Source organism: Triticum urartu, chromosome 6A, assembly GCF_056163025.1.
Source record: "Triticum urartu cultivar PI428250 chromosome 6A, HENAU_Tu73, whole genome shotgun sequence".
NCBI classification, from domain to species: Eukaryota; Viridiplantae; Streptophyta; class Magnoliopsida; order Poales; family Poaceae; genus Triticum; species Triticum urartu.
In genome coordinates, this window is record NC_141878.1 from 83,345,931 (window position 1) to 83,490,109 (window position 144,179).

The window sequence follows — 144,179 nt, forward strand, 5'->3', positions numbered from 1 at the left end:
AAAATGATAATGCTGTTAGAGTTATGACTAGAGGGGGTAAAATGACTCAGGAACCTTTGTATCCTGAGGGCCACACTAGGAGAATTGAGCAAGATTCTCAGAGAACTAATGTTGATACACCTAGTCCTTCTAAGAGGAAGAAAAAGAAAAATGATAGGACTTTGCATGCTTCTAGTGAACCTGTTGTTGACACACCTGAGAACCCCAATGATATTTCTATTTTTGATGCTGAAACACAATCTGGTAATGAACATGAACCTAGTGATAATGTTAATGATGATGTTCATGTTGATGCTCAACCTAGCAATGATAATGATGTAGAGATTGAACCTGCTGTTGATCTTGATAACCCACAATCAAAGAATCAACGTTATGATAAGAGAGACTTCGTTGCTAGGAAGCACGGTAAAGAAAGAGAACCATGGGTTCAGAAACCCATGCCTTTTCCTCCTAAACCATCCAAGAAAAAGGATGATGATGATTTTGAGTGCTTTGCTGAAGTGATTAGACCTATGTTTTTGCGTATGCGTTTGACTGATATGCTTAAAATGAACCCTTATGCTAAGTACATGAAAGATATTGTTACAAATAAAAGAAAGATACCGGAAGCTGAAATGTCCACCATGCTTGCTAATTACACTTTTAAGGGTGGAATACCAAAGAAACTTGGAGATCCCGGAGTACCAACTATACCACGCTCCATTAAAAGAAACTATGTTAAAACTACTTTATGTGATCTTGGAGCCGGTGTTAATGTTATGCCTCTCTCTTTATATCGTAGACTTGATTTGAATAAGTTGACACCTATCGAAATATCTTTGCAAATGGCTGATAAATCAACTGCTATATCTGTCGGTATTTGTGAGGATGTGCCTGTTGTGGTTGCAGACGTTACTATTTTAACGGACTTTGTTATTCTTGATATTCCCGAGGACGATAGTATGTCGATTATCCTTGGTAGACCCTTTTTGAATACTGCAGGGGCTGTTATTGATTGCAACAAAGGCAATGTCACTTTTCATGTTAATGATAATGAGCATACGGTACACTTTCTGAGGAAACAACCTCAAGTCCACAATATCAATTCTATTGGAATAATTTCAACAATCACTATTGGAGGTTTTGAATTTCCTCTTCCTACTGTCAAGAAGAAATATGATATTCTTATTGTTGGGGATGTGCATATCCCCGTTGAGGTAACCTAGTGTTATTCGAAATTTCTCCGGTTTCATGTTATTCGAAATGAGTTTGTTAACAAGACCTGATCAATCTTGTTAGTAGATTCCTTTTGATGAGCATGAGATGTATGAAGTTAGAAAACACAACTCTCTGTACCCTCCTTTTACTTTCTGTTATTTATATTAAATAAAGCAAAAATAGTATTTTCGGTCTGTTTTATGAGTTATCCATGCAATAAAAAATATCCCAGAAATAAAAGTTCTCCAAATGCCCTGAAAATTAAATATGATTTTTTCTAGAATATTTGAGAATATCTGGCACTGAGAACACATCAGGGGGAGTAGCCACGTGCCCACGAGGGTGGAGGGCGCGCCCACCCCCCTGGGCGTGTCCCCCTGCCTCATGGACCCCATGTGGGTCCCCTCCACTTATTCCAGCCACCACACACTCCTTCTTCCTCCCAAAAAAACCACCAACCAGCTCAAACCTGAGTTCTTGCTCATCTTGCTGCCATTTTCGATCTCCTTGCTCAAAGCTCCATTCACAAAACTGCTTTGGGGGGTTGTCCTTTGGCATGTGACTCCTCCAATGGTCCAATTAGTTTTTGTTCTAGTGCTTTATTTATTGCAAATTTTTGCTGCTTAGGTGCCCTTGTTCTTGAGCTTGCATGTCAAAATTATGTGCTCAAAAGTAGTTTTAATGCACGATATAGCCTCCAGACACTTGTAGGAGTAGTTGCTATCAATTTTGTTGAGTTTGGTTCACTTTTATTTTAAGTTACTAAAAAATTCAGAAATTTTTCAGAGGAAGAAATATGTTTAGGAAAATGTACCAAGGTGGTTCCTCAAGGAAGCAAGGCCCAAGGCCCGCAATACGTGAGCCGGACAATGAACTACCAAGAGATGCTCAAGTGCGGCCTTGTGAATGGCCGTCAGAGGACTTCATGGTTCGGGCAGGGATTAAGGAGGAATTTGAAGCATATGTACGTAACGCCGATCTTGAGAGCTTCATGGCAGATAAGTGCCGTCAGTACCTCTATTTAACTGATTCCTTTGTGAGAAGGTTTAAATTTACATCATCGCGCAACTCTCACAATGTCCTATTTGGTCTTTATGATAAATCTTATACCATGGACTTAGAAGATTTTAATACTGCTTATAAACTCCCTCAGTGGGGTAGTGCTAGTGAGCCTCGCAAATCTGAATATAAATACTTTCTTGCTAGTATAACTGTGGGGGAATCTAGGGAGATAACACAAGCTACCATAGGGAGCATTCATTTTCCTGCTATACATTATTTTGCTCTCTTTATAGGTAGATGCATAAACGGTAAGGATGAGGCATGTCATATGTGTGTTCCGGATCTTAGTGTTCTCAAGAGTGCTGTATTAGGAGATAGACAATATAACTTGGGGGCCATTGTTGCACGTAGGTTGCATAATAACAATATTAATGGAGATTTGTTCGGTGGAATTTACGCAACCTGTTCAGCTAATTTTCTTGGGGTACCCATACGTGGATATGATATTGAGTTGCCTCCTGCTTATCTAGATTATAATGCTATGGTTCATCATCAGTTTGTTGAGAGGAACGGTCAGTCCCTCCAGTACTGATTAATCTTTGACAGACGACGTACCTATCATGTCGCTCTCTCTGCTCCTACTTTCTTTGACTTTCAGGCAAAAGGGAGATATGTTATAACCAGGGAGGAGGCGAGCGAGTACGATAGGAGGACGAAGGCAGCTCGCCTCCAAGCTGCAGCTCATGAGGCAATTGCCGCTGCATCTCAATACGACCCTAGCTACAACTTTGATCCATGGGCATAGACCAACTTAGGCCAAAAGCCTAAGCTTGGGGAAGTACGTATTTCTCACCGACATTACATTTATGTTCACACACTCATGCCAGTTGTCGGTACTCATACTTTTTCATTGTATCATCCATGCTAGTTTATTTTATTTTTAAGCTTTCTTCTTGTGTGTTTGAAAAACCTTAAGAAAAACCAAAAAAATTAGTTGTAGCTTTTAGCTAGTTTACTTTCCATGCCTGTAGTAGTAGTAATTAAAAAGAAAACCCAAAAAGATTTCTCATTCTTCTTTTTCTTGTTGGGAGCTTTCCCGTGTAAATAGTTTTATTTCCTTTCTTTTCCTTGAGGGTCGAGAGGAGAAGACCACGATGAAAATGTTGAGTGGCTCTTTTATGCATTATTGTTGATTTGACAAAGAGTCCATATTACCTTGTCTTCTCCCTTGAATTGAATGCTTGCAGATTCCAGCTTAGTCCAATGCACGTGCATTATTATTATTATTATTATTATTATTATTATTATTATTATTCACACCGTTCGGTCGTGCAAGTGAAAGGCAATAATGACGATATATGATGAACTGATTGAGATGAGAAAAGATGGTATGAACTCGACCTCTCTTGTTTTTGTAAATATGATTAGTTCATCGTTCCTGATTCAGCCTATTATGAATGAAACATGTTTGCAATGATAATTAGAGATTATAGTTGCTTATGCCATGCTTAATTAGCTAGGAGTTTATAATGGTTTACCTTGCGTGCCAACATGCTATTAAAATGGTTGTGATGTGGTATGATAGGGTGGTATCCTCCTTTGAACAATTAGAGTGGCTTGACTTGGCACATGTTCACGCATGTAGTTGAAACAAAATCAACATAGCCTCTACGATATTTATGTTCATGGTGAATTATATCCTACTCATGCTTGCATTCAGTGTTGATTAATTTTAATGCATGTTCATGACTTTTGTCGCTCTCTAGCTGGTCGCTTCCTAGTCTCTTTCTAGCCTTCACTTGTACTAAGCGGGAATACTGCTTGTGCATCCAACTCCATAAACCCCAAAGTTATTACATATGAGTCCATCATACCTACCTATATACGGTATCTACCTGCCGTTCCAAGTAAATTTGTATGTGCCAAACTATAAACCTTCAAATAAACATTCTGTTTTGTATGCTCGAATAGCTGATCAACTAGGGCTGTCTGTATCTTCCATGCTAGGCGGGTTATTCTCAAGAGGAGTGGACTCTGCTCCTCACTCACGAGAAAATGGCTGGTCACCGTGTTGGGTTTCGTAGTAATTTCAAAAAATTTCCTACACACACGCAAGATCATGTGATGCATAGCAACGAGAGGGGAGAGTGCTGTCTACGTACCCACGCAGACCGACTGCGGAAGCGATGACACAACGTAGAGGAAGTAGTCGTACGTCTTCGTGATCCAACCGATCAAGCAACAAAACTATGGCACCTCCGAGTTCGAGCACACGTTCAGCTCGATGACGATCCCCGGACTCCGATCCAGCAAAGTGTCGGGAAGAGTTCCGTCAGCATGACGGCGTGGTGACGATCTTGATGTACTACAGCAGCAGGGCTTCGCCTAAACTCCGCTACAGTATTATCGAGGAATATGGTGGCTGGGGGCACCGCACACGGCTAAGGAATAGATCACGTGGATCAACTTGTGTTTCTTGATGTGTCTTTGGTGCTAGCCCTGCCTCTCTATTTATATGTTGAGCCCTGGGGTCGAAACTTGGAGTAAAAGCCTCCACAAAGTCGGTTTCACCCGAAAGGCAAGAGTCCTTCTCGGACTCCAGGGCCAGATGCCAGGGTTCCCGGCGTCTGGACCCAGACGCCAGGGACCCTGGCGTCTGGCCCCTGGACTCCGCAAAACTTCCTTTTGCGCTTTCCAAAAACCTTGTGGGCTTTCCCCTTTGGCCCAAATAAAGTGTTCTCGTACCCAAACATTTCGGGAAACATCCGGAACCCCTTACGGTGATTTCCGGAACCCTTCCGGTGACCAAACACTATTATCATATATATCAAACTTTATCTCCGGACCATTCCGGAGTTCCTCGTCATGTCTGTGATCTCATCTCGGACTCCGAACAACCTTCGGTACATCAAAATTAATAAACTCATAATATAACTGTCATCGTAACCTTAAGCGTGCGGACCCTACGGGTTCGAGAACAATGTAGACATGACTGAGACAAATCTCCGGTCAATAACCAATAGCGGGACCTAGATGCCCATATTGGCTCCTACATATTCTACGAAGATCTTTATCGGTCAGACCGCATAACAACATACATTGTTCCCTTTGTCATCGGTATGTTACTTGCCCGAGATTCGATCGTCGGTATCCCATACCTAGTTCAATCTCATTGCCGGCAAGTCTCTTTACTCGTTCCGTAATACATCATCTCGCAACTAACTCATTAGTTGTAATGCTTGCAAGGCTTATGTGATGTGCATTATCGAGAGGGCCCAGAGATACCTTTCCGACAATCGGAGTGACAAATCCTAATCTCGAAATACGCCAACCCAACATCTACCTTTGGAGACACCTGTAATGCTCCTTTATAATCACCCAGTTACGTTGTGACATTTGGTAGCACCCAAAGTGTTCCTCCGGCAAACGGGAGTTGCATAATCTCATAGTCATAGGAACATGTATAAGTCATGAAGAAAGCAATAGCAACATACTAAACGATCGGGTGCTAAGCTAATGGAATGGGTCATGTCAATCAGATCATTCAACTAATGATGTGATCCCGTTAATCAAATAACAACTCCTTTGTCTATGGTTAGGAAACATAACCATCTTTGATTAACGAGCTAGTCAAGTAGAGGCATACTAGTGACACTCTGTTTGTCTATGTATTCACACATGTATTATGTTTCCGGTTAATACAATTCTAGCATGAATAATAAACATTTATCATGAAATAAGGAAATAAATAATAACTTTATTATTGCCTCTAGGGCATATTTCCTTCAGTCTCCCACTTGCACTAGAGTCAATAATCTAGATTACATCACCATGTGATTAACATCGATAGTTCACATCATCATGTGATTAACACCCATAGTTCACATCGTCATGTGACCAACACCCAAAGGGTTTACTAGATTCGGTAGTCTAGTTCACATTGCTATGTGATTAACACCCAAAGAGTACTAAGGTGTGATCATGTTTTGCTTGTGAGAGAATCTTAGTCAACGGGCCTGCCAAATTCAGATCCGTATGTATTTTGCAAAATTCTATGTCTACAATGCTCTGTATGGAGCTACTCTAGCTAATTGCTCCCACTTTCAATATGTATCCATATTGAGACTTAGAATCATCTGGATTAGTGTCAAAAACTTGCATCGACGTAACCGTTTACGACGAACCCTTTTGTCACATCCATAATCGAGAAACATATCCTTATTTTACTAAGGATAATTCTGACCGCTGTCCAGTGATCTACTCCTAGATCACTATTGTACTCCCTTGCCAAATCAGTGCAGGGTATACAATATATCTGGTATACAGCATGACATACTTTATAGAACCTATGGCCAAGGCATAGGGAATGACTTTCATTCTCTTTCTATCTTCTGCCATGGTCGGGCTTTGAGTCTTACTCAACTTCACACCTTGTAATACAGGCAAGAACTCTTTCTTTGACTGCTCCATTTTGAACTATTTCAAAATCTTGTCAAGGTATGTACTCATTGAGAAAACTTATCAAGCGTCTTGATCTATCTCTATAGATCTTGAAGCTCAATATGTAAGCAGCTTCACCGAAGTTTTTCTTTGAAAAACTCCTTTCAAACACTCCTTTATGCTTTATAGAATAATTCTACATTATTTCCGATCAACAATATGTCATTCACATATACTTATCAGAAATGCTGTAGTGCTCCCACTCACTTTCTCGTAAAAACAGGCTTCACCGCAAGTCTGTATAAAACTATATGCTTTGATCAACTCATCAAAGTGTATATTCCAACTCCGAGATGCTTGCACCAGTCCATAGATGGATCGCTGGAGCTTGCACATTTTGTTAGCACCTTTCGGATTTGACAAAACCTTCTAGTTGCATCGTATACAACTCTTCTTTAAATCCATTAAGGAATTCAGTTTTGTTTATCCATTTGCCAGATTTCATAAAATGCGGCAATTGCTAACATGATTCGGACAGACTTTAAGCATAGATACGAGTGAGAATCTCTCATCGTAGTCAACACCTTGAACTTGTCGAAAACTTTTTTGCGACAATTCTAGCTTTGTAGATAGTAACACTACTATCAGCGTCTGTCTTCCTCTTGAAGATCCATTTATTTTTATGGCTTGCCGATCATCGGGCAAATCCATCAAAGTCCATACTTTGTTCTCATACATGGATCATATCTCAGATTTCATGGCCTCAAACCATTTCGCGGAATCTGGGCTCATCATCGCTTCCTCATAGTTCGCAAGTTCGTCATGGTCTAGTAACATGACTTCCAAAACAGGATTACCGTACCACTCTGGTGCGGATCTTACTCTGGTGTACCTACAAGATTCGGTAGTAACTTGATCTGAAGTTACATGATCATCATCATTAGCTTCCTCACTAATTGGTGTAGGAGTCACAGGAACAAATTTCTGTGATGAACTACTTTCCAATAAAGGAGAAGGTACAATTACCTTATCAAGTTTTCTACTTTCCTCCCACTCACTTCTTTCAAGAGAAACTCCTTCTCTAGAAAGTTTCCGAATTTAGCAACAAAAGTCTTGCCTTCGGATCTGTGATAGAAGGTGTATCCAATAGTTTCGTTTGGATATCCTATGAAGACACATTTCTCCGATTTGGGTTCGAGCTTATCAGGTTGAAGCTTTTTCACATAAGCATCGCAGCCCCAAACTTTCAGAAACGACAACTTTGGTTTCTTGCCAAACCACAGTTCATAAGGCGTCGTCTCAACGGATTTTGATGGTGCCCTATTTAACATGAATGCAGCTGTCTCTAATGCATAACCCCAAAACGATAGTGGTAGATCGGTAAGATACATCATAGATTGCACTATATCCAATAAAGTACGGTTATGACGTTCGGACACACCATTACAATGTGGTGTTCCAGGTGGCATGAGTAGTGAAACTATTTCACATTGTTTTTAACTGAAGGCCAAACTCGTAACTCAAATACTCTTCTCTACGATCAGATCGTAGAAACTTTATTTTCTTGTTACGATGATTTTTCACTTCACTCTGAAATTCTTTGAACTTTTCAAATGTTTCAAACTTATGTTTCATCAAGTAGATATACTCATATCTGCTCAAATCATCTGTGAAGATCAGAAAATAATGATACTTGTCGCGAGCCTCAATATTCATCGGACCACATACATCAGTATGTATGATATCCAACAAATCTTGTTGCTCGCTCCATTGTTCCGAAGAACAGAGTCTTAGTCATCTTGCCCATGAGGCATGGTTCGCAAGCATCAACTGATTTATAATCAAGTGATTCCAAAAGCCCATCAGCATGGAGTTTCTTCATGCGCTTTACACCAATATGACCTAAATGGCAGTGCTACAAATAAGTTGCACTATCATTATTAACTTTGCATCTTTTGGTTTCAATATTATGATTATGTGTATCACTACGATCGAGATCCAACGAACTATTTTCATTGGGTGTGTAACCATATAAGGTTTTATTCATATAAACAGAACAACAATTTATTCTCTTTAAATGAATAACCGTATTACAATAAACATGATCAAATCATATTCATGCTCAACGCAAACACCAAATAACACTTATTTAGGTTCAACACTAATCTTGAAATTATAGGGAGTGTGCGATGATGATCATATCAATCTTGGAACCACTTCCAACACACATCGTCACTTCACCCTTAACTAGTCTCTGTTTATTCTGCAACTCCCGTTTCGAGTTACTAATCTTAGCAACTGAACTAGTATCAAATACTGAGGGTTTGCTATAAACACTAGTAAAGTACACATCAATAACATGTATATCAAATATACTTATGTTCACTTTGCCATCCTTCTTATCCGCCAATCACTTGGGGTAGTTCCGCTTCCAGTGACCAGTCCCTTTGCAGTAGAAGCACTTAGTCTCAGGCTTAGGACCAGACTTGGGCTTCTTCACTTGAGCAGCAACTTGCTTTCCATTCTTCTTGAAGTTCCCCTTCTTCCCTATGCCCTTTTCTTGAAACTAGTGATCTTGTCAACCATCAACACTTGATGCTCTTTCTTGATTTCTACCTTCATCGATTTCATCATCATGAAAAGCTTGGGAGTTGTTTCCGTTATCCCTTGCATATTATAGTTCATCACGAAGTTCTACTAACTTGGTGATGGTGACTAGAGAATTCTGTCAATCACTATCTTATCCGGAAGATTAACTCCCACTTGATTCAAGCAATTGTAGTACCCAGACAATCTGAGCACATGCTCACTAGTTGAGCGATTCTCCTCCATCTTTTAGCTATAGAACTTGTTGGAGACTTCATATCTCTCAACTCGGGTATTTGCTTGAAATATTAACTTCAACTCCTGGAACATCTCATATGCTCCATGACGTTCAAAACGTCTTTGAAGTCCCGATTCTAAGCCGTTAAGCATGGTGCACTAAACTATCAAGTAGTCATCATATTGAGCTAGCCAAACGTTCATAACGTTTGCATCTGCTCCTGCAATAGGTCCGTCACCTAGCGGTGCATCAAGGACATAATTCTTCTGTACAGCAATGAGGATAAACCTCAGATCACGGATCCAATCCGCATCATTGCTACTAACATCTTTCAACACAATTTTCTCTAGGAACATATCAAAATAAACATAGGGAAGCAACAACGCGAGCTATTGATCTATAACATAATTTGCAAAATACTACCAGGACTAAGTTCATGATAAATTTAAGTTCAATTAATCATATTACTTAAGAACTCCCACTTAGATAGACATCCCTCTAATCCTCTAAGTGATCACGTGATCCAAATCAACTAAACCATAACCGATCATCACGTGAGATGGAGTAGTTTTCAATGGTGAACATCGTTATGTTGATCATATCTACTATATGATTCACGCTCGACCTTTCGGTCTCCGTGTTCCGAGGCCATATCTGTATATGCTTTGGCTCGTCAAGTATAACCTGAGTATTCCGCGTGTGCAACTGTTTTGCACCCGTTGTATTTGAACGTAGAACCTATCACACCCGATCATCACGTGGTGTCTCAGCACGAAGAACTTTCGCAACGGTGCATACTCAGGGAGAACACTTCTTGATAATTGAGTGAGAGATCATCTTATAATGCTACCGTCAATCAAAGCAAGATAAGATGCATAAAAGATAAACATCATATGCAATCAAAATATGTGACATGATATGGCCATCATCATCTTGCGCCTTTGATCTCCATGTCCAAAGTACTGTCAAGATCTCTATCGTTACTGGCATGACACCATGATCTCCATCATCTTGATCTATATCAATGTGTCGTCACACGATCGTCTCGCCAACTATTGCTCTTGCAACTATTGCTATCGCATAGTGATAAAGTAAAACAATTATTTGGCGCTTGCATATTATGCAATAAAGAGACAACCATAAGGTTTTGCCAGTTGCCGATAACTTTAACAAAACTTGATCATCTCATACAACAATTTATATCTCATCACGTTTTGACCATATCACATCACAACATGCCCTGCAAAAACAAGTTAGACGTCCTCTACTTTGTTGTTGCAAGTTTTACGTGGCTGCTACGGGCTTAAGCAAGAACCAATCTCACCTACGCATCAAAACCACAACGATAGTTTGTCAAATAGACTCCGTTTTAACCTTCGCAAGGACCGGGCGTAGCCACACTCGGTTCAACTAAAGTTGGAGAAACTGTCACCCGCAAGCCACCTATGTGCAAAGCACGTCGGGAGAACCGGTCTCGCGTAAGTGTACGCGTAATGTCGGTCCGGGCCGCTTCATCCAACAATACCGCCGAACCAAAATATGACATGCTGGTAGGCAGTATGACTTATATCGCCCACAACTCACTTGTGTTCTACTCGTGCATATAACATCAACATAAATAACCTAGGCTCGGATGCCACTGTTGGGTTTCATAGTAATTTCAAAAAATTTCCTACACACACACAAGATCATGTGATGCATAGCAACGAGAGGGGAGAGTGCTGTCTACGTACCCACGCAGACCGACTGCGGAAGCGATGACACAACGTAGAGGAAGTAGTCGTACGTCTTCGCGATCCAACCGATCAAGCACCGAAACTACGTCACCTCCGAGTTCGAGCACACGTTCAGCTCGATGACGATCCCCGGACTCCGATCCAGCAAAGTGTCGGGGAAGAGTTCCGTCAGCACGACGGCGTGGTGACGATCTTGATGTACTACAGCAGCAGGGCTTCGCCTAAACTCCACTACAGTATTATCGAGGAATATGGTGGCTGGGGGCACCGCACACGGCTAAGGAATAGATCACGTGGATCAACTTGTGTTTCTTGATGTGTCTTTGGTGCTAGCCCTGCCTCTCTATTTATATGTTGAGCCCTGGGGTCGAAACTTGGAGTAAAAGCCTCCACAAAGTCGGTTTCACCCGAAAGGCAAGAGTCCTTCTCGGACTCCAGGGCCAGACGCCAGGGTTCCCGGCGTCTGGACCCAGACGCCAGGGACCCTGGCGTCTGGCCCCTGGACTCCGCAAAACTTCCTTTTGCGCTTTCCAAAAACCTTGTGGGCTTTCCCCTTTGGCCCAAATAAAGTGTTCTCGTACCCAAACATTTCGGGAAACATCCGGAACCCCTTCCGGTGATTTCCGGAACCCTTCTGGTGACCAAACACTATTATCATATATATCAAACTTTATCTCCGGACCAATCCGGAGTTCCTCGTCATGTCCGTGATCTCATCTCGGACTCCGAACAACCTTCGGTACATCAAAATGCATAAACTCATAATATAACTGTCATCGTAACCTTAAGCGTGCGGACCCTACGGGTTCGAGAACAATGTAGACATGACTGAGACAAATCTCCGGTAAATAACCAATAGCGGGACCTGGATGCCCATATTGGCTCCTACATATTCTACGAAGATCTTTATCGGTCAGACCGCATAACAACATACTTTGTTCCCTTTGTCATCGGTATGTTACTTGCCCGAGATTCGATCGTCGGTATCCGATACCTAGTTCAATCTCGTTGCCGGCAAGTCTCTTTACTCGTTCCGTAATACATCATCTCGCAACTAACTCATTAGTTGTAATGCTTGCAAGGCTTATGTGATGTGCATTACCGAGAGGGCCCAGAGATACCTTTCCGACAATCGGAGTGACAAATCCTAATCTCGAAATACGCCAACCCAACATCTACCTTTGGAGACACCTGTAATGCTCCTTTATAATCACCCAGTTACGTTGTGACATTTGGTAGCACCAAAAGTGTTCCTCCGGCAAACGGGAGTTGCATAATCTCATAGTCATAGGAACATGTATAAGTCATGAAGAAAGCAATAGCAACATACTAAACGATCGGGTGCTAAGCTAATGGAATGGGTCATGTCAATCAGATCATTCAACTAATGATGTGATCCCGTTTATCAAATAACAACTCCTTTGTCTATGGTTAGGAAACATAACCATCTTTGATTAACGAGCTAGTCAAGTAGAGGCATACTAGTGACACTCTGTTTGTCTATGTATTCACACATGTATTATGTTTCCGGTTAATACAATTCTAGCATGAATAATAAACATTTATCATGAAATAAGGAAATAAATAATAACTTTATTATTGCCTCTAGGGCATATTTCCTTCACACCGGGATGCCCAGTCCCATGCTCAAATCAAATCAAAATAATTGCAAACAAAACTCCCCCAGGATTGATGTTAGTTGGAGGCACCCATTGATTCGGGCAAGCCATGATTGATGCTTGTTGGTGGTGGGGGAGTATAAACTTTACCATTCTGCTTGGGAACTGCCTATAATGTGTGTAGCATGGAAGATATCGAGACCCCTCGGTTGTTATGTTGACAATGAAAGTATACCGCTCAAAATATTATTCATCTCTATTTCAAAATCGAGCTCTAGCACCTCTACAAATCCCTGCTTCCCTCTGCGAAGGGCCTATCCATTTACTTTTATGTTGAGTCATCATCCTCTTTTTAAAAAGTACCAGTTGGAGAGCACCACTATCATTTGCATCCATTACTGTTAGTTTACATTGAGTATGACTGTGACTGGATCTCTTTTACCATGAATTACAATGTCTAGTCAGTCCTTGATCTTTAAAGGTGCTCTGCATTTATGTTTTGCGGTCTCAGAAAGGGCTAGCGAGATACCATCTTATTATATCATATTATGATTGTTTTGAGAAAGTGTTGTCATCCGAGATTTATTATTATTGCTCGCTAGTTGATTATGCCATTGATATGAGTAAACATGAGACCTAAATGTTATTATGAATATGGTTAGTTCATAATCTTTGTTGAAAACCTGAATGCTGGCTTTACATATTTACAACAATAAGAGCAAACCGAGTTTGTAAAAGTTTTTCTTTATCACTTTTAGTTTATCAACTAAATTGCTTGAGGACAAGCAAATGTTTAAGCTTGGGGGAGTTGATACGTCTCCGTCGTATCTACTTTTCCAAACACTTTTGCCCTTGTTTTGGACTCTAGCTTGGATTATTTGAATGGAACTAACCCGGACCGACACTGTTTTCAGCAGAATTGCCATGGTGTTATTTTTGTGCAGAAATAAAAGTTCTCGGAATGACCTGAAAATCAGCGGAGATTATTTTTGGAATATATAAAAAATACTGGAAGAAGAATCCATGTTAGGGGGCCCACACCCTGTCCACGAGGGTGGGGGCGCCTACCCCCTGGGCGCGCCCCCTGCCTCATGGGTCCCCTGACGCTCCACCGACCTCAACTCCAACTCCATATATTCATGTTCGGGGAGAAAAAAAATCAGAGGGAAGGATTCATCGCGTTTTACAATACGGAGCCGCCACCAAGCCCTAAACTCTCTTGGGAGGGCTGATCTAGAGTCCGTTCGGGGCTCCGGAGAGGGGAATCCGTCACCATCGTCATCATCAACCTTCCTCCATCACCAATTTCATGATGCTCACCGCTGTGTGTGAGTAATTCCATCGTAGGTTTGCTGGACGGTGATGGGTTGGATGAGATTTATCATGTAATCGAGTTAGTTTTGTTAGGGTTTGATCCCTAGTATCCACTATGTTCTGAGATTGATGTTGCTATGACTTTGCTATGCTTAATGCTTGTCACTAGGGCCCGAGTGCCATGATTTCAGATCTGAACCTATTATGTTTTCATGAATATATGTGAGTTCGTGATCCTATCTTGCAAGTCTATAGTCACCTATTATGTGTTATGACCCGTTAACCCCGAAGTGACAATAATCGGGACCATTACCGGTGATGACCGTAGTTTGAGGAGTTCATGTATTCATTATGTGTTAATGCTTTGGTCCGGTACTCTATTAAAAGGAGGCCTTAGTATCCCTTAGTTTCCAATAGGAACTCGCTGCCACGGGAGGGTAGGACAAAAGATGTCATGCAAGTTCTTTTCCATAAGCACGTATGACTATATTCGGAATACATGCCTACATTACATTGATGAACTGGAGCTAGTTCTGTGTCACCCTATGTTATAACTGTTGCATGATCGATCGCATTCGACATAATTCTCCGTCACCGATCCAATGCCTACGAGCTTTTCATACATTGTTCTTCGCTTATTTACTTTTCCGTTGCTACTGTTACAATCACTATAAAACCCAAAAATATTACTTTTGCTACCATTGCCACTACTGTCATATTACTTTACTACTAAATACTTTGCTGTAGATATTAAGTTTCCAGGTGTGGTTGAATTGACAACTCAGTTGATAATACTTGAGAATATTCTTTGGCTCCCCTTGTGTCGAATCAATAAATTTGGGTTGAATACTCTACCCTCGAAAACTGTTGCAATCCCCTATACTTGTGGGTTATCAATACTCCTCATGCAATTACTTCACAAACTCAGGACACGATAATATCTGTCACTCCAGCCATTCATCCCAAGCAAATTTATCACATAATGCTGTCCTCTAGGCCCATAAAGATGAATTGATATGCAATCCATGCTCGCACAACACCACTAGGGAATAACAACACCGAAAATATTAAACTTTATTCAATTTCACATGGTCACAACAATAAGGTTTCTCCCAAGTCCTACCCGCAAGACATCATATATAATGTGATCAGTGGGGTAATAATGTGATAAACAATTCGTACATATAAAACTTTTACCAACAAATCACCAAGAGCATCTCCAGCAGTCTCCTCAAAATTCTCTCCTAATAAGTGTGTTTAGGGGCTCTCACAATAAATTTATTGGGAGAGAAGGTGGGCGGCTGTAGCGGTCTCCTTATAAACATCTCTCTGTAATTTGTTTTTCCTGTTTCTCTCTATACTAGTGCATACATACATATACAAAACCAATTGTCATCAAAAGAAATCAAATATTGTTTTTCTCAAACACTTATAATTCATCATAATTTCAAAGTAATCATGAAGAAGTTCAACGCCCATGTAGCTCCCACAAGTACTCCACAAGGTCATCACAAAGTTGTTCATGCCTCACACGGTCTTCAATCTGTCCATGCACTTGAAGAAATATCTAAAGATGATGTACATCCCTTCTTGGGCTCACATGAGCTATGTAACTTTTCCTGCTCTCATTCTCATATTGAAAGTCCTCTCGCTGACCTCGCTCGTCTTCTATGATTCTATTATGCATGATCACATAAGCTGTCATGATGCATCATAAAAGCTTTTGATCCCAAAATTTTGCCGGGACATGAAGAATGGCGAATCGAGTTTGCAACACCATTAGAATTCATGGGGGGAGAGAATTTTGGATCGCCAATACATGGAAGCAGGACAACGACCAACGTGTGATGCTCGATCGAGAGTTCCAATAGCGCATCCGCGAAGGAGCTTTCTCGCCTTCCTACATGCTTCTTAACGCTTAGCAAACCAAAATTTCTTGTTTCCTTGAGGGTTTAATATATCCCTTTTTCAGAAAAAATGTTCAAAATTAATAGTATACCGTGTTTGTTGTATTTTGTACCATTTTTTGGACTCCACCGATTTTAACGGCATCTGCATTTGATATCCGAGTTGTTCATCATGTTCCCAGTGACCTGGGTGATATATATGGAAGTTGATCACTAGCTAGGAAGCCGGGGGCGAAGGAAATGGTACGTCTAGATGTCCTTCTAGCATTAAGATGGCGGTTTTGATGGACGGCCTCGACTCAGGCTCTCCTTCACACACAAGAGCCCAACCTTCACCACCCGCTCCACGGCCACCGTATCGACCTCCTCCTTGCTTTTCATGGCCCTCTTCACCTCACCCTTCAGTAGGGCACTCATACACCAGCTCCATGTGGGTTTGTTCCTCGCCGACCTCCTCCATTTCCATGCTCCTCCTGCACGTCATGATCTCGAGCAGCACCACGCCGTAGCTGTACACATCAACCTTCGCTGTGACAAGGCCCATGCCCATGTACCACTCGGGGGCCAGGTACCCACGCGCGCCGCGGACACCAGTGAAAGTGTGTGTCTGATCAGGTTGGAGCAATTTAGCGAGCCCAAAGCCGACGATCTTTGTCGTGCCGGCCGCGTCTATGAGGATGTTCTGCGGCTTGATGTCACAGTGGATCACGCGACTGCTGAGCTCATCGTAGAGGTAGTGCAGACCCCAGGCTACATCGAGCGTGATGCCAAGGCGGTCAGACCACGGAGGCGTCGAGGCAGCACCCCTGAACAGCAGGTCGGCCATCGAGCCGTTGCTCATGAACTTGTACACTGATACGCCCATTTTGCATCATGTTTACCTACTGTTATTTATATTGTTTTATGCATGATAATGCTTTTTGGAGTAACTCTAATGCCTTTTCTCTCATAATATGCAAAGTTCACACAAAGAGGGAGAATTCCGGCAGCTAGAAATCTAGACCTGAAAAAGCAACGTCAGACTACCTATTCTGCACAACTCCAAATGAGCTGAAACTTCACGAGGAATTTTATGGAATAAATAAGAAATGATGGAGCAAATAACTACCGGAGGGGGGCCACCTGGTGAGCACAAGACACTAGGGCACGCCCTGGTGGGTTGTGCTCAGCCCAGCCCACCTCCGCTGCTCATCTTCTGGTATATAAGTCATTTTGACCTAGAAAAAATAAGGAGAAAACTTTCGAGACTAAGCGCCGCTATCTCGAGGCGGAACTTGGGCAGGAGCACTTTTTCCCTCCGACGAAGCGATTCCGCCAGGGGAACTTCCCTCCCAGAGGGGAAAATCATTGTCATCATCATCACCAACAACTCTCCCATCTTGGGGAGGGCTATCTCCATCAACATCTTCAACAGCACCATCTCATCTCATACCCTAGTTCATCTCTTGTGTTCAATCTTTGTACCGGAACTATAGATTGGTACTTGTGGGTGACTAGTAGTGTTGATTACATCTTTTAGTTGATTACTATATGGTTTATTTGATGGAAGATTATATGTTTAGATCCAATATGCTATTTAATACCCCTCTAATCTTAAGCATGATTATCATTTGTGAGTAGTTACTTTTGTTCTTGAGGTCACGGAAGAAATCTTGTTGCAAGTAATCATGTGAACTTGATATATGTTCGATATTTTGATGGTATGTATGTTGTGATCCCCTTAGTGGTGTCATGTGAACGTCGACTACATGACACTTCACCATATTTGGGCCTAAGGGAATGCATTGTGGAGTAGTAATTAGATGATGGGTTGCGAGAGTGACAGAAGCTTAAACACTAGTTTATGTGATATTCCGTAAGGGACCGATTGGATCCAAAAGTTTTGTGCTATGTTAGAATTTATTCTTAATATCTTAATACTTTTCTCGTAGTTACGGATGCTTGCGAGGGGGTTAATCATAAGTAGGAGGTTGGTTCAAGTAAGAATAACACCTAAGCATCGGTCCACCCACATATCTAAGGGTTAATTATCCTTTTGCCCTTAGTGGTGTCCATGTGCTCAGTTTTGCCCTCAGATGCGAATCGTGCTCAGTTTTGCCCCTAGTCCGTGCGCACCAACTCGTTCTGTGAACTCTGCCGTCTCTGTCAGGTCAACCTTTTGACTCGGCCCTTATAGGTGGGACTAGGCGACAGAGACGCCGTAGACGATCAGACCGTTGCACGCGTGGCTTGTGGGACCCAACAGAGAGCCCTTGAGCAGAGAGTCGTTGCGGGTGTGCTATATAAGCGGGTGACAGATAGCGGCAGTGACCACGGCGATAGAGAGCATGGTGGTGACCACGGAGAGAGAGAGAGCACGGCGGTGGGAAGCTAGCTATGGAGGGCGCGGCGGCGTTGAGATCCCCTTTGGCTTCGAGCTCCATTTCTTCCTCAAGCTCCCGCGCCACCTCGCGGATGCAGAGCCGGGCGCATGTGGACATGCCTATCTTTGTCTGTCCGCAGTGCTGGGAGGGCGTTGATCAGAGGGTTTCTCACACACCGAGGAACCAGAATCGTCTGTTCTACATGTGCAGCGAGAATGGGGTAAGAATCGGGGCAATTGCACCATTTTCGTGGTCGGGATCTTTGAGCAATGGGTTGATCTGTTTGGCGTTCATGCAGGTGACATGCTTCTTGTTGGAAATATGCCCTAGAGGCAATAATAAATAAGTTATTATTATATTTCCTTGTTCATGATAATCGTTTATTATCCATGCTAGAATTGTATTGATAGGAAACTCAGATACATGTGTGGATACATAGACAACACCATGTCCCTAGTAAGCCTCTAGTTGACTAGCTCGTTGATCAATAGATGGTTACGGTTTCCTTACCATGGACATTAGATGTCATTGATAACGGGATCACATCATTAGGAGAATGATGTGATGGAGAAGACCCAATCCTAAGCTTAGCTCAAAGATCGTGTAGTTCGTATGCTAAAGCTTTTCTAATGTCAAGTATCATGTCCTTAGACCATGAGATTGTGCAACTCCCGGATACCGTAGGAATGCTTTGGGTGTACCAAACGTCACAACGTAACTGGGTGACTATAAAGGTGCACTATAGGTATCTCCGAAAGTGTCTGTTGGGTTGGCACGAATCGAGACTGGGATTTGTCACTCCGTGTAAACGGAGAGGTATCTCTGGGCCCACTCGGTAGGACATCATCATAATGTGCACAATGTGATCAAGGAGTTGATCACGGGATGATGTGTTACGGAACGAGTAAAGAGACTTACTGGTAACGAGATTGAACAAGGTATCGGGATACCGACGATCGAATCTCGGGCAAGTATCGTACCGCTAGACAAAGGGAATTGAATACGGGATTGATTAAGTCCTTGACATCGTGGTTGATCCGATGAGATCATCGTGGAACATGTGGGAGCCAACATGGGTATCCAGATCCCGCTGTTGGTTATTGACCGGAGAACGTCTCGGTCATGTCTGCATGTCTCCCGAACCCGTAGGGTCTACACACTTAAGGTTCGGTGACGCTAGGGTTATAGAGATATTAGTATGCGGTAACACGAAAGTTTTTCGGAGTCCCGGATGAGATCTCGGACATCACGAGGAGTTCCGGAATGGTCCGGAGGTAAAGAATTATATATAGGAAGTGCTATTTCGGCCATCGGGACAAGTTTCGGGGTCACCGGTATTGTACCGGGACCACCGGAAGGGTCCCAGGGGTCCACCGGGTGGGGCCACCTGCCCCGGAGGGCCACATGGGCTGTAGGGGGTGCGCCTTGGCCTATATGGGCCAAGGGCACCAGCCCCAAGAGGCCCATGCGCCAAGAGAAGAGAAAAAGGGGAGAGTCCTAAAAGGGGAAGGCACCTCCGAGGTGCCTTGGGGAGGATGGACTCCTCCCCCCCCTTGGCCGCACCCTTCCTTGGAGGAAGGGGCAAGGGCTGCGCCTCCCCCCTCTCCCTTGGCCCTATATATAGTGGGGAAAAGGAGGAGCAACCATACCTAGGGCCTGGCGCCTCCCTCTCCCTCCCGTGACACATCTCCCTCCTCCCGCAGCGCTTAGCGAAGCCCTGTTGGAATCCCGCTACTTCCACCACGCCGTCGTGCTGCTGGATCTCCATCAACCTCTCCTCCCCCCTTGCTGGATCAAGAAGGAGGAGACGTCGCTGCTCCGTACGTGTGTTGAACGCGGAGGTGCCGTCCGTTCGGCGCTAGGATCATCGGTGATTTGGATCACGACGAGTACGACTCCATCAACCCCGTTCTCTTGAATGCTTCCGCGCGCGATCTACAAGGGTATGTAGATCCACTCCTCCCTCGTTGCTAGATAACTTCATAGATTGATCTTGGTGACACGTAGGAAAATTTTAAATTATTTCTACGTTCCGCAACAGTGGCGTCATGAGCTAGGTCTATGCGTAGTTTCTATGCACGAGTAGAACACAAAGTAGTTGTGGGCGTTGATTTTGTTCAATATGCTTACCGTTACTAATCCAATCTTGATTCGGCGGCATCGTGGGATGAAGCGGCCCGGACCGACCTTACACGTACTCTTACGTGAGACTGGTTCCACCGACTGACATGCACTAGTTGCATAAGGTGGCTAGCGGGTGTCTGTCTCTCCCACTTTAATCGGATCGGATTCAATGAAAAGGGTCCTTATGAAGGGTAAATAGCAATTGGCATATCACGTTGTGGTTTTTCGTAGGTAAGAAACGTTCTTGCTAGAAACCCATAGCAGCCACGTAAAACATGCAAACAACAATTAGAGGACGTCTAACTTGTTTTTGCAGGGTGTGCTATGTGATGTGATATGGCCAAAAGGATGTGATGAATGATATATGTGATGTATGAGATTGATCATGTTCTTGTAATAGGTATCACGACTTGCATGTCGATGAGTATGACAACCGGCAGGAGCCATAGGAGTTGTCTTTATTTATTTATGACCTGCGTGTCAACTTAAACGTCATGTAATTACTTTACTTTATTGCTAAAGCGTTAGCCTTAGTAGTAGAAGTAATAGATGACGAGACAACTTCAAGAAGACACGATGATGGAGATCATGATGATGGAGATCATGGTGTCATGCCGGTGACAAGATGATCATGGAGCCCCAAGATGGAGATCAAAGGAGCTATATGATATTGGCCATATCATGTCACTACTATTTGATTGCATGTGATGTTTATCATGTTTTTGCATCTTGTTTACTTAGAACGACGGTAGTAAATAAGATGATCCCTCATTACAATTTCAAGAATGCGTTCTCCCCTAACTGTGCACCGTTGCTAAAGTTCGTCGTTTCGAAGCACCACGTGATGATCGGGTGTGATAGATCCTTACGTTCACATACAATGGGTGTAAGACAGTTTTACACATGCAAAACACTTAGGGTTAACTTGACGAGCCTAGCATGTGCATAGACATGGCCTCGGAACACAGAAGACCGAAAGGTCGAGCATGAGTCGTATGGTAGATACGATCAACATGAAGATGTTCACCGATGATGACTAGTCCGTCTCACGTGATGATCAGACACGGCCTAGTTGACTCGGATCATGTAATCACTTAGATGACTAGAGGGATGTCTATCTGAGTGAGAGTTCATAAGATGAACTTAATTATCCTGAACATAGTCAAAAGATCTTTGCAAATTATGTCATAGCTCGCGCTTCAGTTCTACTGTTTAGATATGTTCCTAGAGAAAATTTAGTTGAAAGTTGATAGTAGCAATTATGCGGACTAGGTCCGTAAACTGAGGATTGTCCTCATTGCTTCATAGAAGGCTTATGTCCTTAATGCACCGCTCAGTGTGCTAAACCTCGAAAGTTGTCTGTGGATGTTGCGAACATCTGACATACACATTTTGATAACTACGTGATAGTTCAGTTAAACGACTTAGAGTTGAGGCACCGAAGACGGTTTTGAAACATCGCGAAACATATGAGATGTTTCGAGGGCTGAAATTGGGATTTCAGGCTCGTGCCCACGTCAAGAGGTATAAGACCTCCGACGATTTTCTTAGCCTGCAAACTAAGGGAGAAAAGCTCAATTGTTGAGCTTGTGCTCAGATTGTCTGAGTACAACAATCGCTTGAATCAAGTGGGAGTTGATCTTCCAAATGAAATAGTGGTAGTTCTCCGAAGTCATTACCACCAACCTGCTAGAGCTTCGTGATGAACTATAATATATCAGGGACATATATGATGATCCTTGAGATATTCGCGATGTTTGACACCACAAAAGTAGAAATCAAGAAGGAGCATCAATTGTTGATGGTTGGTGAAACCACTAGTTCCAAGAAGGGCAAGGGCACAAAGGGATACTTCATGAAACGGCAATTCAGCTGCTGCTCTAGTGAAGAAACCCAAGGTTGAACCCAAACCCGAGACTGAGTGCTTCTGTAATAAGGGGAACAGCCACTGGAGCAGAATTACCCTAGATACTTGGTAGATGAGAAGGCTGGCAAGGTCGATAGAAGTATATTGGATATACATGGTGTTGATGTGTACTTTACTAGTACTCCTAGTAGCACCAGGGTATTAGATACCGGTTCGGTTGCTAAGTGTTAGTAACTCGAAATAAAAGCTACGGAATAAACGGAGACTAGCTAAAGGTGAGCTGACGATATGTGTTGGAAGTGTTCCCAATGTTGACATGATCAAGCATCGCACGCTCCCTCTACCATTGAGATTGGTGTTAAACCTAAATAATTGTTATTTGGTGTTTGCGTTGAGCATAGACATGATTGGATTACGTCTACCGCAATACGGTTACTCATTTAAGGAGAATAATGGTTACTCTGTTTATTTGAATAATACCTTCAATGGTCTTACACCTGAAATGAATGGTTTATTGAATCTCGATCGTAGTGTTACACATGTTCATGCCAAAAGATAGTAATGATAGTACCACCTACTTGTGGCACTGCCACGTAAGTCATATCGGTATAAAACGCATGAAGAAGCTCCATGTTGATGGATCTTTGGACTCACTCATTTTTGAAAGGATTCAGACATGCGAACCATGTTTGTTGGTAGATATGCATGAAGAAACTCTATGCAAATGGATCGTTTGGACTCACTTGGTTTTGAATCACTTGAGACATGCAAATCATACGACATGGGCAAGATGACTGAAAGCCTCGTTTTCAGTAAAATGGAACTAGAAAGCAACTTGTTGGAAGAAATACATTTTGATGTGTGCAGTCCAATGAGTGTTGAGGCGTGTAGTGGATATCGTTATGTTCTTACTTCACAGATGATTTGAGTAGATATTGAGTATATTTACTTGATGAATCACGCGTCTGAATTATTGAAAGGTTCAAGTAATTTCAGGGTGAAGTTGAAAGATCGTCGTGACAAGAGGATAAAATATCTATGATATGATCATAGAGATGAATATCTGAATTACGAGTTTGGCACAGAATTAAGACATTGTGGAAATTGTTTCACAACTAATACAGCCTGGAACACCATAGTGTGATGGTGTGTCCGAACATCATAACTGCACCCTATTGGATATGATGCATAACATGATGTCTCTTATCGAATTACCACGATAGTTTATGGGTTAGGCATTAGAGACAACCACATTCACTTTAAATAGGGCACCACGTAATTCCGATGAGATGACACCGTATGAACTATGGTTTAGGGAAACCTAAGCTGTCATTTCTTAAAAGTTTGGGGCTGCGACGCTTATGTGAAAAAGTTTCAGGCTGATAAGCTCGAACCCAAAGAGGATAAATGCATCTTCATAGGACACCCAGAACAGTTGGGTATACCTCCTGTCTCAGATTCGAAAGCAATAAGGGATTGTTTCTAGAATCGGGTCCTTTCTCGAGGAAAAGTTTCTCTCGAAAGAATTGAGTGGGAGGATGGTGGAGACTTGATGAGGTTATTGAACCGTCTCTTCAACTAGTGTGTGGCAGGGCATAGGAAGTTGTTCCTGTGGCGCCTACACCAATTGAAGTGGAAGCTTGTGATAGTGATCATGAAACTTCAGATCAAGTCACTACCAGACCTCGTGGGATGACAAGGATGCGTACTACTTCAGAGTGGTACGTAATCCTGTCTTGGAAGTCATGTTGCTAGACAACAATGAACCTACGAGCTATGGAGAAGCGATGGTGGGCCCGGATTCCGATAAATGGCTCGAGGCCATATAATCCGAGAGAGGATCCATGTATGAAAACAAAGTGTAGACTTTGGAAGAACTACTTGATGGTCGTAAGGCTCTTGAGTACAGATGGATTTTAAAAGGAAGACAGACAATGATGGTAAGTGTCACCATTAAGAAAGCTCGACTTGTCGTTAAGGTGTTTCCCGACAAGTTCAAGGAGTTGACTACGGTGAGACTTTCTCACTCGTAGAGATGCTAAGAGTCTGTTGGAATTATATTAGCGATTACTGCATTATTTATGAAATCTTGCAGATAGGATGTCAAAACATTGTTTCCTCGACGATTTTCTTGAGGAAAGGTTGTATATGATACAACCGGAAGGTTTTTGTCAATCCTGAAAGATGCTAATAAGTATGCAAAGCTCCAACAATCCTTCTAAGGACTGGAGTAAGCATCTCGGAGTTGGAATGTATGCTTTGATGATGATCAAAGATTTTGGGTTTATACAAAGTTTATGAGAAACTTGTATTTCCAAAGAAGTGAGTGGGAGCACTATAGAATTTCTGATGAGTATATGTTATGGATCAGAAATGATGTAGAATTTCTGGAAAGCATATAGGGTTATTTGGAAAGTGTTTTTCAATGGAAAGCCTGGATTAAGCTACTTGAACATTGAGCATCAAGATCTATAAGGATATATCAAAACGCTTAATGGTACTTTCAAATGAGCACATACCTTGACATAATCTTGAAGGTGTTCAAGATGGACCAGTCAAAGAAGGAGTTCTTGCCTGAGTTGTAAGGTATGAAGTTAAGACTTAAAGCTCGACCACGGCAGAATAGAGAGAAAGGACGAAGGTTGTCCCCTATGCTTAAGACGTAGGCTCTATAGTATGCTATGCTGTGTACCACACCTGAAGTGTGTCTTGCCTTGAGTCAGTCAAGGGGTACAAGAGTGATCCAAGAATGGATCACAGGACAGCGGTCAAAGTTATTCTTAGCAACTAGTGGACTAAGGAATTTTCTCGATTATGGAGGTGGCAAAAGAGTTCGTTGTAAAGGGTTACGTCGATGCAAGCTTAGCACCTATCCGGATAGCTCTGAGTAGAGATACCGGATACATATAATGGAGCAACAATTTAGAATAGCTCCAAGTAGAACAGTTATTTGGAAAAGCTCCAAATAGAACGTGGTAGCTGCATCTGGGAGATGACATAAAGATTTGTAAAGCACACACGGATCTGAAAGGTTTAGACCCGTTGACTAAAACCTCTCTCACAAGCAACATGATCAAACCCAGAACTCATTGAGTGTTAATCACATAGTGATGTGAACTAGATTATTGAATCTAGTAAACTCTTTGGATGTTGGTTACATGGCGATGTGACCTGTGAGTGTTAATCACATGACGATGTGAACTAGATTATTGACTCTAGTGCAAGTGGGAGACTGTTGGAAATATGCCCTAGAGGCAATAATAAATAAGTTATTATTATATTTCCTTGTTCATGATAATCGTTTATTATCCATGCTAGAATTGTATTGATAGGAAACTCAGCTACATGTGTGGATACATAGACAACACCATGTCCCTAGTAAGCCTCTAGTTGACTAGCTCGTTGATCAATAGATGGTTACGGTTTCCTTACCATGGACATTAGATGTCATTGATAACGGGATCACATCATTAGGAGAATGATGTGATGGAGAAGACCCAATCCTAATCTTAGCTCAAAGATCGTGTAGTTCGTATGCTAAAGCTTTTCTAATGTCAAGTATTATTTCCTTAGACCATGAGATTGTGCAACTCCCGGATACCGTAGGAATGCTTTGGGTGTACCAAACGTCACAACGTAACTGGGTGACTATAAAGGTGCACTATAGGTATCTCCGAAAGTGTCTGTTGGGTTGGCACGAATCGAGACTGGGATTTGTCACTCCGTGTAAACGGAGAGGTATCTCTGGGCCCACTCGGTAGGACATCATCATAATGTGCACAATGTGATCAAGGAGTTGATCACGGGATGATGTGTTACGGAACGAGTAAAGAGACTTACCGGTAACGAGATTGAACAAGGTATCGGGATACCGACGATCGAATCTCGGGCAAGTATCGTACCGCTAGACAAAGGGAATTGAATACGGGATTGATTAAGTCCTTGACATCGTGGTTGATCCGATGAGATCATCGTGGAACATGTGGGAGCCAACATGGGTATCCAGATCCCGCTGTTGGTTATTGACCGGAGAACGTCTCGGTCATGTCTGCATGTCTCCCGAACCCGTAGGGTCTACACACTTAAGGTTCGGTGACGCTAGGGTTATAGAGATATTAGTATGCGGTAACACGAAAGTTGTTCGGAGTCCCGGATGAGATCCCGGACGTCACGAGGAGTTCCGGAATGGTCCGGAGGTAAAGAATTATATATAGGAAGTGCTATTTCGGCCATCGGGACAAGTTTCGGGGTCACCGGTATTGTACCGGGACCACCGGAAGGGTCCCAGGGGTCCACCGGGTGGGGCCACCTGCCCCGGAGGGCCACATGGGCTGTAGGGGGTGCGCCTTGGCCTATATGGGCCAAGGGCACCAGCCCCAAGAGGCCCATGCGCCAAGAGAAGAGAAAAAGGGGAGAGTCCTAAAAGGGGAATTATTGCTACGTTCCGCAACACTTCTTTCTTTGGGTCGATGCTCTGGCCAAGACTCTGATGAATGAACTGCAACAAGAGCATGAAGAATGGTTGCACATGCTGCCACGAATGGCAGTGGCCGCAGCACGAGCTCTGGAAGAAGAGATGGAGGGCGAAGCATGCACTGACAGAGAGCTAGCTGTTGAGCTTAGGATGTTGAAGAGGAAGGTTAGGAAGCTTAAAGATCAAGAAAAAATACCAATACCCGTTTGCAATTACTTTTGGGCATTTGTAGGTATGGTAATCGCACTGGTTGTAATGTTGAAAATGTATGGAAAGACATGAATTATGGAGGAATTTGTAAACTTGAAATTGTATGAGAAATTCACCTAGTTTAAATGTTGGTCAAAGTTGTTTAAATGTTGAAAAAATAGAAGAAGTGACCAACATTTAAATATGTTGAAAAAAGGAAGAAGAAATGAGGAATTCAGAAACTTTTGATCAATGAAATGCAGCTCTCTGCTCTGCCTTTCTTTCAAAAAAAAGGTTCCTCTGTGGCCCAAATTCAGAGCGTAGAGCCAAGTGCCGGCTAGGCTAATGGGCCAACGACATCCAATTAGGCCCATTCCGGGGTTCTCTTCCGTGTTTTCTGTTTACTATTCTGATTTAATTTAGGCAGTAAATCATAATGCTAAAACTTTTTGTGGAAGCTAATTGAATTATTCCAGAGCCAAACAATTAATTTTAGAATTTTTCTGGAATTGTTAAATATTTAATAGCAATTTAATTACTCCAATTCAAATATACCATGATTTAAATCAAAGACCAAAATGTCATGGAAAATGTGCCTTAGCTCTGCTAGAGGTTTACACTTGGTGCCAAAATTAATGAACATTTTTAAGGGCATTACATTGAGAAAAAAATAATTTGTCTAAAAAATGAAGGGTGGAAAATGCACAAAAAATTGGTGCGGCTGGGGACTCGAACCCAGGACAGCGTGGGATTGTGGCGTTTAGGGCTGCGCTGGTAACCACTAGGACAGACGGAAAGACTTTGACATGGGTAGGGAAGGAAGGTATACATAGTGAGACCATTTGTTTGTACTGAATGTTTGCACCCACGTGAGAGTGGTTTTCCTTTGTTTTGCACTAAAATTTTGGAGGGTTGAAACGTATGTTTGCACTGCCACATGATTTTGGTTAGAGTGGCACTTGGTTTAGGATTTAAAGGGAATAAATTTGCATGTTAGTTCATGACTTGGTTTAGGCAATAAATGATATGTTTGGGCACGAACATTTTTTAACACACATAATAACTTGGATAGATAAGATGCAACACACTGTACCCTTACATAGATGGGTACCCATAGATAAGTTCACGGACACGACACGACACGGCACACACGACACGACACGACACACACGACATAGAAAAGCAACAAAATAAAAACAATAAAACTAAAACATGACGAGCTTGACTCCGGGCTCACACCCCTTCTTGAACATCTTCATGTTGACCTCCTTATTCCACCTTGGCCGCACGGCCCTTCAACACCATCTTCAACTTCACACCTCCTCCTCCTCATCGTAGGGAAGGGAGTGCATCTGGCCTGGAGTGGGGAAGATGCTCTCGTGGTTGGTGAAGATGTTGTACACCGTGAAGAAGATGGACTCGCAGCCGCACCAAAAGACTTGACCGAGGAGCTCGCGCGCGTCAAACGGGTTGGTGAAGGTGACCGTGAGTAGTAGGAGGATGCCGTCGCAGTCACGAACGTCGTTGAGGGTGAACATCCTAGGTGAGCCTCGTGGGAGGTGGGCATAGCCGGCTCTGAGGAAAGCGCGAGTGAGCACAACGGACCCCCTCCACCTTGAAGTCGCCCACACACGGAGCTCCCTCTCCACGAGCACGCTCAGTGGGTAGTGCAGCTCTGGCACGACAGGCGGACGAAGGAAGGTCGGCCCGTTGTACTGCATCTTCACTTGGTCGCTTGGGTGTTTGAAGTTGGAGAGAATGGATCTGGCTTTGAAGGAAATATTCCCTAGAGGCAATAATAAAGTTATTATTTATTTCCTTATTTCATGATAAATGTTTATTATTCATGCTAGAATTGTATTAACCAGAAACTTAGTACATGTGTGAATACATAGACAAAACAAAGTGTCCCTAGTATGCCTCTACTTGACTAGCTCGTTTATCAAAGATGGTTATGTTTCCTAACCATAGAAATGTGTTGTCATTTGATGAACAGGATCACATCATTAGGAGAATGATGTGATGGACAAGACCCATTCGTTAGCTTAGCATTATGAGCATTATAGTTTCATTGCTACTGCTTTCATCATGACTTATACATGTTCCTCAGACTATGAGATTATGCAACTCCCGGATACCGGAGGAATACCTTGTGTGCTATCAAACATCACAACGTAACTGAGTGATTATAATGGTGTGTCCGAACATCATAACCGTACTTTATAGGATATAGTGCAATCTATGATGCCTTTTTACCGATTTACCACTATCATTTTTGGGTTATGCATTAGAGACAGCTACATTCACGTTAAAAAGGGCACCATCTAAATCCATTGAGACGACACCGTATGAACTGTGGTTTAGCAAGATACCTAAGCTGTCATTTCTTAAAGTTTGGGATTGCGATGCTTATGTGAAAAAGTTTCATCCTGATAAGCTCAAACCCAAATCGGAGAAGTGTGTCTTCATAGGATACCCAAAAGTAACTATTGGGTACACCTTCTATCACAGATCCGAAGGCAAGATATTCGTTGCTAAGAATGGATCCTTTCTAGAGAAGGAGTTTCTCTCGAAAGAAGTGAGTAGGAGGAAACTAGAACTTGATAAGGTAATTGTACCTTCTCCTGAATTGGAAAGTAGTTCATCACAGAAATCAGTTCCAGTGATGCCTACACCGATTAGTGAGGAAGTTAATGATAATGATCATGAAACTTCAGATCAAGTCACTACCGAACCTCATAGGTCAACCAGAATACGTTCCACACCAAAGTGGTACGGTAATCCTGTTCTGGAAATCATGTTACTAGACCATGACAAACCTACGAACTATGAGGAAGCGATGATGAGCCCAGATTCTGCGAAATGGCTTGAGGCCATGAAATCTGAGATAGGATCCATGTATGAGAACAAAGTGTGGACTTTGGTTGACTTGCCCGATGATCGGCAAACCATAGAGAATAAATGGATGTTCAAGAGGAAGACGAACACTAATAGTAGTGTTACTATCTACAAAGCTCGAATTGTCACAAAAATGTTTTGAAAAGTTCAAGGTGTTGACTACAATGAGATTTTCTCACTTGTATCGATGCTTAAAAGTCTGTCCGAGTTATCTTAGCAATTGCCGCATTTTATGAAATTTGGAAAATGGATGTCAAACCTGCATGGATTTCTTAAAGAAGAGTTGTATATGATGCAACCAGAAGGTTTTGTCAATCCAAAAGATGCTAACAAAGTGTCTGAGCACCAGTGATCCATTTATGGACTGGTGAAAGCATCTCGAAGTTGGAATGTACGCTTTGATAGTGTGATCAAAGCATATAGTTTTATACAGACTTGCGGTGAAGCCTGTATTTACAAGAAAGTGAGTGGCAGCACTACAGCCTTTCTGATAAGTATATGTGAATGACATATTGACGATCGAAAATGATGTAGAATTTTCTGGAAAGCATAAAGGAGTGTTTGAAAGGAGTTTTTTCAAAGAAAGACCTCGATGAAGCTGCTTACATATTGAGCATCAAGATCTATAGAGATAGATCAAGATGCTTGATAAGTTTTTTCAATGAGTACATACCTTGACAAGTTTTTGAAGTAGTTCAAAATGTAATAGTCAAAGAAAGAGTTCTTGCCTGTGTTGCAAGGTGTGAAGTTGAGTAAGACTCAAAACCTGACCACGACAGAAGATAGAGAGAGAATGAAAGTCATTCCCTATGCCTCAACCATAGGTTCTATAAAGTATGCCATGTTGTGGACCATGCCCTGAGTTTGGCAAGGGAGTACAATTTTGATCTAGGAGAAGATCACTGGACAGCGGTCAAAATTATCCTTAGAGGACTAAGGAAATATTTCTCAGTTTTGGAGGTGATAAAGAGTTTGTCATAAAGAGTTACGTCGATGCAAGCTTTGACACCGATCTGGATGACTCTGAGTCTCAATCCAGATACATATTGAAAGTTGGAGCAATTAACTATACTAGCTTCGTGCAGAGTATTGTAGACATAGAATATTTGCAAAATACATGCGGCTCTGAATGTGGCAGACTCGTTGACTAAACTTCTCTCACAAGCAAAACATGATCACACCTTAGTACTTTTTGGGTGTTAATCACATAGCGATGTGAACTAGACTATCGACTCTAGTAAACCCTTTGGGTGTTAGTCACATGTAGTTGTGAACTAATCACATAAAGATGTGAACTATTGGTGTTAAATCACATGACAATGTGAACTAGATTATTGACTCTAGTGCAAGTGGGAGACTGAAGGAAATATTCCCTAGAGGCAATAATAAAGTTATTATTTATTTCCTTATTTCATGATAAATGTTTATTATTCATGCTAGAATTATATTAACCAGAAACTTAGTACATGTGTGAATACATAGACAAAACAAAGTATCCCTAGTATGCCTCTACTTGACTAGCTCGTTTATAAAAGATGGTTATGTTTCCTAACCATAGACATGTGTTGTCATTTTATGAACGAGATCACATCATTAGGAGAATGATGTGATGGACAAGACCCATTCGTTAGCTTAGCATTACGATCATTATAGTTTCATTGCTACTTCTTTCTTCATGACTTATACATGTTCCTTAGACTATGAGATTATGCAACTCCCGAATACCGGAGGAACACCTTGTGTGCTATCAAATGTCACAACGTAGCTGAGTGATTATAAAGATGCTCTATGATACGTCTCCAATGTATCTATAATTTTTGATTGCTCCATGCTATATTATCTACTGTTTTGGACATTATTGGGCTTTATTATCCACTTTTATATTATTTTTGGGACTAACCTATTAACCGGAGGCCTAGCCCAGAATTGCTGTTTTTTTTGCCTATTTTAGGGTTTCGAAGAAAAGGAATATCAAACGGAGTCCAAACGGAATTAAACCTTCGGGAACGTGATTTTTTGAACGAACAAGACCCATGAGACTTGGACCCTACGTCAAGCAACCAACAGGGAGGCCATGAGGTAGGGGGCGCGCCTATCCCCCACAGGCGCGCCCTCCACCCTCGTGGGCCCCCTGTTGCTCCACCGACGTACTCCTTCCTCCTATATATACCTATGTACCCCCAAACGATCAAAGACGGAGCCAAAACCTAATTCCACCGCCGTAACTTTCTGTATCCATGAGATCCCATCTTAGGGCCTGTCCCGGAGCTCCACCGGAGGGGGCATCCATCACGGAGGCCTTCTACATCAACACCATAGCCTCTCCGATGAAGTGTGAGTAGTTTACCTCAGACCTTCGGGTCCATAGTTATTAGCTAGATGGCTTCTTCTCTCTTTTTGGATCTCAATACAATGTTCTCCCCCTCTCTTGTGGAGATCTATTCGATGTAATCTTCTTTTTGCGGTGTGTTTGTTGAGACCGATGAATTGTGGGTTTATGATCAAGATTATCTATGAACAATATTTGAATCTTCTCTGAATTCTTTTATGTATGATTGGTTATCTTTGCAAGTTTCTTCGAATTATCAGTTTGGTTTGGCCTACTAGATTGATCTATCTTGCAATGGGAGAAGTGCTTAGCTTTGGCTTCAATCTTGCGGTGTCCTTTCCCAGTGACAGTAGGGGCAGCAAGGCACGTATTGTATTGTTGCCATCGAGGATAACAAGATGGAGTTTTTATCATATTGCATGAATTTATCCCTCTACATCATGTCATCTTTCTTAAGGCATTAGTCTCTTTTCATGAACTTAATACTCTAGATGCATGCTGGATAGCGGTCGATGAGTGGAGTAATAGTAGTAGATGCAGGCAGGAGTCGGTCTACTTGTCTCGGACGTGATGCCTATATACATGATCATACCTAGATATTCTCATAACTATGCTCAATTCTGTCAATTGCTCAACAGCAATTCGTTCACCCACCGTAAAATACTTATGCTCTTGAGAGAAGCCACTAGTGAAACCTATGGCCCCCGGGTCTATCTTCATCATATTAATCCTCCAATACTTAGTTATTTCCTTTGCTTTTATTTTACTTTGCATCTTTATCACAAAAATACCAAAAATATTATCTTATCATATGTATCAGATCTCACTCTCGTAAGTGACCGTGAAGGGATTGACAACCCCTTATCGCGTTGGTTGCGAGGAGTTATTTGTTTTGTGCAGGTACGAGGGACTCGCGCGTAGCCTCCTACTGGATTGATACCTTGGTTCTCAAAAACTGAGGGAAATACTTACACTACTTTGCTGCATCATCCTTTCCTCTTCAAGGAAATCCAACGCAGTGCTCAAGCGGAGCAAGAAGATTTCTGGCGCCATTGCCGGGGAGGTTCACGCAAGTTAAGATTTGACTCCCGACAACGAGCCATTTCTGGCGCCGTTGCCGGGGAGGCTACGCAAAAGTCAACACACCAAGTACCCATCACAACCCTTATCTCACGCATTACATTATTTTCCATTTACCTCTCGTTTTCCTCTCCCCCACTTCACCCTTGCCATTTTATTCACCCTCTCTTTTTCTCGCTCACTTTTCCTCCACCATGTCTGAATCAAAAAGTGTTGGGGGGCTCTCTCCCGAGATTTAGTACTTTGGACAACCCTTCTATTCTCGCTAAGCTCATAAATAAGGATACTATGGAAAAACCTACCGGAGTTATCAATGAGAATCTTAATAATTTTGATGAAGATGATTCTGGAATTTTTCGTTATTTACTTGATGAATCTTTAAAAGATGCTTGCTATAGACTATTAAGGATCAGGGCTAGCTATGTGCCTCAATACCAAATTGAAATTTACTTAAAAAGCTTTTATATTGCCCTTCCTTATTCTTTTAAGCATGTCTTAGATTCTATATTTGAAGAAGGCATTCTTGAAGGGGATGCCGTAGACACTTATGAGAAGATGAAAACCATATTTGGGCACCCCATGAATGAGAAAGTTGAATCTACATCTCTTTTGCTCTCTTACCAAAACGAATCTATCAAAGAGATGAAGGCTAGCTTAGATAAAAATTTCCATAACATACTTAATCTTTCTTCTACCATTAATAGCCATGTGCTTTATCAAAATAGAAAGATTAATTCCATATATAGCAAGTTTTCTCTTTTCTTCCCTAAAACCAAAGATGACAATACCTAGATCTATCCTTGCTTTTTATGCCTAGCTAGGGGCGTTAAACGATAGCGCTTGTTGGGAGGCAACCCAATTTTATTTTTATTCCTTGCTTTTTGATCCTGTTTAGTAATAAATAATTTACCTAGCCTCTGTTTTGGTTGTGTTTTTTGTGTTTAATTAGTGTTTGTGCCAAGTAGAACCGTTGGGAAGACTTGGGGAAAGTCTTGTTAATCTTGCTGTAAAAAACAGAAACTTTAGCATTCACGAGAACTGCTGCCATTTTTATTTGGAAAGTACTATTTAGTTAATTCTTTTTTCAGATGATTAATAGATAAATTCGTTACGTCCAGAAATTTATTTTAGAATTTTTGGGGTTCCAGATCTTGCGCTAGCTACAGATTACTACAGACTGTTCTGTTTTTGACAGATTCTGTTTTTCGTATGTTGTTTGCTTATTTTGATGAATCTATGGCTAGTAAAATAGTTTATAAACCATAGATAAGTTGGAATACAGTAGGTTTAACACAAATATAAATTAATAATGAGTTCATTACAGTAACTTGAAGTGGTCTTTTGTTTTCTTTCGCTAACGGAGCTCACGAGATTTTCTACTTTAAGTTTTGTGTTGTGAAGTTTTCAAGTTTTGGGTAAAGATTTGATGGATTATGGAACAAGGAGTGGCAAGAGCCTAAGCTTGGGGATGCCCATGGCACCCCCAAGATAATCTAAGGACAGCTAAAAGCCAAAGCTTGGGGATGCCCCGGAAGGCATCCCCTCCTTCGTCTACTTTTATCGGTAACTTTACTTGGAGCTATATTTTTATTCACCACATGATATGTGTTTTGCTTGGAGCGTCTTGTATTATTTGAGTCTTTGTTTGTTAGTTTAACACAATCATCCTTTCTGTACACGCCTTTTGAGAGAGACACACATGATTTGGAATTTGTTAGAATACTCTATGTGCTTCGCTTATATCATTTGAGTTATATAGTTTTGCTGTAGTACTTCACTTATAATTTTTAGAGAACGGTGGTGGAATTGTTTTATAGAAACTATTGATATCTCATGCTTCACTTAGATTATTTTGAGAGTCCTACAAAACAGCATGGTAATTTTCTTTAATTATGTTAGGCAATCAAGATTAATAATAAAATTTTCTTATGAGTGTGTTGAATACTATGAGAAGTCTGATACTTGATAATTGTTTTGAGATATGGAGATGGTGATATTAGAGTCATGCTAGTTGAGTAGTTGTGAATTTGAGAAATAATTTTGTTAAAGTTTTTGATTCCCGTAGCATGCACGTATGGTGAACCGTTATGTGATGAAGTCGGAGCATGATTTATTTATTGATTGTCTTCCTTATGAGTGGCGGTCAGGGACGAGCGATGGTCTTTTCCTACCAATCTATCCCCCTAGGAGCATGCGTGTAATACTTTGCTTTGATAACTTGTAGATTTTTGCAATAAGTATATGAGTTCTTTATGACTAAGGTTGAGTCCATGGATTATACACACTTTTCTTCCTTCCACCATTGCTAGCCTCTCTAAATGCCGCGCACCTTTCGCACCATATACCTATTATGGCATTTCTATAGCCATTCCGAGATATATTGCCGTGCAACTTTCCACCGTTCCGTTTATTATGACACACTCCATCATTGTCATATTGCTTAGCATGACCATGTAGTTGACATCGTATTTGTGGCAAAGCCACCATTCATAATTCTCTCATACATGTCACTCTTGACTCATTGCATATCCCGGTACACCGCCGGAGGCATTCATATAGAGTCATATTTTGTTCTAAGTATCGAGTTGTAATTGTTGAGTTGTAAGAAAATAAAAGTGTGATGATCATCATTGTTAGAGCATTATCCCAGTGAGGAAAGGATGATGGAGACTATGATTCCCCCACAAGTCGGGATGAGACTCCTGACGAAAAATAAAAAAAGGGGGAAAGAAAAGAGGCCATAAAAAAGGAGAAAAGGCCCAAATAAAAAAAATGAGAGAAAAAGAGAGAAGGGACAATGTTACTATCCTTTACCACACTTGTGCTTCAAAGTAGCACCATAATATTCATGATAGAGAGTCTCTCATTTCGTCACTTTCATAGGAGTATCTTGTGTGCTATCAAACGTCACAACGTAATTGAGTGATTATAAAGATGCTCTACAGGTGTCTCCGATGGTGTTTGTTGAGTTGGCATAGATCTAGATTAGGATTTGTCACTCCGTGTATCGGAGAGGTATATCTGGGCCCTCTCGGTAATGCACATCACTATAAGCCTTGCAAGAAATGTAGCTAATGAGTTAGTTTTGAGATGTAGCATTACAGAACAAGTAAAGAGACTTGCCACTAACGAGATTGGACTAGGTATTGAGATACTGACGATCGAATCTAGGGGAAGTAACATACCGATGACAAAGGGAACAATGTATATCATTATGCGGTTTGACCGATAAAGATATTCGTAGAATATGTAGGAACCAATATGAGCATCCAAGATCCGCTATTGGTTATTGACCGGAGACATGTCTCGGTCATGTCTACCTAATTCTCGAACTCGTAAGGTCCGCACGCTTAACGTTCGGTGACGATCGGTATTATGAGTTTATGTGTTTTTATGTACTGAAGGTAGTTCAGAGTCCCAGATTTGATCACATACATGACGAGGAGTCTCGAAATGGTCAAGACATAAAGATCGATATGTTGGACGACTATGTTTGGACACCGAAAGGGTTCTGAGTGAAGTTCGGGCATATACCGGAGTACCGGGGGGGGGGGGGTTACCGGAACCCCCCGGGGAATTTAATGGACCTTATGGCCTTAGTGGAAAGAGAGGAGGGGCTGCCAGGGCAGGCCGCGCGCCCCCTCCCCCTCTGGTCCGAATTGGACTAGGAAGGGGGGGGGGCTTTCCTTCTCCTACTCCTACTACATGGAAAGGGGGGGGGGGAATCCTACTCCCGATGGGAGTAGGACTCCCCATGAGGCGTGCCATAGGAGGGCCAGCCCTCCCCCTCCTCCACTCCTTTATATACGGGGGAGGGGGCACCCCATAGACACACAAGTTGATCATTGATCCCTTAGCCGTGTGCGGTGCCCCCCTCTACCATAATCCACCTCGGTCATATCATCGTAGTGCTTAGGCGAATCCCTGCGACAGTAGCACCATCATCACCGTCATCACGCCGTCGTGCTGACGAAGCTCTCCCTCCACACTCAGCCGGATCAAGAGTTCGTGGGATGTCACCGAGCCGAACATGTGCAGATCGTGGAGGTGCCGTACTTTCGGTACTAGGATCGGTCGATCGTGAAGACGTACGACTACATCAACTGCGTTGTCATAACGCTTCCGCTTACGGTCTACGAGGGTACATGGAAAACACCCTTCCCCTCTCATTGCTATGCATCACCATGATCTGGCCTGTGCATAGGAAATTTTTGAAATTACCACGTTCCCCAACAGTGCTATCAAAGACAGGTTCATGCATAGATGTTATATGCACGAGTAGAACACAAAGGAGTTGTGGGCGTGGGTATATACATATTGCTTGCCGTCACTAATTGATTCTCGATTCAGCGGTATTGTGGGATGAAGTGGCCCAAACCGACATTACGCGTACGCTTACGCGAGACTGGTTCTACTGACATGCTTCGCACATAGGTGGCTGGTGGGTGTCAGTTTCTCCAACTTTAGTTGAATCGGATTCAATGAACAGGGTTCTTTCTGAAGATCAAAAAGCAATCACTATACCGCTATGTGGTTTTTGATGCGTAGGTAAGAACGGTTCTTTCTCAGCCCGTAGCAGCCACGTAAAACTTGCAACAACAAAGTAGAGGACGTCTTACTTGTTTTTGCAGGGCATGTTGTGATGTGATATGGTCAAGACATGATGCTAAATTTTATTGTATGAGATGATCATGTTTTGTAACACAATTATCGGCAACTGGCAGGAGCCATTTGGTTGTCTCTTTATTGTATGAAATGCAATCACCATGTAATTGCTTTACTTTATCACTAAGCGGTAGCGATAGTCGTAGAAGCAATAGTTGGCGAGACGACAATGATGCTTCGATGGAGATCAAGGTGTCAAGCCGGTGACAATGGTGATCATGATGGTGCTTTGGAGATGGAGATCAAAGGCACAAGATGATGATGGCCATATCATATCACTTATATTGATTGCATGTGATGTTTATAATTTATGCATCTTATTTTGCTTAGTTTGACGGTAGCATTATAAGATGATCTCTCACTAAATTTCAAGGTATAAGTGTTCTCCCTGAGTATGCACCGTTGCTACAGTTCGTCGTGCCGAGACACCACATGATGATCGGGTGTGATAAGCTCTACGTTCACATACAACAGTACAAGCCAGTTTTGCACACGCAGAATACTCGGGCTAAACTTGAAGAGCCTAGCATATGCAGATATGGCCTCGGAACACTAGAGACCGAAAGGTCGAACGTGAATCATATAGTTGATATGATCAACATAGAGATGTTCACCATTGAAGACTACTCCATCTCACGTGATGATCAGACATGGTTTAGTTGATATGGATCACGTGATCACTTAGATGATTAGAGGGATGTCTATCTAAGTGGGAGTTCATAAGTAATCTGATTAATTGAACTTAAATTTATCATGAACTTAGTCCTGATAGTATTTTGCATATCTATGTTGTAGATCAATTGCTCGCGTATAGCTTCCCCGTTTTATTTATGATATGTTCCTTGAGAAAACTATGTTGAAAGTTGTTAGTAGAAATGATGCAGAATAGCTCGTGATCTGAGGATTATCCTCATTGCTGCATAGAAGAATTATGTCCTTGATGCACCACTAGGTGACGGACCTATTGCAGGAGCAGATGCATATGTTATGAACGTATGGCATGCTCGGTATGATGACTACTTGATAGTTTAGTGCGCCATGCTTTATGGCTTAGAACCGGGACTTCAAAAACATTTGAACACCACGGAGCATATAAGATGTCCCAAGAGTTGAAATTGTCTCATACTCATGACCGTGTCAAGAGGTATGAGACCTCTGGCAGTACTTTGCCTACAAGATGGAGGAGAATAGCTCAACGAGTGAGCATGTGCTAAGATTGTCTGAGTACTACAATTGCTTGAATCAAGTGGGAGTTAATCTTCCTGATGAGATAGTGATTGACAGAGTTCTCTAGTCACTATCACCAAGTTACTAGAACTTTGTGATGAACTATAATAAGCAAGGGATAACGAAACGATTCCCAAGCTCTTCGGGATGCTGAAATCGGCGAAGGTAGAAATCAAGAAAAGCATCAAGTGTTGACGGTTGACAAGACCACTAGTTTCAAGAAAAGGGCAAAGGGATATAAAGGGAACTTCAAGAAGAATGACAAACAAGTTGTCACTCCCATGAAGAAGCCCAAAGCTAGACCCAAGCCTGAAACTGAGTGCTTCTACTTCAAAGGAAATGGTCACTGGAAGTGGAACTGCCCTAGATACTTGACGGATAAGAAGGATGGCATAGTGAACAAAGGTATATTGGATATACATGTTATTGATGTGTACTTTACTAGTGTTTATAGCAACCCCTCGGTATTTGATACTGGTTCAGTTACTAAGAGTAGTAACTCAAAACGGGAGTTGCAAAATAAACAGAGACTAGTTAAGGACGAGGTGATGATGTGTGTTGGAAGTGATTCCAAGGTTGATAAGATCACCATCGCACACTCCCTTTACCTTCGGTATTAGTGTTGAACCTAAAATAAATGTTATTTGGTGTTTGCGTTGAGCATGAATATGATTGGATCATGTTTATTGCAATACGGTTATTCATTTATGTCAAAGAATAATTGTTGTTCTATTTACATGAATAAAACCTTCTATGGTCATACACTCAATATAAATGGTTTATTGAATCTCGATCATAGTGGTACACATATTCATAATATTGAAGCCAAAAAATGCAAACTTAATAATGATAGTGCAACTTAATTGTGGCACTACCGTTTAGGTCATATTGGTGTAAAGCGCATGAAGAAACTCCATGCTGATGGGATTTTGGAATCACATGATTATGAATCACTTGATGCTTGTGAACCATGCCTCATGGGAAAGATGACTAAGACTCCGTTCTCCGGAACAATGGAGCGAGCAACTGACTTATTAGAAATAATACATACTGATGTATGCGGTCCAATGAGTGTTGAGGCTCGCGGCGCGTATCGTTATTTTCTGACCTTCACAGATGATTTCAGCAGATATGGGTATATCTAATTGATCAAACATAAGTCTGAAACATTTGAAAAGTTCAACGAATTTCAGAGTGAAGTGGAAAATCATCGTGACAAGAAAATAAGGTTTCTACGATCTGATCGCGAAGACGAATATTTGAGTTACGAGTTTGGTCTTCAATTAAAATAATGTGGAATAGTTTCATAAATTCATGCCACCTGGAACACCACAGCATAATGATGTGTCCGAACATCATAACCGTACTTTATTGGATATAGTGCAATCTATGATGTCTTTTTACCGATTTACCACTATCATTTTTGGGTTATGCATTAGAGACAGCTACATTCACGTTAAAAAGGGCACCATCTAAATCCATTGAGACGACACCGTATGAACTGTGGTTTAGCAAGAAACCTAAGCTGTCATTTCTTAAAGTTTGGGATTGCGATGCTTATGTGAAAAAGTTTCATCCTGATAAGCTCAAACCCAAATCGGAGAAGTGTTTCTTCATAGGATACCCAAAAGTAACTGTTGGGTACACCTTCTATCACAGATCCGAAGGCAAGATATTCGTTGCTAAGAATGGATCCATTCTAGAGAAGGAGTTTCTCTCGAAAGAAGTGAGTAGGAGGAAACTAGAACTTGATAAGGTAATTGTACCTTCTCCCAAATTGGAAATTAGTTCATCACAGAAATCAGTTCGAGTGATGCCTACAGCGATTAGTGAGGAAGTTAATGATAATGATCATGAAACTTCAGATCAAGTCACTACCGAACCTCATAGGTCAACCAGAATACGTTCCGCACCAAAGTGGTATGGTAATCCTGTTCTAGAAATCATGTTACTAGACCATGATAAACCTATGAACTATGAGGAAGCGATGATGAGCCCAGATTCTGCGAAATGGCTTGAGGCCATGAAATCTGAGATAGGATCCATGTATGAGAACAAAGTGTGGATTTTGGTTGACTTGCCCGATGATCGGCAAGCCATAGAGAATAAATGGATCTTCAAGAGGAAGACGAACACTGATAGTAGTGTTACTATCTACAAAGCTCGAATTGTTGCAAAAATGTTTTCGAAAAGTTCAAGGTGTTGACTACAATGAGATTTTCTCACTTGTATCGATGCTTAAAAGTCTGTCCGAGTCATGTTAGCAATTGCCGCATTTTATGAAATTTGGCAAATGGATGTCAAACCTGCATGGATTTCTTAAATAAGAGTTGTATATGAGACAACCAGAAGGTTTTGTCAATCCAAAAGATGCTAACAAAGTGTCTGAGCACCAGTGATCCATTTATGGACTGGTGAAAGCATCTCAAAGTTGGAGTGTACGCTTTGATAGTGTGATCAAAGCATATAGTTTTATACAGACTTGCGGTGAAGCCTGCATTTACAAGAAAGTGAGTGGGAGCACTACAGCCTTTCTGATAAGTATATGTGAATGACATATTGACGATCGAAAATGATGTAGAATTTTCTAGAAAGCATAAAGGAGTGTTTGAAAGGAGTTTTTTCAAAGAAAGACCTCGGTGAAGCTGCTTACATATTGAGCATCAAGATCTATAGAGATAGATCAAGATGCTTGATAAGTTTTTTCAATGAGTACATACCTTGACAAGTTTTTGAAGTAGTTCAAAATGGAACAGTCAAAGAAAGAGTTCTTGCCTGTATTGCAAGGTGTGAAGTTGAGTAAGACTCAAAACCTGACAACGACAGAAGATAGAGAGAGAATGAAAGTCATTCCCTATGCATCAACCATAGGTTCTATAAAGTATGCCATGTTGTGTACCAGACCTATTGTATACCATGCCCTGAGTTTGGCAAGGGAGTACAATTTTGATCTAGGAGAAGATCACTGGACAGCGGTCAAAATTATCCTTAGAGGACTAAGGAAATATTTCTCAGTTTTGGAGGTGATAAAGAGTTCGTCATAAAGAGTTACGTCGATGCAAGCTTTGACACCGATCTGGATGACTTTGAGTCCCAATCCAGATACATATTGAAAGTGGGAGCAATTAACTAGAGTAGCTTCGTCCAGAGTATTGTAGACATAGAATATTTGCAAAATAGATGCGGCTCTGAATGTGGCAGACTCGTTGACTAAACTTCTCTCACAAGCAAAACATGATCACACCTTAGTACTTTCTGGGTGTTAATCACATAGCGATGTGAACTAGACTATTGACTCTAGTAAACCCTTTGGGTGTTAGTCACATGTAGATGTGAACTAATCACATAAAGATGTGAACTATTGGTGTTAAATCACATGATGATGTGAACTAGATTATTGAATCTAGTGCAAGTGAGAGACTGAAGGAAATATGCCCTAGAGGCAATAATAAAGTTATTATTTATTTCCTTATTTCATGATAAATGTTTATTATTCATGCTAGAATTGTATTAACCGGAAACTTAGTACATGTGTGAATACATAGACAAAACAAAGTGTCCCTAGTATGCCTCTACTTGACTAGCTCTTTTATAAAAGATGGTTATGTTTCCTAACCATAGACATGTGTTGTCATTTGATGAATGAGATCACATCATTAGGAGAATGATGTGATGGACAAGACCCATTCGTTAGCTTAGCATTATGATCGTTATAGTTTCATTGCTACTGCTTTCTTCATGACTTATACATGTTCCTTAGACTATGAGATTATGCAACTCCCGAATACCGGAGGAACACCTTGTGTGCTATCAAATGTCACAACGTAACTGAGTGATTATAAAGATGCTCTATGATACGTCTCCAATGTATCTATAATTTTTGATTGCTCCATGCTATATTATCTACTGTTTTGGACATTATTGGGCTTTATTAACCACTTTTATATTATTTTTGGGACTAACCTATTAACTGGAGGCCCAGCCCAGAATTGCTATTTTTTTGCCTATTTTAGGGTTTTGAAGAAAAGGAATATCAAACGGAGTCCAAACGGAATGAAACCTTCGGGAACGTGATTTTTTGAATGAACAAGACCCAGGAGACTTGGACCCTACGTCAAGCAACCAACAGGGAGGCCATGAGGTAGGGGGCGCGCCTACCCCCCACAGGCGCGCCCTCCACCCTCGTGGGCCCCCTGTTGCTCCACCGACGTACTCCTTCCTCCTATATATACCTACGTACCCCCAAACGATCAAAGACGGAGCCAAAACCCTAATTCCACCGCCGTAACTTTCTGTATCCACGAGATCCCATCTTGGGGCCTGTTCCAGAGCTTCGCCGGAGGGGGCATCCATCACGGAGGGCTTCTACATCAACACCATAGCCTCTCCGATGAAGTGTGAGTAGTTTACCTCAGACCTTCGGGTTCATAGTTATTATCTAGATGGCTTCTTCTCTCTTTTTGGATCTCAATACAATGTTCTCCCCCTCTCTTGTGGAGATCTATTCGATGTAATATTATTTTTGCGGTGTGTTTGTTGAGACCGATGAATTGTGGGTTTATGATCAAGATTATCTATGAACAATATTTGAATCTTCTCTGAATTCTTTTATGTATGATTGGTTATCTTTGCAAGTCTCTTTGAATTATCAGTTTGCTTTGGCCTACTAGATTGATCTTTCTTGCAATGGGAGAAGTGCTTAGCTTTGGCTTCAATCTTGCGGTGTCCTTTCCCAGTGATAGTAGGGGCAGCAAGGCACGTATTGTATTGTTGCCATCGAGGATAACAAGATGGAGTTTTTATCATATTGCATGAATTTATCCCTCTACATCATGTCATCTTGCTTAAGGAGTTAGTCTCTTTTCATGAACTTAATACTCTAGATGCATGCTGGATAGTGGTCGATGAGTGGAGTAATAGTAGTAGATGCAGGCAGGAGTCGGTCTACTTGTCTCGGACGTGATGCCTATATACATGATCATACCTACATATTCTCATAACTATGCTCAATTCTGTCAATTGCTCAACAGCAATTCGTTCACCCACCGTAAAATACTTATGCTCTTGAGAGAAGCCACTAGTGAAACCTATGGCCCCCGGGTCTATCTTCATCATATTAATCCTCCAATACTTAGTTATTTCCTTTGGTTTTTACTTTTCTTTTATTTTACTTTGCATCTTTATCACAAAAATACCAAAAATATTATCTTATCATATCTATCAAATCTCACTCTCATAAGTGACCGTTAAGGGATTGACAACCCCTTATCACGTTGGTTGCGAGGAGTTATTTGTTTTGTGCAGGTACGAGGGACTCGCGCGTAGCCTCCTACTGGATTTATACCTTGGTTCTCAAAAACTGAGGGAAATACTTACACTACTTTGATGCATCATCCTTTCCTCTTCAAGGAAATCCAACGCAGTGCTCAAGAGGTAGCAAGAAGATTTCTGGCGCCGTTGCCGGGGAGGTTCACGCAAGTTAATATTTGACTCCCGACAACGAGCCATTTCTGGCGCCATTGCCGGGGAGTCTACGCAAAAATCAACATACCAAGTACCCATCACAACCCTTATCTCCCGCATTACATTATTTGCCATTTGCCTCTCGTTTTCCTCTCCCCCACTTCACCCTTGCCATTTTATTCACCCTCTCTTTTTCTCGCTCGCTTTTCCTCCGCCATGTCTGAATCAAAAAGGGTTGGGGGGCTCTCTCCCGAGTTTTAGTACTTTGGACAACCCTTCTATTCTCGCTAAGCTCATAAATAAGGATACTATGGAAAAACCTACCGGAGTTATCAATGAGAATCTTAATAATTTTGATGAAGATGATTCTGGAATTTTTCGTTATTTACTTGATGAATCTTTAAAAGATGCTTGGTATAGACTATTAAGGATCAGGGCTAGCTATGTGCCTCAATACCAAATTGAAATTTACTTAAAAAGCTTTTATATTGCCCTTCCTTATTCTTTTAAGCATGTCTTAGATTCTATATTTGAAGAAGGCATTCTTGAAGGGGATGTCATGGACACTTATGAGAAGATGAAAACCATATTTGGGCACCCCATGAATGAGAAAGTTGAATCTACATCTCTTTTGCTCTCTTACCAAAACGAATCTATCAAAGAGATGAAGGCTAGCTTAGATAGAAATTTCCGTAACATACTTAATCTTTCTTCTACCATTAATAGCCATGTGCTTTATCAAAATAGAAAGATTAATTCCATATATAGCAAGTTTTCTCTTTTCTTCCCTAAAACCAAAGATGGCAATACCTAGATCTATCCTTGCTTTTTATGCCTAGCTAGGGGCGTTAAACGATAGCGCTTGTTGGGAGGCAACCCAATTTATTTTTATTCCTTGATTTTTGATCCTGTTTAGTAATAAATAATTTACCTAGCCTCTATTTTGGTTGTGTTTTTTGTGTTTAATTAGTGTTTGTGCCAAGTAGAACCGTTGGGAAGACTTGGGGAAAGTCTTGTTAATCTTGCTGTAAAAAACAGAAACTTTAGCATTCATGAGAACTGCTGCCATTTTTATTTGGAAAGTACTATTTAGTTAATTATTTTTTCATATGATTAATAGATAAATTACTCACTTCCATAAATTTATTTTAGAATTTTTGGGGTTCCAGATCTTGCGCTAGCTACAGATTACTACAGACTGTTCTGTTTTTGACAGATTCTGTTTTTCGTGTGTTGTTTGCTTATTTTGATGAATCTATGGCTAGTAAAATAGTTTATAAACCATAGATAAGTTGGAATACAGTAGGTTTAACACCAATATAAATAAATAATGAGTTCATTACAGTACCTTGAAGTAGTCTTTTGTTTTCTTTCGCTAACGGAGCTCACGAGATTTTCTACTTTAAGTTTTGTGTTGTGAAGTTTTCAAGTTTTGGGTAAAGATTTGATGGATTATGGAACAAGGAGTGGCAAGAGCCTAAGCTTGGGGATGCCCATGGCACCCCCAAGATAATCTAAGGACAGCTAAAAGCCAAAGCTTGGGGATGCCCCGGAAGGCATCCCCTCCTTCGTCTACTTTTATCGGTAACTTTACTTGGAGCTATATTTTTATTCACCACATGATATGTGTTTTGCTTGGAGCGTCTTGTATTATTTGAGTCTTTGTTTGTTAGTTTAACACAATCATCCTTTCTGTACACGCCTTTTGAGAGAGACACACATGATTTGGAATTTGTTAGAATACTCTATGTGCTTCGCTTATATCATTTGAGTTATATAGTTTTGCTGTAGTACTTCACTTATAATTTTTAGAGAACGGTGGTGGAATTGTTTTATAGAAACTATTGATATCTCATGCTTCACTTAGATTATTTTGAGAGTCCTACAAAACAGCATGGTAATTTTCTTTAATTATGTTAGGCAATCAAGATTAATAATAAAATTTTCTTATGAGTGTGTTGAATACTATGAGAAGTTTGATACTTGATAATTGTTTTGAGATATGGAGATGGTGATATTAGAGTCATGCTAGTTGAGTAGTTGTGAATTTGAGAAATACTTGTGTTAAAGTTTGTGATTCCCGTAGCATGCATGTATGGTGAACCATTATGTGATGAAGTCAGAGCATGATTTATTTATTGATTGTCTTCCTTATGAGTGGCGGTCGGGGACGAGCGATGGTCTTTTCCTACCAATCTATCCCCCTAGGAGCATGCGTGTAATACTTTGCTTTGATAACTTGTAGATTTTCGCAATAAGTATATGAGTTCTTTATGACTAAGGTTGAGTCCATGGATTATACGCACTTTTCTTCCTTCCACCATTGCTAGCCTCTCTAAATGCCGCGCACCTTTCGCCAGTATCATACACCCACCATATACCTATTATGGCATTTCCATAGCCATTCCGAGATATATTGCCATGCAACTTTCCACCGTTCCGTTTATTATGACACACTCCATCATTGTCATATTGCTTAGCATGACCATGTAGTTGACATCGTATTTGTGGCAAAGCCACCATTCATAATTCTCTCATACATGTCACTCTTGACTCATTGCATATCCTGGTACACCGCCAGAGGCATTCATATAGAGTCATATTTTGTTCTAAGTATCGAGTTGTAATTGTTGAGTTGTAAGAAAATAAAAGTGTGATGATCATCATTATTAGAGCATTGTCCCAGTGAGGAAAGGATGATGGAGACTATGATTCCCCCACAAGTCGGGATGAGACTCCAAACGAAAAATAAAAAAAGGGGGAAAGAAAAGAGGCCATAAAAAGGAGAAAAGGCCCAAATAAAAAAATGAGAGAAAATGAGAGAAGGGACAATGTCACTATCCTTTACCACACTTGTGCTTCAAAGTAGCACCATGATATTCATGATAGAGAGTCTCTCATTTCGTCACTTTCATAGGAATACCTTGTGTGCTATCAAACGTCACAACATAATTGAGTGATTATAAAGATGCTCTACAGGTGTCTCCGATGGTGTTTGTTGAGTTGGCATAGATCGAGATTAGGATTTGTCACTCCGTGTATCGGAGAGGTATCTCTGGGCCCTCTCGGTAATGCACATCACTATAAGCCTTGCAAGAAATGTAGCTAATGAGTTAGTTACGAGATGTAGCATTACAGAACAAGTAAAGAGACTTTCCAGTAACGAGATTGAACTAGGTATTGAGATACCGATGATCGAATCTCGGGCAAGTAACATACCGATGACAAATGGAACAATGTATATCGTTATGCGGTTTGACCGATAAAGATATTCGTAGAATATGTAGGAACCAGTATGAGCATCCAGGTTCCGCTATTGGTTATTGACCGGAGACATGTCTCGGTCATGTCTACCTAGTTCTCGAACTCGTAGGGTCCGCACGCTTAACGTTCGGTGACGATCGGTATTATGAGTTTATGTGTTTTGATGTACCGAAGGTAGTTCAGAGTCCCAGATTTGATCACATACATGACGAGGAGTCTCGAAATGGTCGAGACATAAAGATCGATATGTTGGACGACTATGTTTGGACATCGAAAGGGTTTCAAGTGAAGTTCGGGCATATACCGGAGTACCGGGGGGGGGGTTACCGGAACCCCCCGGGGAGTTTAATGGACCTTATTGGTCTTAGTGGAAAGAGAGGAGGGGCTGCCAGGGCTGGCCGCGCGCCCCCTCCCCCTCTGGTCCGAATTGGACTAGGAAGGGGGGGCCCTTTCCTTCTCCTACTCCTACTACATGGAAAGGGGGGGATCCTACTCCCAGTGGGAGCAGGACTCCCCATGAGGCACGCCATAGGAGGGCCGGCCCTCCCCCTCCTCCACTCCTTTATATATGGGGGAGGGGGGCACCCCATAGACACACAAGTTGATCATTGATCCCTTAGCCGTGTGCGGTGCCCCCCTCTACCATAATCCACCTCGGTCATATCATCTAGTGCTTAGGCGAAGCCCTGTGACAGTAGCATCATCATCACCATCATCACGCCGTTGTGCTGACGAAGCTCTCCCTCCACACTCAGCCGGATCTAGAGTTCGTGGGACGTCACCAAGCCGAACGTGTGCAGATCGCGGAGGTGCCGTACTTTCGGTACTAGGATCGGTCGATCGTGAAGACGTACGACTACATCAACCGCGTTGTCATAACGCTTCCGCTTACGGTCTACGAGGGTACGTGGACAACAGTCTCCCCCTCTCGTTGCTATGCATCACCATGATCTTGTGTGTGCGTAGTAAATTTTTGAAATTACTGCATTCCTCAACAGGCTTTTGGGTGGTGAGTGGGAGAGGAAGAGAGGCACCCCATTTATAGGCCTGTGGGTGAGAGAGGAAGAGAGAAGGGATGAGAATGGTGCGTGTGTGAATCCAGACGCGTGTGTGTATCCGTTAAGTTTTGGACCCTTAAATTTTTGCACGAAAACGATGCATGGGGCGCGTGCGTGCATCTGAATCACTGCATAGGGAAGCTCTTTGACCGGACATGTGCATCTGAGTCGCTGCCGTAATCTGAACCACTGCCGTAATTTAAAACAATGGCCTAAACCTGAATCAATACGTGCATGGCCACCTAGCTCGCCTAGCTCACCTTGCCTCGCTCGCCTCGCTCGCATGCATGCATGTCCGCCTCCCGCGCATGCAAACCCACGTCGCCGCCCTTCCCATGCATGCAGGCCTGGAAAGGCTGAGACGGGCTATTAACTACTGTCTCAGGCCCAGACAGCGAGACGGCCCAACGGTCCATCCAGCATGCCCGGTACTTGTTGAGAAAGAACAATCTCACAGCCAATCAGATTGCATCTCGCGGATCGCCCCTCCTCCCTGCAGATTCATTCTAGAAGGGTTAGATCGACGGACCTTGATCGCCGCTAGGGTTAGATGGACGGTCCTTGTTCAGCGCTAGGGTTAGTGGGGTTTGGGAGGGGTTTGGAGCAGTCAAAGATAGGTTTGACCAGATTTCAAATGAGCATAATAAATTAAATAAAAATCAGAAAAATGAAAAATCTGCGCACATAGTCTTCTTATGTCATATACTAACGATTTAAGTTGATAAACAAGGTTTACATACATTTAAACGAAAAGTTCATGTGTCTTATGTGATATCTCAAGTATCTCAAACTCTCTTGTATGAAGTGAAGAGAAGTGTTTTGGGGAAATGAACATGAAAATTTCAAAAAACTCACCACAACTTCATTTTGGAGTGACTAAGAAGGATCCAGGCTTAGTTTTTCATTTTGATGTTTTAGACTTGTTTAAATCTTGGTCAAATTTAAGTTTGACAAGAATTCAAATGAGAAAAACAAATTAAAAAAATCAAAAAAATGGAAAAACCAGTGCACATAGTCTGTATATATAGAATATATGTGTAGGAAAGTTATTTGGCTGATTTAGACAAGGTCGAAAAAAACCTTGCTTAGAAATGAGGCCATTTACGCTACCTTTGGACCCCTCTTTTTAAGCACATTTTCATGAAAATTACAAAAAACTCACCACAACTTCATTTTGGAGTGACTAAGAAGGATCCATGCTTAGTTTTTCATTTTGATGTTTTAGACTTGTTTAAATCTTGGTCAAAGTTAAGTTTGACCAGAATTCAAATGAGCAAAACAAAATAAAAATGGAAAAACCAGTGCACATAGTCTATATATATAGAATGTGTGTGTAGGAAAGTTATTTGGCTGATTTAGACAAGGTCGAAAAAAAACCTTGCTTAGAAATGAGGTCGTTTACCCTACCTTTGGACCCCTCTTTTTAGCACATTTTTCATGAAAATTTCAAAAACCTCACCATAGCTTCATTTTGGAGTGACTAAGAATGTCGTGGATTTGTCACGGTAGATGTCCTGGTGTCAGGACTTAGTCGTGAGGTCAATGCATCTATGTGATAGCTTGAGAGGGGTTGATCAGAATCGAGAGACGCAACACGCAATACAAAGATTTAGACAGCTTCGGGCCCCGGGAAACATCATCCCGTAACAACCCTACATGTCGTTTGTGGCTAGGTCTCATTATCATCATGAGGGAGTCTCCGTCTCTCCGGCTCTCCTAGTTGTGTCTAGACTTAACGATTATTCAACTCCTCCCTCTTGGGGTGCCCTGCCCCTCCTTATATAAGCTGAAGGGGCGGGTTACATGTAGAGTCCAACTCGGATTAAGACTTAAATTATTCTGACTTCTCATCACGGGCTTCTCTCCATGGGCTTCTTAACATCTTGGGCTTCTTACAATCCAGCTTATGGTCTGGCTTACAATCTGACTTACCATCTGACTTAACATCTGCCGGCTTAACATCTTAAACAATCTGCCGGCTTAAACATCTTAAACATCTGCCGACTTAAACATCTGCCGGCTTAAACATCTTAAACATCTGTCGGCTTAAACATCTTAAACATCTGTCGGCTTAAACATCTTAAACATTTGTCGGCTTAAACATCTTAAACATCTGCCGGCTTACCAATGAAATACCAAGTCCCAGCCGGGTCATATCTTCGGCCGGGTCATACCGCGGGGTATATCCCCGACATTAGCCCCAGTTTACTTTGGATTTATCCATGTTAAACTGATCCTGTAAACAAAACACAAGAACAATTTTAACAGGTTATGCTCTAGGTTAAATATTCTTGTAAACCGGCACCTGATCATCCTTAACTCCTTGTTATTTCCTTCTTCTAGAAAATCTGGGTCAATAAGCCAACTTCATAATCCATTTGCTGATGTTGGTTTCTCACAGAGAAAGACTGTGAAGAATAATTCATTTGACTCAGCTCCCAATGCTTAAAAATATTGGTCTTGAAATACTTATCTGACCTTCAACCGGCTTAAAGATGAAAAAACTTGCCGGGTTATAAATAGATGATGCCGAGTCATAATTGTTGCCGACGCCGGGTCAAAACTGAGAATTTCGAAGATTTCTCTCCCTCATATCCATATTACCTGTAGCCCCCAAGTCTTGAGCAGAACAAAGTGATGACTTAAGACTTACTTCAACATAAATATTACCACTTTGAAAAAATCCGTGGTGTTCATCTCAATCACTAGCCAGAACTGAGTATTCCACATATGTAGCTCCCAAGTGTCAGGTTGTCATGCTTGCAGCAACCTGGGACTTTGAAATTGCCTTATGCTCATAAAAACTTCAACTAGTGTAGCCCCAAAGGGTCAGGTCATTATGCAGTAATGAGAAGAGACTTTGTAAATATGATCATGCAGACTTGAATTGTTGACAGGAGCAATTGGTAGCCCCCAAGGGCCGACTTATTATGATGTGATGAGTCGGGTCTTCAATGAGGTGAGCAAAAAATGACTTTGCATTAGCCCCCAAGTGCCATGGTGTATGCTAGCAGTGACATGGGACTTGCACATTTGATGTAATCTCAACTTGAATAATGTAGCCCCCAAGTGCCGGCTGGTAAGCCTGCAGCGACTCAGGACTATTCCTTCCACTGTAGAATAAATTATATCCATTGGTAAAATAATAGCCATTGCGCTGAAGCGACTTTGAAAACGTCAATCATAATATTGGTTATTGATAACCATAATAAAAATCCAGCCATGTTTGGCTATTAAAGATTTAAATAATATAACCTGGTTTGAAAACCGGTTCCTGTAATATAAACCAATATATCTATGCATATTTGATGTATGCTATGATGATGTAATGATGATGCAATATATGATGATGTATATGTATGATGACAGAAACTTCAATGAAACTAGCCTGAGCCACTAGATTGTTCGTGCGTTTCGTGAGCCTAACTCACAGTGTGCCCAATCGACATTTGAACCCTAGATAAAGTCTGGTCTTGCTCAAAGAATTATCAGGAGTATGCGGGGCCAGAGTAACAGCATACATCACGGGCCGATTTATCCAAGTTTCAAGGAAGGCGGCTTATGAAGCCTGGATCCATCCTGACTATTTGTAAACCGTGCTCTCGCATGACAAGCCGCCATTTGAACCTTAGTCGAGCTCAGATCTTGGTCGAATACGCCGTAAAGACTGATCGTTAAGAGTTCGGCGGGTCAATCAGGATGACCTGATGGAGTTGAAGCAGCTGATTACAGGTAGGATGACCCAGTCAGAATTTGTTCTCTTTCGTCGAATACGCCTATGTTTGAACAAACCTGGTCAAGAGGATAGTAACACTATGTTCTCTTTGGTCGAATACACCTATGTTTGAACAGGAAGCCCCCAAGTGACATGCTTACAAGTGTGGCGTTGAGCCGATCAATAGGGATATTCACAGCTATGATTCGAATACGATCAAGAGGCCCCCAAGTGACCATAAGTTTTGGCATTGCACCGATCAAGAGGGTACCGACAGCTATGCTCGATGAGCAGGAAGCCCCTAAGTGACCATATAAGTTTTGGCATTGCGCCGATCAAGAGGGTACCGACAGCTATGCTCGATGAGCAGGAAGCCCCCAAGTGACCATAAGTTTTGGCATTGCGCTGATCAAGAGGGTACCGACAGCTATGCTCGATGAGAAGGAAGCCCCCAAGTGACCAAGATAAGCCCATAAGGCAGGATACTCATGTTTGAACCATGCATAATGGCAGCAAAGTCTTTTTGGCAACCTTTTAACTTTTCCTGAGAACTCAAACTTGTGAGAGATAATATTCTTGTTGAGCCGGAATTTTAAACCGGATTTGAGAGCTTCAGAGCTTTGTGGGAGACAGATTTCTCTTGAACCGGATTTTAAACCGGATATTTGAGAGCTTCAGTGAGACTGATTTCCCGTGAGCTGGAAATCTTCTGACGGCTGTTAAATTTTCACCAGTGGATTGCTGGAATATGTTGAATCTCGGTGGGTTATAATTGACCTGTCCATTGATCCATCCGGTGTAGACAAGGGCCATAGCTTCATGGCCTCTTTTATAATGATGAATTGTTCTGCATAAGAAATTGCACAAACGAGAGTAATTATTCTCGAAGAAAACAAAAATGTATCAACAAAAGTTGATTGGACAGTTTTCACCTGATTTGTCTGGACGAAAAATGAGTTATATATAGCGTCCATAAATCTTCTCCAGTAACTTCAACTGTAATGTAGCCACTCCCTCATAGTTGAAATCTTGCATTTAATGCTTCTGGTAGTATGTCCAGCGCCCGGCCACATGATTTCTTCCAGCCGGCGAGTGAATGCGCGGGAGTAACCAGCGCGGGGCTGGGCTGAGCCAACCACAGGCTCGCGAGGCGGCCGAGGCTATGCATAGGCAGGGCCGCGGCGACTTGCGATGAAGACGAGGTGGGTCGGCCACGGTCATGGCCGTGGGGTGGCGGCTCGAGGCCGGCCACGGCAGGGCGAGTCGCTTCGGAGGCGACGGCGACTCAAAGGCAACGCTAGTGACCCCGAGGCGGGTTATCCGCGTGTGGAAATAGTTTGGAGGCGATTCTGAATCAGGCACGGCGGCTCAGCGCAAGGAATGAGCCGGCTCGGGGCCGCAAGAAGTGGCGGTAGTCAGACGGCGTGAGGCGGAGCCGTGGCCATGCGCCCAACGAAGCGTGGAGACCCGGTGCAGAGACGGGCGGCTCAGCAGCGGGAGGCCAAAGCGGCGCGCACAGAAGAGGCATCCGACCATGGTCTTTTAGGGGCGAGAGGTGCGCGGGGCGGGAGCTGCGAAGGAGGCGGGTGACCTTGCGGGAACAAGTGACAGAGAGGCTTGGCGAATCTGGTGGTGTAGGCCGCTCACCAACCGCGGCAACCACAGCAGCAAGTCGGAGCAGAGATCGGTGGTGGCTTGACTCGCAGGTGGAAATGAGAGCTAGACCTCGGACTCAGGCACGACGGCTCGTCCAGCAGAGCGGCCGATGGAGGCGAAGTATTGCAGCGGCTCGGGGGCGAACCCACGGCGGCGGGGTGTGGGCCTGGTCAAGGTGAGGCCGGCCTGTAGCTAGAGTGAGGCGAACGAGACCGGTGACTTGAAAACACCTCGGCGATGGTGACTCGTACACGGAGGTAGGGACGGTGATTCAGAGGCCGCCGGCGGCTCACGCTGCCGGCCAGTGAAGCAACACCTCGCACCGTGGGGTGGCTCAAAGCCACAGAGGCGGGAGGTGTGGCCGGGTCAAAGGAGGTCGTGGCTGCGGCGAGGGAGGCCAACCCCGAGCAGAATAGCGCGATAGCAGCCGTGGGTTTGGCGGCTCGACAGCGGCTCGGCGGAAACGAGGAATTCCAGCAGAGGCAAGCACGGCGGGTCAGCGTCAGCGAGCCCCGGTGAGCAACAACAGGTGAATCAGCGGGTCCCAGTGAGAGCCGGCGGGCGGGTCAACAGGGTGGAACCCCTGTACAAGGGCGATTCGGCGAAGGCAGGCTCGGGGCAGCCACAATGCTCAAAGCAATCGTGCCATAGTGAATCCGAGGCGAAGGCGAGACGGTGGGCGGCGGTTTGGAGCCTGGTGGAGGGACAGCCTGACTTTGACGAAGGCGGCTCACGGTCCGGCCGGAGATGCCGCAGAGGGTGTCGGAGTGGCTCAGAGGCCGGTTCGACGCGGGGCGCTCCACGACGGGTCGATGGAGGCAAGCAGAAAGGCGACTCGAGGCAGACTTGAAGTAGAACGGCGGAGGCGCTCAGGATGGCGACTGAGGCCCCAGCGAGGCGGGTTACGACCGTGGCCGATGACTTGACCCGAGACCACGGTACGAGGCAAACGGCAGAAGAGGTGCCCAAAGCCGGGGCGGCTCACTGCTAGGCGATGGATGCGGCTCGAGGTCATTGAAGTGCAGCCATAATGGTGAAGATGTGGCAACGGCGAGTTGAGGCTTCAGGGGGCGGCTCACGCAGAGGTTGAACGCCAGAAATTAAACCCGGCTGTAACTGAGGGGGTTTATCAGCGAAGCATGGAGGCGAGGCCGGTGACTCGTCAGAGCCGGCGCAGAATCGGCGGCTCTGGAAACGGGTCACGGCGAGACCCGGCGCAGGGGAGCGACGGCAGCTCGGAGCGACAAGCGACTTGATCCGGCGGCGGAAATCAGCAGAGGTGGCGACGGCTTGTAGCAAGGCCGCATCCAGCTTGAGGCCATGACGATAATTTGGAGGCAAGCGAGGCCGGGTCCTCCGGCGACTCGAAGACGGCTGTAAGTGGTGACTTGGAGCAACCGTTGAGGCGAGGCGGCTCGGCACGAGCCGCAACGGCGAAGCTCGTGGCTGTAGAGGCGGAGGCGGTGACTCGGCGCAAGCTCATGACGGGAGCGACCATCTACAGACGCGACAACAGCACCCGGCGGCTCGGGTACAAAGCTGAGTGAGGGGCAGCCTGAGAACGATGGTGACTCGTGGCGACAGGGCCGGCTCCCTCGTGTGACAGTAGCTGGCGACTCAACGCTGGCCACAGCTGAAGTGTCTCATCGCGTAGCAAAGAGCTCAAAGCAGAGACGATGCGGGTCAACCTATGCGCTGACTCCTCCTCCGGGTTGTAGAGGTTGTGGAAAATCCCGTCCTTGTACAAGGATTGCACGTGAAAGCCTGATGGCATGTTTGTTCTGTTTGCCTCTCGGGAACTAATTCGTTCACGGGTTTGTTTTTCTTCCAAGCATGTGATCACCTCGTGTTAGCCAGCGAAGCCTTATCCGATTCAGCCCGGCGGCGATTTAGTAACAGCAGCGCTCCCCCATCGAATTTGACTCAGAAAACCTTGAATCGCACGGAAGCTTGTGTCGGCGGCTCGCGGTGGCAGCGGGCCCTCTCCTGGAGGTCTGACGAAGCACCAGCGGTTCATGGTCAACCAACCGGATCAATTCTGTTGATAAACAATTTCTGATCTTAATCAAAACTGACGTAGATCCTTTCAAAGCTGACTTTTCTTCATTCAGAAATTTGACAAACTTCTCAAAACCTTAATTAGGATCCCTTCAAGAACTCAACACCACCGTGCGCAAGCCCCACGATGGGCGCCAACTATCGTGGATTTTTCACGGCAGATGTCCTAGTGTCAGGACTTAGTCGTGAGGTCAACGCATCTATGTGATAGCTTGAGAGGGGTTGATCGGAATCGAGAGACACAACACGCAAGAGAAAGATTTAGACGGCTTTGGGCCCCGGGAAACATCATCCGGTAACAACCCTACATGTTGTTTGTGGCTAGGTCTCATTATCATCATGAGGGAGTCATCGTCTCTCCGGCTCTCCTAGTTGTGTCTAGACTTAACGATTATTCAACTCCTCCCTCTTGGGGTGCCCTGCCCCTCCTTATATAAGTTGAAGGGGCGGGTTACATGTAGAGTCCAACTCAGATTAAGACTTAAATTATTCTGACTTCTCATCACGGGCTTCTCTCCATGGGCTTCTTAACTTCTTGGGCTTCTTACAATCCGGCTTACAATCTGGCTTACGGTCTGGCTTACAATCTGACTTACCATCTGGCTTAACATCTGTCAGCTTAACATCTTAAACAATCTGCCAGCTTAAACATCTTAAACATCTGCCGACTTAAACATCTGCCGGCTTAAACATCTTAATCATCTGCCGGCTTAAAGATCTTAAACATCTGCCGACTTACCAATGAAATACCAAGTCCCAGCCGGGTCATATCTCCGGCCGAGTCATATCGCGGGGTATATCCCCGACAAAGAAGGATCCATGCATAGTTTTTCATTTTGATGTTACTTGTTTAAATCTTGGTCAAAGTTAGGTTTGACTAGAACTCAAATGAGCAAAACAAAATTAAAAAAATCAAAAAAAGGAATTCCAACATCCATATAGCATGTCAAATTTGAAGTTCTAACATAGGTCCAACATCATTCAACAGAATTACAACATTATTCATAATGTTTCATAATTATTCATAAATAGCGTTGGGGCTTCTGTTTGTTCCTTGAGCTTCTTGCCATCACTTTGCTCCTCGTGCACCTTGTGCTCATTGATTCTTCTCTTCTCCTCTTGGTTGTCGGTACCTTGCGCGTCTTCTTCAAACCTACCACAGAGTTGTGCAAAACATAAAGGGTAATGAGATCATGTCAAGTGATAAATGTAAAGTAGTATTTGCAAGATTTACATACCTAGCAGAACTCACAACAACAGAAGGTTGGTCACCATTTGGAGCCTCACTTGGATCACCATTTGAAGCCTCACTTGGATCACCATGATCACCATTTTGAGCCTCACTTGGATCACCATTTGGAGCCTCACTTGAATCATCATTTGGAGGATATTTTGGATCATCGTCAAAATCATGCGGTAGTTGACCATCATCATTTGGAACCTCGTCAAAATCCTCATTTGATGCAACCGGATGTTGACCATAATTTTCATCATCTGTTGAGGCAACCGGCTGCTGACCAACATTTTCATCGAAGCCTTCATCGAAACTCTCTTCGAACGCTGGATCTAATGTGTTATCACAATACTTACCAAAATGACCAGACCCACCACACCTTGTGCACTTACGCTTCCTCGCTCCAAGTCCAGCTCCTTCGCTGCGAGGTCTGATTTGACTCTTCCTTGGCCTACCTGCTGCTCTCTTTAGAACTGGAGCGCAAACCTTGAATCTAGGGTCCACCATGTCCCATTGTTGTTTTCCCTCCATAGAAGGCAAGGCATACACATATGTGGCTTTGAACCTTGCAACAGAGTAGTAATCATGCACATACTATTGTATGTTCCCTGCTGGACCTGGGAGAGAAGTGATGATAAACAAGGCATGAATGCATGGAAACCAAGTTATCTGCCATTGCCTACAACTGCAAGTTCTAGCTTCTAAATCCATTGGATATCTCCATTCCCTCTTCTCTTTATCCAAATATGATATCTCTGCTGCGGTACCCGAGCGAAGAGTCATGTTCATTTCCAAGCCTGTTGTTTTCTGCTTCAGTTCATTCATCACAGTAGGGATGATAATGTGGCCCATGAATTTTGCCTCAGCTATTCCTGCACGATAATGAAATTTCTGCATGAATTCTATCCTTATCATGTCAAGCAAATCCACCACATAATGACCCTTTAGTTTCCGGATCGTTGAGTTGAAAGACTCCGCTAGATTATTGTGCACATAGTCAACTTTGCTCAGTTCACTGAATTGGCTTCTGGCCCATAACTTGGAGTGGTGTGTTTCCAAGTATTCTTTCACTTTGGGATTCATGTATAACTGCCTCAAGTGGTAGTTGTGCTTCTTCACACTGTAAGTCAAAGATGATGGCAATAAATTGATGGTATACACCTTTCCTTTGAATTTCTTCATGAAATTTGTAGCAAGGTGATGCATGCATTCCCTGTGCTCTACTCTAGGGAACACATTGTCCACGACCACTTCTAAACCTTTGCAGGCATCTGTATGAATGACCAACCCATGGGGATGTGCAATAGCCCGACGCAGATTATGCAAAAACCAAGTCCAGCTCTCATCAGACTCTGTCTCCAGCACACCGTAGGCAACTGGAAATACAAAATTGTGTGCATCAACTGCACAAGCTGCTACTATCTGTCCTTTAAACCTCCCTATGATAAAAGTGGCATCAATAGCCAAATAAGGCCTGCAGCCTGCCAAAAAACCCCGGCGACAAGCCTCAAAGCAGACAAAAACCCTCCTAAAGCATTCCTTGGTCTTTGTCACTCCCCTGAATGTGTACTCCATGGTGTGGTGGTCAATATCTACAATATACATGGGATGGTCCTCTCCACTTCACCTTTGAATGAATACAACAAATGAAAACTTTCCTGCCAGTTACCATAAATAGAATCCATAGCATGTTGTTTTACCATTGAACAACCTCATGTATGGTAAATCTATCTTGAACTTATCTTTGATGTTCTTCTGCAATTCCTTTGGACCCACTTGCTGGTTTTCTTTCACCCACTTATTTACTTCTTCTGCCACCCATCTTGACTTGGCTCTACTGATTGTATCCTTCCTAAGGGTTGATTCCTGGCATGTGTGCTTAAAATGGTTCACTTTGACCTGAACAATAGTGCTATTTCGCATTTTAGATGCGAGCATTCTCCATGGATAACCCTCAGTAGGACAGTGCACTCTATAACGTACTTGATCGCTCTTGTCAACTTTGAAAATACATTCTACCTTGATACAGTATGTCACAAGTGCATTTCTACACTCAGTCATGGATGCAAAAACGGTACCTTCTTCCATATGAGGGTTCAAAGGGTCCCATTCAATAGTTGCAAGGTCTTCGTCCTCACCCACAGTGTCATCATCCACACGGACTGCATTGTGAGCCTCATCTTGGTTTTCAGCCCGAGGTGCCCGTCGTAAATTCTGAATAACATCAGAATATAGCTTGTCTTCATCAACCCCAGAATTGTAGTCATCAGGCTCCACTTCAAGGGGGACCCTACTGTCGTTGCCCACGCTTGTCGAGCCACCACGTCGCCGTGCACTAACTAAACTGTTCTGGCTAGAGATGCCATTACGACGACTTGGTTCTCCCCAAGATGTTGCACCCGCCATCCTAGGTCCAAATGCCTGCTCAAGAACATCAATTTGCAGCCTCACATGAAAATTCTCTTTCTCTTTATGCCTAGCAAACATGGTAGCCAGCTCTTCATCATTACTAAATTTCACCCATTTCTTTTCCCCATCATAGTATTTGTATAACATTTCATCAAGCAAACCCCAAGGATATTGGCTACAAATTACCTCCCCAAATTGTCTAAAACTCCAATTGCTAGCCATTGGCAACTGATAATTGAAACCTCCTTGGAATTTCTTCTTATTCTTTGCATTGAACATGTACCGGTCCCTTCTAATGTGCACTAAGAAAGCAAACTGCAACTCCATCCTAACCGACGAAAAATTGAGACGCAATCAGCACACTAATCAGGCAAATCTACTCGAACCGACTGTTCAAATGCATAACTAAGCTCAATCTAAACAGGAGGCATGACTTACCCCTTGAGAACCCAGTCGTGGACACAACGGATCTCCGGCCTGATGCCTTCTTCACCAAATACTCCGGGGTCGCCGTTGCTCGCCATTTCGCCCTGGGGTTCTTCCTCCTAGTTTAAACAGCTCCACTAGCCCCCCACCTTTGAGCGCTCCGGCCGGGCGCATGGAAGGAGGCCGCGGGGCGGGTTGAGCAGGTGGCGGGCGCCCCACCTGTGGCGTCGCGGGAAGGTGGCGGGCGGAGCAGGTAGCGATGGAGCGTCGACACAGGACGGTAGCGGCGGAGCAGGCCGTGCAGCTGGTGGCTAGGCAAGTGCTGGCTGTTGGAAATATGCCCTAGAGGCAATAATAAAAGCATTATTATTATATTTCCTTGTTCATGATAATTGTCTTTATTCATGCTATAATTGTATTATCCGGAAATCGTAATACATGTGTGAATAATAGACACCAACATGTCCCTAGTAAGCCTCTAGTTGACTAGCTCGTTGATCAACAGATAGTCATGGTTTCCTGACTATGGACATTGGATGTCATTGATAACGAGATCACATCATTAGGAGAATGATGTGATGGACAAGACCCAATCCTAAACATAGCATAAGATCGTGTAGTTCGTTTGCAAGAGTTTTCCAATGTCAAGTATCTTTTCCTTAGACCATGAGATCGTGTAACTCCCGGATACCGTAGGAGTGCTTTGGGTGTGCCAAACGTCACAACGTAACTGGGTGACTATAAAGGTATACTACGGGTATCTCCGAAAGTGTCTGTTGGGTTGACACGGATCAAGACTGGGATTTGTCACTCCGTATGACGGAGAGGTATCACTGGGCCCACTCGGTAATGCATCATCATAATGAGCTCAAAGTGACCAAGTGTCTGGTCACGGGATCATGCATTACGGTACGAGTAAAGTGACTTGCCGGTAACGAGATTGAACGAGGTATTGGGATACCGACGATCGAATCTCGGGCAAGTAACATACCGATTGACAAAGGGAATTGTATACGGGGTTGCTTGAATCCTCGACATCGTGGTTCATCCGATGAGATCATCGTGGAGTATGCGGGAGCCAACATGGGTATCCAGATCCCGCTGTTGGTTATTGGCCGGAGAGTCGTCTAGGTCATGTCTACATATCTCCCGAACCCGTAGGGTCTACACACTTAAGGTTCGGTGACGCTAGGGTTGTAGGGATATGTATATGCAGTAACCCGAATGTTGTTCGGAGTCCCGGATGAGATCCCAGACGTCACGAGGAGTTCCGGAATGGTCCGTAGGTAAAGAATTATATATAGGAAGTGCTGTTTCGGCCATCGGGACAAGTTTCGGGGTCACTGGTATTGTACCGGGACCACCGGAAGGGTCCCGGGGGTCCACCGGGTGGGTCCACCTGCCCCGGGGGCCACATGGGCTGTAAGGGGGTGCGCCTTGGCCTACATGAGCCAAGGGCACCAGCCCCAAAGGGCCCATGCGCCTAGGGTTTCCAAAAGGGAAGAGTCCCACTAGTGGAAGGCACCTCCTAGGTGCCTTGGGGGGGAGGGATACCTCCCTTGGCCGCCGCCCCCCTAGGAGATTGGATCTCCTAGGGCCGGCGCCCCCCCCCCCTTGACCCTCCTATATATAGTGGGGGAAGGAGGGCTTTTCATCCACGCCTTTGGTTGCCTCCTTCTCCCTCTCCAACACCTCCTCCTCCTTCATAGTGCTTGGCGAAGCCCTGACGGAGTACTGCAGCTCCATCACCACCACGCCATCGTGCTGCTGCTGGAGCCATCTTCCTCAACCTCTCCTTCCCTCTTGCTGGATCAAGAAGAAGGAGACGTTACGCTGACCGTACGTGTGTTGAACGCGGAGGTGCCATCCGTTCGGTGCTAGGATCTCCGGTGATTTGGATCACGTCGTGTTCGACTACATCATCCCCGTTCTTTGAACGCTTCCACTCGCGATCTACAAAGGTATGTAGATGCATCCGATCACTCGTTGCTAGATGAACTCATAGATGGATCTTGGTGAAACCGTAGGAAAATTTTTGTTTTCTGCAACGTTCCCCAACAGTGGCATCATGAGCTAGGTCTATGCGTAGTTCTCTTGCACGAGTAGAACACAATTTGTTGTGGGCGTTGATGTTGTCAACTTTCTTGACGTTACTAGTCTTATCTTGCTTCAACGGTATTGTGGGATGAAGCGGCCCGGACCAACCTTACACGTACGCTTACGTGAGACCGGTTCCACCGACTAACATGCACTAGTTGCATAAGGTGGCTGGCGGGTGTCTGTCTCTCCTACTTTAGTTGGAGCGGATTCGATGAAAAGGGTCCTTATGAAAGGTAAATAGAATTTGAAAAATCACGTTGTGGCTTTCACGTAGGTAAGAAAACGTTCTTGCTAGAACCCTATTGCAGCCACGTAAAACTTGCAACAACAATTAGAGGATGTCTAACTTGTTTTTGCAGCAAGTGCTTTGTGATATGATATGGCCAAAGTTGTGATGAATGATGAATGACATATGTGATGTATGAGATGTTCATGCTATTGTAATAGGAATCACGACTTGCATGTCGATGAGTATGACAACCGGCAGGAGCCATAGGAGTTGTCTTTATTTTATATGACCTGCGTGTCATTGAGAAACGCCATGTAAATTACTTTACTTTATTGCTAAACGCGTTAGCCATAGTAGTAGAAGTAATAGTTGGCGAGCAACTTCATGGAGACACAATGATGGAGATCATGGTGTCATGCCGGTGACAAGATGATCATGGAGCCCCAAGATGGAGATCAAAGGAGCTATATGATATTGGCCATATCATGTCACTATTATTATTTGATTGCATTTGATGTTTATCATGTTTTGCATCTTTTTTACTTAGAACGACGGTAGTAAATAAGATGATCCCTCATAATAATTTCAAGAAAGTGTTCCTCCTAACTGTGCACCGTTGCGACAGTTCGTTGCTTCAATGCACCACGTGATGATCGAGTGTTTAATTCAAACGTTCACATACAACGGGTGTAAGACAGATTTACACATGCAAACACTTAGGTTGACTTGACGAGCCTAGCATGTGTATAGACATGGCCTCGGAACACAGAAGACCGAAAGGTCGAGCATGAGTCGTATAGAAGATACGATCAACATGAAGATGTTCACCGACGTTGACTAGTCCGTCTCACGTGATGATCGGACACGGCCTAGTTGACTCGGATCATGTTATACTTAGATGACTAGCAGAGGGATGTCTATCTAAGTGGGAGTTCATTGAATAATTTGATTAGATGAACTTAATTATCATGAACTTAGTCTAAAAATCTTTGCAATATGTCTTGTAGATCAAATGGCCAACGTAGTCCTCAACTTCAACGCGTTCCTAGAGAAAACCAAGCTGAAAGACGATGGCAGCAACTATACGGACTGGGTCCGGAACCTGAGGATCATCCTCATAGCTGCCAAGAAAGATTATGTCCTACAAGCACCGCTAGGTGATCCACCCGTCCCACAGAACCAAGACGTTATGAACGCTTGGCAGACACGTGATGATGACTACTCCCTCGTTCAGTGCGGCATGCTTTACAGCTTAGAGCCGGGGCTCCAAAAGCGTTTTGAGAGACATGGAGCATATGAGATGTTCGAAGAGCTGAAAATGGTTTTTCAAGCTCATGCCCGAATCGAGAGATATGAGGTCTCCGACAAGTTCTTCAGCTGTAAGATGGAGGAAAATAGTTCTGTCAGTGAGCACATACTCACTATGTCTGGGTTACATAACCGCTTGACTCAGCTGGGAGTTAATCTCCCGGATGACGCGGTCATTGACAGAATCCTCCAGTCGCTTCCACCGAGGTATAAGAGCTTTGTGATGAACTTCAATATGCAGGGGATGGAAAAGACCATTCCTGAAGTATTTGCTATGCTGAAATCAGCAGAGGTAGAAGTCAAGAAGGAACATCAAGTGTTGATGGTGAATAAAACCACTAAGTTCAAGAAGGGCAAGGGTAAAAAAGAACTTCAAGAAGGAAGGCAAAGGAGTTGCCGCGCCCGGCAAGCAAGCTGCTGGGAAGAAGCCAAAGAATGGACCCAAGCCCGAGACTGAGTGCTTTTATTGCAAGGGAAGTGGTCACTGGAAGCGGAACTGCCCCAAATACTTAGCGGACAAGAAGGCCGGCAAAACAAAAGGTATATATGATATACATGTAATTGATGTGTACCTTACTAGTACCCGTAGTAGCTCCTGGGTATTTGATACCGGTGCAGTTGCTCACATTTGTAACTCAAAGCAGGGGCTGCGGAATAAGCGGAGACTGGCAAAGGACGAGGTGACGATGCGCGTCGGGAATGGTTCCAAGGTCAATGTGATCGCCGTCGGCACGCTACCTCTACATTTACCTTCGGGATTAGTTTTAAACCTTAATAATTGTTATTTAGTGCCAGCTTTGAGCATGAACATTGTATCGGGATCTCGTTTAATTCGAGATGGCTACTCATTTAAATCCGAGAATAATGGTTGTTCTATTTGTTGGGTTTCGTAGTAATTTCAAAAAAATTCCTACGCACACGCAAGATCATGTGATGCATAGCAACAATATGGGAGAGTGTTGTATACGTACCCAACGCAGACCGACTGCGGAAGCGCTGACACGACGTAGAGGAAGTAGTCGTATGTCTTCACGATCCAACCGATCAAGCACCGAAGCTACGACACCTCCGAGTTCGAGCACACGTTCAGCTCGATGACGATCCCCGGACTCCGATCCAGCAAAGTGTCGGGGAAGAGTTCCGTCAGCACGACGGCGTGGTGGCGATCTTGATGAACTACAGCAGCAGGGCTTCGCCTAAACTCCGCTACAGTATTATCGAGGAATATGGTGGCAGGGGGCACCGCACACGGCTAAGGAATAGATCACGTGGATCAACTTGTGTGTTTCTGGGGTGCCTCTACCTCAGTATATAAAGGAGTAGAGGGGGGAGGCTGGCCGGCCAAGCTTGGTGCGCCAGGAGAGTCCTACTCCCTCTGGGAGTAGGATTCCCTCCCCCCCAATCCTAGTTGGAATAGGATTCGCGGAGGGGGAAAAGAGGAGGAGGGGGCCGGCCACCTCTCCTAGTCCTAATAGGACTAGGGGAAGGGGGAGGCGCGTAGCCCATCTAGGGCAGCCCCTTCTCTTTTCCACTAAGGCCCACTATGGCCCATATAGCTCCCGGGGGGTACCGGTAACCCTCCTGGTACTCCGGTAAAATCCCGATTTCACCCGGAACACTTCCGATATCCAAATATAAGCTTCCAATATATCAATCTTTACGTCTCGACCATTTCGACACTCCTCGTCATGTCCGTGATCACATCCGGGACTCTGAACAACCTTCGGTACATCAAAATGCATAAACTCATAATATAACTGTCATCGTAACCTTAAGCGTGCGGACCCTACGGGTTCGAGAACAATGTAGACATGACCGAGACACGTCTCCGGTCAATAACCAATAGCGGGACCTGGATGTCCATATTGGCTCCTACATATTCTACGAAGATCTTTATCGGTCAGACCGCATAACAACATACGTTGTTCCCTTTGTCATTGGTATGTTACTTGCCCGAGATTCGATCGTCGGTATCCAATACCTAGTTCAATCTCGTTACCGGCAAGTTTCTTTACTCGTTCTGTAATACATCATCTCACAACTAACATATTAGTTGTAATGCTTGCAAGGCTTATGTGATGTGTATTACCGAGAGGGCCCAGAGATACCTCTCCGACAATCGGAGTGACAAATCCTAATCTCGAAATACGCCAACCCAACATCTACCTTTGGAGACACCTGTAATGCTCCTTTATAATCACCCAGTTACGTTGTGACGTTTGGTAGCACCCAAAGTGTTCCTCCGGCAAACGGGAGTTGCATAATCTCATAGCCATAGGAACATGTATAAGTCATGAAGAAAGCAATAGCAACATACTAAACGATCGGGTGCTAAGCTAATGGAATGGGTCATGTCAATCAGATCATTCAACTAATGATGTGACCTCGTTAATCAAATAACAACTCATTGTTCATGGTCAGGAAACATAACCATCTTTGATTAATGAGCTAGTCTAGTAGAGGCATACTAGTGACACTTTGTTTGTCTATGTATTCACACCTGTATTATGTTTCCGGTTAATACAATTCTAGCATGAATAATAAACATTTATCATGATCATAAGGAAATAAATAATAACTTTATTATTGCCTCTAGGGCATATTTCCTTCAGTCTCCCACTTGCACTAGAGTCAATAATCTAGATTACACTGTAATGATTCTAACACCCATGGAGCCTTGGTGCTGATCATGTTTTGCTCGTGGAATAGGCTTAGTCAACGGGTCTGCAACATTCAGATCCGTATGTATCTTGCAAATCTCTATGTCTCCCACCTGGACTAGATCCCGGATGGAGTTGAAGCGTCTCTTGATGTGTTTGGTCCTTTTGTGAAATCTGGATTCCTTTGCCAAGGCAATTGCACCAGTATTGTCACAAAAGATTTTCATTGGACCCGATGCATTAGGTATGATACCTAGATCGGATATGAACTCCTTCATCCAGACTCCTTCATTTGCTGCTTCCGAAGCAGCTATGTACTCCGCTTCACATGTAGATCCCGCTACGATGTTTTGTTTAGAACTGCACCAACTGACAGCTCCTCCGTTTAATGTAAACACGTATCCGGTTTGCGATTTAGAATCGTCCGGATCAGTGTCAAAGCTTGCATCAACGTAACCTTTTACGGTGAGCTCTCTATCACCTCCATATACGAGAAACATATCCTTAGTCCTTTTCAGGTATTTCAGGATGTTCTTGACCGCTGTCCAGTGATCCACTCCTGGATTACTTTGGTACCTCCCTGCTAGACTTATAGCAAGGCACACATCAGGTCTGGTACACAGCATTGCATACATGATAGAACCTATGGCTGAAGCATAGGGAACATCTTTCATTTTCTCTCTATCTTCTGCAGTGGTTGGGCATTGAGTCTTACTCAACTTCACACCTTGTAACACAGGCAAGAACCCTTTCTTTGCTTGATCCATTTTGAACTTTTTCAAAACTTTGTCAAGGTATGTGCTTTGTGAAAGTCCAATTAAGCATTTTGATCTATCTCTATAGATCTTAATACCTAATATGTAAGCAGCTTCACCGAGGTCTTTCATTGAAAAACTTGTATTCAAGTATCCCTTTATGCTATCCAGAAATTCTATATCATTTCCAATTAATAATATGTCATCCACATATAATATCAGAAATGCTACAGAGCTCCCACTCACTTTCTTGTAAATACAGGCTTCTCCGAAAGTCTGTATAAAACCAAATGCTTTGATCACACTATCAAAACATTTATTCCAACTCCGAGAGGCTTGCACCAGTCCATAAATGGATCGCTGGAGCTTGCACACTTTGTTAGCTCCCTTTGGATCGAAAAAACCTTCCGGTTGCATCATATACAACTCTTCTTCCAGAAATCCATTCAGGAATGCAGTTTTGACATCCATCTGCCAAATTTCATAATCATAAAATGCGGCAATCGCTAACATGATTCGGACGGACTTAAGCATCGCTACGGGTGAGAAGGTCTCATCGTAGTCAATCCCTTGAACTTGCCGAAAACCTTTTGCGACAAGTCGAGCTTTGTAGACAGTAACATTACCATCAGCGTCAGTCTTCTTCTTAAAGATCCATTTATTCTCAATTGCTTGCCGATCATCGGGCAAGTCAACCAAAGTCCATACTTTGTTCTCATACATGGATCCCATCTCAGATTTCATGGCTTCAAGCCACTTTGCGGAATCTGGGCTCACCATCGCTTCTTCATAGTTCGTAAGTTCATCATGATCTAGTAGCATGACTTCCAGAATAGGATTACCGTACCACTCTGGTGCGGATCTTACTCTAGTTGATCTACGAGGTTCATTAGTATCTTGATCTGAAGTTTCATGATCATTATCATTAGCTTCCTCACTAACTGGTGTAGGTGTCACTGAAACAGTTTTCTGTGATGTACTACTTTCCAGTAAGGGAGCAGGTAAAGTTACCTCGTCAAGTTCTACTTTCCTCCCATTCACTTCTTTCGAGAGAAACTCCTTCTCTAGAAAGGATCCATTCTTAGCAACGAATGTCTTGCCTTCGGATCTGTGATAGAAGGTGTACCCAACAGTCTCCTTTGGGTATCCTATGAAGACACATTTCTCCGATTTGGGTTCGAGCTTATCAGGTTGAAGTTTTTTCACATAAGCATCGCAGCCCCAAACTTTAAGAAACGACAACTTTGGTTTCTTGCCAAACCATAGTTCATAAGGCGTCGTCTCAACGGATTTTGATGGTGCCCTATTTAACGTGAATGCGGCCGTCTCTAAAGCATAACCCCAAAATGATAGCGGTAAATCTGTAAGAGACATCATAGATCGCACCATATCTAGTAAAGTACGATTACGACGTTCGGACACACCATTACGCTGTGGTGTTCCGGGTGGCGTGAGTTGCGAAACTATTCCACAGTTTTTCAAATGTACACCAAACTCGTAACTCAAATATTCTCCTCCACGATCAGATCGTAGAAATTTTATTTTCTTGTTACGATGATTTTCAACTTCACTCTGAAATTCTTTGAACTTTTCAAATGTTTCAGATTTATGTTTCATTAAGTAGATATATCCATATCTGCTTAAATCATCTGTGAAGGTGAGAAAAATAACGATATCCGCCACGAGCCTCAATATTCATCGGACCACATACATCGGTATGTATGATTTCCAACAAATTTGTTGCTCTCTCCATAGTACCGGAGAACGGTGTTTTAGTCATCTTGCCCATGAGGCACGGTTCGCAAGTACCAAGTGATTCATAATCAAGTGGTTCCAAAAGTCCATCAGTATGGAGTTTCTTCATGCGCTTTACACCGATATGACCTAAACGACAGTGCCACAAATAAGTTGCACTTTCATTATCAACTCTGCATCTTTTGGCTTCAACATTATGAATATGTGTATTACTACTATCGAGATTCAATAAGAATAGACCACTCTTCAAGGGTGCATGACCATAAAAGATATTACTCATATAAATAGAACAACCATTATTCTCTGATTTAAATGAATAACCGTCTCGCATTAAACAAGATCCAGATATAATGTTCATGCTCAACGCTGGCACAAAATAACAATTATTTAGGTCTAATATTAATCCCGAAGGTAGATGTAGAGGTAGCGTGCCGACCGCGATCACATCGACTTTGGAACCGTTTCCCACGCGCATCGTCACCTCGTCCTTTGCCAGTGCCCGCTTATTCCGTAGTCCCTGTTTCGAGTTGCAAATATTAGCAACAGAACCAGTATCAAATACCCAGGTGCTACTGCGAGCTCTAGTAAGGTACACATCAATAACATGTATATCACATATACCTTTGTTCACCTTGCCATCCTTCTTATCCGCCAAATACTTGGGGCAGTTCCGCTTCCAGTGACCAGTCTGCTTGCAGTAGAAGCACTCAGTTTCAGGCTTAGGTCCAGACTTGGGTTTCTTCTCTTGAGCAAAAACTTGCTTGCCGTTCTTTTTGAAGTTCCCCTTCTTCTTCCCTTTGCCCTTTTTCTTGAAACTAGTGGTCTTGTTAACCATCAACACTGGATGCTCCTTCTTGATTTCTACCTCCGCAGCTTTCAGCATTGCGAAGAGCTCGGGAATAGTCTTGTTCATCCCTTGCATATTATAGTTCATCACGAAGCTTTTGTAGCTTGGTGGCAGTGATTGGAGAATTCTGTCAATGACGCAATCATCCGGAAGATTAACTCCCAATTGAATCAAGTGATTATTATACCCAGACATTTTGAGTATATGCTCACTGGCAGAACTGTTCTCCTCCATCTTGCAGCTATAGAACTTATTGGAGACTTCATATCTCTCAATCCGGGCATTTGCTTGAAATATTAACTTCAACTCCTGGAACATCTCATATGCTCCATGACGTTCAAAACGTCGTTGAAGTCCCGATTCTAAGCCGTAAAGCATGGCACACTGAACTATCGAGTAGTCATCAGCTTTGCTCTGCCAGACGTTCATAACATCTGGTGTTGCTCCAGCAGCAGGCCTGGCACCCAGCGGTGCTTCCAGGACGTAATTCTTCTGAGCAGCAATGAGGATAATCCTCAAGTTACGGACCCAGTCCGTGTAATTGCTACCATCATCTTTCAACTTTGCTTTCTCAAGGAACGCATTAAAATTCAACGGAACAACAGCACGAGCCATCTATCTACAATCAACATAAACAAGCAAGATACTATCAGGGACTAAGTTCATGATAAATTTTAAGTTCAATTAATCATATTACTAAAGAACTCCCACTTAGATAGACATCCCTCTAATCTTCTAAGTGATTACGTGATCCAAATCAACTAAACCATAACCGATCATCACGTGAGATGGAGTAGTTTTCAATGGTGAACATCGTTTATGTTGATCATATCTACTATATGATTCACGCTCGACCTTTCGGTCTCCGTGTTCCGAGGCCATATCTGCATATGCTAGGCTCGTCAAGTTTAACCTGAGTATTCTGTATGTGCAAAAACTGGCTTGCACCCGTTGTAGATGGACGTAGAGCTTATCACACCCGATCATCACGTGGTGTCTGGGCACGACGAACTTTGGCAACGGTGCATACTCAGGGAGAACACTTCTTGATAATTTAGTGAGAGACCATCTTATAATGCTACCGTCAATCAAAGCAAGATAAGATGCATAAAAAAGATAAACATCACATGCAATCAATTTAAGTGATATGATATGGCCATCATCATCTTGTGCTTGTGATCTCCATCTCCGAAGCACCGTCATGATCACCATCGTCACCGGCGCGACACCTTGATCTCCATCGTAGCATCGTTGTCGTCTCGCCAATCTTATGCTTCCATGACTATCACTACCGTTTAGTAATAAAGTAAAGCATTACATCGCGATTGCATTGCATACAATAAAACGACAACCATATGGCTCCTGCCAGTTGCCGAGATCATCTCATACAATAAAATTCAGCATCATGCCTTGACCATATCACATCACAACATGCCCTGCAAAAACAAGTTAGACGTCCTCTACTTTGTTGTTGCAAGTTTTACGTGGCTGCTACGGGCTTAAGTAAGAACCAATCTCACCTATGCATCAAAACCACAACGATAGTTTGTCAAATAGACTCCGTTTTAACCTTTGCAAGGACCGGGCGTAGCCACACTCAGTTCAACTAAAGTTGGAGAGACAGTCGCCCGCAAGCCATCTATGTGCAAAGCACGTCGAGGGAACCGGTCTCGCGTAAGCGTACGCGTAAGGTTGGTCCGGGTCGTCTCGTCCAACAATACCGCCGAACCAAAGTATGACATGCTGGTAGGCAGTATGACTTATATCGTCCACAACTCACTTGTGTTCTACTCGTGCATATAACATCAACATAAATAACCTAGGCTCGGATGCCACTGTTGGGTTTCGTAGTAATTTCAAAAAAATTCCTACGCACACGCAAGATCATGTGATCCATAGCAACGAGATGGGAGAGTGTTGTCTACGTACCCAACGCAGACTGACTGCGGAAGCGCTGACACGACGTAGAGGAAGTAGTCGTACGTCTTCACGATCCAACCGATCAAGCACCGAAGCTACGGCACCTCCGAGTTCGAGCACACGTTCAGCTCGATGACGATCCCCGGACTCCGATCCAGCAAAGTGTCGGGGAAGAGTTCCGTCAGCACGACGGCGTGGTGACGATCTTGATGAACTACAGCAGCAGGGCTTCGCCTAAACTCCGCTACAGTATTATCGAGGAATATGGTGGCAGGGGGCACCGCACACGGCTAAGGAATAGATCACGTGGATCAACTTGTGTGTTTCTGGGGTGCCTCTACCTCAGTATATAAAGGAGTAGAGGGGGGAGGCTGGCCGGCCAAGCTTGGTGCGCCAGGAGAGTCCTACTCCCTCTGGGAGTAGGATTCCCCCCCCCCCCAATCCTAGTTGGAATAGGATTCGCGGAGGGGGAAAAGAGGAGGAGGGTGCCGGCCACCTCTCCTAGTCCTAATAGGACTAGGGGAAGGGGGGAGGCGCGCAGCCCATCTAGGGAAGCCCCTTCTCTTTTCCACTAAGGCCCACTATGGCCCATATAGCTCCCGGGGGGTACCGGTAACCCTCCTGGTACTCCGGTAAAATCCCGATTTCACCCGGAACACTTCCGATATCCAAATATACGCTTCCAATATATCAATCTTTACGTCTCGACCATTTCGACACTCCTCGTCATGTCCGTGATCACATCCGGGACTCTGAACAACCTTCGGTACATCAAAATGCATAAACTCATAATATAACTGTCATCGTAACCTTAAGCGTGCGGACCCTACGGGTTCGAGAACAATGTAGACATGACCGAGACACGTCTCCGGTCAATAACCAATAGCGGGACCTGGATGTCCATATTGGCTCCTACATATTCTACGAAGATCTTTATCGGTCAGACCGCATAACAACATACGTTGTTCCCTTTGTCATTGGTATGTTACTTGCCCGAGATTCGATCGTCGGTATCCAATACCTAGTTCAATCTCGTTACCGGCAAGTTTCTTTACTCATTCTGTAATACATCATCTCACAACTAACATATTAGTTGTAATGCTTGCAAGGCTTATGTGATGTGTATTACCGAGAGGGCCCAGAGATACCTCTCCGAGAATCGGAGTGACAAATCCTAATCTCGAAATACGCCAACCCAACATCTATCTTTGGAGACACCTGTAATGCTCCTTTATAATCACCCAGTTACGTTGTGACGTTTGGTAGCACCCAAAGTGTTCCTCCGGCAAACGGGAGTTGCATAATCTCATAGTCATAGGAACATGTATAAGTCATGAAGAAAGCAATAGCAACATACTAAACGATCGGGTGCTAAGCTAATGGAATGGGTCATGTCAATCAGATCATTCAACTAATGATGTGACCTCGTTAATCAAATAACAACTCATTGTTCATGGTCAGGAAACATAACCATATTTGATTAACGAGCTAGTCTAGTAGAGGCATACTAGTGACACTTTGTTTGTCTATGTATTCACACCTGTATTATGTTTCTGGTTAATACAATTCTAGCATGAATAATAAACATTTATCATGATCATAAGGAAATAAATAATAACTTTATTATTGCCTCTAGGGCATATTTCCTTCACTATTTATATGAGAGATATGTTTTATGGTCAGCTCCTATGGTGAATGGTTTATTCTTAATGAATCTCGAGCGTAATGCTACACATATTCATAGTGTGAGTACCAAAAGATGTAAAGTTGATAATGATAGTCCCACATACTTGTGGCACTACCGCCTTGGTCACATAGGTGTCAAACGCATGAAGAAGCTCCATGTAGATGGACTTTTAGAGTCTCTTGATTACGAATCATTTGACACGTGCGAACCATGCCTCATGGGTAAGATGACCAAGACTCCGTTCTCAGGAACAATGGAGCGAGCAACCAACTTATTGGAAATCATACATACTGATGTGTGCGGTCCAATGAGTGTTGAGGCTCGCGGTGGCTATCGTTATGTTCTCACCCTCACTGATGATTTGAGTAGATATGGGTATATCTACTTAATGAAACACAAGTCTGAAACCTTTGAAAAGTTCAAGGAATTTCAGAGTGAGGTTGAGAATCAACGTGACAGGAAAATCAAGTTTCTACGATCAGATCGTGGAGGAGAATACTTGAGTCACCAATTTGGCACACACTTAAGAAAATGTGGAATAGTTTCACAACTCACGCCGCCTGGAACACCTCAGCGTAATGGTGTGTCCGAACGTCGTAATCGCACTCTATTAGATATGGTACGATCTATGATGTCTCTTACCGATTTACCGCTATCTTTTTGGGGCTATGCTTTAGAGATTGCCGCATTCACTTTAAATAGGGCTCCGTCGAAATCCGTTGAGACGACACCGTTTGAATTATGGTTTGGGAAGAAACCTAAGCTGTCGTTTCTAAAAGTTTGGGGGTGCGATGCTTATGTCAAGAAACTTCAACCTGAAAAGCTCGAACCCAAGTCGGAAAAATGCGTCTTCATAGGATACCCTAAAGAAACTGTTGGGTATACCTTCTACCTCAAATCCGAAGGCAAGATCTTTGTTGCCAAGAATGGATTCTTTCTAGAGAAAGAGTTTCTCTCGAAAGAAGTAAGTAGGAGGAAAGTAGAACTTGAAGAAGTGTTACCTCTTGAACCGGAAAATGGCACAACTCAAGAAAATGTTCCTGAGATGCCTACACCAACTAGAGAGGAAGTTATTGATGATGATCAAGATACTTCTGATCAAGCTCCTACTGAAATTCGAAGGTCCACAAGGACACGTTCCGCACCAGAGTGGTACGGCAACCCTGTCTTGGAAACCATGTTGTTAGACAACGGTGAACCTTCGAACTATGAAGAAGCGATGGCGGGCCCGGATTCCGACAAATGGCTAGAAGCCATGAAATCCGAGATAGGATCCATGTATGAAAATGAAGTATGGACTTTGACTGACTTGCCCGTTGAACGGCGAGCCATAGAAAATAAATGGATCTTTAAGAAGAAGACAGACGCGGATGGTAATGTGACCATCTATAAAGCTAGGCTTGTCGCTAAGGGTTATCGACAAGTTCAAGGGGTTGCCTACGATGAGACTTTCTCACCGGTAGCGAAGCTAAAGTCCGTCCGAATCATGTTAGCAATTGCCGCATTCTATGATTATGAAATATGGCAAATGGACGTCAAAACGGCATTCCTTAGTGGTTTCCTTAAGGAAGAATTGTATATGATGCAGCCGGAAGGTTTTGTCGATCCTAAGAATGCTAACAAGGTGTGCAAGCTCCAACGCTCGATTTATGGGCTGGTGCAAGCATCTCGGAGTTGGAACATTTGCTTTGATGAGATGATCAAAGCGTTTGGGTTTACGCAGACTTATGGAGAAGCCTGCGTTTACAAGAAAGTGAGTGGGAGCTCTGTAGCATTTCTCATACTATATGTAGATGACATACTTTTGATGGGAAATGATATAGAACTCTTGGACAGCATCAAGGCCTACTTGAATAAGAGTTTTTCAATGAAGGACCTTGGAGAAGCTGCTTATATATTAGGCATCAAGATCTATAGAGATAGATCAAGACGCCTCATAGGTCTTCCACAAAGCACATACCTTGATAAGATATTGAAGAAGTTCAATATGGATCAGTCTAAGAAGGGGTTCTTGCCTGTGTTGCAAGGTGTGAAATTGAGCTCAGCTCAATGTCCGACCACGACAGAAGATATAGAAGAGATGAGCGTCATCCCCTATGCCTCAGCCATAGGTTCTATTATGTATGCCATGCTGTGTACCAGACCTGATGTAAACCTTGCCGTAAGTTTGGTAGGAAGGTACCAAAGTAATCCCGGCAAGGAACACTGGACAGCGGTCAAGAATATCCTGAAGTACCTGAAAAGGACTAAAGAAATATTTCTCGTTTATGGAGGTGACGAAGAGCTCGTCGTAAAGGGTTACGTCGACGCTAGCTTCGACACAGATCTGGATGACTCTAAGTCACAAACCGGATACGTGTATACAGTTGCAAGCAGAGCGTCGTGGCGGGATCTACATGTGAAGAGGAGTACATGGCAGCCTCGGAGGCAGCGCATGAAGCAATTTGGGTGAAGGAGTTCATCACCGACCTAGGAGTCATACCCAATGCGTCGGGGCCGATCAAGCTCTTCTGTGACAACACTGGAGCTATTGCACTTGCCAAGGAGCCCAGGTTTCACAAGAAGACAAGGCACATCAAGCGTCGCTTCAACTCCATTCGTGGAAATGTTCAAGATGGAGACATAGATATTTGTAAAGTACATACGGACCTGAATGTAGCAGATCCGTTGACTAAACCTCTCCCTAGGGCAAAACATGATCAACACCAGAATTCCATGGGTGTTCGATTCATCACAATGTAACTAGATTATTGACTCTAGTGCAAGTGGGAGACTGTTGGAAATATGCCCTAGAGGCAATAATAAAAGCATTATTATTATATTTCCTTGTTCATGATAATTGTCTTTATTCATGCTATAATTGTATTATCCGGAAATCGTAATACATGTGTGAATAATAGACACCAACATGTCCCTAGTAAGCCTCTAGTTGACTAGCTCGTTGATCAACAGATAGTCATGGTTTCCTGACTATGGACATTGGATGTCATTGATAACGAGATCACATCATTAGGAGAATGATGTGATGGACAAGACCCAATCCTAAACATAGCATAAGATCGTGTAGTTCGTTTGCAAGAGTTTTCCAATGTCAAGTATCTTTTCCTCAGACCATGAGATCGTGTAACTCCCGGATACCGTAGGAGTGCTTTGGGTGTGCCAAACGTCACAACGTAACTGGGTGACTATAAAGGTATACTACGGGTATCTCCGAAAGTGTCTGTTGGGTTGACACGGATCAAGACTGGGATTTGTCACTCCGTATGACGGAGAGGTATCACTGGGCCCACTCGGTAATGCATCATCATAATGAGCTCAAAGTGACCAAGTGTCTGGTCACGGGATCATGCATTACGGTACGAGTAAAGTGACTTGCCGGTAACGAGATTGAACGAGGTATTGGGATACCGACGATCGAATCTCGGGCAAGTAACATACCGATTGACAAAGGGAATTGTATACGGGGTTGCTTGAATCCTCGACATCGTGGTTCATCCGATGAGATCATCGTGGAGTATGCGGGAGCCAACATGGGTATCCAGATCCCGCTGTTGGTTATTGGCCGGAGAGTCGTCTAGGTCATGTCTACATATCTCCCGAACCCGTAGGGTCTACACACTTAAGGTTCGGTGACGCTAGGGTTGTAGGGATATGTATATGCAGTAACCCGAATGTTGTTCGGAGTCCCGGATGAGATCCCAGACGTCACGAGGAGTTCCGGAATGGTCCGTAGGTAAAGAATTATATATAGGAAGTGCTGTTTCGGCCATCGGGACAAGTTTCGGGGTCACCGGTATTGTACCGGGACCACCGGAAGGGTCCCGGGGGTCCACCGGGTGGGTCCACCTGCCCCGGGGGCCACATGGGCTGTAAGGGGGTGCGCCTTGGCCTACATGAGCCAAGGGCACCAGCCCCAAAGGGCCCATGCGCCTAGGGTTTCCAAAAGGGAAGAGTCCCACTAGTGGAAGGCACCTCCTAGGTGCCTTGGGGGGGAGGGATACCTCCCTTGGCCGTCGCCCCCCTAGGAGATTGGATCTCCTAGGGCCGGTGCCCCCCTTGGCCCTCCTATACATAGTGGGGGAAGGAGGGATTTTCATCCACGCCTTTGGTTGCCTCCTTCTCCCTCTCCAACACCTCCTCCTCCTTCATAGTGCTTGGCGAAGCCCTGACGGAGTACTGCAGCTCCATCACCACCACGCCGTCGTGCTGCTGCTGGAGCCATCTTCCTCAACCTCTCCTTCCCTCTTGCTGGGTCAAGAAGAAGGAGACGTTACGCTGACCGTACCTGTGTTGAACGCGGAGGTGCCGTCCGTTCGGTGCTAGGATCTCCGGTGATTTGGATCACGTCGTGTTCGACTACATCATCCCCGTTCTTTGAACGCTTCCGCTCGCGATCTACAAAGGTATGTAGATGCATCCGATCACTCGTTGCTAGATGAACTCATAGATGGATCTTGGTGAAACCGTAGGAAATTTTTTGTTTTCTGCAACGTTCCCCAACACTGGCTGCGGCGCAGGCGGCGGCTGTCAGTTCTATATCCGGCGTATCTCATAGTAGGGATCCTAAGCTAGGCGTCTAGGAGCGATGGTAACATGGACATGGGATTTTACCCAGGTTCGGGCCCTCTTGATGGAGGTAAAACCCTACGTCCTGCTTTTGATTGTATTCATATGGGGGATAGTACAGGGTACATACATCTACCACGAGATTTTTATAATGAATATGAGATTGTCTATTGACTAGCCTGGCCTCGGTTTATATAAGACACCGGAGGCCTAGGGTTTTAGGAGAGTCCTTGTCTTGGGCGCCAAGTTTTGTGGAGTCTTCCTTGTGTGCGGCATGGGTTGTCCGAATTGGCCCAGTAGTGAACCACCATGGGGGTCCTCGGCCCGATACACTTGTTCGGGAGACGACGTGTTGAGTACCCCCTAGTCCAGGACACCGACAGCAGCCCCCTGAACCGGTCTTCAAGTTGGGGACGCTCCTCGATTCTTCCGAACTGTTATTCGTCTTCGGTCATCGGTCTTGAAAACCGGTTCAACAAATCTTCTCATCTTCGATCTTGAGGATCGCCGAAGTTCATCCGAAGAGTTTACGCATCGGGTATCCGAGGAGCCCTTTTAAGTTTCCGACCTTTATCAATGCCTTGTTATTTTTATGCCACACCTCGGGTTTGAAGTTGTTCCCGGGTGGCAGCGTCCTCTGCGTCCGAGCTCCAACGGCGGACTGCATTTGAGGTATCTTTTGCAGCCGAGCTCCAACGCCGAACTGCATCCGAGCTCCAACGCTAGACTATGTCCAAGCTCCAACGCCGGACTAGGTCCCAGCTCCAACGCTGGACTATGTCCAAGCTCCAACGCCGGACTAGGTCCCAGCTCCAACGCTGGACTATGTCCAAGCTCCAACGCCGGACTATATCCGAGGTGTCATAGATCACCTTGGATCAAAAAAGTTGAAGGAGTTTAGCCGAGCTTAATGTCGGAAATGCCCTCTATGGAGCCAGCCACTGGCGCCCGAGCTTTATGCCGGACTGCTTCCGAGGTGGTGCACCACCCCGACTGCGGGCCGATTTTTTGTCAATATTTTTGATTGGTGTAATTTATTCTCTGTCGAGATATATAGCCAGTAGCCCTCAAGGTGTGTATCGGTCTAAACCCCGAGATGCACCTGAAGGATGACATAAGACCGCTGATCCCAGTAGCCCCTGAGACTCAGGTTGATTCCCAAAATCGGCCTAAGGATCAACTCCTAGCTCGGTAGAATACTTCGGGACACAAAAAGTGGTGTGCAAAGTCCCTGAGACTCAGGTTGGGTGCGGCCGACCAACCTGAGGATCATAATCTCCTTGAAAACTATATTTGCACTTAAATTGTCTGCATTGGATCGTCAATGCAGTAGCCCCCCGGGAATTGGGTTGGGCAAAATGGCCGACCCTAGGATCGTACCTCCTCGAGAACTAGTTCAACTCTCATGTATGTTTTGACAATACCGAGGTGGGGTTCGGCAGAAAAGATGTCGAACTGTAGTTTTAGAAAAGAGTTTCACGCCGAACACCTCAACCAAGAGAATGCCCTGCTTCTTCCATCGTGCTTTGACATGACAAACCGATCTCTAGACTTCAAGTGGGTCAGCCTTCGGCTTTAACCTCCCTATCCCAAAGGCGGAGTGTTTCTCAGGCCAGTTTAGCGAACTAAACGTGAGCGGCTTTAGAGAGAAACCAGGCTACCCGGCTATTGATCATACACCTGAGTCGATAAATGAGTGTTAGAAAAAGATTTTGCAACGACTAAGAAGAAAACTGCTCATATTAATTTAAGAGCCCCCAAGTGATTTGGGTAAAAGAATTTTATCTATAATGGGTGTATGTACCGAAGTACTTCTATCATATTTGTGTTCACCCGAACTTTAAATGCGTCTTAACCGACCGTCGGCTTCTTCCTCTTCGGCCAAGGGCCGAAAAGTGTTATGTACTCCACCTGTCGAGAATATCGACGGTGTTTCCGATAACCAGGCAATCATGTCATAAGGCTGTAACAGACAAAGCGCAATCAGGGAACTTATACTATATTACTGACGAAGTGTAAGAAGCATCTTCGAAGAAAATAGTACCTCCACCGATACCTTTCTTCGGTTGCTCATTGCTACTATGAGACTTGTGCAATAGATTTTTTGTATTCATGAGTTCCGTTGTGTGCCGACCATGATTGAAAACAATAAGAGTGCTAGCTTTCGGCTTCACCCATTCCGAGGTCCGAGCTCGGATGACTCAATCGTGACAATCGCAGAGGTGCTCCCTTTACTCCCTAGCCGAACAATCGGGAACGTAGGGGTAAACACAGGAGCAAGGCAATCGAGCTTGCGGAACACTTAAGTCAATATGGTGCATATTATGGCGTAATACACAAACAAGGAACGAAGTCATACAAGTATAATCATATGCAAGAGGAAAGGCTTCATAAAGGAAGCCCCCAAGTAAACAGAGTATTTGAATTTGTGTGTCACAAACAAAGTTTTGACAAGGTAGTTTTCACAAACAACTTTTTGCCAAAAAAGGATAATGCTTGGTCGAACCGAACAAAAGTTAAAACTGAAAGTTTTTGAGCATGGAAGCGACTTAGCTGGTTAATGTGTTCGGTGTTGATGACGCGATTTGGGCCTGTGGCAGGACGAAGACGCCCATTGATCTGTGACAGATTCGACAAGGTTCGCAGTCCTCGGCATGGCCGAGGTTCCAGCCCCCAAGCCCGAGGTGTCCGAGCAAGGAGCTCGGCACCCCAGAATAGTGACACGACTCGGCCGATGTGGTAAGGCGAAGCCCCCAGTCTAGCTGATCTGGCGGAGTTGGTCGGCAAGGTGACAATGAAGCCACCACGCCAGTCGACCAGTTCGGCATGGTGGACGTCAGTTTGATGAAGCGACGACGCTGCGCGGCCGATGTGGCGAGATGAAGTTCTCGGTCCAGTTAACATGGCGAAGCTGTGATCGGCGGATGCTGAAGTCTCATGCACACCGAAGTGACCGCGTAACACAGTCAAGATCGACCACCTGCACACATAAAACAGTGCAAACAAAAAAATTGAAAGAAAAAATTGCATAATTAATATATGCAAAGCGAATCATGAGGTATGTTTGGCCTGTGCGCCAGGGTTGGTTCGATGGAGTGGCAGCGCGAACCCATCGATGCAGGTCGGCATGCGCGGGGCGACAACATCGGCCTAGTATGATCCGAACTCATTTGCGGAGGTGTCGGTCAGTGCGGTGACTGTTGGCCTAATCCACATGTAGCAATTGTTGTGAAAGAGACGCCCCCGAAGTACTCATGCAACTTCATGTGGTAGGTACCACATAAGCTGCTTGTCGCATCAATCCAATCTCGATGGTCGTGAAGCAACCGGTAGTGCTAATTGCATCAGAGAAGCACATGAAAAAGAGACCATTAGTGAAAAGGATAGATGGCCTCCCAACTTAATTAAATAATAGAGAAAAGGAAAGAACAAATCTCCCTGTTGCCGCGCTGAGCCGAACTCTCGTCGGCCTCAGGTGCATGTTGTGCATGGTACTGTGCCATCTCCTCGGCTGGTTTGCCGCTGTTTGGATTATTTTTTTAGATGTGCAGCAGGTGGCCACCGCGCAACCTGGATCGGACGTATTGCCTACTGATGGTGTCCAGGCAATGTGTTGATGGCGTGACGAAACCCAAATTTATAATGCAGGCCATGTCACGCACGAGGTGTCCATCAGTCGGCGCACAACAAACTGAACTGTCGAGAAGATAGCCATGTCGGAGCGGCGCGGAGGAGCTCCCTTAACAATGAACGGCACCTCTCAAAACAAGTTTGCACAATGTTCAGACCTCAAAAAATTAGAGAATAATTAGTAGCATACGTATCCGAAGACAAACTGCTTATTAAAGTAGTCTATTTCCTCAAGACTTATAATTAAATAAGGAAGAAAAAGGGAGAAAAAAGTTGAATCTCCCTAATAATCTCCTAGTGCACATAGCGATTCTGGAGAGAAAATTAGGCTTTGGATAGTCTGTCCGCGTGAAGTTGCAGCCACGGGCTAAAGGCACAAATTTGACCTTAGATCGAAACTATTTCACAAACTAAACTGTTCTTGAAAGTATTTCACACGGCTGACCTTTAATGTGCAGCGCCTGACAGCAAGGCGCTGCACTCTACTGTGCAACGCCTAACACTTAGGCGTCACACTGTGCAGCGCCTAACTTTAAGGAGTTGCACTACACTGTGCATCGCCTAGCTGTAAGGAGTTGCACAATAGAGTGCAGCGTCTTATTGTCGGGCGCTACACAAAAAGATCAGCAATGTGAAATATTTTCAAAAACAATTTAATTTGTGAAATACTTTTGCTTTAAGGTCAAATTTGTCAATTTTGCCCGAAGTAGGTGCGCTAGGTCAGACCAAGTAGACCTAGAACGCCATATACATGTGCTGTCTCAAAATATGGCTGCAAGAAATAATGCGGTAGAAACCAACAAAAAACATTTTACGTAAAATAAATTTACGTTGTAAACGGACAGTTAGGAAAAGTAAAACCTGGCATTGTCCTCCGTGGTTGCGATGGACAGAGCAACGGACTTTTACGCATCATGCTGTAGTTAGATCGATGTAGGATCGATTGTCTCCTGTACAGCAGCCAGTTCGATTGAGCCGGTTTGATCTCTCAGCAGTGTATGCACGAGCAATTGATGAAGAACAACAAAGATCAAACATTAGATTCCTTCACGGGATGCCATTGAGATTACAATTAAGTTTATATAACATCGTCTAACTTTGTTCTTTTGTCCCCTCCTGCCCCTGCGTCGTCTGCTCCGGGCGATTTGGGGGCGAAACCCTAGCCGCCCGCCGGTTTCCCCCGCCTCCCCTCCTCCTCCCCCGCCGCCGCCGACAGCCGCCCGTGCGGCGGTAGGCAGCGGGGGGGGGGGGGGGGGGGGGGGGGGGGGGTTCCCGCGCACCCGCCTCGATGTTGGAGGCGCCCCCACCCCGCATCAGACGCCGCCGCCCGCCTCCCCAGCTCCTGGTGGCCGCCGACGCAGGCCCTCTGTGGCGGCCGTCGGTCGTTGAAGTTGTCGCTAGCCCTCCTCCCGATCCGGTGTGGGGGTCTCCTGGGAAGGTCCGACTGCCAGATCAGGCCGGCTCGGTCCTGGATCGGGGCCGGCTCCTCTCTGGCGGCTGGTGGGCCGGGGATCGCCGGATCCACCCGGATCTGGCCGGTGCGGCCCTGCCTCGTCGCCCGGCTTGGGTGCCTCGCGCTGTGGTCTCCCTGGTGGCGGCAGTGTGGGTCGTTCTTCGTGTTTTCACGGGATGTGCGCGGTGGGTGGATGCCGGGGCGGCGGCCTCGAGCGGTGTGGACGGCGTGGCCTCTTGATGGGTGACGGCCGTGGGAGCTGGTGGTCCGCGACTTCGGCTGTGCGGGTGGCGAGGTCTCGGTGGTCGTCTACTACGGGTGGGTCGGGGTGCCCCGTCACCCGGCATGCCTGCTTCAAAGATGTCCAACGCCTTCTCCGGCTGCATGCGCTCCCCTGGCCAGGTCTTTGGCCGGGTGGATGGGACGAGGGCGGGATCGGGGAAAACCCTTGGCCGTCGGCGGAGGCCACGACAATGGCGGCGCCTTATGGGCGTCGGTTTCCTTTTTGGAGGCCTTATCGAGGTCCTATCCCGTTTCTCACTGTGCTCTTCATTTGGGCGAAAGCTCTAGTTTCCCTTGCGGGCGACGGCGTCGTACGTTCGTCGCGTTCCTTCTTGAAGGCGTCGCCTGGAGTTCCCGGAAGCATAGTGGGCGCTTTGTGGTGCGTGTGAGGTGTTTGGCGGCGGCAATGTGTGCGGCCTTTTATCTATTCTACCGCTGATCTTCATCTTGTGGTAGCGCTCCATTTGCTTGGCGATGTTCTAGCGTAGGTGGTGGTCGTCATTTGGCGTCATGGTGGCGTTGATGGCGGAGGAGCCTGCCAAGGTTGGCAGCTCAATCTGCTTAGAGATGGACCAGTGGAAGATGGTGGAGACGACACCTGTGACTGCGTCAGACCGGTTTATACCCCAGACCCGGTATGTGGCTAGGCTGGGAATTCCGACTTATGATGTTAGGATTAGGTGAGTGGTCTGGGTAGTGGCTCAGCTAACAACCCTTCATCATATGGATAGGAGTAGCGGCATATGTTGCCTAGATGGTGGATTCAGACTTATTGTTGTAACACTTTGTAAGGTCCTTAAGAATAATCAATAAAGTGGCCGTATGCATCTTCCAGATGCAGAGACCGGGGATTATCCTTCTTCTTTAAAAAAAGTTCCTTCACGTGAACTAGTAAAGCAAAGCAAAGATGCACTATTCAATTATTGAAGACCGTGCTGCGCTTTAGACTAATGGTATTAATACACGAGCTCAATTAGCTTTCCTGACGCTTCACGTGGTGGAGGAACTAGCCCACCGGCGGATCGCTGTTTCCAGACGTATGTTGATGCAGGGCATCTTCTCGAGCTACATGCTGTAATTCTCACGAGTAGTTCCACCGGTCACCAGCCGAGTTGCTCCACGATCCCTTGGATCAAATCGGCCTGGGAATCGTCTTCGGTTTGCTGCCGCGGCCATGTACGTCAGCGCTTACGGACAGCTCGAATTGGGGGCCGTTGAAGCGACAGCCGCCATCCGAGTTCCTTCGAAGCTCGGTCACCAAAAATTCTACAAACAAAACAGAGAAAAGAAAAGCGAGTCGACCACGCTAATTTGCAAGGAACCTAATTCATATGGAACCAATCTAACTAAAAAAAAAATATCACCTAATCGTCCCACCGATCCGCGGCGATCGCCCAGCAGGTTCTCAATGAAAACATCAATGTTGGTTCTATATCCGGCGTAGTTTGTAGTAGGGGTCCTAAGCTAGGCGTCTAGGAGCGATGGTAACATGAACACGGGATTTTATCCAGGTTCGGACCCTTTTGATGAAGGTAAAACCCTACGTCCTGATTTTGATTGTATTCATATATGGAATAGTACAGGGTACATACATCTACCACGAGATTGTTATAATGAATATGCGATTGTCTATTGACTAGCCTGGCCTCGGTTTATTTAAGACACCGGAGGCCTAGGGTTTTAGAAGAGTTCTTGTCTTGGGCGTCAAGTTTTGTGGAGTCTTTCTTGTGTGCGGCATGGGTTGTCCGAACTGGCCCAGTAGTGAACACCCATGGGGGTCCTTGGCCCGATACACCTGTTCGGGAGACGGCGTGTTGAGTACCTCCTAGTTCAGGACACCGTCAGCGGCGCTGGCCGGCCGGCCGGTGGATGGGCAGAGTGGGCGTCGATTTGGCCGGCTAGAACCCTACGAATGATTTGAGGATTTTGTTGCACGGGCCCACATGTCAGCTCCGAACCCACGTCCACGCGGTCCCACTTGTAAACCGCGGACCCACAACCACTGACGCCGGCAAACGGAATGGACTAAAATCTGGCCGTTTGGCCTCATCATAGTAGTTGCGCATGGACTAGGGGCAAAACTGAGCACATGGACACCACTGAGGGCAAAAGGATAATTAACCCCATATCAAATTATCAAAGTAGTGAATACAAATCAAACCAACATGGTGAAAGTGACTTTATGAAATTCACGTGCATCCTAAAGAACGCTTTGTTTATCATAAGAGACCGTTTTGGCCTGTCCTTTGCCTCAAAAGGATTGGGCTACCTTGCTGCATTTTTTTACTATCATTGGTACTTGCTCATTACAAATTATCTTGCTATCAAACTACTCATTACTTATAATTTTAATGCTTGTAGAAAATACCTTGCTGAAAACCACTTGTCATTTCTTTCTGCTCCTTGTTGGGTTCGACACTCTTACTTATCGAAAGGACTATGATTGATCCCATATACTTGTGGGTCATCATACACCAGGAGGCGGTTGTCGCCCTCATGACAGAAGCCGAGCAGACGTACCAGGTTGCGGTGGCTCGTCTGCCCGATGGCGCGCAACTCTTTTTGGAACTCCGGCTCGCCGTCCTCCACCAGCTTCTCCAGCCGCTTCACGGTGATAGTCTGCTCGCTGTTGTGCAATGCGCCTTTGAACACTGTGCCGAATGCGCCGCGGCCCACCGGGTCACGAAGCAGTACGTGGCGCGCTCTAGCTCCTGGTACCTGTATGGCCTTAGGGGCGTTGCCGCCTCCTCGTCCTCCTCCAAGCCTTCGCCGCCGTCAGTGTCTGCGTTCGCGGGTGCCACGTTTCGAAGCACGGCCCTCCGTTTCACGTGAAGCAACAACCCGGATGGAATGAAGGCCAACAACGCGATGGATGCCAGGATGCCGATGCAAACCAACACGCTGATGGTCGTGCGCCCGACGGGTTTGCTGGGGGTGCCTCTGCGGCCTGTCGCTGCTCCCGCGGTCTTGACGAACAACGTGTATCTGCCTGCAGCGCGGCCGTGCCACAGAGGGAGCTAGTGCTTGCTGCACGTGCCTTTGGCGGCGTCACGCAACACTGCAACACATAAGCAGTCGGCCATGCATGCCGCCATGCATTCTGCCTTGCTTGTGGCATTGCCCACCACCTTGTACGGTATGTCCGCCCACTCCATGTTTGGCATCAACTTCACAGAGAATTCTGCGGCATCTTGTTGTTGCCCCCATTTACAGTCGCCCGCTGGAGTTCACCGTGCAAATCAAACCCTGGCGGGCACAAACAGCTAGGCCGATCCTGGTCGAGGATACAATAGCTGTTGTGCCCGCAAACGCCATGGACATCGCACCGATCGGTCAGAGCGCTCCAAACGACGGTGGTGGTATTGGATGCATTGCCAGAGCCAGACACGAAGGTATGACGGTACAAACGCAGAACTCCATCAGGATCAAGCGTGAGTCGGTAGTAGGCTTGCTCTCCCGCTTTTAAGGCTCTGGGCTGTGTCACTGCCAGGTTCTTGGTAAAGCTGCCATCGTTGTTCACCTGATAGAGTAGGCCATTGGTATCAAGGTGCAAGATGAGGGTGAAACCCAGATCGAACGTCCCCGTGTTCCAGTATGACGAGGCTGCGTCGTTTGGCATGCCCACCGGGTACAACACCAGGTTGTCGTCCAGTTGCTGGTTGGCGAGCCGGTACTTCCCGACGGCCTTGTTGGTGTCGGACACGCTGGAGAAGAGCTGCGCCGCGGGCACGAGCTCCTGCCCGGCGACCAGAGTGTCATCAGGGACTCGAACGTCTGCCACACCACTGCGTCGTCGGTGACGAACATCACAAAGTTGCCGTTATCGCGCACGGCGCCTGTCACGGCCAACCTTGACGGCCGCGCGATGGTCCTGTCGTGGTCGCCGACACCAGTCCAGAGGAGACGGCCGTCGTCGGCGAGCCTTAACGTGCTGCCCGTTCCCGTGTCGTTGCGGTTCGCTGTCCACGTGATGGTTACGTTGGGCACGGTGGCGAGCCAGACGCCAACCGCAAGGCCGCCTTCTGTGGCATAGAAGCCGAAGGAGAAACGGCCTGACAGGGACGACCAGCTGGCGCCTGTGGCGGCCTCGAGGGAGGACCGAGATGTGATGCCCGTTTGCGTGCATGAAAAGTCGAGGGAAACAAGCATGGCTAGCGCTAAGCACAAGAGCGGATGTAAATGGTTAGCAGCCATGGGTGGTGAGCTGCTAACAAGGCTCAATCTATACTTGCTTGCTAACTGCGTAGAGTACGATGGTTGCAGTTACTAGTAGCAGTACTAGCTACCAAGTTGCACCCCTCCAAAGTTAACTACAACATACATTGTTTTCGTGGAGTAAACCCCTTTAGTTTCATATTGCCAAATCAAAGAATCCTCATCTTGGCAAATTCTAGTCAACCTAAGAATGTGAACCAAGTCAAACCACTGGCTCTGTTGGAAAAGGCAGTGCCTAGGAGACGCTTAGGCATGCCTAGGCGTTAGGCAATGGCCAAACGCCTCGCCTAGGACATAAATGGAGGTCTAGGTAAGGCAAATAAGGAATTGCCCACCCAAGGAAGAAACCATGCCACATATTGCACTGATATGCCAAACGGGTTATATTTCAATGGCACTAGATGGTAATTAACTTATTTATATGCCCTGAACTAATATCAACACCCATATAATAATCACAAATACACTACAATTAAAAACTATATTACCGCCTAGGGCGCTTAGGCACCGCCTATGCACTAAGCGAAGGCCAACCGTCTCGCTTACGCCTACCGCCTTTTCCAACCTTGACCACTGGGTCATAAGCTCATCAGTAAACGTTCTCCTGAACGAACATTTAAGCTCCTGCCCATCCCACAAATCAGCAATAGTCTTATTTTCTCATTCGCTAAGAAATAAAGATCCCAAAATTGTGTAGCGAAGGGAGTATTACCATGCCAAATATAAGACTATTGCTGATTTGTGGGATGAGCAGGAGCTTAAATATTCGTTCAGAAGAACGTTTACTGATGAGCTTATGACCCAGTGGTTTGACTTGTTTCATATTCTTAGGTTGACTAGAATTTGCCAAGATGAGGATTCTTTGATTTGGCAATATGAAACTAAAGGGGTTTACTCCACGAAAACAATGTATGTTGTAGTTAACTTTCGAGGGGTGCAACCCATTTTCCCGCCAGCGGTCTGGAACATTAAGGTACCACCTAAGATTCAAGGGTTGCTTTGGCTATTTTCTCAAAACAAGATTATGACTTGTGATAATTTGAGAAAAAAAGGACTGCCAGAACCCCTAGAATGTGTGCATTGCACTGAGATAGAAACGGCGTTTCACCTGTTTTTTGAATGTGTAGTGGCTAGATTGATGTGGAAAGAGGTCAAAACTTTGTTTAATTTGTCCATCACTAATTTCAAGTCACCGGCGAGATGGTGGCTGTGCGAGAAAAACACTTGCAGTTAAATGTGATCACATCTACGGTTCCGTGGGGGCGGTGGAATTGTAGAAATGCTATAGTGTTTATAGATGCTCTTGGATTTCTACGAAACAGGTGTTTGGCCTAGTCCTGAGATATCTAAAGGACTGGACAAAATCTTTCAAGGATCTGCGAGGCGGAAGAACGAGGGAAGAAACTAAAAAACCCTTTGGAGCTGGCCGACGCGTAGCACGGGTTATTATCCATAGCCGGCGCCATTATTTTATGCGTCGCGGCCGGCAACAGGCACAGAAAAAGTCCGTAGTATCACTATCCAATCGTCTGCACTCTGCCGGCACGCCTTCTCTGCTAGTTTGATTAATCACCGGGAGCTACGTTCCGTCGTCCGTTTTCTTCCATGGAATGGTCGAAGCTACGAATATTTCGCCCAACAACAAGTCTCGTCTTCCTTGAGAAAACACGATTGACCTGTTGAATGGTTGGTAGCTAGTACTGCTACTAGTACGTGCAATCATCGTACTCCACGCACTTAGCGAGCAAGTATAGCTCCATGGCTGCCAACCATTTGCATCTGCTCTTGTGCTTAGCGCTAGCCACGCTTGTTTCCCTTGACTTTTCATGCGCGCAAACGGGCATCACATCTCTGTCCCCCCTCAAGGCCGACGCAGGCGCCGGCCGGTCGTCCCCGTCAGGCCGCTTCTCCTTCGGCTTCTACGCCACGGAAGGCGGCCTCGCTGTTGGCGTTTGGCTCGCCACCGCGCCCAACGTAACCATCACGTGGACTGCAAACCACAACGACACGGCAACGCGCGGCATGCTAAGGCTCGCCGACGACGGCCGTCTCCTCTGGACCGGCGCGGGCGACCATGACAGGACCGTCGCGCAGCCGTCAAGGCTGGCTGTGACAGGTGCCATGCGCGATGACAGCAACTTTGTGCTGTTCGGCGCTGATGACACGGTGGTGTGGCAGACGTTTGAGTCCCCGAGGGACACCCTGGTCGCCGGGCAGGACCTCATGCCGGCGGCGCAGCTCTTCTCCAGCTTGTCCGACATCAACAAGGCCGCAGGGAAGTACCGGCTCGTCAACCAGCAAGAGGACGACAACCTGGTGTTGTACCCGATGAGCACGCCGAACGACCCAGCCTCGTCGTACTGTAACACGGGGACGTTCGATTTGGGTTTCACCCTCATCTTACGCCTTGATACCAGTGGCCTGCTCTACCTGGTGAACAACGATGGCAGCTTTACCAAGAACCTGACACGGTCTGGGGCCTTAAAAGCGGGAGAGCAAGCCTACTACCGACTCACGCTTGATCCTGATGGAGTTCTGCGTTTGTACCGCCATACCTCCGTGTCTGGCGGTGCGACCAATACCACCACCGTCGTATGGAGCGCTCTCACCGATCGATGTGATGTCCATGGTGTTTGTGGGCACAACAACTACTGTGTCCTTGACCAGGATCGGCCTAGCTGTTTGTGCCCGCCGGGGTTCGATTTTCTCGACGCGAGCAATGCGGAGCTCGGTTGCACGGTGAACTCCAGCGCCGGCGACTGTAAAGGGGGGGCAACAACAAGACGCCGCAGACTTCTTCGTGAAGTCCATGCCGAACATGGAGTGGGCAGACATAACGTACGACGCGGTGAGCAAGGCCACGAGCGCGCCAGAATGTGTGGCAGCATGCATGGCCGACTGCTTGTGCGTCGCAGTGCTGCGGGACACCGACAAAGGCACGTGCAGCAAGCAGTAGCTCCCTCTGCGGTACGGCCGCGCTGGAGGCAGATACACGATGTTCGTCAAGACCGCGGGAGCGGTGACAGGCAGCAGCGGCACCCACAACAAACCCGTTGGGCGCACGACCATCATCGTGTTGGTTTGCATCGGCATCCTGGCATGTGTCGCGTTGTCGGCCTTCATTGCGTCCGGGTGGCTGCTCCACGTGAAACGGAGGGCTGTGCTTCGGAACGTGGCACCTGCAAACGCGAGCGCCGACGACGGCGAAGGCTTGGAGGAGGAGGAGGCAGCGCCCCTGAGGTTGTACACTTACCAGGAACTGGAGCATGCCACGTACTGCTTCCGTGACCCGGTGGGCCGTGGCGTGTTCGGTACGGTGTTCAAAGGTGCGTTGCGCAACGGCGAGCAGGCTATCGCCGTGAAGCGGCTGGAGAAGCTCGTGGAGGATGGCGAACGGGAGTTCCAGAGAGAGGTGCGCGCCATCGGGCGGACGAGCCACCGCAACCTGGTCCGCCTCCTCGGCTTCTACCACGAGGGCGCGCACCGTCTCCTGGTGTACGAGTTCATGAGCAACGGTTCGGTGACCGACCTGCTGTTCAGGGGTGCTGCCTCGACGCCTCCATGGTCCGACCGCCTTGGCATTGTGCTCGACGTGGCCCGGGCCTGCACTATCTCCATGACGAACTCAGCAGCCGCGTGATCCACTGTGACCTCAAGCCGTAGAACATCCTCATAGACGCGGCCAGCACGGCCAAGATAGCCGACTTCGGGCTTGCCAAACTGCTCCAACCTGACCAGACACGCACTTTCACCGGTGTCCGCGGCACGCGTGGGTACCTGGCCCCCGAGTGGTACAGGGGCACGGGCCCTGTCACGGCGAAGATTGACATGTACAGCTACGGCGTGGTGCTGCTGGAGATTGTGACGTGCAGGAGGAACATGGAAATGGAGGAGGCCGGTGAGGAGCAAACCCTGATGGAGCTGGTGTATGAGTGCCTACTGAAGGGTGAGGTGAAGAGGGCCATGAAAAGCGAGGAGGAGGTCGATACGGCGGCCGTGGAGAGGGTGGTGAAGGTTGGGCTCTTGTGCGTGCAAGGAGAACCTCAGTCTAGGCCGTCCATCAAAACCGCCATCTTAATGCTGGAAGGACATCTAGACGTACCATTTCCTTCGCCTCCGGCTTCTTAGCTAGTGATGAACTTTCATATCACCCAGGTCGTTCGGAACATGATGAACTACTCGGCTATCAAATGGAAATGCCGTTAAAATTGGTGGAGTCGAACACATTTGTCATGAATGCAAATGACATGCACATATAAATGATGTTTTTCTAGAACATTTAGATATCTTATTTTCATTTTTCTGGTTAGTATGAATTTGTTATGAAGTTTTCAAAGTAATGATCAAATGGTCAAAGGGCAAAAGTACAAGAGGAGCAAACACACTCGGGCAAAACTGATTTTTTTAACTAGCGGCAAATCAAACCGATGGGATACAAGTAGGGGCATAAAATTAATAATCCAAGCCATCACCGCCGCCATGGTGCCCCCCGCTTCCTAGTGATGAACTTTCATATCACCCAAGTCGCTCGGAACATGATGAACAACTCGGCTATCAAATGCAGATGCCGTTAAAATTGGTGGAGTAAAATGAAAGGGTACGAAATACAAACACGGGGTTACTATTACTTTTGGAAGGAAAAAAAATCTGGAAAAGGATATATTAAACCCTCAAGGAAACAAGAAAATTTTGTTTGCTAAGCATCAAAAAGCATGTAGGAAGGCCGGAAAGCTCCTTCGCGGCCGCGCTGTTGGAACGCTCGATCGAGCATCACGCGTTGGTCGTTGTCCTTCCATGCATTGACCATCCAAAATTCTCTTTCCCTAGGAATTCTAATGGTGGGACCCAACGTGTCCCGCCCCCACAACATCCATGCTCGAGATACCACTAACTGCCCACATTGCGGTAGAAAGAGTAGAAGGTGTCTTCTTTCACTCCTAGCCCAGCATCAACCATGGGTTGTGGGTCGACGCCTCCATGGTAGGAGCAGGGCCGGTCCTGAGAATTCAGGGTCCGGGACGAAACTATAACTCGGGGCCCTTACGGTAGACCATAAAAGACTATTAAATAACTATCTTGAATTGTCAGCTAAAGGAAATACAATTTTAGTTTTGTTTTATACAAGTCTCTTCTTCACTAGCTATTTCATTGAGATTATCCCAATTTCTTAGATCATAAGCACCCATAGTAAAACTTGGCACCTCCAAGGACTTGCAGATGATTTAAAAGCCAAAGATAACTCACATTATTATTATCCATGTTGATGTCAACATTGTAATATGCAAAATCCTTGTCATCCAAATCAACATTAGTTTATGGATGTGGCAACTATCAGTGAGTCGGCAAACTCAAATATCTTTCGCAAATATTATAACCCCCAATATCATCTTTACATAAATAATGTCTAATGTTGCACCAATGCAGAGGAATTTCGATGAATTTTGATAAATCATCCGGATAAACTCCGATACGGCATACGCTAGCTATACACAGAGATCATAGGCATACCTATCTTCGCTGCACCTGCAATCTCGCCGTCACAGTGCGAGGCCTCTCGGCGAGACGGCATGGCTGCGTGGGAGGCAGCGACATGGCTAACTCCGGCGGTCCGGCCCTCCCCTGACTCGGGGCTCTACAGGAGATGGATATCAGGAAGCGATCTATCATCTCCCTCGATCCACTTGGCGTGGCTGTACGCTACTACAAGTTAGTCCAAAAATCAGACGCACATCTCAAGACAAAACAATTGGATGCACTATTTTCGGCTGGTGGATAAGGGAGGAAATCAGGAGCTTTTTTGGCAACAACTCCTAATTATTCGCATGCAATAACTGACCCATTCATCAATCGTAGCAGCAAACAGATCTCAAATTCAATCGTCACAGGAAGGATATCAGAGGAAAACGATCTACGCTCATTTTTTGCGGACGGGGTATGTAATACTTCATCTGTTTAGCATTTGGGTCAGGGCAATAGGCCCATACAAAAGCACAAAACATACTTGGGGGCCCCTTGGCCGGGCCTGGGTAGGAGGCGCCCATACCTGCATCTCCAGTCGGTCCCGGTGAACCTGTGGAGATACAACCCCGTGACTACTGACGGCTGTCGTTGAGCAAGCTCAGATGACACCATGCCTGTGACCTTCGACATCAATCTGCCTGACAGAATAGCAGCGACCCGACCACCACCATAGAGCACCGCACCCACGGGGAGAGAGACCTCATTGCCCACGGGCACAACACGGACCGAGCACATCATCACTTACCTGGAGCAAGAGCTCCGAACCGCCACAAGCCCCAATCTGATCTTCCCAAGTATGAGCCCCACGACGTGGCCATCTCCGCCATGCAAGTAGCCCGTGTTGCCAACATGAACCTAGGAGAAGGGAGGAGCCAGCACGACCCGTGTCCCGCCACGGAACGCCAACCGCCGCCGCCCGAGCTATTGTGACCACATCGCCAACTAGTGCATCCATCGCACGAGATCGAACCGGATCATGGTAGGGCGCATGAGATCCCTGCCATGACCAAGCCCTCTGCTTGACGGATCCGCGCCGAAGGTAGCCAATGGAGGCGCCGAGCGCCTCGTCGCCACCCGACCAAGGGAGGCCAAAGCCTCACCCCCAACGTCAGGTTAGCGTTCGATTCGCATTCACGTTGCCGCCCCTGTGCCTGTCCGACACCGGCGCTACGCCTTTGCCACACACCACGGCCTGAAGGTCGTTCCACACCACCGCCCCGCTGAGCGCCTCGCCATCGCCGCACCCCCGCTGCTCTGCCATGCCTCGCGCTTCCGCCGCTCGCCAGGGGGGGGGGGTGTGTGGGTGGGTAGGACGAGCCCCGCCGCCGACCGAGCTTCGCCCGACGCCACCTTTCATCGGCGGCGAGTGTGGAGGACGTTTGTGGGGAGAAGCGGTCCCCCCTCCCCCTCCCCATTCAAGTACAATCTCATTGGCTTGAATCATCTCTTTTCTTTCTAACCACCTCATTAAATTGTTAATGGAGTATGATTAACCCATCTTAAATAAACCTACCCTTTTGTGGAATATGTTTGAAGAGAAGAAATAATCTTATCAGTTAGAGTAATAGATCTATTATTAATAACTTTTGTAAAGATTTTCAAAAAGGTATTAAGAAAGCAATGCAACCTAAATATCTGATTTTTATCACCTCGTGTACCCTTAATTAGCAACAAAGTTAACAAACCATAGTTCAACCTAACAAGATCAAGCCTACCATGATATATAGAACTAAAAAAATACAAATCCCCATAAACGAATGGCCAAAACCGCAGATAAAATTCACTAGCAAAACCATCAGGCTAGCAGCCTTCTTATGCTATAATTGAAAAATGGCAGTACTACTTAATTCCAGGATGATCATCTAGTTATTGCACATCTAAGTCACTCAATCAAGTATAAGAAGGAAATAAAAAGAAAAAAAGAAAATATCCACACGAATCTCCATGTAAGATCAATGACTTAGGACTTAGATATGCAATACTTATGACACATCTAGATGTGATTTAGCAAAACTGTATCTAATAACTCTCAGGTCCTAAGTAAACATGTACATCTTATCCCGCAAAAAAAATGTACATTAGATTCTGCAGGACCAAAAATTTCTTATAGAAATTGGTAGCAAAAGTAAACATCTCCCTATCCCCTGAAAATAACCGCTTCCTCTTTGAGATTGCACAAAATCATGCTATGAATAGCTAGGATTTTCAAAGATTCAAATAAACCATTTTGTTTTGATAATACAATACTCCATCTGTTCCTAAATATAAGTCTTTTTTTAGATATTTCAATATAGACTACATACAAAGCAGAATGAGTGAATTACACTCTAAAATATGTCTATATACATTCGTTTGTAGTCCGTATTGAAATCTTTAAAAAGCCTTGTATATTTAGAAACGAAGAGGTAGATAGATAGCTGAAAAGTGAAATATCCAGAATACTATCGGTACCTGCGATGATCGAGTTCCATCAAATTACTATCAGAAAAAACCTTGAGACGGAGAGCTTTTAATTAGCTGCTAGTACAATGACGCCATGCTGGAGTGGTAGCCGAAGACCACGAAGTCGTCGTGCTTCTCCTTCCCGACCAGCTCCGCCACCGTGGTCGTGGCGTCGGTACGCATGTCGTACCGCAACACCTCGCGACGCCACACATTCTCGTTGTCAACTCCGCCACCCACTCGGCGGCGCTGCGTGAACCCGATCCGCACCGCCAGGCCCAAGACCTCCTCCGCGCCGACGTCCACTCCCGCCGGCACCACCGACCACAGGAAGCGCGACGCGGGGGGCGCCATGCCAGGGATATCGTCCCAGCTCCTCCGGTGCACCATCTCCCACCGCGCCGGCGACGACACATTGCCCGAGGCCGAGGGTGACGATGACAGCGCCCACACGGCCAGCAGGGCGGGGCTCGCCGACACCATCCCGATCCGCCCGTGCCACGCCACCAGCTCTCTGCTGCCCTCCATGAACCCTCCTCCGTCGACCAGGGAGGACGGCCTCTTCCTCCCGTGCGGCGGCGGCGGCGGCGGCGGCGGTAGCAGCTTTCCCGCCGCGTCGGCGCCGTAGTTGTACCAGAGCACGTCGCCCCGGCCGCAAAGCCAGTACGAGAGCCCGCCGAGGTGTAAAGCCTTGGGCTGCACACCGCCGTACGGCGGCATCAGCACGGTCGCCCACGACGCGCGCCACCCGCGCGAGAGCGACGAGAAGGAGAAGATCCAGAACCTCCACAGCTCCATGTTTGCCCGGGCGGGGACGACGAGGTGGTAGCTTTCCTTGTGCGCCGTCGCCGGGTCGTACGCGAGGCACGCCCTGAAGGCGCCCTCGCCGGAGTAGGGGACGGTGCGGAACGCGCGCGTCGCTGGGTTGACGACCCAGAAGGTGCTGCCGGTGGTGACCAGAAGAAGGCCGCTCGTGGTAGAGCAGAGCCGGAGGTGCTGCCGGTGCGCGCCGACGACGGGGAAGAAGGACAGGCCGGCGTCCGGCGGGGCGACGGCGGCGGCCGCGGCCCCGGGGGTGAGGACCTCGAGCCGGCCCTGGTGGAAGCGGGCGAGGACGCCGGAGGCCGGCGAGGGGCACTGCGCCTGCACGCGGGCGAAGACGGGGTCGTGGAGGATGAGGCGGCGCCACGCCTTGCAGACGGGGGCGAGGCGGAGGAGCAGCCGGAAGGGGAGGCGGGCGAGGATGCTGTAGTGGATCAGGTCGTCCGGCAGCTGCGCCGGCGGCGGCGTGATCTGCCGGTCCGGAGAATCCAGCCGCCGCCGTACTATCTGTCGACATCGGTCTGCATCGAGGTTCCACTCCCAGCCCTATCTTTTCTGTTGGCGGCGGCTTTGTGAGCTTGCGTTGCTGTCAGTCTTGGGACAATTTTGATCTTTGTGTTATCATGCCTTTGTTAGGCAAGAATGCGGATATATATAAGATAGTTTGTATCCTTGCTTATAACTCGGAAAACATTATTAACAAATTTCTCCTTTGCTGGACTTGCAACTGATATATGTAGCTCGCTGTCAAATCAATAGTGTAGCATATTTCAATTTTTTGGGTGATTGTTGTAGGAAGCAAAATTCTCCTTTGGTGGAGTTGCAACTTATACAGTGATAGAGGCAAGGGTTCCGATCTTTCGATGAGATGATAACTATCGATTTAGTGGAGACGACTTTGACGATCCGACTACAAACGTGCACGACGTTGCGCCTTAGTAATCGCTAAACCAATCTCCTGAGGTTACCGACGATGCCGGAAACACGGTCAGCCTGACCACGAAGGTCTATTCCTGCAGGCAATCGAAGAATGAGCAACAATATGATAAAGCAATCTGAATATTGCGAATATAGATGAAGTATTGATAAAGGTGGGGATCCGAAAGCGGTCTTGGTCTGGTCGTTGGACACAAACAAAGTACACGAAGTTGCAATGGCTAACTTTTAACTAAACAAATCCTCAGAAAAAAGCTACTTATATAGGAGCAAGGGGTGGCGTCCAAGGAGGTGGGAGGACGTCCCAAGGCAGCCTAAAACTAACCCTACGTCGTACAAGGCTCATGGGCCCAAGTGGAGGTGATGCAACACCTTTGGACTTGTTGTTTGACTCGGATTCTGCTGCAGCGTTAGATTGTTTCATCGATATCTCAATGCTCAGGACGAATTTGAAGGTGATTCCAATTGGGTTGGAAAGAGCATGAAATCTATTTTCCAACAAAAAAATAATCACCCAATTCGGAGTCCGTATGAAAAAGTTGTTGACGTTTTGAGTCAGGTATGTCTGTACAGTCCGAGTCTGAATTCAGAACGTGAAAGACTTGGACTCTATCTTCTCTTGGCCCAAAAGTGACGTGAGAGGAATTTTTGAACAGAACCTAATTTCTCCTTTTCCCTTATCTTCATATGTGGATTGGACAAATGTCTCATACACCTGCAATTAGACAAAACACAAAAGTGTGTGAAATATTTTTGTTCTGGATGACATAAATAAATTATTGCATAGTTTGCATTAGAAATCACCTCACAAATATACATGTATGCAATATTTTTGGTCATATCCAAGGTAGTCATGTCCTCATTATCCTCCCCTTCTTGAAAACAAAGCCGTCATCGGCGTTGCTTAATCTGAAATGTGGCTAACAAAAGAGACAAGGCGTACATGTTGTACATGTATATGTCATCCATTTTTACTTCCCTTGGTTTTTGCACAAATGACACATGTATACATGAGTAATTTTCATAGTTTGTAAAATCTGAAGCCGTATTATCACAAGAAGTAGAAGGCACGAAAATATTGCAACTCAGTTTGCACATATAAGTGAAGCTCTCAAAGGATTGACAATGTTCATCATTAAACCATTCCAACATTGGTGAATAAACCTTACTTGCATCAAATTTACATGCTACAACATGCTTCAATAAGAAAACACGCAATAATTCATTGGATATAGAATCATCACCAAGATTAGAGGTCATATCAAAATGATTAAACATTGGTTCTTTTGCATCAACAGTTAATTCAATAGGTGCACTCAAAATTGTTGGTATGTCAATTATTTGATCACATGACGCATTCACGACAGTAACAAGATTCTCTAAAATAGGTGGTGTGCTCAAATCAACAAGTAACTCAACACATGATGCATTCAAGTTAACTAGGCATGCATCATTCTCATGTGAAGTTATATCATCAATACCTTTATTGTTACCTTGTCGCAAAGACGTAACTGATGTAGGTACGGACGTTGACAATGTACCATACTCTTGAGATGATGTCACGCTCACAATCCGAGGTGGGGCTGCTCTAGTAGGTGCAACGATGAAGGAACCAACCGGCGGTGGTGAGCACGAACTGGAATAGTAGTTGTTGTTGTCACCCAATGCATCCTCCTGTATCTGTCTCTCAAAGGTACAAGCACGAACATACATACCAGTAATGCAACGAGGAATATACAGAAATCTTGCACGGATATCATGGTTCAAACCATCAAAAAATCTATTCATTGTATCATCCTCAGATTCTTCCATGTCACAGTGATGCATATAAGATTTGAACTCTTGGTAGTAAGCATGAATAGTCTTACTGCCTTCTTTTAATTGTTCCAATTTGCGAAGCAATTCACGATGGTAGTAAGGAGGAAAAAATTGTTGTCTCATTACAGCTTTCAAAACTTTCCAAGTTGTGGGTTGGTTATCAATGTTTTTCTTACAATCTACAGTCCACCAAGCAGAAGTAAAACCAGTAAATGCTCTAGTGGTAGCTCGTACTCTATCAAGTTCAGAAAAATCATGATGAGTAAAAACTTGTTCTACTTCAAGCTTCCAAGCTAGACAAATAGCAGGATTAAATCTATCCTCAAATAACGGTAAAGACATAACCTGACCATGTGTATTTGTGTGCTGTCCCAACTCTCGTGATGGTGAAGACGTGTCCGTCATCCAAGAACTTCTATCTCCGGAACCTGACATGATTAGTAGAAATAAGAAAGAGAATTCGAGAATAATGTTCCTATGAACTACTAGGATGTGGTTGTAAAGTGCTTACAGTAAAGCAAATATCAATATCTTACAAGTTCTTACCATGCGGCAGGTGGTGACAGGCAACCAGCGGTGTCAAATAACTCCAAAGATTGTGTAAAGCGATTGCCAGGGGAACGTACGTATACACGGTGTAGAAATATTTGGAGCTGGGTTGGCTATATATGGTAGCAAAAGATTAGCAATAATCAATTCAGAGATGCAATATTGAATAAACGCTCAACGACGGCACTATGCTGGTCCTAGGCTAGACCGGACTAGAGACGCGAGCCTAGAACACTAATGAGGTCACGCCGTAGCACAACTAGCATCAATAAAGGATATGAATTAGCTCTGGACAGCAAAATATAAGTGAAGATCACAATAGCCGTAAAGATAATGATGTGAAACAACAGCCAAGCATCATATATTAACAACTTTCTCTCCAACTTTCCTATGGAAAAATTTGTGCCAATTTTTTTGATATTTTTTTCAAGAATGATACTGACTCAAGCTTTCAAACGCAAAAGGAATCACTCAATTCTGAGTTGATATGAGGAGTCAAAAAATTCTAAAACTGGATTGAAAAACTGGAATAAGCTGTGTTCGTGAACTTCGGAGGGAAAATGACCTATTTAGAAGCCGATTTTGAGGTGCCAAATATTGAACTAGCCTCTGCAACTATTAGATGCGGCTCGTCTCTAACTTTCATTTGAATACTTGCGGAGCCAAAATGGAATTCATATGAGGAAGTTATGCTTGTTTTATTGAACAGTGCACAAAACAGATTCCATCCGAATTCAACTACGAGATTGAGTCTAGATAAATCTGAATTTTATTTTTTTCTTCTCTTTTTGTTTTTCCTCACACTTTTTTCTTTCTCTTTTTTCTCTAACTTTTTTTCTCTTGTTTTTTTTCTCTCTTTTTTTCTCTCCCTCCATCTTTTCAAAACAAACTAGATAAGATACAGATTGGATCTAGCGAAGATGTGAACGACCTCAACTATGATTGTGATGTTGGGGAACGTAGCAGAATTTTAAAATTTTCTAAGCATCACCAAGATCAATCTATGGAGTCATCTAGCAACGAGGGAGAGAGGAGTGCATCTACATACCCTTGTAGATCACGAGCGGAAGCGTTCAAGAGAACGGGGTTGATGGAGTCGTACTCGACGTGATCCAAATCACCGAAGATCCTAGTGCCGAACGGACGGCACCTTCGCGTTCAACACACGTACGGAGCGAGGACGTCTCCCACGCCTTGATCCAGCAAGGAGGAGGGAGAGGTTGACGAAGAGGCCTCCAACAGCAGCACGACGGCGTGGTGGTGATGAAGCTGCAGTACTCCGGCAGGGCTTCGCCAAGCTCTTATGGAGGAGGAGAGGTGTTGGGGAGGGGAGGGGCTGCGCCTAGGATGTTCTCTATAGCCCTCTCCTCACCCCTCTATTTATAGGGGAAAGGGGAAGGGGGCCGGCCCCCTCTAGATGAGATCTAGAGGGGGGGCGGCGACCAAGGGGAGGGGGGCTTGCCCCCCAAGCAAGGGGGCGCCCCCCCTTAGGGTTTCCCCCAACCCTAGGCGCATGGGCCCTAGGGGGTGTGGCGCCCCAGCCCACTTGGGCTGGTTCCCTTCTCCATACATCCCATAAGGTCCTCCGGAAGAAGTGGACCCTCCCGATCGACCCCCGGAACCCCTCCGGTGGCCCCGGTACAATACCGATATGCCCCCGAAACTTTCCGGCGACCATATGACAGCTTTCCATATATAAATCTTTACCTCCGGACCATTCCGGAACTCCTCGTGACGTCCGGGACTCCTAACAACATTCGGTAATCACATACAAGTCTTCCTAACAACCCTAGCGTCACCGAACCTTAAGTGTGTAGACCCTACGGGTTCGGGAGACATGCAGACATGACCGAGACGACTCTCAGGTCAATAACCAACAACGGGATGTGGATACCCATGTTGGCTCCCACATGCTCCACGATGATCTCATCGGATGAACCACGATGTCGAGGATTCAATCAATCCGTATACAATTCCCTTTGTCAATCGGTACGTTACTTGTCCGAGACTCGATCGTCGGTATCCCAATACCTTGTTCAGTCTCGTTACCGGCAAATCACTTTACTCGTACCGTAATGCATGATCCCGTGATCAACCACTTGATCACATTGAGCTCATTATGATGATGCATTACCGAGTGGGCCCAGAGATACCTCTCCGTCATACGGAGTGACAAATCCCAGTCTCGATTCGTGCCAACCCAACAGACACTTTCGGAGATACCTGTAATGTACCTTTATAGTCACCTAGTTATGTTGTGACATTTGGCACACCCAAGGCACTCCTACGGTATCCGGGAGTTGCATAATCTCATGGTCTAAGGAAATGATACTTGACATTCAGAAAAGCTACAGCAAACGAACTACACGATCTTTGAGCTAAGCTTAGGATTGGGTCTTGTCCATCACATCATTCTCCTAATGATGTGATCCCGTTATCAATGACATCTAATGTCCATAGTCAGGAAACCATGACTATCCTTTGATCAACGAGCTAGTCAACTAGAGGCTCACTAGGGATGTGTTGTGGTCTATGTATTCACACATGTATTATGATTTCCGGATAACACAATTATAGCATGAACAATAGACAATTATCATGAACAAAGAAATATAATAATAACCATTTTATTATTGCCTCTAGGGCATATTTCCAACAGTCTCCCACTTGCACTAGAGTCAATATTCTAGTTACATTGTGATGAATCGAACACCCATGCAGTTCTGGTGTTGATCATGTTTTGCTCTAGGGAGAGGTTTAGTCAACGGATCTGCTACATTCAGGTCCATATTTACTTTACAAATCTCTATGTCTCCATTTTGAACACTTTCACGAATGGAGTTGAAGCGACGCTTGATATGCCTGGTCTTCCTGTGAAACCTGGGCTCCTTGGCAAGGGCAATAGCTCCAGTGTTGTCACAGAAGAGAGTCATGGGGCCCGACGCATTGGGTATGACTCCTAGGTCGGTAATGAACTCCTTCACCCAGACTGCTTCTTGTGCTGCCTCCGAGGCTGCCATGTACTCCGCTTCACATGTAGATCCCGCCACAATGCTTTGCTTGCAACTGCACCAGCTTACTGCCCCACCATTCAGAATATACATGTATCCGGTTTGTGATTTAGAGTCATCCAGATCTGTGTCGAAGCTAGCATCGACGTAACCCTTTACGACGAGCTCTTTGTCACCTCCATAAACGAGAAACAGTTCCTTAGTCCTTTTCAGGTACTTCAGGATATTCTTGACCGTTGTCCAGTGTTCCATGCCGGGATTACTTTGGTACCTTCCTACCAAACTCACGGCAAGGTTTACATCAGGTCTGGTACATAGCATAGCATACATGATAGACCCTATGGCCGAGGCATAGGGGACGACACTCATCTTTTCTCTATCTTCTGCTGTGGTCAGGCATTGAGCCGTGCTCAATCTCGTACCTTGCAATACAGGCAAGAACCCCTTCTTTGACTGATCCATTTTGAACTTCTTCAATATCTTGTCAAGGTACGTACTCTGTGAAAGACCAATGAGGCGTCTCGATCTATCTCTATAGATCTTGATGCCTAATATATAAGCAGCTTCTCCAAGGTCCTTCATTGAAAAATACTTGTTCAAGTAGGCCTTTATGCTTTCCAAGAATTCTATATCATTTCCCATCAACAGTATGTCATTCACATACAATAAGAGAAATGCTATAGAGCTCCCACTCACTTTCTTGTAAATGCAGGCTTCTCCATAAGTCTGCATAAACCCAAACGCTTTGATCATCTCATCAAAACGAATGTTCCAACTCCGAGATGCTTGCACCAGCCCATAAATCGAGCGTTGGAGCTTGCACACCTTGTCAGCATTCTTAGGATCGACAAAACCTTCCGGCTGCATCATATACAATTCTTCCTTAAGGAAACCATTAAGGAATGCCGTTTTGACGTTCATGTGCCATATCTCATAATCATAGAATGCGGCAATTGCTAACATGATTCGGACGGATTTCAGCTTCGCTACGGGTGAGAAAGTCTTATCATAGTCAACCCCTTGAACTTGTCGATAACCCTTAGCGACAAGCCGAGCTTTATAGATGGTCACATTACCATCCGCGTCTGTCTTCTTCTTAAAGATCCATTTATTTTCTATGGCTCGCCGATCAACGGGCAAGTCAGTCAAAGTCCATACTTCGTTTTCATACATGGATCCTATCTCGGATTTCATGGCTTCCAGCCATTTGTCGGAATCCGGGCCCGCCATCGCTTCTTCACAGTTCGAAGGTTCACCGTTGTCTAACAACATGATTTCCAAGACAGGGTTGCCATACCACTCTGGTGCAGAACGTGTCCTTGTGGACCTATGAAGTTCAGTAGCAACTTGATCTGAAGTTTCATGATCATCATCATCAACTTCCTCTCTAGTCGGTGCAGGCACCTCAGGAACATTTTCTTGAGCTGCACCACTTACCGGTTCAAGAGGTAATACTTCATCAAGTTCTACCTTCCTCCCACTTATTTCTTTCGAGAGAAACTCTTTCTCTAGAAAGGACCCATTCTTGGCAACAAAGATCTTGCCTTCGGATCTGAGGTAGAAGGTATACCCAACAGTTTCTTTAGGGTATCCTATGAAGACGCATTTTTCCGATTTGGGTTCGAGCTTTTCAGGTTGAAGTTTCTTGACATAAGCATCGCATCCCCAAACTTTTAGAAACGACAACTTAGGTTTCTTCCCAAACCATAATTCATACGGTGTCATCTCAACGAATTTCGACGGAGCCCTATTTAAAGTGAATGCGGCAGCCTCTAAAGCATAGCCCCAAAATGATAGCGGTAAATCGGTAAGAGACATCATAGATCGCACCATATCTAATAGAGTGCGATTACGACGTTCGGACACACCATTACGCTGAGGTGTCCCAGGCGGCGTTAGTTGTGAAACTATTCCACATTTTCTTAAGTGTGTGCCAAATTCATGACTCAAGTATTCTCCCCCACGATCTGATCGTAAGAACTTGATTTTTCTGTCACGTTGATTCTCAACCTCACTCTGAAATTCCTTGAACTTTTCAAAGGTCTCAGACTTGTGTTTCATTAAGTAGACATACCCATATCTACTCAAGTCATCAGTGAGGGTGAGAACATAACGATAGCCACCGCGAGCCTCAACACTTATTGGACCGCACACATCAGGATGTATGATTTCCAATAAGTTGGTTGCTCGCTCCATTGTTCCTGAGAACAGAGTCTTGGTCATTTTACCCATGAGGCATGGTTCACACGTGTCAAATAATTCGTAATCAAGAGACTCTAAAAGTCCATCTGCATGGAGCTTCTTCATGCGTTTGACACCTATGTGACCAAGGCGGAAGTGCCACAAGTATGTGGGACTATCATTATCAACCTTACATCTTTTGGTATTCACACTATGAATATGTGTAGCATTACGCTCGAGATTCATTAAGAATAAACCATTCGCCATCGGAGCATGACCATAAAACATATCTCTCATACAAATAGAACAACCATTATTCTCAGATTTAAATGAGTAGCCATCTCGTATTAGACGAGATCCTGATACAATGTTCATGCTCAAAGCTGGCACTAAATAACAATTATTGAGGTTTAAAACTAATCCCGTAGGTAAATGTAGAGGTAGCATGCCGACGGCGATCACATCGACCTTGGAACCATTCCCGACGCGCATCATCACCTCGTCTTTCGCCAGTCTCCGTTTATTCCACAGCTCCTGCTTTGAGTTATAAATATGAGCAACCGCACCGGTATCAAATACCCAGGAGCTACTACGAGTACTGGTAAGGTACACATCAATTACATGTATATCACATATACCTTTCGTGATGCCGGCCTTCTTGTCCGCTAAGTATTTGGGGCAGTTCCGCTTCCAGTGACCACTTCCCTTGCAATAAAAACACTCAGTCTCGGGCTTGGGTCCATTCTTTGGCTTCTTCCCGGCATCTTGCTTGCCGGGCGCGGCAACTCCCTTGCCGTCCTTCTTGAAGTTCTTCTTACCCTTGCCTTTCTTGAACTTAGTGGTTTTATTCACCATCAATACTTGATGTTCCTTTTTGACTTCTACCTCTGCTGATTTCAGCATTGAATATACCTCAGGAATGGTCTTTTCCATCCCCTGCATATTGAAGTTCATCACAAAGCTCTTGTAGCTCGGTGGAAGCGACTGAAGGATTCTGTCAATGACCGCGTCATCCGGGAGATTAACTCCCAGCTGAGTCAAGCGGTTATGCAACCTAGACATTTTGAGTATGTGCTCACTGACAGAACTATTTTCCTCCATCTTACAGCTGAAGAACTTGTCGGAGACTTCATATCTCTCGACCCGGGCATGAGCTTGAAAAACCATTTTCAGCTCTTCGAACATCTCATATGCTCCGTGTCTCTCAAAACGCTTTTGGAGCCCCGATTCTAAGCTGTAAAGCATGCCGCATTGAACGAGAGAGTAATCATCAGCACGTGTCTGCCAAGCGTTCATAACATTTTGGTTCTGTGGGACGGGTGCATCACCTAGCGGTGCTTCTAGGACATAATCTTTCTTGGCAGCTATGAGGATGATCCTCAGGTTCCAGACCCAGTCCGTATAGTTGCTGCCATCGTTTTTCAGCTTGGTTTTCTCTATGAACGCGTTGAAGTTGAGGACAACGTTGGCCATTTGATCTACAAGACATATTGTAAAGATTTTAGACTAAGTTCATGATAATTAAGTTCATATAATCAAATTATTCAATGAACTCCCACTCAGATAGACATCCCTCCAGTCATCTAAGTATAACATGATCCGAGTTAACTAGGCCGTGTCCGATCATCACGTGAGACGGACTAGAAACATCGGTGAACATCTTCATGTTGATCGTATCTTCTATACGACTCATGCTCGACCTTTCGGTCTTCTGTGTTCCGAGGCCATGTCTGTACATGCTAGGCTCGTCAAGTCAACCTAATTGTATTGCGTGTGTAAATCTGGCTTACACCCGTTGTATTCGAACGTTAGAATCTATCACATCCGATCATCACGTGGTGCTTCGAAACAACGAACCTTCGCAATGGTGCACAGTTAGGGGGAACACTTTCTTGAAAGTATTACGAGGGATCATCTTATTTAAGCTACCGTCGTTCTAAGCAAATAAGATGTAAAACATGATAAACATCACATGCAATCAAATAGTGACATGATATGGCCAATATCATTTGCTCCTTTGATCTCCATCTTCGGGGCTCCATGATCATCGTTGTGACCGGCATGACACCATGATCTCCATCATCATGATCTCCATCATCATGATCTCCATCATCGTGTCTTCTTGAAGTTGTCACGTCAACTATTACTTCTACTACTATGGCTAACGGTTTAGCAATAAAGTAAAGTAATTACATGACGTTTATGTTGACACGCAGGTCATAAATAAATTAAGACAACTCCTATGGCTCCTGCCGGTTGTCATACTCATCGACATGCAAGTCGTGATTCCTATTACAAGAACATGATCAATCTCATACATCACATATATCATTCATCATTCATCACAACCTTTGGTCATATCACATCACAAAACACTTGCTGCAAAAACAAGTTAGACATCCTCTAATTGTTGTTGCAAGTTTTTACGTGGCTGCTATAGGTTTCTAGCAAGAACATTTCTTACCTACGCCAAAACCACAACGTGAATTGCCAATTTCTATTTACCCTTCATAAGGACCCTGTTCATCGAATCCGATCCGACTAAAGTGGGAGAGACAGACACCCGCCAGCCACCTTATGCAACTAGTGCATGTCAGTCGGTGGAACCGGTCTCACGTAAGCGTACGTGTAAGGTTGGTCCGGGCCGCTTCATCCCACGATGCCGCCGAATCAAGATAAGACTAGTAACGGCAAGCAAATTGACAATATCGACGCCCACAACTACTTTGTGTTCTACTCGTGCATAGTAACTACGCATAGACCTAGCTCATGATGCCACTATTGGGGAACATAGCAGAATTTTAAACTTTTCTACGCATCACCAAGATCAATCTATGGAGTCATCTAGCAACGAGGGAGAGAGGAGTGCATCTACATACCCTTGTAGATCACGAGCGGAAGCGTTCAAGAGAACGGGGTTGATGGAGTCGTACTCGACGTGATCCAAATCACTGAAGATCCTAGTGCCGAACGGACGGCACCTCCGCGTTCAACACACGTACGGAGCGAGGACGTCTCCCGCGCCTTGATCCAGCAAGGAGGAGGGAGAGGTTGACGAAGAGGGCTCCAACAGCAGCATGACGACGTGGTGGTGATGAAGCTGCAGTACTCCGGCAGGGCTTCGCCAAGCTCTTATGGAGGAGGAGAGGTGTTGGAGAGGGGAGGGGCTGCGCCTTGGATGTTCTCTGCAGCCCTCCCCTCACCCCTCTATTTATAGGGGAAAGGGGAAGGGGGCCGGCCCCCTCTAGATGAGATCTAGAGGGGGGCAGCGGCCAAGGGGAGGGGGGCTTGCCCCCCAAGCAAGGGGGCGCGCCCCCTTAGGGTTTCCCCCAACCCTAGGCGCATGGGCCCTAGGGGGTGTGGCGCCCCAGCCCACTTGGGCTGGTTCCCTTCTCCATACAGCCCATAAGGCCCTCCGGAAGAAGTGGACCCTCCCGGTCGACCCCCGGAACCCCTCCAGTGGCCCCGGTACAATACCGATATGCCCCCGAAACTTTTCAGCGACCATATGACAACTTCCCATATATAAATCTTTACCTCCGGACCATTCCGGAACTCCTCGTGACGTCCGGGACTCCGAACAACATTCCGTAATCACATACAAGTCTTCCTAACAACCCTAGCGTCACCGAACCTTAAGTGTGTAGACCCTACGGGTTCGGGAGACATGCAGACATGACCGAGACGACTCTCCGGTCAATAACCAACAACGGGATCTGGATACCCATGTTGGCTCCCACATGCTCCATGATGATCTCATCGGATGAACCACGATGTCGAGGATTCAATCAATCCGTATACAATTCCCTTTGTCAATCGGTACGTTACTTGTCCGAGACTCGATCGTCGGTATCCCAATACCTTGTTTAGTCTCGTTACCGGCAAATCACTTTACTCGTACCGTAATGCATGATCCCGTGATCAACCACTTGATCACATTGAGCTCATTATGATGATGCATTACCAAGTGGGCCCAGAGATACCTCTCCGTCATACGGAGTGACAAATCCCAGTCTCGATTCATGCCAACCCAACAGACACTTTCGGAGATACCTGTAATGTACCTTTATAGTCACCTAGTTACGTTGTGACGTTTGGCACACCCAAGGCACTCCTACGGTATCCGGGAGTTGCACAATCTCATGGTATAAGGAAATGATACTTGACATTCAGAAAAGCTACAACAAACGAACTACACGATCTTTGAGCTAAGCTTAGGATTGGGTCTTGTCCATCACATCATTCTCCTAATGATGTGATCCCGTTATCAATGACATCTAATGTCCATAGTCAGGAAACCATGACTATCCTTTGATCAACGAGCTAGTCAACTAGAGGCTCACTAGGGACGTGTTGTGGTCTATGTATTCACACATGTATTACGATTTCCGGATAACACAATTATAGCATGAACAATAGAGAATTATCATGAACAAAGAAATATAATAATAACCATTTTATTATTGCCTCTAGGGCATATTTCCAACATGTGACAATGAACGATGGGTAGCACGTGGTGGAAATTGATGGATGGGTAGTGGACAGCGGAAGGGATAACGATGTAGTGGCGGCGTGAGTAATATGAACAGAACTCGAAACTCTAAACGAACTAGACACTAAGAGCAGCAACTTGACATGACGATGCAACCGATAATTCAACTATGCAAGCAATGAAAAGAAAATTGCAAATGCTCAGACTAGCTTGGACAAAGGATGAATAGATCTAACTTTTTGTGGCTTTTTCTTGGACAATAGGTAAGAAAATAAATCTAATCTAGGTAAAACTGAAAATTCTTGCCGAGCAACTTGAAAACTGATACCACTTGATAGAGCGCGAGGGTCCCGATCTTTCGATGAGATCATAACTATCGATTTGGTGGAGACAACTTTGACGATCCGACTACAAAAGTGCACGACGTTGCGCCTTAGCAATTGCTAAACCAATCTCTTGAGGTTACTGACGATGCCGGAAACATGATCAGCCTGACCACGAAGGTCTATTCCTGCAAGCAATCGAAGAACAAACAAGAATATGATAAAGCAATCTGAATATTGCGAATATATATGAAGTATTGATAATGGTGGGGATCCGTAAGCGGTCTTGGTCTGGTCGTTGGACACAAACGAAGTACACGAAGTTGCAATGGCTAACTTTTAATTAAACAAATCTCCAGCAAAAAGCTACTAGATGGATCTACTTATATAGGAGTAAGGGGTGGCGGCCAAGGAGGTGGGAGGACGTCCCAAGGCAGCCTAAAACTAACCCTAGGTCGTACAAGGCTCATGGGCCCAAGTGGAGGTGACGCAACACCTTTGGACTTGTTGTTTGACTCGGATTCTGCTGCAGTGTCAGATTATTTCGTCGATATCTCAATGCTCAAGACGAATTTGAAGGTGATTCTAATTGGGTTGGAAAGAGCACGGAATCTACTTTCCAACAAAAAAAGAATCACCCAATTCGGAGTCCGTATGAAAAAGTTGTTGACGTTTTGAGTCAGGTATGTCTGTGCAGTCCGAATCTGAATTCGGAACGTGAGAGACTTGGACTCTATCTTATCTTGGCCCAAAAGTGACATGAGAGAACTTTTTGAACAGAACCTAAACTTTTCCTTTTTCCCTTATCTTCATATGTGGATTGTACAAATGTCTCATACACCTGCAATTAGACAAAATACAAAAATGTGTGAAGTATTTTTGTTCTAGATGACATAAATAAATTATTGCATAGTTTGCATTAGAAATCACCTCACAAATGTACATGTATGCAATATTTTTGGTTGTATCCAAGGTAGTCATGTCCTCATCATATATATGGTTTGCCGTCAAATCGACAGTATAGCAGTGATCTCAATTTTATGAGATGCAGACATATTTTTTCTTTCATTGATAGCATTCTTTGCTGCTACATTAGTTATGCACCATTCAGGGACATTCCATGCCTTCTCTTTCTTCGGCCGATTCTCTATGTAGTGCATTAAAGCTCATTTTTTGTGCACCTCAACTTTTTAATTAATCGAAGGCCCAAAACCCGTTACCGTATTTTCAATTTTTCAACACTTCTATTTGCTTTGTAGAGCAATCAAACTCATCCAATAGTTGGTTACCATTTCTATTTATTCATCTTATGGCTTTATGCTCTGGCAATGTCCTGTCTTTTCTTTTCCAAATCAGCTTGGGTTCAGAATGTTTCTCAGGATATTCAATATCTGTATGTGTCACATGTGTGATATTCATAGAAATAAATATATAATCAGTCTCTTCAGGTGCTACATGCGTGTTCTCATCAAAGGCTTATGGTTTTTTTTAAACAAATAGCAGTCTCTGAAGCAATCACAAGTATATCAACTCATGAAGAGAGAGGAAAGATAATATGGGAATACAGGCACCTCCACAGAAAAAATGATTCATATATGCCTCTCTTTCTAGTGTTCTCACATGCGGTAGCTGGGAAAATATCACATAGCTGGTGATTGGCGGCTTAGCGCACTCAAGTTGATTAATGTTGATTTTACTCATGCATGACCCAGTATACAAAAATTACAGGGTCTTCATTGATGAATACAGGGAGGAGAGGACTGCAGCAGCAGGTACTACATTTGAAATGTCTACTGTTTTTCACATTTGTAATTCTTGCATCCACCATTCATTGAGAAATCTTTATTAATTAGTACATGATGTAACAACAGGGTTCTTGTTGTGCATCGGGTTACACTGAATCAAGCTACACTCCAGGTATTACATTACAGACAAGAAGAGGAGTCTCAGAGTACGTTTCGGTGAAGTAAATAAAATTTTGCGGATCCTTTTTGTGCAGTGGGTGACTCGTTAAATTTGTTGCTCAGCCATGGAGCCACCGAAGCATTCTTTCTTCTGCATTGGACATGGTCTGCTACGACTATTTTGACAGCAGCCTTGAAGCTGCAGTACTCCCTTTGTTACGGGCTTATCTTGCAGATTCTTTTTTAAAAGGAGATGTCTTTCTGGTAGTTGCTGCCGTATGGTGCTTGTTTGTGAAACATTATCCTCAGTTCGTGTGACATTTCCAGATAAACAAAAAAGTCATATTCTCGCTGCAATGTATATATGGTGTTGTATCGCATTTGATGTTACTACAATAGCGGAATTAATGTATATCCCAGTTTGTTAATAGCTGTTTCAATCCCATGTTTGCAAATTTGACCGATTACAAATTGCGCACACTCAAGTATGTAATTTTGAAGAGAGATCCTCCCTAATTTTCCATCACAAGGGTTTGAATTGGTACCCTAGGTGGTTGCAAGCCTATTTTTATCAACAAAGACGAACCTTTCGAGAGCACTTCGGGTTTGAATGGGACCTTGCGTCATTTGGCGCAACGGAGCAGCCAAGCCCAGTTTGCCTCGTACTGGTAAATACTACGGAAGCTTGGGTCGTTAGTCTGGTTGGCATACCTTGGAAACTTTGACTCACTCATGCGGTCATGCCATGTCCGAGTTTGACTCCCCTTGGCCGAGCCCGACTCACCACTGGCATGGTTGAGTTAAACTCTCCATGGTTGAGTCCGACTCATCCATGGTTGTGTCCGACTCCTCTGGCCAAGTCTAACCCACCCCTGCAATGGCCGAACCCGAGCAAGTTTGACTCACCCATGAAGTGGTCTAGTCTGACTCCTCTGGTTGAGTATGACTCACCCATGCAAGCAATGAGCGAGTTGAGACTCCTCTGGTCGATTCCGACTCACCCCTGCAATGTGTCGGAGTTGAATCCGACGGATCTCGGGTACGGGGTCCCGAACTACTGATCTTGTCTAGATGGAAACATAACAAATAGGCACACGATGTTTTACCCAGGTTCTGCCCCTCTCGAAAAGGTAAAACCCTATGTCAGGCTTCAGTTGTTTTGATTTTAGATGGGGTACAAAGTACAGAATGACGTACCTCGAGATTGTATGTGAATTAATATAACCCTATGGTCTAAACCATGTAGGTCGGTTACATCGAGGGATAAACATGTCGATGATTGAAATGTGTCTTGAAGTATGCGCCAAGTCTTCTGAGGATTTCATCTTGAATATGCCGTGGGGAATGGCAAATGTGGCCCACTTGACGGTGTATTGGATTAGGAGGTGCACACCACATCTGCCTATCATTCATGGGTTGGGACTAAGACCCACGAACAACTGAAGAATGGGTTGTGCAAGTCATGACCCTCAGCGTACTCAAGATGAAATTCTCCGAAGACTTGACGTATACTTCAAGCCATATTCAAATGATCGACATGTTATATATCCCTAGTTATAGTCAAAATAGTTGCAACCCTACATACCCTCGGTGCCTATATAAGCCGAGGGGTTTAGTCTGTAGAGGCAATGTTTTAGAGTCTAGAGCTCACACATACGATCTCGAGGTAGATCGTCATGTAGTTTGTACCCCATCCACAATTATACAATATAAACAGGACGTAGAGTTTTACCTCTTTGAGAGGGACCGAACCTAGGTAAATATTGTGTCCCCTTTACTTCCTATTACCATCGTGCGAAGATTGCCAACTAGGGCCCCCTACTCGAGACCCACCAGTTTTAGCACCGACAACACTTGTCGGTTGTCTGGGGGTCCTCGGCCCAACCCATGACTGGGGTCGATGTGGTTAGCACCCCCTAATCCAGAATACCATCAGTAGCCCCTAAACTGGTCTTTCAAGCTAAGGATAGGTCCTCGAATGACTTGCCCTCTATTACTGATCTTCGGCCTTGCAAACCGGTTCATCATTTCTTTTTGCATCTCCCTTCATTGTAAACATGCTTTAGTCTAAGTAGTGATACATGTTGAACATCCGAGGAGCTCCAACCAAGCTCCCTCAGTAGTACTTTTCTTTACATTGGATCCAAAGATTCATGCCTGGGTAGCTTAATGGTGAAGTTTCCTAGTGATTAAGTGGGTGAGTCGATTAGGTCGTGTTCTCACAATTTTGAACGAAAACCGAACCGCCACCACATACTATAGAACTGGAAAGTCCTATAGTAGTCATTATGCCGGGTTTTACTGTGGCTCAAGGCTGTTGCTATTGGCACGTCCTGTCAATAAAGGGATCGTGTACCACGGCATTTTTAATAAAATCCCTCGACTCATGTGCATACATAACACACGTCGTGTTGGAAACCGGCGAAATTACCGCGCGGTATCGTGCCGTTTGGTATTTTTACTGGCCTATAAAGGATGTCAATGAATCCAATCCGTTCTCACGCCTTACCCCTTGCTCCCTGCGCCTGAATTCCCAAAGCTCCAATGCCCGTAGTGTCGGTGTCAAAACCGGCAGATCTCGGGTAGGGGGTCCCAAGCTGTGTGTCTTAGGATCAATGGTAACAAGGGACAATAGGGACATGATGTTTACCCAGGTTCGGGCTCTCTTAAAGGAGATAAAACCCTATGTCATGTTTGATTGTATTCAATGTGTTGTTGGGGGGAACGCAGTATTTCAAAATTTTACCTACGATCATGCAAGATCTATCTAGGAGATGCATAGCAGCGGGAGGGGAGAGTGTGTCTACGAACCCTCGTAGACCGAAAGCGGAAGCATTTAGTAACGCGGTTGATGTAATTGAACGTCTTCGCGATCCAACCGCTCCAAGTACCGAACGTACGGCACCTCCGCGTTCAGCACACGTTCAGCTCGATGACATCCCTGATAACCCACAAGTATAGGGGATTGCAATAGTTTTCGAGGGTAGAGTATTCAACCCAAATTTATTGATTCGACACAAGGGGAGCCAAAGAATATTCTCAAGTATTAGCAGCTGAGTTGTCAATTCAACCACACCTGGAAATTTAATATTTGCAGCAAAGTATTTAGTAGCGAAGTAATATGATAGTAGTGGTAATGATAGCAAAAGTAATATTTTTGAGTTTATAGTGATTGTGACAATAGCAGTGGAAAAGTAAATAAGCAAAGAACAATATATGGAAAGCTCGTAGGCAATGGATCGATGATGGAGAATTATGCCGGATGTGATTATTCATGCTACATTTATAACATAGGGTGACACAGAACTAGCTCTAATTCATTAATGTAATGTAGGTATGTATTCCGAATATAGTCATACGTGCTTATGGAAAAGAACTTGCATGACATCTTTTGTCCTACCCTCCCGTGGCAGCGGGGTCCTATTGGAAACAAAGGGATATTAAGGCCTCCTTTTAATAGAGTACCGGACCAAAGCATTAACACATAGTGAATACATGAACTCCTCAAATTACGGTCATCATCGGGAGTGGTCCTGATTATTGCCACTTCGGGGTTGCTGGATCATAACACATAGTAGGTGATTATAGACTTGCAAGATAGGATCAAGAACTCACATATGTTCATGAAAACATAATAGGTTCAGATCTGAAATCATGGCACTCGAGCCCTAGTGACAAGCATTAAGCATAGCAAAGTCATAGCAACATCAATCTCATAGCATAGTGGATACTAGGGATCAAACCCTAACAAAACTAACTCAATTACATGATAAATCTCATCCAACCCATCACCGTCCAGCAAGCCTACGATGGAATTACTCATGCACGGCGGTGAGCATCATGAAATTGGTGATGGAGGAAGGTTGATGATGACAATGGCGATGGATTCCCCTCCCTGGAGCCCCGAACGGACTCCAGATCAGCCCTCCCGAGAGAGTTTAAGACTTGGCGGCAGCTCCATATTGTAAAACGTGATGAATCCTTCTCTCTGATTTTTTTCTCCTCGAAAGTGAATATATGGAGTCAAGGTGGACGTGGTGGAGCGTCAGGGGGCCCACGAGGCAGGGGGAGCACCCCCACCTTCGTGGACAGGGTGTGGGCCCCCTGACGTGGATCTTTCTTCCAGTATTTTTTATATATTCCAAAATAATTCTCCGTTGATTTTCAGGTCATTCCGAGAACTTTTATTTTTGCACAAAAATAACACCATGGCAATTCTGCTGAAAACAACGTCAGTCCGGGTTATTTCCATTCAAATCATGCAAGTTAGAGTCCAAAACAAGGGCAAAAGTGTTTGGAAAAGTAGATACGATGGAGACGTATCAACTCCCCCAAGCTTAAACCTTCGTTCGTCCTCAAGCAATTCAGTTGATAAACTGAAAGTGATAAAGAAAAACTTTTACAAACTCTGTTTCCTCTTGTTGTTGTAAATATGTAAAGCCAGCATTCAAGTTTTCAGCAAAGATTATGAACTAACCACATTCGCAATAACATTTAGGTATCATGTTTACTCATATCAATGGCATAATCAACTAGCGAGCAATAATAATAAATCTCGAATGACAACACTTTCTCAAAACAATCATAATATGATATAACAAGATGGTATCTCGCTAGCCCTTTCTGAGACCGCAAAACATAAATGCGGAGCACCTTTAAAGATCAAGGACTGATTAGACATTGTAATTCATGGTAAAAGAGATCCAGTCAAGTCACACTCAATGTAAACTAACAGTAATGGATGCAAATGATGGCGGTGCTTTACAACTGGTGATTTTTAATAAGAGGATGATGACTCAACATAAAAGTAAATGGATAGGCCCTTCGCAGAGGGAAGCAGGGATTTGTAGAGGTGCCAGAGCTCGGTTTTGAAATAGATATGAATAATATTTTGAGCGGTATACTTTCATTGTCAACATAACAACCAAGAGATGGTGATATCTTCCATGCTACACACATTATAGGAAGTTCCCAAATAGAACGGTAAAGTTTATACTCCCCCTCCACCAACAAGCATCAATCCATGGCTTGCTCGAAACAACGAGTGCCTTCAACTAACAACAGTCCCGGGGGAGTTTTGTTTGCAATTATTTTGATTTGATTTGCATAAAGCATGGGACTGGGCATCCCGGTGACCAGCCATTTTCTCGTGAGTGAGGAGCGGAGTCCACTCCTCTTGAGAATAACCCGCCTAACATGGAAGATACGGACAGCCCTAGTTGATACATGAGCTATTCGAGCATACAAAACAGAATGTTTATTTGAAGGTTTAGAGTTTGGCACATACAAATTTACTTGAAACGGCAGGTAGACACCGTATATAGGTAGGTATGGTGGACTCATATGGAACAACTTTGGGGTTTATGGAATTGGATGCACAAGCAGTATTCCCGCTTAGTACAAGTGAACGCTAGAAAAAGACTGGGAAGCGACCAGCTAGAGAGCGACAACAGTCATGAACATGCATTAAAATTAATCAACACCGAATGCAAGCATGATTAGGATATAATCCACCATGAACATAAATATCGTAGAGGCTATGTTGATTTTGTTTCAACTACATGCGTGAACATACGCCAAGACAAGTCACTCGAATCATTCAGAGGAGGATACCACCCTATCATACCACATCACAACCATTTTAATAGCATGTTGGCACGCAAGGTAAACCATTATAAGCTCCTAGCTAATCAAGTATGGCACAAGAACTATGATCTCTAGTTGTCATTGCAAACATGTTTATTCATAATTGGCTGAATCAGGAACGATGAACTAATCATATTTACAAAAATAAGAGAGGTCGACTTCATACCAGCTTTTCTCATCTCAGTCAGTCCATCATATATCGTCATAATTGCCTTTCACTTAGACGACCGAACGATGTGAATAATAGTAATAGTGCACGTGCATTGGACTAAGCTGGAATCTGCAAGCATTCAATAAACAGGAGAAGACAAGGCAATATGGGCTCTTTTGTCAGATCAACAATAATGCATACAAGAGCTATTTCAACAATTTAATTATGGTCTTCTCCTATCGACCCCCAAACAAAAGAAAAGAAATAAAACTATTTACACGGGAAACCTCCCAACAAGTAAAAGAAGAACAGGAAATCTTTTTGGGTTTCTTTTTAATTACTACTACAAGCATGGAAAGTAAACTAATTAAAAGCTACAACTAATTTTTTTGTTTTTCTTAAGGTTTATCAAACACACAAGAAGAAAGCATAAAAAGAAAAATAAAGTAGCATGGATGATACAATGAAAAAGTATGACCACCGACATCTAGCAATGAGTGCGTGAACATAAATGTAATGTCGGTGAGAAATACTTACTCCCCCAAGCTTAGGATTTTGGCCTAAGTTGGTCTATGGCCACGGCTGGCCTGGCGGATATCCATAATAGTAGTTGGGGTCGTACTGCGATGCAGCGGCTATCGCCTCCTGAGCTGCAGCGTGGCGACGAGCGGCCTCCGCCCTCCTCTCGTACTCATCTGCCTCCTCTCTGGTAATAACATATCTTCCTTTTGCCTGATAATCAAAGAAGGCAGGAGCAGGGAGAGTAATATGGACAGCACGGCGTCTATCAAAGATTAAACGATACTGGAGAGGTGATTCATTCCTGTCGACAAACTGGTGGTGAACCATAGCATTAAAGTCTAGGTAAGCAGGGGTAATTCAATATTATCTTCGCGTATGGCTACACCAAGAAAATTAGCTATGCGGGTTGCATAAATTCCACCAAAGAATTCTCCATTAAATCTATTAAGATGCAACCTACGTGCAACACTGGCTCCCAAATTATAAGATTTATCTCCTAACACAGCACTCCTAAGAATACTGAGGTCAGGGACACACATGTGACATGCCTCATCTTTACCATTAATGCATCTACATATGAAAACAACAAAATAATGTATAGCAGGAAAGTGAATGCTCCCTATGGTAGCTTGTGTTATATCTCTAGATTCTCCCACATTTATACTAGCAAGAAAATCTCTGAATTCAGATTTGTGAGGATCCCTGATACTACCCCATTGTGGAAGTTTGCAAGCAGTGGTAAAATCCTCTAAGTCCATAGTGTAAGAATTTTCATAAAGATCAAACAGGATAGTTGGAGAATTACGTGAAGATGAAAATTCAAACCTCCTCACAAAGGAACTAGTGAGATAGTGATACTGGCTGCACTTTTCTTCCTCGAAGCTCACAAGATCAGCATTACACAAATATGCATTAAATTCTTTCTTAATTCCCGCTCGATCCATAAAGTTTTCAGAAGGCCATTCACAAGGACGCACTGGAGCGTCTCTTGGTGGCTCTTCATCAGCATCACGCATTGCAAGCCTGGGTCCTTGCTTTCTTGAAGAACCACCTCGGAACATTTTCCTAAGCATATTTCTTCCTCTGAAAAATTTCTGAAATTTTTAGTAACATCAAAATAAAAGTAAACCAAACTCAATAATATTGATAGCAACTACTCCTACAAGTGCCTAGGACCTATATCATGCATCAAAACTACTTTTGACCATATAAATTTGACATGCAAGCTCAAGAATAGGGTCACCTAAGCAGCAAAAATTTGCAATGAATAAAGCACTAGATCAAAAACTAATTGTACCAATGGAGGAGTCAATACCAAGGAACAATCTCCCCAAGCAGTTTTGTGAGAGGTGCTTTGATCAAGGAGATCGAAAATGGCAGCAAAACGAGCTTGGACTCAGGTATGAACTGGATATTTGTGTTTGGGGGAGGAAGAAGGAGTGTGTGGGTGAAAGGATAAGTGGAGGAGGGCCAGCGTGGGCCCATGAGGCAGGGGGCGCGCCCAGGGGGGTAGGGCGCGCCCTCCACCCCCGTGGCCAGGTGGATGACCCCCCCTGGTGTGTTCTTAGTGCCAAATATTCTCAAATATTTCAGAAAAAATCATATTTAAATTTCAGGGCATTTGGAGAACTTTTATTTTTGGAGTATTTTTATATTGCACGGATAATCAAATAACAGATAGAAAAATACTAATTTTATTTTATTTAATATAAATAACAGAAAGTAAAAGGAGGGTACAGAAGGTTGTGCCTTCTAGTTTCATCCATCTCATGATCATCAAAAGGAATCCACTAACAAGGTTGATCAAGTCTTGTTAACGAACTCATTACGAATAACATGGAACCGGAGAAATTTCGAATAACACTATGTTACCTCAACGGGGATATGCACATCCCCAATAATAAGAATATCATATTTCTTCTTGACAGTAGGAAGAGTAAATTCAAAACCTCCAAATATAATCGATGGAATTTTTCCAATAGAGTTGATACTATGAACTTGAGGTTGTTTCCTCGGAAAGTGTACCGTATGCTCATTACCATTAGCATGAAAAGTGACGTTGCCTTTAGTGCAATCAATAACAGCCCCTGCAGTATTCAAAAAGGGTCTTCCAAGAATAATAGACATACTATCGTCCTCGGGAATATCAAGAATAACAAAGTCCGTTAAAATAGTAACGTTTGCAACTACAACAGCCACATCCTCACAAATACCGACAGGTATAGCAATTGATTTATCAGCCATTTGCAAACATATTTCAGTAGGTGTTAACTTATTCAAATCAAGTCTACGATATAAAGAGAGAGGCATAACACTAACACTGGCTCCAAGGTCACATAAAGCAGTTTTAACATAGTTTCTTTTAATGGAGCATGGTATAGTTGGTACACCGGGATTTCCAAGTTTCTTTGGTATTCCACCCTCAAAAGTATAATTAGCAAGCATGGTGGAAATTTCAGCTTCCGGTATCTTTCTTTTATTAGTAACAATTTCTTTCATGTACTTAGCATAAGGATTCATTTTAAGCATATCAGTTAATCGCATACGCAAAAAGATAGGTCTAATCATTTCAGCAAAGCGCTCAAAATCCTCATCATCCTTTTTCTTGGATGGTTTGGGAGGAAAAGGCATGGGTTTCTGAACCCATGGTTCTCTTTCTTTACCGTGTTTCCTAGCAACAAAGTCTTTCTTATCATAACGTTGATTCTTTATTGTGGGTTATCAAGATCAACAGCAGGTTCAATTTCTATATCATTATCATTACTAGGTTGAGCATCATCATGAACATTATTATTAGCATTATCACTAGTTTCAGGTTCATTACCAGATTGTGTTTCAGCATCAGAGATAGAAATATCGTTTGGGTTCTCAGGTGTTTCAATAACAGGTTCACTAGAAGCATGCAAAGTCCTATCATTTTTCTTTTTGTTCCTTTTAGAAGGACTAGGTGCATCTATATTATTTCTCTGAGAATCTTGCTCAATTCTCTTAGGGTGGCCTTCAGGATACAAAGGTTCCTGAGTCATTCTACCACCTCTAGTCATAACTCTAACATCGTTATCATTATTCTTACTATTCAATTCATTGAGCAAATCATTTTGAGCTTTAAGTACTTGTTATACTTGAGTGGTAACCATAGAAGCATGTTTACTAATAAGTTTAAGTTCAACTTTGACATTAGCCATATAATCACCCAAGTGTTCAAGAATATTTGAATTGTATTTCAATTGTCTACCAAAATAAGCATTAAATCTTCTTGCTTAACCATAAATTTATCAAACTCATCTAAGCATGGGCTAGCAAACTTAGTAAATGGGATTTTAGCTTTATCATATCTATAGAGAGAATTTACCTTTACTACCTGTGTCGGGTTATCAAGACCATGTACTTCTTTAATAGGTGATGGATCAAGATCATATGTTTCTTCAACAGGCGGTAAATTAAGACCATGTATTTCTTCAGTAGGAGGTAAATTCTTAACATCTTCAGCTTTAATACCTTTTTCTTTCATAGATTTCTTTGCCTCTTGCATATATTCAGGACTGAGAAATAGAATACCCCTCTTCTTCGGAGTTGGTTTAGGAATAGGCTCAGGAGCTGGCTCAGGAAGTTTCTAATTATTTTCATTTGTCAACATATTATTCAATAGAATTTCAGCTTCATCCGGTGTTCTTTCCCTGAAACAGAACCAGCACAACTATCCAGGTAATCTCTGGAAGCATCAGTTAGTCCATTATAAAAGATATCAAGTATTTCATTTTTCTTAAGAGGATGATCAGGCAAAGCATTAAGTAACTTGAGAAGCCTCCCCCAAGCTTGTGGGAGACTCTCTTCTTCAATTTGCACAAAATTATATATATCCCTTAAAGCAGCTTGTTTCTTATGAGGAGGGACATATTTAGCAGAGAAGTAATAAATCATATCCTGGGGACTATGCACACAACCAGGATCAAGAGAACTAAACCATATCTAAGCATCACCCTTTAATGAGAACGGAAATATTTTAAGGATATGAAAGTAACGAGTTCTCTCATCAGTAGTGAACAGGGGGCTATATCATTTAATTTAGTAAGATGTGCCACAACAGTTTCAGATTCATAGCCATGAAAAGGATCAGATTCAACCAAAGTAATTATATCAGGATCAACAGAGAATTCATAATCCTTACCAGTAACACAGATTGGTGAAGTAGCAAAAGCAGGGTCAGGTTTCATTCTAGCATTAAGAGATTGCTGCTTCCATTTAGCTAATAACCTCTTGAGTTCGTATCTATCTTTGCAAGCTAAAATAGCAAAAGAAGCTTCTTTATCAAAAACATAACCCTTAGGAATAACAGGTGAGTCTTCATCATCACTTTCATCAGTATTATCAGATTCAATAATTTCATTCTCTCTAGCCCTAGCAAGTTGTTCATCAAGAAATTCACCAAGTGGCACATTAGTATCAAGCATAGAAGTAGCTTCATCATAAGTATCATGTATAGCAGAAGTGGCATCATCAATAACATGCGACATATCAGAACGAATAGCAGAAGCAGGTTCAGGTGTCGCAAGCTTACTCAAAACAGAAGGTGAATCAAGTGCGGAGCTAGATGGTAGTTCCTTACCTCCCCTCGTAGTTGAGGGATAAATCTTAGTTCTTGGATCTTTCAAGTTCTTCATAATGATAAGAAGATATAAATCCCAAGTGACTCAAAGAATAGAGCTATGCTCCCCGACAACGGTGCCAGAAAATAGTCTTGATAACCCACAAGTATAGGGGGTCGCAACAGTTTTCGAGGGTAGAGTATTCAACCCAAATTTATTGATTCGACACAAGGGGAGCCAAAGAATATTCTCAAGTATTAGCAGTTGAGTTGTCAATTCAACCACACCTGGAAACTTAATATCTGCAGCAAAGTGTTTAGTAGCAAAGTAATATGATAATAGTGGTAACGATAGCAAAAGGTAATGATAACAAAAGTAATGTTTTTGGTATTTTGTAGTGATGATATCAATAGCAACAAAAAAGTAAATAAGCGAAGAACAATATATGGAAAGCTCGTAGGCAATGGATCGGTGATGGAGAATTATGCCGGATGCGGTTCATCATGTAACAATCATTACATAGGGTGACACAGAACTAGCTCCAGTTCATCAATGTAATGTAGGCATGTATTCCGAATATAGTCATACGTGCTTATGGACTTGCATGGCTTCTTTTATCCTACCCTCCCATGGCAGCGGGGTCCTAACGGAAACTAAGGGATATTAAGGCCTCCTTTTAATAGAGTACCAGAATAAAGCATTAGCACATAGTGAATATATGAACTCCTCAAACTATGGTCATCACCGGTAAGTATCCCGATTATTGTCACTTCGGGGTTAACGGATCATAACACATAATAGGTGACTATAGACTTGCAAGATAGGATCAAGAACTCTCATATATTGATGAAAACATAATAGGTTCAGATCTGAAATCATGGCACTCGGGACCTAGTGACAAGCATTAAGCATAGCAAAGTCATAGCAACATCAATCTGATAACATAGTGGATACTAGGGATCAAACCCTAACAAAACTAACTCGATTACATGATAGATCCCATCCAACCCATCACCGTCCAACAAGCCTACAATGGAATTACTCACGCACGGTGGTGAGTATCATGAAATTGGTGATGGAGGATGGTTGATGATGACGACGGCGACAGATTCCCCTCTCCGGAGCCCCGAACGGACTCCAGATCAGCCCACCCGAGAGGTTTTAGGGCTTGGCGGCGGCTCCGTATCGTAAAACGCGATGAGTTCTTCTCTCTGATTTTTTTCTCCCTGAAACCAAATATATAGAGTTGGAGTTGAGGTCGGAGGAGCTCCAGGGGGCCCACGAGGTAGGGGGGCAGGCGCTCCCCCACCCTCGTGGACAGGTGGTGGGCCCCCTGGCCTTCATATTTTGCAAGGATTTTTTATTATTTCCGAAAAGTTGTTCCGTGAAGTTTCAGGTCATTCCGAGAACTTTTGTTTCTGCACATAAATAACAACATGGCAATTCTACTGAAAACAGTGTCAGTCCGGGTTAGTTCCGTTCAAATCATGCAAGTTAGAGTCCAAAACAAGGGCAAAAGTGTTTGGAAAAGTAGATACGACGGAGACGTATCAGGCCTCCAGCGGAACAAGGTACTTGCTGTTCGCATTGGTCGTGGAGGAAGTCGGTGAGGCCTGCATTCTCAGCCAACTCATAAAAATCATCGTAAATCCCGGCTGCTCTCAAGAAATCATCACAAGGCCATTCACACGGCCGAACTTCCGCGGTGCGAGGGATATTATATTTGGGCCTCTTATCCTCCTCACTTTGCTTGTCCTTTGAGCTTCGGCTCGATGAGCCCCTCAAAAATCTCTTCATCATTTTCTTATAATTTCTGAAATTTTTAGGAACTTCAAAATAAAAGTGAACCAAACTCAACAAAATTGATAGCAACTACTCCACAAGTGCCTAGAGGATATATCATGCATTAAAACTACTTTTGACCATATAAATTTGACATGCAAGCTCAAGAACAGGGTCACCTAAGAAGCAAAAATTTGCAATGAATAAAGCACTAGAACAAAACTAATTGGGCCATTGGAGGAGTCACATACCAAAGAACAATCCCCCAAAGCATTTTTGTGAATGGAGCTTTGAGCGAGGAGGTCGAAAATGGCAGCAAGATGAGCAAGAACTCGGGTTTGAGCTGGCTAGTGTTTTTTTGGGAGGAAGAAGGAGTGTGTGGTGGCTGGAATAAGTGGAGGGGAGCCACCATGGGCCTACGAGGCAGGGGGCGCGCCCAGGGGGTGGGCGCGCCCTCCACCCTCATGGGCACGTGGCTGCTTCCCCTGTTATGTTTTCAGTGCCAGATATTCTAAAATATTCTAGAAAAATCATATTTAAATTTCAAGGCATTTGGAGAAATATTATTTTTGGGGTATTTTTTATTGCATGGATAATTCAGAAAACAGACATGATATACTATTTTTGCTTTATTTAATATAAATATCAGAAAGTAAAAGGAGGATACAGAGAGTTGTGTTTTCTAAATTCATCCATCTCATGCTCATCAAAAGGAATCCACTAACAAGGTTGATCAGGTCTTGTTAACAAACTCATTTCGAATAACATGAAACCGGAGAATTTTCGAATAACACTAGGTTGCCTCAACGGGTATATGCACATCCCCAACAATAAGAATATCATATTTCTTCTTGACAGTAGGAAGAGGAAATTCAAAACCTCCAATAGTAATTGTTGAAATTTTTCCAATGGAATTGATACTGTGGACTTGAGGTTGTTTCCTCGGAAAGTGTATCGTATGCTCATTACCATTAACATGAAAAGTGACATTGCCTTTGGTGCAATCAATAACAGCCCCTGCAGTATTCAAGAAGGGTCTTCCAAGAATAATAGACATACTATCGTCCTCGGGAATATCAAGAATAACAAAGTCCGTTAAAACAGTAACGTTTGCAACCACAACATGCACATCCTCACAAATACCGACAGGTATATCAGTTGATTTGTCAGCCATTTGCAAGGATATTTCAGTAGGTGTCAACTTATTCAAATCAAGTCTACGATATAAAGAGAGAGCCATAACACTAACACCGGCTCCAAGATCACATAAAGCAGTTTTAACATAGTTTCTTTTAATGGAGCATGGTATAGTTGGTACTCCTGGATCTCCAAGTTTCTTTGGTATTCCACCCTTAAAAGTATAATTAGCAAGCATGGTGGAAATTTCATCTTTCGGTATCTTTCTCTTATTTGTAACAATATCCTTCATATATTTAGCATAAGAATTCATTTTAAGCATATCGGTCAAACGCATACGCAAAAAGATAGGTCTAATCATTTCAGCAAAGCGCTCAAAATCCTCATCATCCTTTTTCTTGGATGGTTTAGGAAGAAAAGGCATGGATTTCTAAACCCATGGTTCTCTTTCTTTACCGTGCTTCATAACAACAAAGTCTCTCTTATCATAACGTTGATTCTTTGATTGTGGGTTATCAAGATCAACAGTAGGTTCAATCTCTATTTTATTATCATTACTAGGTTGAGCATCAACATGAACATCATCAGTAACATTACCACATTGTTTTTCAGCATCAGAAATAGAAATATCATTGGGATTCTTAGGTGTGTCTACAACAGGTTCACTAGAAGCATGCAAAGTCCTATCATTTTTCTTTTTCTTCCTCTTAGAAGGACTAGGTGCATCAACATTAGTTCTGTGAGAGTCCTGCTCAATTCTCTTATGATGGCCCTCATGATACAAAGGTTCCTGAGTCATTTTACCACCTCTAGTCATAAATCTAACAGCATTATCATTCTTCTTATTATTTAATTCATTGAGCAAATCATTCTGAACTTTAAGCACTTGTTCTACTTGAGTGGTAACCATCGAAGCATGTCTACTAATAAGTTTAAGTTCACCTTTAACACTAGACATATAATCACTCAAGTGTTCAATCATATAAGCATTATGTTTCAATTGTCTACCAACATAAGCATTGAAGTTTTCTTGCTTAACGATAAAGTTATCAAATTCATCCAAACATTGGCTAGCAAACTTAGCAGGAGGGATTTTAGCTTTATCATATCTATAGAGAGAGTTTACCTTTACTACCTGTGTCGGGTTATCAAGACCGTGTGTTTCTTCAATAGGTGGTGAATTAAGACCATGTATTTCTTAAACGGGAGGTAAATTCTTAACATCTTCAGCTTTAATACCTTTTTCTTTCATAGATTTCTTTGCCTCTTGCATATCTTCAGGACTGAGAAATAGAATACCTCTTTTCTTCGGAGTTGGCTTAGGAGTTGGTTCAGGAAGTGTCCAATTATTTTCATTAGTCAACATATTATTCAATAGCAATTCATCTTGATCAACAGCTCTTTCCCTGAAAACACAACCAGCACAACTATCCAGGTAATCTCTGGAAGCATCAGTTAGTCCATTATAAAAGATATCAAGTATTTCATTTTTCTTAAGAGGATGATCAGGCAAAGCATTAAGTAATTGGAGAAGCCTCCCCCAAGCTTGTGGGAGACTCTCTTCTTCAATTTGCACAAAATTATATATTTCCCTTAAAGAAGCTTGTTTCTTATGAGCGGGGAAATATTTAGCAGAGAAGTAGTAAATCATATCCTGGGGACTACGCACACAACCAGGATCAAGAGAATTAAACCATATCTTAGCGTCACCCTTTAATGAGAACGAAAATAATTTAAGGATATAATAGTAGCGAGTTTTCTCATCATTAGTGAACAGGGTAGCTATATCATTTAATTTCGTAAGATGTGCCACAACAGTTTCAGATTCATAGCCATAAAAAGGATCAGATTCAACCAAAGTAATTATCTCAGGATCCACAGAGAAATCATAATCCTTATCAGTAATAAAGATAGGTGAAGTAGCATAAGCAGGATCATATTTCATTCTAGCATTCAAAGACTTGTCTTTAAGCTTGGCTAATAATTTCTTAAGATCATTTCTATCATTGCAGGCAAGCAAGTCTCTAGCAGTTTCTTCATCCATAACACAACCCTCAGGAACAATAGACAATTCAAATCTAGGGGGAGAATCTTCATCATCACTTTCATCAATATTATCAGTTTCAATAATTTCATTCTCTCTAGCCCTAGCAAGTTGTTTATCAAGAAATTCACCAAGTGGTACAGTAGTATCAAGCATAGAAGTAGTTTCATCATAAGTATCATGCAAAGCAGAAGTGGCATCATCAATAACATGCGACATATCAGAATTAATAGCAGAAGCAGGTTTAGGTGTCGCAAGCTTACTCAAAACAGAAGGTGAATCAAGTGCAGAGCTAGATGGCAGTTCCTTACCTCCCCTTGTAGTTGAGGGAAAAATCTTGGTTCTTTGATCTTCCAAGTTCTTCATAGTGATAAGCATATATAAATCCCAAGTGACTCAAAGAATAGAGCTATGCTCCTCGGCAATGACGCCAGAAAATAGTCTTGATAACCCACAAGTATAGGGGATCACAACAGTTTTTGAGGGTAGAGTATTCAACCCAAATTTATTGATTCGACACAAGGGGAGCCAAAGAATATTATCAAGTATTAGCAGCTGAGTTGTCAATTCAACCACACATGGAAACTTAATATCTGCAGCAAAGTATTTAGTAGCGAAGTAATATGATAGTAGTGGTAATGGTAGCAAAAGTAATATATTTGGGTTTTATAGTGATTGTGACAATAGCAGAGAAAAGTAAATAAGCGAAGTACAATATATGGAAAGCTCGTAGGCAATGGATCAGTGATGGAGAATTATGCCGGATGCGATTATTCATGAAACAGTTATAACATAGGGTGACACAGAACTATCTCTAATTCATTAATGTAATGTAGACATGTATTCCGAATATAGTCATATGTGCTTATGGAAAAGAACTTGCATGACATCTTTTGTCCTACCCTCCCGTGGCAGCGGGGTCCTATTGGAAACTAAGGGATATAAAGGCCACCTTTTAATAGAGTACCGGACCAAAGCATTAACACATAGTGAATACATGAACTCCTCCAACTACGGTCATCACCGGAAGTGGTCCCGATTATTGTCACTTCGGGGTTGTCGGATCATAACACATAGTAGGTGACTATAGACTTGCAAGATAGGATCAAGAATTCACATATATTCATGAAAACATAATAGGTTCAGATCTGAAATCATGGCACTCGGGCCCTAGTGGCAAGCATTAAGGATAGCAAAGTCATAGCAACATCAATCTCAGAACATAGTGGATACTTGGGATCAAACCCTAACAAAACTAACTCGATTACATGATAAATCTCATCCAACCCATCACCGTCCAGCAAGCCTACGATGGAATTACTCACACACGGCGGTGAGCATCTTGAAATTGGTGATGGAGGAAGGTCGATGATGACGATGGCGATGGATTACCCTCTCTGGAGCCCCGAACGGACTCTAGACCGGCCCTCCCGAGAGAGTTTAGGGCTTGGCGGCGGCTCCGTATCGTAAAACACGATGAATCCTTCTCTTTGATTTTTTTCTCCCCGGATCTGAATATATGGAGTCAAGGTGGACGTCGGTGGAGCGTCAAGGGGCCCACGAGGCAGGGGGTGCGCCCCCACCCTCATGGACAAGGTGTGGGCCCCCTGACGTGGATCTTTCTTCCAGTATTTTTTATATATTCCAAAATAATTCTCCGTTGATTTTCAGGTCATTCCGAGAACTTTTATTTGTGCACAAAAATAACACCATGGCAATTCTGCTGAAAATAGCGTCAGTCCGGGTTAGTTCCATTCAAATCATGCAAGTTAGAGTCCAAAACAAGGGCAAAAGTGTTTGGAAAAGTAGATACGATGGAGACGTATCAGTCCCTCGGGCTGTTGATCCAGTTGAGGCCGAAGGAGATTTCCATTAGCACGACAGTGTGGCGACGGTGATGATGAAGTTACCGGCGCAGGGCTTCGCCTAAGCACTACGACAATATGACCGAGGTGTGTAACTGTGGAGGGGGGCACCACACACGGCTAAGACAAATCTTGGAGTGCCTTTGGGGTTCCCCCATGCCCACGTATATAAAGGAGGGGGGAAGAGGAGGCCGGCCTAGGAGGGGTGCGCATATAGGGGGAGTCCAACTAGGATTCCCAATCCTAGTTGGAGTCCCGTTCCTTTTCCAAGAGGGGGAAAGAGTGAAGGAGTAGGAGAAGGAGAAGGAAAGAGAAGGGGTGTTGCCCCCTCCCTAGTCCAATTCAGACTTGCCATGAGGGGGGGGGGCGGCCACCCCTTGGCCCTTCTCTCCTTTCCCGTATGGCCCATTAAGGCCCACTACTTCCCCCGACGAATTTTCGTAACTCTTCATTACTCCAAAAAATACCCGAATCACTCAGAACCTTTCCGATGTCCGGATATAGCCTTCCAATATATTGATCTTTACGTCTCGACCATTTCGAGACTCCTCGTCATGTCCGTGATCTCATCTGGGACTACGAACAACCTTCGATACATCAAATCACATAACTCATAATACAAATCGTAATCGAACGTTAAGTGTGCGGACCCAAAGGATTCGAGAACTATGTAGACATGACCGAGACTCATTTCCGGTCAATAACCAATAGCGGAACCTAGATGCTTATATTGGCTCCTACATATTCTACGAAGATCTTTATCGGTCAAACCGCATAACAACATACGTTGTTCCCTTTGTCATCGGTATGTTACTTGCCCGAGATTCGATCATCGGTATCATCATACCTAGTTCAATCTCGTTACTGGTAAGTCTCTTTACTCGTTTCGTAATGCAACATCCCGCAACTAACTCATTCGTCACATTGATTGCAAGGCTTATAGTGATGTGCATTAGCGAGAGGGCCCAGAGATACCTCTCCGACAATCAGAGTGACAAATCCTAATTTCGATCTATGCCAACTCAACAAACACCATCGGAGACACTTGTAGAGCATCTTTATAATCACCCAGTTATGTTGTGATGTTTGATAGCACACTAAGTGTTCCTCTGGTATTCGGGAGTTGCATAATCTCATAGTCATAGGAACATGTATAAGTTATGGAGAAACCAATAGAAACAAACTAAACGATCAAAGTGATAAGCTAATGGATGGGTCTTGTCCATCACATCATTCTCTAGTGATGTGATCATGTTCATCAAATCACAACACAAGTCTATGGTCAGGAAACTTAACCATCTTTGATTAACGAGCTAGTCAAGTAGAGGCATACTATGGACACTCTGTTTGTCTATGTATTTTCACATGTACTAAGTTTCCGGTTAATACAATTCTAGAATGAATAATAAACATTTTTCATGATATAAGGAAATATAAATAACAACTTTATTATTGCCTCTAAGGCATATTTCCTTCGGTCTCCAATTTGCACTAGAGTCAATAATCTAGTTCACATCGCCATGTGATTTAACACCAATAGTTCACATCTTTATGTGATTAGTTCACATATCCATGTGACTAATATCCAAAGGGTTTACTAGAGTCAATAATCTGGTTCACATTGCTATGTGATTAACACCCAAAGAGTGATCATGTTTTGCTTGTGAGAGAAGTTTAGTCAAGGGGTCTGCCACATTCGGAGCCGTATGTATTTTGCAAATTTTCTATGTCTTCAATGCTCTGCACGCAGCTACTCTAGCTAATCACTCTCACTTTCAATATGTATCTAGATCGAGACTTAGAGTCATCTAGATCGGTGTCAAAGCTTGCATCGACGTAACTCCTTACGACGAGCTCTTTGTCACCTCCATAACCGAGAAACATTTCCTTATTCCACTAAGGATAATTTTGACTGTTGTTTAGTGATCCACTCTTGGATCACTATTGTACCCTTTTGCCAAACTCATGGTGAGGTACACAATAGGTCTAGTACACAGCATATCATACTTTATAGAACCTATGACTAAGGCATAGGGAATGACTTTTCATTCTATTTCTATTTTCTGCCGTGGTCGGGTTTTGAGTCTTTACTCAACTTCACACCTTGCAACATAGGCAAGAACAACTTCTTTGACTGTTCCATTTTGAACTACTTCAAAAACTTGTCAAGGTATGTACTCGTTGAAAAAAATTATCAAGCGTCTTGTTCTATCTCTATAGATCTTGATGCTCAATATGTAAGAAGCTTCACCAAGGTCTTTCTTTGAAAAACTCCTTTCAAACACTCCTTTATGCTTTCTGAAAATTCTACATTATTTTCGATCAACAATATGTCATTCACATATACTTATCAGAAATGTTGTAGTGCTCCCACTCACTTTCTTGTAAATACAGGCTTCACCGCAAATCTGTATAAAACTATATGCTTTGATAAACTCATCAAAGTGTATATTCCAACTCCAAGATGTTTGCGCCAGTCCATAGATGGATCGCTGGAGATTGCACACTTTGTTAGCACCTTTAGGATTGACAAACCTTTCTTGTTGTATCATATACAACTCTTCTTTAAGAAATCCATTAAGGAATGCAATTCTGACATCCATTTGCCAGATTTCATGAAATGTGGCAATTGCTAACATGATTCGGGCAAACTTAAGCATCGCTACGAGTGAGAAAATCTCATCGTAGTCAACACCTTAAACTTGTTGAATTTGTTTTTGACAATTCGAGCTTTGTAGATAGTAACACTACTATCAGCGTCCGTCTTCCTCTTGAAGATCCATTTATTCTCAATGGCTTGCCGATTAACGGTCAACTCCACCAAATTCCACACTTTGTTCTCATACATGGATTCTATCTCAGATTTCATGGCCTCAAGCCATTTTGCGGAATCTAGGCTCATCATCGCTTCCTCAGAGTTCATAGGTTCGTCATGCTCAAGTAACATGACCTCCAGAACAGGATTACCATACTACTCTGGTGCGGATCTTACTCTGGTTGACCTACGAGGTTCGGTAGTAACTTGATCAGAAGTTTTCATGATCATCATCATCAGCTTCCTCACTAATTGGTGTAGGAATCACTGGAACTGATTTCTGTGATGAACTACTTTCCAATAAGGGAGCGGGTACAATTACCTCATCAAGTTTTATTTTCCTCCCACTCACTTCTTTCGAGAGAAACTCCTTCTCTAGAAAGGATCCACTCTTAGCAACAAAGGTCTTGCCTTCGGATCTGTGATAGAAGGTGTACCCAATAGTTTCTTTTGGGTATCCTATGAAGACGCACTTCTCCAATTTGGGTTTGAGCTTATCAGGTTGAAACTTTTTCGCATAAGCATCGCAACCCCAAACTTTAAGAAATGACAGCTTAGGTTTCTTGCTAAACTACGGTTCATACAGTGTCGTCTCAACGGATTTTTAGACGGTGACATATTTAACGTGAATGTAGATGTCTCTAATGCATAATCCCAAAACGATAGTGGTAATTCGTAAGAGACATCATAGGTTGCACCATATCTAATAAAGTACGGTTATGACATTCGAACACACCATTACAATGTGGTGTTCCAGGTGGCGTGAGTTGTGAAACTATTCCACATTGTTTCAAATGATGACCAAACTCGTAACTCAAATATTTGTTTCGGCGATCAGATCATAGAAACTTTATTTTCTTGTTACGATGATTTTCCACTTCACTCTGAAATTCTTTGAACTTTTCAAACGTTTCAGACTTATGTTTCATCAAGTATATATACCCATATCTGCTCAAATCATCTGTGAAGGTCAGAAAATAACGATACCCGTTGCGAGCCTTAATACTTATTGGACTGCACACATCAGTATGTATTATTTCCAGCAAGTCCGTTGCTCGCTCCATTGTTCCGAAGAACGGAGTCTTGGTCATCTTGCCCATGAGGCATGGTTCGCAAGCATCAAGTGATTCCAAAAGTCCATCAGCAAGGAGTTTCTTCATGCGCTTTACACCAATATGACCTAAACGGCAGTGCCACATATAAGTTGCACTATCATTATTAACTTTGCATCTTTTGGCTTCAATATTATGAATATGTGTATTACTATGATCGAATTCAATAAACCATTTATATTGAGTGTATGACCATAGAAGGTTTTATTCATGTAAATGGAACCACAATTATTCTTTGACTTAAATGAATAGTCGTATTGCAATAAACATGATCCAATCATATTTATGCTCAATGCAAATATCAAATAACATTTATTTTAGGTTCAACACTAATCCCGAAGGTAAAGGGAGTGTGTGATGGTGATCTTATCAACCTTGGAATCACTTCCAACTCACATCATCACCTCACGCTTAACTAGTCTCTGTTTATTTTGCAACTCCCGTTTCGAGTTACTACTCTTAGCAACTGAACCAGTATCAAATACTGAGGGGTTGCTATAAACACTAGTAAAGTACACGTCAATAACATGTATATCAAATATACCTTTGTTCACTTTGCCATCCTTCTTATCTGCCAAGTATCTAGGACAGTTCCACTTCCAGTGACCATTTCCTTTGCAGTAGAAGCACTCAGTTTCAGGCTTGGGTCTAGCTTTGGGCTTCTTCATGGGAGTGGCAACTTGCTTGCCATTCTTCTTGAAGTTCCCTTTCTTTCCCTTGCCCTTTTACTTGAAACTAGTGGTCTTGTCAACCATCAATACTTGATGCTTTTCTTGATTTCTACCTTCGCTGATCTCAGCATCGCGAAGAGCTCAGGAATCATTTTCGTCATCCCTTACATATTATAGTTCATCACGAAGTTCCAGTAACTTGGCGATAGTGACTAGAGAACTCTGTCAATCACTATCTTATCTGGAAGATTAACTCCCAGTTGATTCAAGCGATTGTAGTACTCAGACATTCTGAGCACATGCTCACTGGTTAAGCTATTCTCCTCCATCTTGTAGGCAAAGTACTTGTTAGAGGTCTCATACCTCTTAACACAGGCATGAGTCTGAAATACCAATTCCAGCTCTTGGAACATCTCATATGCTCTGTGGCGTTCAAAACATTTTTGAAGTCCCGGTTCTAAGACGTTAAAGTATGGTGCACTAAACTATCAAGTAGTCATCATACAGAGCTTGTAAAACGTTCATAACGTCTGCATCTGCTCCTGCAAAAGGTCCGTCACCTAGTAGTGCATCAAGGACATAATTCTTCTGTGCAACAATGAGGATAATCCTCAGATCACGGATCCAGACTGCATCATTGTTACTATTATCTTTCAACTTATTTTTCTCTAGGAACATATCAAAAATAAATGGGGAGCTATAACATGAGCTATATATTGATCTACAACATAATTTGCAAATAATATCAGGACTAAGTTCATGATAAATTAAAGTTTAATTAATCATATTACTTAAGAACTCCCACTTATATAGACATCCCTCTAGTCATCTAAATGATCACGTGATCCATATCAACTAAACCATGTCCGATCATCATGTGAGATGGAGTAGTTTTCAATGGTGAGCATCACTATGTTGTTCATATCTACTATATGATTCACGTTCGACCTTTCGGTCTCAGTGTTCTGAGGCCATATCTGCATATGCTAGGCTGGTCAAGTTTAACCTGAGTATTCCGTGTGTGCAAAACTGGCTTGCACCTGTTGTATGTGAAGGTAGAGCTTATCACACCCGATCATCACGTGGTGTCTCGGCACGATGAACTGTCGCAATGGTGCATACTCAGGGAGAACACTTATACCTTGAAATTTAGTGAGGGATCATCTTATAGTGCTACCGCCGTACTAAGCAAAATAAGATGCATAAAAGATAAACATCACATGCAATCAAAATATGTGACATGATATGGCCATCATCATCTTGTGCCTTTGATCTCCATCTCCAAAGTACCGTTATGATCTCCATCGTCACCGGCATGACACCATGATCTCCATCATCTTGATCTCTATCAACATGTCATCACATGGTCGTCTCACATACTATTGCTTTTGCAACTATTGCTATCGCATAGCGATAAAGTAAAGCAATTAGATGGCGCTTGCATCTTATCCAATAAAGAGACAACCATAAGGCTCTTGCTAGTTGTCGATAACTTTAACAAAACATGATCATCTCACACAATAATTTATATCTCATCAAGACTTGACCATATCACATCACAACATGCCCTGCAAAAACAAGTTAGACATCCTCTACTTTGTTGTTGCAAGTTTTACGTTGCTGCTACGGGCTTAGCAAGAACCGTTCTTACCTACGCATCAAAAACCACAACGCGGTATAGTGATTGCTTTTTGATCTTCATAAAGAACCCTGTTCATTGAATCCGATTCAACTAAAGTTGGAGAAACTGACACCCGCCAGCCACCTGTGTGCAAAGCACGTCGGTAGAACCAGTCTCATGAACGCGGACATGTAATGTCGGTCCGGGCCGCTTCATGCAACAATACCGCCGAATCAAGAAACAACTAGTGACGGCAAGCAATATGTATATACCCACGCCCACAACTCCTTTGTGTTCTACTCGTGCATATAACATCTATGCATAGACCTGGCTCTGATGCCACTGTTGGGGAACGCAGTATTTCAAAAATTTACCTACAATCACGCAAGATCTATCTAGGAGATGCATAGCAACGAGGGGGGAGAGTGTGTCTACATACCCTCGTAGACCAAAAGCGGAAGCGTTTAGTAACGTGGTTGATGTAGTCGAATGTCTTCGTGATCTAACCGATCCAAGTACCGAACATACGACACCTCCGCATTCAGCACACGTTCATCTCGATGACGTCCCTCGGGCTCTTGATCCAGTTGAGGCCGAAGGAGAGTTCCGTCAGCACGACGGCATGGCGACGGTGATGGTGAAGTTACCGGTGTAGGGCTTCGCCTAAGCACTACGACGATATGACCGAGGTGTGTAACTGTGGAGGGGGGCACCGCACACGGCTAAGACAAATCTTGTAGTGCCTTTGGGGTGCCCCCCTGCCCACGTATATAAAGGAGGGGGGAAGAGGAGGCTGGCCTAGGAGGGGCACGCCTATAGGGGGACTCCAACTAGGATTCTCAATCCTAGTTGGAGTCCCCTTCCTTTTCCAAGATGGAAGAGAGGGAAGGAGTAGGAGAGGGAGAACGAAAGAGAGGGGGAGCCGCCCCTCCCTAGTCCAATTCGGACTTGCCATGGGAGGGGCGCGGCCACCCCTTGAGGCCCTTCTCTCCTTTCCCGTATGGCCCATTAAGGCCCACTACTTCCCCCGGCGAATTCCTGTAACTCTCCGGTACTCCGAAACATACCCGAATCACTCAGAACCTTTCCAATGTCCGAATATAGTCTTCCAATATATCGATCTTTACATCTCGACCATTTCGAGACTCCTCATCATGTCCGTGATCTCATCCTTGACTCTGAACAACCTTCGATACATCAAATCACATAACTCATAATACAAATCGTCATTGTACGTTAAGCGTGCGGACCCTACGGGTTCGAGACCTATGTAGACATGATCGAGACACATCTCTGGTCAATAACCAATAGCGGAACCTCGATGCTCATATTGGCTCCTACATATTCTCATAGTCATAGGAACATGTATAAGTTATGGAGAAAACAATAGCAATAAACTAAACGATCAAAGTGCTAAGCTAAAGGATGGGTCTTGTCCATCACATCATTCTCTAATGATGTGATCCTGTTCATCAAATCAGAACACATGTCTATGGTCAGGAAACTTAACCATCTTTGATTAACAAGCTAGTCAAGTAGAGGCATACTAGGGGCACTATTTGTCTATGTATTCACACATGTTCTAAGTTTCCGGTTAATACAATTCTAGCATGAATAATAAACATTTATCACGATATAAGGAAATATAAATAACAACTTTATTATGCCTCTAGGGCATATTTTCTTCATGTGTATAGGGGTTACAAGAATTGAATTACCTCCAGATCGTATTGGCTAAACCCTAGCTGTCTAGCCTATCCATCTTTCGATAGCCTCTACGGACTATATCCTCCGGTTTATATACACACCGGACGGGCCTAGGGTTGTACAGATTCGGCTTCCAGAGGAAGGAAACATTACACCCGGACACCAAACTTGCTGTTCTACGCACATAGGAGTCCCACCCGGACACGGGGATAATCTTCTGCTTCGTCTTCACGGCCCATCAGTCTGGCCCATATCGAATAGACCGGACACCCGTGGACCTCCTAATCCAGGACTCCCTCACATAGCACAGAGCCCAGAGCCAGCCTCTACATCCTCCCTCCACCTCCTTCCTGACCTCCAATATGGCCGGAAATTCCAAGGGTGCCGTCACGATGGCGACCAAAGAGAAGGCGGCAAGCAAGAGGGGTTGTGGCTCTTGGGGAACTTAGTATTTCAAAATTTTGCCTACGATCATGCAAGATCTATCTAGGAGAAGTATAGCGACGAGCGGGGAGAGTGTGTCCATGTACCCTCATAGACCAAAAGAGGAAGCGTTAAGTAACGTGGTTGATGTAGTCGAACGTCTTCACCATCCAACCGATCAAGTACCGAACGCACAACACATCCGCGATCTGCACACGTTTAGCTCGGTGACGTCCCTCGAACTCTAGATCCAGCTGAGGCCGAGGGAGAGTTTCTTCAGCACAACAGCGTGTTGACGGTGATGATGAAGTTACTGACGCAGGGCTTCGCCTAAGCACTACGACAATATGACCGAGGTGGAAAACTGTGGAGGGGGCACCGCACACGGCTAAGAGATCAACTTGTGTGTCTATGGGATGCCCCCTCCCCCATATATAAAGGAGTAGAAGAGGGTGTCGTGGTTCTAAGTCTGACAGTAGAATGGGGGTAGGAATGTAGAGGCAAGATCCTAGCTATGGAGGAGTTGTACACATGAGTTTTACGAGTTCAGGCCCTTCTCGGAGGAAGTAACAGCCCTACGTCTCGGAGCCCGGAGACGGTCGACTGGATTATATGCGTGTGTGTTACAGGGGTGCGAACCCTTGTCCCTGAGGAGGGGGGTGGCTTATATAGAGTTCGCCAGACCCCTCCCGCCCTCAGTTTCAAAGGGTTTAAGGTACATAAAGATGGAGACGTTACTGGTAACGCCCGTAATAAAAGTACATAATAACCATTAAAGCTATGACTTAAATCCCGACCGTTGCAGAGTGGAGTGGCTCTAGATCTTCAGGTAGTCGAGTGGTTGTTCGTACGGTCGAGTGTCTTCAAGACTGTCGAGTGGAACATGGCTTTAGGGTCGAGTGGATGATGATTTTTCTTCGACTGCTTCTGGTTCTTTTAGGGATGTCCTTGGGGAGGGTATCCTGAACAGATCCATGACCCTACCCTAGGTACATAGCTTCATCAGAGGGGGCCGGCTGGCCTCATGGGTTGCGCCCCAAGGGGGGAATCCTACTCCTACTAGGAGTAGGTTCCCCCCTTTCCTAGTCCAACTAAGAGGGGAAGGAAAGGGAAGAGGGAGAGAAGGAAAGTTGGGCCGGCCCCCCTCCCCAATTTGGATTGGGCTTGGGGGGGCGCGCCCCTCCACTTGGCCGCCTCCTCCTCTCTTCCACTAAAGCCCATGAAGGCCCATTAACACCCCCCGGGGGGGTTTCGGTAACCCCCCGGTACTCCGGGAAATGCCCGAACTTATCTGAAACCTTTCCAGTGTCCAAACATAACCTTCCAATATATAAATCTTTATGTCTCGACCATTTCGAGACTCCTCGTCATGTACGTGATCTCATCCGGGACTCCGAACAACCTTCGGTATGTCAAATCACATAACTCACAATACATATCGTCATCAAACATTAAGCGTGCGGACCCTACGGGTTCGAGAACTATGTAGACATGACCGAAACTCATCTCCGGTCAATAACCAATAGCGGAACCTGGATGCTCATATTGGTTCCTACATATTCTACGAAGATCTTTATCGGTCAAACCACATAACAACGTACGTTGTTCCCTTTGTCATCGGTATGTTACTTTCCCAAGATTCGATCGTCGGTATCATCATACCTAGTTCAAACACATATTCACCTGCCGATCTGGGGTCTCTTCAAACACACACATTCACCTGCCGCTCCTAGTCGGTCAAGAAAGCCAACCCGAGTGACGAGAGGACACATGTGATACAGATGTGCGGGGGCCTTGGAATCCAAATGAGGAACAAGAGTACCTTCCCAGCGATGATCCTTCCTGAGTCCGTCCGGGGCTGGCAGTCAACCTGGTTTTACTGTAAGGACCAGCCGACACCGGGCCAGTCGACTGGACTTCCCCCCTTTTCCCTGGCTCGAGTGGAGAAGCCCTCCTCCTTGAGGGTGATCCCAGAAGAGAAGGCGCAGGTCAAGGCGTTGTTCGATCGGGTCGTCCAACTTGTCCGCGACGGGGTCACTAGGATGGACCTGCTGGAGGTCTTTCTCAATCGACGCATCCAACCGCTCCAAGCCCATGACCATCCGATGTGGATGTACTCGGGTCTCGAGGACTCCACTCGGATCCACCCGGAGGAAGTTAGCGAAGACACGGTGGAGAAGTGGCTGAGAGGAATCACCGGCAACAAAGATAATCCCCGGGGGTCTAGGAGGGTGATTCCGTTCGACCATTCGCACCAGCTGGAACAGGTGTGATTCTGCATTGTCAAGTATCTTCTCGATTCATTGTGCAGCACTTTGTTGATGGTCGACTGTATTTCTTTTGCTCGTTGTCCTTTCAGGCTCTCATTGATATGTACTCGATGCCCAATGGAGTGCAGGAGCAAGACGTCGAGGAAGGGGCGAGCGGGGGTGAGAGTGGCGAGTGGCACTCGGATGCAGAGGAGGACGAGGAGAGCGACGACTCGAGTGATGACGAAGAGGTCGATTCGCCTCCTTGCAAAGAGAGGAGATCCAAGCATGCTCATGACCCGACGAGCACCCCGGTCCTGGCGACCGCGCTGACTGGGCAAACTTCGAAGCGCCCTCGGACATCTTCCTCAGCGCCGACTAAGAAGGCATCGAAGCAGCTCAAGGTTGTGCCGCCTCCTGCGCCAAAAGCATCAAAAGCCACCTCCTCTAAACCACCAAAGGCTTTGCCCAGAATCAAAGTGATCGTCCCCACCATCTCTGGGTAATCATCTGATCTGTTCTTTTCGTCGACTCGAGCAACAGAACATAACCGACTGAGTGTGGACATTTGCAGTGCCGCTACATCGGGAACCTCTTCCTACCAATATCGATACAAGGAGATGGAAGACGCGGTTACCTCCAACCCAGGTAAAAACTCTTATGATCTTGTTCTTGATTACTCGGTTATTTGAATTCTAGCGATTCACTTGGGGTCGACTGATCTCTCTGCAGCTCCACCCAACATCATCGATCTTCCAGATGATGATGAAGATGTGGCCCCTAGGCCCAGAAAGAACAAAAAAGTAGCAGCTGGCAAGAGGTCTCAGCAGGGACCAATGACAACACCAACCGTCCGTCAATCTGAAAACGCAGGCGGGGCCTCTGTAACTTTCGATGTACCCTTGTCGAGTGAGCGCCCTGCACCGTCGATTGTACCGGTGTTTCCTTCAGTCGTCCAATCTGACGCTCCGGAGCTCCAAGCTGCCGCACCTGGGTCGTCTGCTCCCTTCTTCACCAACTACCATGTTACGAAAAACCAGTTGGACGCGGCTGCGGAAGCCATCCATCAGGCTAACATGATGATGGAGCGGATGAATACGGTGCACAAGAATAGCTGTCGGTGTCAAAACCGGCGGATCTCGGGTAGGGGGTCCCGAACTTTGCGTCTAGGCCGGATGGTAACAGGAGGCAGGGGACACAATGTTTTACCCAGGTTCGGGCCCTCTTGATGGAGGTAAAACCCTACGTCCTGCTTGATTAATATTGATGATATGGGTAGTACAAGAGTAGATCTACCACGAGATCAGAGAGGCTAAACCCTAGAAGCTAGCCTATGGTATGATTATCTGTTGTCCTACGGACTAAAACCCTCTGGTTTATATAGACACCGGAGAGGGTTAGGGTTACACAAGGTCGGTTACAAAGGAGGAGATATCCATATCCGTATTTCCTAGCTTGCCTTCCACGCCAAGTAGAGTCCTATCTGGACACGAGACGAAGTCTTCAATCTTGTATCTTCATAGTTTGTCTGTCCGGCCAAAGGATATAGTCCGGCTGTCCGGTGACCCCCTAATCCAGGACTCCCTCAGTAGCCCCTGAACCAGGCTTCAATGACGATGAGTCCGGCGCGCAGTATTGTCTTCGACATTTCAAGGCGGGTTCCTCTTCCGGATACATCATAGAAGAATTTGAATACGAGGATAGTGTCCGACCCTGCAACATAAGTTCCACATACTTCCGTAGAGAGAATAATATTTTCGCAAATCTAATTTGCTGACTTGTTTTGACAGTATGACGTTATGTCATGGCCCGGTGATTATTCAAACCGTTTCCTTTAACTAGCCCCGCACATAACACGAGGCAATTTTTCGACATGTCTTGTCAAAGCAGAGATCGTGTCCCCTTATTACGGGATTCTCATCAATACGGGAGTGGGTAACCCAACCGCGCCATCGATTACGGCGCTTGGGGGATAAGCGAGTTTTACCAGGCAAGTGGGGACGCTTAGTTTCGTCCGCCCATATAAAGGGATAAGGATTCACCTTTCTATCCACGCCTTGTTCCTCCTTTGCTCATCCATTTTCGCACACTCGAGCTCTAGCGCCCAAGTCCACACTTCCCACCTCAACCTTCTCCAACCATGTCCGGAGTGGGAGGCAGGTGGATGGTCTCCTCCGTCACGGATGGAGACATCAAGAAGCTGAGGAGAGCCGGATACTTGCCCGACAACATCGTGCACCGGCTCCCAGATGAGGGGCAGCTCATCCCCACCCCCGGGCCCCATGAGAGGGTAGTGTTCCTCACCCATTTCCTCCGCGGACTGGGATTCCCACTCCACCCATTCGTCCGGGGGCTCATGTTCTATTACGGCCTGGACTTCCATGATCTGGCCCCGAACTTCATCCTCAACATCTCAGCGTTTATCGTTGTGTGCGAGGCCTTCCTCCGCATCAAGCCCCACTTCGGCTTATGGTTGAAGACCTTCAATGTCAAGCCGAAGGTTGTGGGCGGCCGCCAGGCGGAGTGCGGAGGCGCCATGGTGGGCAAGATGCCCAACGTAACATGGCTCGAGGGCTCCTTTGTGGAAACCATAAAGGGGTGGCAATCATGGTGGTTCTACATCACCGAGCCGCGCGACCCTGCATGGGCAGCGGCTCCCGAGTTCCGATCTAGCATCCCCACGCGGCTCACCTCCTGGAAAGAGAAGGGCCTGTCCTGGGGTAGTTCGGGAGAGCTGACTGGACTCCAAACATGTATTCAAAACATGGTGAACAAGAAGCTCAAACTTGTCAACATGGTCCAAGTCATGCTCCACCGCCGGATCCTCCCGTGTCAACAACGGGAGTTCAACTTGTGGGAGTTTGACCCGGCGCAGCACCGAACTCTGAACAGGCTCTTCGACACAACTCACGAAGATGTCTGGAGGGTGCTGTTCAAAAGCACCGAGGTCCCCCCTCCCATTACTAAGGATCGTGGATTCAGCGCGAAGCGCCAAGCCAGTGCGGTAAGCTGCTTTACCTTTTACAGGATACTTATTTTTTATAGACTGACTCCATGCGGGATCTAAACTCCCGTACCTTTGACAGGACTGGCAGGAGACGGACGGACAGATCGACTGTCCGGCTCCTTTGCCCGAAGGCCCAACAGATGCTCTTCTGGCGAAGATGCTGACTCTGGCTCCTTATACGGTGCCGGAGAAGACCAAGAAGGCCAAGGGAACCCGAAAGAGTTCCTGACGCCAGGCGTCGTCGGACTCACCGTCCGATGACTCTGTGGCGCACTCCTCCCCCGAAGACGAGGAAGAGGAAGAAGATGCTCCCCCTCCGGCTGGGGAAGATAAGAAAAGGAAGGCCGCCCCAATTGGGGGGCCGAAGGGTCCAAGAAGGGAAGGACTCTCCTTCCGGACAGTTCCACCACCGCCGACGAAGGCGAAGACGAGTGGTTGCCCAGGGCCAAGCCCCTGGGGAGATCGTAAGTATTCGGATACTAGAGTAACTCATAGCATTCCTTTGTCGCACTGCTTTCCCTAACACCGAACATAATTATGCAGGCCGCCACGAGCCAGTATCGATGTATCATCGGACGGCTCCCTGGGCTTGTCGGAGATGGATAGCGATCCAGTCCCGACCGCCACCTCCCCTCATCCTGCTGACGACGCCGAGGTGCTGTCTCAAGAGGCACCGGGTCGAGGGGAGACAGTCCTGGAGGCGCCTCAAGGCGACCTTCCGGACTCCGGGAGCCGTGGGGACGGGGCCCCTGAGAGCTCCAAGTTTGGCCCTCAGCCGAACACCGCGCCGGAACCTCTAGTGGTTCCGGGCTCGGGCAGGCGGCCTCCTTCTAAGAGGGGCAAGACGCCTGTGCCGGTGACCTCTGTCCATCCAGAGGCGCCGGACAATCTGTTGGAA

At 44.5% G+C, this 144,179-nt stretch overlaps 1 protein-coding gene and 2 pseudogenes across 1 annotated transcript; 1 reads left to right on the top strand and 2 right to left on the bottom strand.

Moving 5' to 3' along the window:
• Nucleotides 1-16,256: 16,256 nt before the first annotated feature.
• On the bottom strand, nt 16,257-87,924 carry LOC125516569 (G-type lectin S-receptor-like serine/threonine-protein kinase LECRK1; annotated as a pseudogene).
• A 1,776-nt stretch (nt 87,925-89,700) lies between these two features.
• Nucleotides 89,701-92,094, top strand: LOC125516776 (G-type lectin S-receptor-like serine/threonine-protein kinase LECRK1; annotated as a pseudogene).
• Nucleotides 92,095-95,595: 3,501 nt separating this feature from the next.
• On the bottom strand, nt 95,596-99,425 carry LOC125516571 (uncharacterized). The gene is made up of 2 exons (XM_048681964.2): nt 99,381-99,425; nt 95,596-97,275 (listed from the first exon to the last, which is right to left on the bottom strand). The coding sequence occupies exons 1-2, from the start codon at nt 99,423-99,425 to the stop codon at nt 95,986-95,988; spliced, it is 1,335 nt and encodes a 444-aa protein (XP_048537921.1). The 3' UTR covers nt 95,596-95,985.
• Between the last annotated feature and the right edge of the window lie 44,754 nt (nt 99,426-144,179).

What these genes read in the sequence shown, in the direction of transcription:
- LOC125516571 (XM_048681964.2), bottom strand. Translation starts at nt 99,425, where the DNA reads ATGATATCCGTGCAAGATTTCTGTATATTCCTCGTTGCATTACTG. An exon ending in TATTCCTCGTTGCATTACTG is followed by an intron (nt 97,276 to 99,380) that starts GTATGTATGTTC and finishes CAGAAAAGATAG; the next exon opens with GGCTGGGAGTGGAACCTCGA.